At 30.1% G+C, this 144,179-nt stretch overlaps 1 protein-coding gene across 3 annotated transcripts; it reads left to right on the forward strand.

The window, feature by feature from the left end:
• The first annotated feature begins 13,580 nt into the window (after positions 1-13,580).
• On the forward strand, positions 13,581-106,962 carry LOC129957359 (uncharacterized). Of its 3 annotated transcripts, XM_056069645.1 has the most exons (12): positions 13,581-13,731; positions 26,451-26,512; positions 34,329-35,852; positions 41,821-41,961; positions 56,689-56,724; positions 58,712-58,816; positions 87,707-87,796; positions 93,396-93,468; positions 94,548-94,658; positions 101,564-101,709; positions 106,480-106,547; positions 106,641-106,962. In XM_056069645.1, the coding sequence occupies exons 1-12, from the start codon at positions 13,611-13,613 to the stop codon at positions 106,711-106,713; spliced, it is 2,550 nt and encodes an 849-aa protein (XP_055925620.1). In that variant the 5' UTR covers positions 13,581-13,610; the 3' UTR covers positions 106,714-106,962. The 3 variants fall into 3 exon arrangements, with proteins under 3 accessions (XP_055925620.1, XP_055925622.1, XP_055925623.1); XM_056069647.1 differs by lacking the exons at positions 93,396-93,468; positions 94,548-94,658; positions 101,564-101,709; positions 106,480-106,547; positions 106,641-106,962 and adding an exon at positions 90,836-90,880; XM_056069648.1 differs by lacking the exons at positions 87,707-87,796; positions 93,396-93,468; positions 94,548-94,658; ... (1 more) ...; positions 106,480-106,547; positions 106,641-106,962 and adding exons at positions 78,991-79,002; positions 82,014-82,177.
• Positions 106,963-144,179: the final 37,217 nt, after the last annotated feature.

The raw sequence follows: 144,179 nt of genomic DNA on the forward strand, positions 1-144,179 counted from the left end.
CATGAATGAAGTCCGCCCCGTAAAAGGGTTGCGACGAGTGAGTAGATAAGTCACACTCTTGGCCCTAGATGGCGCTACTGAAAAACGAGAGACGCTTAAATTCGCTAACTTAGTCAGCGGGCCTGTCTATGACAAGCGCAATCAGAAACAACAACAAACAACAGTAATATTAAATTGAACTATTAGATAAAAGATTCAAATTATCAAAAGAATATGAATGATTAACTTTCGAAGAACGGAGTTACTTGTAAGAAGATTTGTTTTAGAACAGCTATTTTCTTTTCGTAAATGGAAATAAAAAAATTCAATTTCAATCATAACCACGATACATTTGATACGTTTTTCTCAGACAAAAATCTATTTCTTTACTAAAATGCTTGTAAATTTAAATAACACTGAAGAAAACCTTTTGATAACAATGTTATCCAATTCTTGTGTAATTGAGTGTGTCTTTGCACAATCTTTAAAGAAAATATGCATATACAATTAATTTTAAAAAACATTATTTAACAAATTGATGAAAAACTTGATATTTGACCAGTAAGCAGATTAGGGTGAGAATTCTTCACAATATGCATTATATAGAGACAGAAAACGGTTAATCCTTTAAAAGACCTTTTCTTTGTAATACTATATTAAAATATCTTTTGATCTTGAGATTAATTATAAAAAATGATTCAGTAGATATAGTTTAGTTGATTTATTAATTAATTTGATTAATTAACAAGATATTTCATTATGGTCTGAGATATGATATTTCGAATTAATAAGCAATAAAGTGAAAAAAAAACAGATAAAAAGAACAAATGTATATTAATAATAAAAGAGAATCTATGATTGTATCTGTTGGTATTTTTTAGGCCAAAAATTTTAACTTGGTGTGACCAAATTTGAATAGATAGAGTGGATATAGGAATAGATAGTGTAACAAAATTTGAATAGATTTTTTTAAAAAAATTTTAATTAATTAAAATTTTAAGCGAGATTTTGATATTTTTCAGAAATAATTTACGAAAATTTTAATGCAGAAAACCGATTTTGCATCATTTAAAATTCAAAAAAAAAAAAAAAAATGTTTTTTTTTTAATGGTACTAATGTCCCGTGCAATTTTGTTTTCTGACTTTGTGATAATTTTTCTAAGAAATACTTTTGCGCAGCTTTCATCAATTTTTTTTCTATTGTTGCTCTAAAATTCAAATCGTTTTTATTTTTTTATTATATTTTTAATAACGTGTTGTTCTTCAATTGATGAAAGCCACGAGCAGTTGTATCAGGAATTAACAAAATCACATCGCATTACTGCAAAAGACAATATGCGATTGGAAGAGACATTTTCAGTACAAGTACATTTTTACAGGCTCTGATGATATGGGAATCGACTTTATTAGGAAGCTCATTTACATTATAAAGGATAAGTGTAAGATTATTAAAATAACACGGCTTTAATATCTGTCACAATTTGGGGCTTAAGTGGCTTCGTTGAGGAAATCTGTGGCTCAAAACTATATAAAAGAGCTTTATGGGAAATTAGACACAATTATTATTCCTAGAGAAATAGTTGGCAGTCAGAAATGATTAAAAAAAAATCTTTAAGCCTTATTTAGGATGTAAAAGGTGTCCTAAAATCAATGCTAGATTTGAATTTGCCACCTTTCGTGTAGTAAAATGTTAGCAATTCCTATTTTTTTTTTTTAAACATTTGACAGCTAATAGTTTAGGGTTAGTAAAATTGGAGCATTACGCAACAGAACAACGTGTTTTCATATTTCAAAAAGAATGAAAATCTGGTGGTCACAGTTCGAAAATTTGATTATTAGACCCCCTAGATCGTGTGATTTAATAATATTGGATTTCTTTTTATGGAATTATTTGGTGTCAAAGGTCTATATCAACAAGCCGACAAGCATGTGTGCATTGAAGGAAGAAACTGAATGTCATTCAACGAAGTTCAGCCATATTTATGCAAATAGTCATGGAAAATTTTCACAAAAGAGTGCGTACGTGGCAGCAAAGCCTTAGGGACCATTTGCCCTATGTGTTATTTCATACATAAACCTATCCTGTGTATTTAACGACTCAATAAAAATATACAATTTAAAGGAAAATGTTTTTTTTTAAATTTAATTTAAATCTTGCGTTAACACGAGATGCTCCATTTCTACTAACCCTAAAGTATCAGCTGTCAAATTTTTTTTTATAGGATTGCCAACACTTTACGAATGGGGGGGGGGGCAAATTCAAATCTTGTAGTAATTTTTGGACACTTTTAAGAAATATCAAAGCTATTTTAAGTTTGTTGACGTGGGTTTTAAGATAACAATCTAATTTTCTTCGAAGGAACATTGATAAATTATTTAACATTTTCCCATCAATGATTATTTTTTTATTTTTTTTTATTTAATTGCCGTCTGTCTGTGACAAAAATAACTCAAAAACGTTTTCAGCTAGACGGATGAAATTTGGGCAATGCAGGCTTAAAATCAAAACTTGTAGATTTCTATCAAATTTTGAACACAATCCGTTCAGAGGAAGTCTGTCTTTCCGGCAGTCCGAATATATGTTAACACGATAACTTCAAAGTGAACAGAGCTAGATAGATAAAATTTGATACACAGATTTAACATCTTTAGCATAGACACCTACCAAAATTTTGAACAAACTTCAAGAAGAGTTTGGCCGTCTGTCGGTCTGAAACATGTAAACCCTATAATTCAAAAATGCAAAGAGCTAAATATATGAAGTTTGGTATGGAATTTCGTGACAATTGCATTTTGTGTTAAATTTTTATCAAAATCAGTTGGGAAGAATGCGTCTGAAAACCTAATCAAATTTTGGATATTTTTGACCGCGAACCAGGGTTTAATCGCCAAAACATTCGTCAAGGTAAAACGAGACTCAATAAAAATGCTAAATTCGCGCCAAAGCTAATTTTTCTTAAATATTATACGCCAAAGCCATGCAAGGCGTTCACTGGGAGAGTATTAGAGAGTGTGAGAAAGCTTTGGCGAGACCACTCCTGTTAGTTTTTATTTTTTAAACATATTTTAAGTTGTTATTAAATACATTTTTTGATTCTAAAAGAAAACAAAATATAATAAATTTTAAGGCTACATTAGATCAATGGTGCCTTTCAGCTGCAGCCTAATTAGCCAATTAGATAAGAAGGCGACGGAGATAAAATAGGCACAAACGTATGAAAATCAGTTCTACCGATGGATGGTTGTAGTCTTGAATAAAGCATTTAATATTTAGATCAACGGGCTGTAGATTATATACATATTTCATTGTTCAAATAGTGGCAAAATCATATTGCGCCTATTTAATTAAATTCCTGCCTCAAGTGAAAAAAGTAACTTTTTTAATTTGCTTGAGGTTTCAATAGATGCTTGTAAGAAATTCGAAAATCAATAAAATGTTTAAATGTGATAGTGTTTGTGGTCTTATTTTTAAATATATATATTTTTTTTAATTCAAAACTATATTAATGTCAAAAAAGTCATGATTTAAAACTTCATCTCTGCCGGCTGTTAAAACAAAGCTTTACTACTGGTAAAATTTTGACTAATAAAAAATATAAAAAGTTTAATAAATTGTTATAAAAACTGCATTAAAATCTGGCAAATGTATTCTAAGGAATGTGACCAAATTTATCTAAAAAAATAAAAAGAGAAAAAAATTAATATTAGTATTTGACAGAATTCCAACAAATCCGACAGAACAATAGAAAACGATTTCTAAATAATTTTTTTTTATATTTTTATGCAAACGATTATTTAATACGAAATATTACAACTTGTAAAATATTTTTATCGTCTGCATTTTTATTATAAAATTGATGAAAATTGGAAAATTTTTTGCTCTAAAGAATTTTAATACATCGTTGTTACTCAAAAAATTATAGATTACTTCAATTGATATTTTAAGCCACAGAAATCTACTTTCCCACGTAATTTATTAATAATTCTTAATTAATGCTATAAATTGTGATAATTAATAGTTGTGAGTTTACAGTTAATAATATTTATAATTTGTGGAATAAAGGCAGCTTTTTCCAAAAGCAAATTTCAATCTCTTTCGACCGTTAAAGGAAGAAGTCAAGTTTCTAATCAATTTTTAAATAACAACAAAAAAAAAAAACTCAATTTTCAAATCTAAGACAACCAAAACACAATTTTCAAATCTAAGAAAAAAAATTTCAACATCAAAAGGTAATTTTTTTTTTAAATATCACTCTTTTCCTCTTTTTTTTAAAATTTTAATTTCGTTTATTAAGCGAATTTCAGATGCAGCCATGTTGTTTGTTAGCTAAATAATACACATATGCAAAGGTAAGAATTAAATAAATATTTCCTTTATGCGATTAAAAAAAACACTTTATGCGGCATCAGAATTTGGCAAAGAAGGCGGTAATTGATTGATTATGTGATGGATTGTAAGTGTATTTAATAATTTATATTTTTACAATGGTTTTATATATTCATCATGTACATGTTACGGCATTTATTAACATGAGAAAGTCTCAATTACATCTATGTATGGTAAAGGAAAATGTGTGCGCCTCTCTCTATATGTGTGCTGATGCTTTACATTTCACACCAATTGATCTAGAGCTACTAAATTTAACACATATATACTGCGGAGGGGAAAATACACAACTTGGAAATATATTTTGAAATTTTAATTTCTTAAGCAAAGCGATTTCGCTCCCTGCTCGTTTTCGCTTGAAATCCCCGAGGTTGTCCTCGATTAAAGAATGTTCACAGATTAGTGGGATTTCTTGACTGATTGATTCCCTGTTTGTAGACAACAAAATTAATTGGAAGGAAACTGTTTTAAAAATGCCCTGATTAAAAAACCGTAATTTCAAATAAAATCAGTGTAAGTGGTCTCCTAAAGACATCTCACCAAAACTTCATCGCATGCTCCTAATAAATTAAATTTCATGTCAGAGAATGCCTTAAAGCGTACTGGTGTATAATAGTTTCGAAATATTGAGATGAATTTTCATTTTTATTGAATTTATCGTATCATCCTTGGCGAGTAATTTGGCGATTTATTTATTCCTGGGATGCAATTAAAAGCCCCCGAAAATCAAATTTGTGTTTAAAATACGTTTTTTTTTTTTTTTTTTTTTTTTCAATTGACTGAAGCAAAAATGTGACATAAAACTACTACTAAGTCACAAAATCGCATGCCAAATTTGATGTATCAAAGACAATGTGTTTTTAAATTGTGATGCTTACATGTTTCTGAAATTACAGAAAGACAGACAGTCAACCTGCAATTGGATATGGCTCAAGATTTTACAGGTGTATGTATTACAGAAGTTAAATCTATGTAACGAATTTTACCTATCTAGTTCTCTTCATTATATAATTTTTATGTTAAGTTATAATCAGACAGCCGGACAAATAGACTTCCTCTGAACAGAATTTACTCATAACTTGATAGAAATCTGTAAATTTGGTGTTAAAGCCGTATACTAAATTTCAACCGTCTAGCCGAAAGCGTTTATGAGTTATCTTTTTCAATGACCGACTGACAGAAGGACATTTTTTAATAATGTGTGTTTTTTGAAGTCTCAAATGTCGAGATTCATCGAAATCTCGAACTCGAACTTTTCAACGTTTATGATATTTCCGCAATACCATGTATACGAGAAAGTGAAAAAAAAAATAGCATTAGTTAAAATTCATAAGAAATCTCATTATAATTTTAACCTTTTCGACAGAAATGAAAAATTAAGGCATTAAACTAAAATAATTAAACAAATTAAATACAATCTTTCTTAAAATCGGGAAAAGATATTTGTTAATATAATATTTCATGTTCTTTGATTTTTACTAACTAAGAGCATCTTTAAAAACAATATTTTTATTGCTGCTTACTTTAACCTGGATTATAATTCCAGTTCCAGATTTCATTCTGGACAATGCTACAAAATTGACCATGTGAAAATATCGCACATTAATAATTAATTTCTTACTTTAATTTAATTAATCAATAATAATTAATTTAATTTAAGCTCAAACTTTCCTCATATTCTTCTGATATCGCTGGACATTTCATTACTAATTAAAAATATAATGTATGATTAATAAGTCAGACGATTGCTAGCCGGGAGACGAAAAATTTCCGTTATTGGAAATACGTAAACAAACAAAAAAAATTATTCATTTGTGTTGCCAAAAACGGTATGCCTAAAAGTGGAATTAACAAATAATATTGTTTTTAATTTTAAACTAACAATAATATTGTTAAAACTTTTTGCTATTAATTCGATGCTAATTAAAGCTTTTGTCACTACTTCACCGTCAAGTACAATATAAATGCTGTTGTTTCTGATCCCAGGTGGTATAGCTATACTATACCACCTCCATGAAACCAAAGATATCTAAAAAGTCCAAAAACAATAGCGTATCTCTTAAAATCTCAAAAATCGTAAAATTTAAACATTTAAGAATATGATAGGGGGAGGCTTGATCTGCCTTGCACCAAGGACATTCAGCAAAGATCCTCCATCCGTTCTGGAAGGTTAGGGATTTGGTGTGTCCACTCAAAAAACGAGAGAGAACCGTTTACTGTTTTCTAGAGATATTCAGACAGTGACACCAACCGGGATTCTCACCAAAGTACCAAGGGTGAGCAGGTGGGACTCCCCAAAGTGCACTCGACTCCATCTTTTTGATAGAGGAGATTTTAAAATTTGTTAGTGTTGCATCATCATGAAATATGTCAGCTGAGGCAGTCTTAGCTAAGTTATCCGCTATCTCATTACCATTTAAACCAACATGTGAGGGGACCCACTGAAAGTGTATAGAGTGTCCAGCGGAGAGTCTGGCAATAAGGTATAAGACATTCATGCTATTCTTGTCCCCCACTTTCGTCCAATGAGAAAGGTGCTGTATAGAGGCACGACTGTCCGTTAAAATCCAAATGTCCTCGAAGACAATTTCAGAGGATGTGTCGATATATTGAAGGCCCTTATAGATTGCAATAAGCTCGGACCTGAATACAGAACAGTTGTCAGGACTTCCAATCAAAATATCAGTAGCTCCTTCAGGAGACTCAATGTTCACACCACTACCAGAAACACCACCATCTCCTTTACCTGTAATCGGTGTACATTTTCAGAGCCGAAGATGGAATGTTATGAATTGTTTCCAGAGACGTCTAGTAAATTCAGGTAACTCTGACTTTTTGCTAATCTTGGCCAAGACATCAGTGTGGAAATGAATTCGATCAGGATTAAACTTAAAATTCCAATAAGGCTTTAAGGAATGTGGTTCCGCATCTCCAAAAGGTAGACCCATCTCTTTTGCAAAGGAAAAAGAACTGTGTTTCTTTAAACACTTATTATTATGCCATGAATGAAGATAAGCCGAAATTCTGTTCTGATCATTGCAGCTAAAGAGCTTGTTGTAATATTTTGAAAGACAGCGACTTCTTCTCAGAGAAAGAGGTGGTAGATCACTCTCGCACTGTACAATTTCATTAGGACAGCTATTACGAAGGTCAGTAATTATTCTTGAAGCACTTAATTGTACTCTTTCAACTTTGTCTAAGTTAGCTTTACAATATAAATACTTAATATGACGTAAAAATAATTGTCATTAAATATTTCAAACAATACTGGTAAAGCAAACCTTAAATGTCAGGAATCAGGTGACTCGCTATCCGCCAATCTCAAAGCGCAAAGTTTCCATTAAAAATTTTTTATAATACGACATAAATTTAAAAAAAAATTGCATTTTTCTGCGATTATTTTTGAAAATATTCTTGCACAAAAAAGATTTTTACGCTGTTTTAAAACTTGAAAAAATAATTTTTTTGATGGTACTAATTTGATTACCGTAAAATTCAGCTGAATAGATTTACTACAGTTTTTGAATTATTTTTAAGTATATTTTACAACAATATTTTCATTGTTGCCAATGTCACCCAAATAGTTTTCTTCGTTTCATGAAATATTAAATACCACGATTTTTTCCCCTATTGTTGAAAATTAAGGAAGAAGTGCAGGGTGTTCCACATCTGCAGCATCTGATACTTACAGATTCGGATAGAGGATGTCAAGACAAGTAATTTGATGTGTAATGTGTGGGGTTTCGAATACAGCGTCATAGTCTAATTTAGGTGAGAAGTTTGTGTCATGAAAACTTCAAGAAATCAGAAAGAAAAGCAAGTGAAAAGCAATGTTTTTTGAGGACTTTCAATACAACAGAAAGATTTTCGAGATGTCGGCCATTCGAATAAATGACATGACGAAGCCTGAAATCGAAACTCGTAATTGTTTTCTGCAAAACATCTGTTCCAATTTCCTTGACCTCGGTTTCAATTTCTGCTCTCAAGTCCTCCAATGTTGAGGTCTGTGTGAGATACTCTGTTCTTTCAGATGTCTCCATAAAAAAAAGTCAAACTGGTGAAGATCCGGAGAGTTAGACGGCCACTCTATAAACATTGCCTGTTTTCGCAAAGGAATCCAACCCAATAAGTCTATCTTGAAAATGTTCGGTTAAGAGATCGAAGCTTCGCTGAGTGCGGTGAAGTCTAAAGCCATCTTGCATAAACCAATAATCGCTTATTTTTATCTATGCCATGCAAGAATGAAATAACATCGTTACGCAAGACGTCAAAATAAGCTTCACCGGTGACATTTTCAATGAAAAAAATTGGCCCAATGATTCCTTCGGCAGATAACGTACACCAAACTGTGAGCCAAAGTGATGCAGTGGCCGAACTGTTGCATGTTGTGGATTTTCAGTGGCCCAGAACGTGTTCTGTTTGCTAACATATCCTTGGAGGTGGAAGTATGACTCGTTACTGAAACAATTAAAACTAATTTCGCCACATTAAACTTTAATAATCATCGTGTTTACAAAATTAAACCTCCTTAAACCATCTAAACTATTTTTCCTATCTCGTATAGAATTATAGAGAAAGTATAGTAATCGTCAAGACATTCGAACTCTAGATTTTGATGAATTTCCAGGTTTTAGGTCTCCTGAGTTCGGAAAACACATTCTAAAAAAATGTCCATCTGTCTGTCCGTGACAAAGATAACTCAAAAACGATTTGAGCTAGACGGATGAAATTTAGTGTAATTCGGCCATTTGACTCTCCGACCCGCCGCGAATGCAAGCGGATTTAAACCATAAAACTGAATGACCGGACCGCCGCAACAGCAACACTGGCGGGAACTGTGGTTGAGTCCTAAGGGCCATCACCGGCCACGGTACAACCCTCCCCGAAGGAAGGACTTCCCGTCATCGATGGGAGGAGTCAGATCCCCCACCTATTTGTGTATCCTCCAGGGTGGCGAGATCCAACCACCATGCCGGAAGCATCTCCTCCTCATTTCGAGGTGCCCCCCGGGGGTTTGAAATTTAGTGTATGATCTTTACACCAAATTTGCAGATTTTGAATAAAATCTGTTTAGAAAATATCCGTCTGTTTGTATATAAGTTAACACGATAGCTTCAAAACGGAGATAACCAGATAGATAAAATTCGGTACACAGATTTAGTATTTATAATGTAGACATTTGCCAATCCTTGATCCAAATCCAGTAAGGGCTTAACCGCCTGACGGTCTATACTTTCAGAAACATAGAAGCACAATCATTTAAAAACGCAATGCCTTAAATATATGAAATTTGGTAACAGATAGTGAGACTGCAAGAGCAGTTTTGTGTTTGAATCGGTTGAGAAAAATGGATCTAAAACACAATGTCAAAGTTTGGACACTATCAACCGCATGGCAGGGATTAATCGCCAACAAATCTCGCCAAAGATGACACTATAGTTTCAAGAATAATACTAAATTCACGCCAACAGTTAATATTTCGTAACTATTGTACACCAATGCCATGTAAGGCGTTTTCTGGCATGACAAATTTATTAGAGAGTATGCGAGAAAGTTTTGGGGAAACCACTCTCGCTGGTTTCTTTTACTAAATTCGCTAAAAAGAGTGGACGAAGAATGCATTTAAAATACTGCCTCCCCTTGCATTTTTGGTCTAATTTTTCATTGCAATAATAATTTTTTTTCAAATGCTTGATTTGCTTTTAAAGCTTGTAAATGGCTTTTCAGAAAAGCCTGTTAGTCTAACACTATGTATTAATATTTTAACGATATAGGATATTTTAAAATAAACATGATAGTTACATAACGATCAAACTTAAGTAATATCTTAATTTTTTGTAATAAAAAGTAAAAAGCATCAATATAAATCTATAGAGACAAATAATTTTTTCCTAAACTCATATTTGCACGTCTTTTTCCTGCTGGTTCATGCTTTGCCTCGCCATCTCAAGAAAATCAGCAAGTCCATGTTCGTAATCTTTATACCGTTCAACAAATTTCAAGGATATTTTTATAGCATTTAATACATTTCTGAGATTCATTTGAAAATGTTCAATATCCTCAATGACATAAATTCTTTAAGATCGTCCCTGTCATTGCTATTAATTCGGGCTATTTCCTCTTTCATAATTTTACCCTATCGTCAAAAGTTGCCCATCCGTAACTATTTAGAGAGAAGCTTTATCATGCCGTTTTAAAAAGTGCAAGCGTCACTCTCAGAGGTTGAAAAATATAATGTAAAAAATACAAAAAAGTAAAAAATGAAAACTAAGTAGGATAATTACTGTATCGGTTTCATCAACACGTTGCCACTGTCTTGAGTGTCGCCTGTCCTTTTGACCTTGACAATGCCAAGTACAGGGGGGCTTTCAAGTATAAAATAATCACCCGTGTGTGGAGGTACATGCAAATAAAACCGGAGAACGGAATGCAACCCAATTTCAGATACAGACTATAGATGACATAGAGAGACGATGAAACAAAAGAAAAAGAAATCAGCGGGCGTAATGTCACAAAACTTTCTCTTATATTCTCTAATAATCTTGTCATACCAGAGAACGCTTTGCATGGTAATGGCGTACAACAGTTACCAGATATTAACTTTTGGCGCAATTTAGCATTTTTACTGGATCTACCGGGTCATTTTTGACGCGTTATTTAGCGATTAATTCATGGCATGCCTTAATAGTACCCAAAAATTGAATTTATATGTTTTAAACACGTTTTTTTTTCGGAACCGACTGAAAAAAAAAATTTGAATGCAAAACTACAATTGCAGTTACAAAATCTCATATCAAATTTGATACATTTAAGTAGTGACGTTTTTTAATTATCGCATATACATGTCTGTGAACACGTTAATTCAAAAACGCTTTAAGATGCTGTCTGTCTAGCTGTTCAAGTACAAATGAACTCGATAACTCACGACTCAAATAATTTGGATAGCAAACATTTGGTATATATGTTTAGTATCTAAAATATATATTTTTATCTATATATGTTTAGTATCTAAAATATATATATTTTTATCAAATTCTGAATGAAATCTGTTAAACCGTTGACCATTCGTTGGTTTGCACTTTCGCATATATATATATATATAAGTAATAATTCATAATCACAACGAGTTCAATCACTAAAATTCTGTATGTGTTCTTGTAACTAACTATACCTGAAGTTTTGTGCCAAACTTTGGTTCCAATCGTCCTGAAAGAAGGCATCCAAAATATTTACTCGCACAATAGATTCATAAAAATTCTAGATTTACGCCAAAGAATATTTCGCAAATAATATCGCCAATAGCATGCAAGATATATGTGGCCTACGCGAATTAAGTTACCTTACGTAGGGGGGGGGTGCATAAGATCTTTACAGGGGAGTATGGGAGCAAGTTTCATGGAGATCACTTTTTTAGTTACTTTCTTGTCTAGGAGGTATGCAAAGATAAAGTATTGTAATTGTCGAAAATTTCGAACTCGAGATTTTGGCGAATTTTACCATTTCATATTCCACTGAATCCAAAAAACACATCTTTGGAATTTTATTTGTGTCTGTGAACACGACCACTCAAAAACATTTTGAGCCAGACGAATGAAATTTGGCATTGTCTTCACATTAAATTTGTAGATTTCTATCACCTTTTGAACGAAATCTATTCTGAGGAAACTTCTTTGTCGTCACATTAAATTTGTAGATTTCTATCACCTTTTGAACGAAATCTATTCTGAGGAAACTTGTTTGTCTTCACATTAAATTGGTAGATTTCTATCACCTTTTGAAAGAAATCTATTCTGAGAAAACTTATTTGTCTTCACATTAAATTTGTAGATTTCTATCACCTTTTGAACGAAATCTATTCTGTGAAAACTTGTTTGTCTTCACATTAAATTTGTAGATTTCTATCACCTTTTGAACGAAATCTGTTCTGAGGTAACTTGTTTGTCTTCACATTAAATTGGTAGATTTCTATCACCTTTTGAACGAAATCTATTCTGAGGAAATTTGCTTATCCAGCTGTCTGAATTTAAATTAACACGATAAATATAAAACGAAGAGAGCTAGGTGGGTAAAATTTGGTACCAAATTTAATATTGAACTAAATCTATGAAGTGGTTGACCTCTGTAAGGATATACTTTCAGTAGTATGTAAACGCGATATTCAGTAACACAATGACTTTAAGCAATGAAATTCGGCGCGCGATTTTGTGACTAGTTCCTTTGCAATACTTTGTCAAATTTTGATTTTAGATGGTTGGGAAAAGGTATCAAAAATACACATTCGGTTTTCTGGTATTTTTATATTAACAGCATCCGAGCGATTAATCGCCAAAGAAGGCACTCGAATATTCTTTTTCATAAAGATTGTTCATTCATTCCATTCAGTTAATAAATACACAAATACATTTATTGAGTAGCCTGCGAGAAAGTTTTGTGAGACTCTTCCGAATGGTTATTTCATATAAAGTTCATGAAAGATAATTGCCTTTCCCCAACCATTCTCTATTTTTGAGAGAAGTGGCAGAAAAAAACCTTAGCACAACCTCAACAAACGGACTTATTTCTTTAATGTTATCACGCTGGCTAATCGTTTCAAATCGTGTATATAGCTAACTAATCAGAATGCTTTTTGCTGAAACAAGGCTTTTATTTGGTGTGATAAGCTGTAATCTATCAATTTGTTTGATATGATTGATTAATGTAATTTTTATGATGGGGGGACAACTGAACGCCGAAGGCAGCTAGTTAAGTTTATTATATTTCACCTTCTGACCTTAATATTCTACAAATAGTGGAAAGAATACCTACCTAAAAATCTACCCACTTTACGAAAAATTACAGAGAACGTTTCGCGTTTAAAACACAAATTATAATTTTGGATACTATTAATGCGTGCCAGAGATTAACCGCCAAATAACTCGCCAAGGATAATTAATATATTCAATAAAAATGCTAAATTCACACCAAAAGTTAATATTTCGTAACTATTGTACGCCAAAGCCATACAGAGCGTTTTCTGGGATAATACATTTATTAGTGAGTATCTGAGAAAGTTTTAGAGAGATCACCCCCACTACTTTTTCACGCTTGAATATTTTCTTCTTAATTTAAATCCCTCTGACAACAATAACCTGCAAATAATAAACCGCAATAGGAGATAACCCCTTATCACTTCCCACCGGATGCACGATCAGGTATCCGCTACCGTGGCGCCCTCTCCAAACACTACGCTTACCAGGGGCGTCCGATGGATGATATTCTTAACGAACATGAAGTTATTAAATTTCTCACGAACCGGGGCGGACGGTGCACCAATTTTGAACTGGTGTCCAACTTCAAGAGCGTCCTCAACGATCCAAGATACCAAGGTGAGTAAATACCATTTGTTTCATGCCGCCCTTCCGTCAACAGGTGTCAGGGGATACGAAGTAGGCTTAGTGTACGTCTGCCTGTCGAAGGCCATTCACTCCTCACCAGGTACGAGATGTTACTCGAACATTACGCGGCTTCTGGGAGGGTCGGAAAAAGGGGTCTTTTCTGTCCGTGAGACGATAATGACGCATCAGAGTGAGGTGGGTTATGAAAGTGCCGTTGTACTAGAAATAATATTTATCGTTTTCTATTTATTTTGTTCATGTATTATAAAGTTTGTTTTGAATGAAAAAAGTATAATGATACGAGATTCAGTTATGAAAAAAAATAAGATTCCTTTTTGCGAATGAATAAAGAAATGATTTTTTTTAGCATTATGTAGTATTTTTTCTAATGTCATGTGAGTTACAGAATGGACTATGGAAGTACTTATGTGCTAGGAATAATACATGATATTTTTATGCGCTTTATTTATACATTTCGCAACTAATTGGTTCGTCAGAATTATTCATTGTTAAACGTTTCAATTAAATATTTTCTGTAACTATGTCTTAATGACTTCCTCAACAAAATATTTTTAAACCTGAAATTTTGATAGGCATATAATTCTTAACATTTTAGAAGATTTACACCTTTTTATTCATTGTGCTATGCATTTCCTTAGTATTTTTCTCTATAACTTTAAATCCAGTTATATGTTAGAAAAGAGCAGCAGTATTTAAAAATAGGTATACTTTAAGAATTTTTCACCGTTATATGATTCTGCAGCTAAACCGCAATTGTACAATAATATTTCAAAATTTTAATGAAAAGTGTATCTTACATTGAAATTTACTCAACATAAAGTTGCAGAAGTCCATATACATATCTTGATCATCAGCAATAGAAAAAACACTGAGAAGGAGTGTAACTGACAACAATGAAAACGGTATGAGTTTTATTTCAGTGAAACATAATATAATAAAATAAGCTTAAAATGTTTTTTTTTAATTGATTAAAAATAAAGACAAAAAATTATGCAGCAAAGTATGGTAGAGCTGAAAAGAAATTTTTTAAAAATTTAATCTTGATGAAAAAATGTTTAATTTTGTGCTGTAATATATATATATATATATATATATATATATATATATATATATTATAGCGCGAAAAGCCATAATTTCACTTAATTTTAATCAAAAAATTCTGGTTATAATTTTAAAAGAATTCCTCCAAGGTGCGCATTTCTACTCTAAAATATGTACATAAGTTTGCTCAAACAGTATGGCGTGTAGAGCAGCCAACACATTCATACCCCTACAAATTCATTTTTTTTATTACTACAAATTATGTCTTGTTGTTTGGCCTGCGAAAAGTCAGAGCCATAATTAAAGTTGGGAGCTCTTCGATAACATATGATAGTGCCCCCCTTCCATTTATTTCTTCAAATTTTAATCAATTTTATTGTTTTTAAGTGATATCTAGTTTACTTCCGTATAATTTTTATTTAATTTTTATAATTTTCAAATGTATTTTATAAGAATACTCATCGCTTTTTAGTAACTGCTTTTATGCTCACGCATTTTACGAATCTAATTTATTTATTTGTGTGTGTGTGTGTGTGTGTGTGTGTGTGTGTGTGTGTGTGTGTGTGTGTGTGTGATCATTGTTTTAACCAAAAGTAAATTTTTAAAAATAAAACTGACGAAAAAATTCTAAACTATTATCAAGTCAATGCTTCAGATTTAAAGTTCGAATCTCCTTTTAATTTTTATTTTAATTAAATTTTTATTATTTATTACGGCATATGACTACGTTCAGTACAAAAGTTTTGAGAAATTTTCAAAAATAGTTATATTTTTGAACATCTGCATGAAAGAGATTGAAAAAACATCTACAGAACCAAAATATACCAGTCAAGTGACAAAAATGTTTATTTATTTGGCTAAAAATTGATATGAAGTAAAACTCCTCTAGTTTAGATATGTATCAAATGAATTGCGTAAAATTTTGAATACAGCTTAAGAAATATATTATCTTGTTTCTAAACCAAAAATATAAGCTGTATGTCTATCCATTCTGTAAATATTGGGATTCGAGTGACAAAAAATACGAAATTTCCATTTTTTTCACATTGTGAAGTATTAAAAAAAGTGTTAAATATTTTTTAAATGATTATATTTTTTTTTTATAGTTCTAGAACTACAGAAACATACTGAGAAATTTTTTTTAACAAATATGAGCAAAAAATAGGGATGAGATTTTAGTGTTTGAGGTTTCTCTTAAGAAAATTCAATCAAAGATCCTAATTTGGGAAAATAATATTTAAAAATGTATAATAGCATTAAAATGCATTTAAATGCAAATATAAAAATTAGTGTAACTTTCCAAAAATAGAAAATCTAATAATTTTTATAAAGAAATCTATTCAAACACTAAGAATATTAAAAAATAAATTTTATTTTCTTAAAAAATTGACTTTTTAATGTAGTTATCTATCTTAATATAATATTAATATATTTTTATTAACATGAAAGATTTATTTATTTAATTTATGTGCGAAATATTGCGTAATCCAAGACTTTTAATAGAAATCCAGTAGGAATTCCTATTCCAGACTGTTGCGACTATCCGGATCATCTGGTTACTTTATTTAAACAATGAAATGAAGAGGATAAATATATTCTGACTAATCAAATATTAAGTCTTCCTACTCCTTTTGCACCTACGAACGAAATGTTGGCTACAAGGACAATAGATGGCGGCAATAATTCCGTATTCACCTTCGATAAGAACTGGCTTTAGTCCAATTTCCGTAAACGATAATCGGAAGCAATTCTTTGAAGATTGGCATCCTTTAGAGAAAAGAGGACGTTTCCTCCGTATCATTCTTATTCAAACAATGTCGTTGTACTTCCCGGAAAATATTTCGAAGCACGCTATGAGATTTATTTCAGGAAATAATTGCTGTCTTTACTCAGAGCATTAGTAATTCACAATGAGAGTTTATTAATCGGAAAGAATTACCAACAGTTTGTGGATTTTCAGCCAATTTTATGATCAATTTTAAACAAAATTTTATTTTGTTTGAAGCAGAATGCAGTTTCAAAGACATAAAAGAGACATTTTGTATTTTTAAATTCGCTTTAATCCATCCTGGGAAGGCATAAAACATTTACAAGAAGGCGCGGACAAGGCACGTCCGCTCTCTGCGCTGCACAAAAGCAGAAGTTGGGAAGAGAGAGAAATAAATTATCCCTGGTCTTATATAACATGAGATTTTGATATTTTCTTTCAGTGCTAATATATTATTAAGATTCTGCTAGGGATTTCTGACGCATGTCAATCACAAGTAAGGGAAACACAGGGATCTTTTAAAGAGAATGTGCTTAATTGAACATTTTACTATCCCGTCACGCGGAGCGTGTGAAAATGCAAATATAAGCATTTTTACAAAGCTTCTCTTGAATTAAATAAGTAGAAAAAGTGGATCAGGAAATAAGAGAATGAAATTACTATGGGCTAAATTAAGATAAAGCCTTGGAAATTAATTTGGATTTAAATTAGAGTTTAAAATATCATTACATATATATATATATATATATATATATATATATCATTTCCAATTTTGTAGGTGTCAAAAAAAGTTTTGGAGCTCGAACGATTTTGAGATGGGGGAAAAAAAACAAAAAAACATCGTTTTCTAAATATTGACGCATACGTAATCTGATAGTTAAGTGATTGTTTCAGACTGGTTTTTCACGAAAGAAAATTCTTGCCCTCAAGAAAAAATGTTTAGAACTCGACTGATTTTGAGATGGTCAAAAACCATCGCTTTTCTAAATGTTGGTGATAGCGAAATATGAGTCATGTGAGAACATAATACCATGTGCCTTAAAAAATAATCTTCTCACATGAAAGCTTGACATTTGTGATAGCAGATTTTAATTTCTTTAGCTAATTCTTTTTGTTTATTTTTATGGCCCTGTTCTTATCTGACGATTTTCATATTATGTCATGGCCACCAAGATAGTAAGTATCCTTGGCAATTTTCAGATTACTACAAGAACGCCAAGTTCCGTTGTATGAACACAAAATGCAAAGATTTCGCCCAAATCGTCAAAATAATGGTGATTTTCAGATTACTACAAGATAGCTAGGTTTCATTACATCTAAAATGCTAAGATGCTTGGCGATTGTCTGCATTTTTTGATGATTTATCGCGAGAGCCGTGAAATTAAATAAGTACCGAAATTACTGTAGGTTAAAATATGCTATTTATAATAAAATTATTGAAAATATTTAAACATTGTAATGTTATTAGGTTGTTATATTATCTCTAAATTATGTTCATGTAGTCAATTATGAACCATGTAGTTACTTTTTAAATAATATTAAGTATTTAATGAGAAATAATTTAGCAAATTTTTACAAAAATTATCAATTAAAAATTACTTAAATTTTTATGTTTTCCTCAATAATCTCAAAGCATACTATTGCACATGAATAATTTGAATTACCCTCAACATAATTTGAATTACCTTCATAAATTACCAACATAATTTGAATTACCCTCACATGAATTATCAATAGAAGATTCGAAGACAAAATTTTTGCGTGATGCGAACTTTAATTCCTTACAGTCCTTTTCTCTAATATCACAATTTCTTTTTAAAACAAAATACTATTAAGTATATTTTGTAATAATTCTTTTCATTATTTTAGATACTGTTTTATATTCACGTGGGATATATTTCTGTATGTACACGTTACTGCTTCTAAGTAATAAGAAAAAAAATTTAAAAATAAAATAAAGATAGCCTAATTAAGCAGAAGCTGCCAAATAAGCTTACAGGGTCTAAGCAGGGTTAGTTGAAGGACCCCCCACACACAATTATGAAGATGTTTCAAATATGGGTTTGATTCTCGTTTCTTTGATAGGTATAGTAATGGTGTGAGGTCGAATTACCTTCATTTCGATGACAGAGCATGATTCCTAGGAAGAGGTGCCACATTTCATACTTCTAGTTTAATGCGTTTTTGAGTTATTGTGTTTACAGACAGACAGGCTTAATTCTATGTAAAATATAGTTCTATAATTCTAAAATATATTTTTCGGAGTCAAAGATTCGTTGATAATATTTTATCTTCGTATATATGAAAAAATTGACAATATAGCAAAATTGAGGCATAGAGTCTTAACTTTTGAATATTAAAGTTTTAAGAATTTTTTTTTTTCTTTTATATTAAGAAACGCTTCTTTAAAGTGAATTTAAAATTTCACGATTGCCAGAATAATAAAAAGAAATCTCGAACTTATAACCTTATTATTCATAACCTAAATATTTCATTTAACTCACATGAAAAGATTAATTTCACTTCAATTTCTCTTTTCTTTTGTTTCATTTTCGATTCCGAGTACGAGAACAATGGCGTATACATTATTCTTAAATAGGCCTATTAAATAATTTCTTTGAAGAGCAATCATTCACGATTTTACTTCTATTCAATTTTCGTCTCGTTCGACCGCTCGAGGAAGCACGTTTCATTCAATGAGTAAAACCGAAAACTCCGGCCGCGATAAATCTTTTTCGTCCTGTTTGGTGCGAGGCATTTTGTTTGTTTATTCCTTCCGACCGCTTCTGCGCATGCGCATGGGAGTATAAGAAAGGGACCGTGTACTCTCTGCGTATGCGTGTTTTCAACATGAATGAAATCGGCTGTTTTTTCTTTAGTGCAAATGGTAATTTCAAATACCATTTGTGTATTTATAATCTACATTTGTTATATACTTGCCGCCTTTGGCGACCAGTTAGTTCGCTGTGATTAATGTTTAAATGCTATTAATTAAACTGAAATTAAGTAAATGTCATTAATGAAACTGAAATGAAATAAATGGGATTAAGGAAACTGAAATGAAATAATTGTAATTAATTACATTTAAATTAAATTAATGTCACTAATTAAATTGAATTTAAATTAATGTAACTAATTAAATGCAAATGTAATTAAACAGATTTTTAATTTCTAAACATTTTAATTAAATATTTTGTATATTTTTTTCTGAATGGCTTCCTCAACACAATATTTTTAAACTTCAAAATTTGAAATGCATATAAGGTATACTAGCCGTGCATTTATCTATTCAGTATGCTCTATGCGTAATAAAAACCAAATTTAAGCTGCACGAGCTCATTTCAAGTCAATGGGGGGGGATTAATTTCTATCTACGCGTTGCCATTTCATTGACAAAAACTCAAATTTTAAAAAAATTAAATATCACTGCAAATTAAACATATAAAAAATGTAATCTTCAGCACGTGTCTTTATGAAATGAAATAAATATGAAATATTATATTTTCTAAACAATAAATTCAAGAAAGCATTTTCTATGATCTTTCGCAGTACATATATTACTAATTCAGTGCAACAGTTTTATTTAAGGCAAGCATGGTTTAATATGTACAAGATATCTATTGTAATCGGAGCCCAAGAATTAATTTGTAAACCTTTAATAACAGACATACATCTAACAAAATAGTCTAAATGAAATAAATAATTATATTTTTGTAAATGGAATCAATAAATGCTGATGAATTACGAATTTTAAATTTTTACATATATCCTCTGCCCTGTGAATCATATTTAACTAAATATTCTTGAGACGCTAATATCTTAAATAAAAAAAGTTATACGCCAATCAACTAAATCAATCACTAAAGCTGACCGATTTATAAAAATTTGAATATCACTCTTCTATAAAAACAGACGATTTTAGACTACTTCATCGACCGTCTCAAAGAAGCCAAGAGAAAGAGTGTCTCAAGAGTTATTGATCTAGATTATGAAAATGTTGATTGTTATGAAATTGTAATATTCAAAATTTAATAAATTGGTTAGATTTGGTCGCAGAAGATCGGAAAGTTTATTTATTTATTTAAAAGTTGGAGTGTCAAGAATATTTTGCGGAATATGTTTCCTTAGGACCAAAGGACTGTCTAAAATTTCATAATATTTGAAGCATATTTACAAACCAAAATAAATAAAATATTAGTGACATCATTTAAATCCTTTTAAAAATAAAAATAAAAACTGAATTTTTCATTGAATCAGTGAAATTTTTGTTGAATAATTCGCTGAGATATTGTAAATTATGAAAATTATTCTGCAATGCACGTAAGATTTCAATGCCGAATGACACTGCTTTCACTTCTCATATTTTTTTAAATTACATGCTTGGTTTCAGTAAAAAAAATGTCTTTATATTATTTGCAGTTTCATCATTTCCACTTTAATTTAAAATTGAAATTTACGTGCGCTGATATAAAATTAGAGAGATGCGTAGTACAATTAACAGAATGGCATGAGGACTACATAATAATATCAATGAATTATATGACTATCAAAATTTGAAGTTTAATATTGATTTGAAGTTAAATATATTAAAAATATTAATAATTATAATTATAAAAATATTAATTTCAAAATATTTAATTGAAAACTTTAGGAAGCATTAATACTGGTCGCCAAAGGCGACTAGTCTAAATAAAGCAAAATTTCAAGCATTTCATCAAAGTAATTTATACTGAAACCTACTCAACATGAAAATATAAGCCGAATCTTTTATATCTCGATTCTCTACAATGGGTGCAGGGCAATCCTCAGAAACAAGATGAAATAATAGCAGCGACAATGAAAAGGATTTGAATTTTAATTTAGTACTGAATTATTTTTTTCTAAAATTTGTAAAAGTATATATATATATATATATATATATATATATATATATATATATATATATATATATATATATATATATATATATATATATATATATATATATTTGAAAATGAATTAAAAATAGAAAAAAAATTTACTCTAAAAAAACTGACATCATTTAAAAGATAATTTTTTTAATTGAAAAATAATGTAAAAATTATTTTTGTGCTGAAATAATTCCGAAAATTCTCAATGAAAAAATTTCGCTTAAATTTAAATTAATTAAAATTTAAAAAAAAAATCGCCCAAAAAATTCTTTTAAAAAAATAGTATATACTCCCACCCTCAAGAATATATACGTTTCAAGTTTGGTAGCTTTAGATCAAACTATCTAACCTGTAGAGCATCAAATAGAATCCACACATCCATTTTCATTATTAATAAAGGTATACTAATTTTTTATTTCAGTTTTTACAGTGCAATTTAAAGATGCTAACTTTTAGTATAACTTTAAAATATTTTTATTTATTATTATCATGTGAGAACATGATTTTGCTTTGATTAGGGGTTTTTGAAGCTCGAAATTGCGTAGGCAATGAATATTGAAGCTCGAAATCGCGTGGGCAATGAATAAAGCATAAATGGCTATTTTCATCATCATCTTTTAATCGCATATATTTTTTTACCTGCTTTTACCAGTATTGCATTATTATTATTATTATGCATGTTTCTTTGAAAGCAGATGCGTTTTTAAAAGATTGATCTGCTTTTACCAATATTGCTTTATTATTACGTATGCTTCTTTGACAGCAGATGTGTTTTTAAAAGGTTGACGTAGAATTAGAGAAGTCTGGTGATTGTTTCAAACCGGTTTAAACTGGTTAATGACTTAAATTAATTAAGACAAATAATGACTTAAAAATAAAAATGTTCTCACATGATAACTTGAAACTTGCAATCATAGATTTCCTTTAATTTTTTGCCATTTTTTCATTTTTAATTTTAAATTAATTAATATTTCTTAAATCATGCATTCTTACTAGCTCTACTGTTATCAATGTATTTAAAGTTACTAGATTTAACTTAATTATCTTATCTATAAGAGAAATATATATTTATCTATCAGAATATATGCATATCTACAGTAATATATTATCTATAATATCTTATCTATAACGATAATATATATTTTCTAAAGTTTCTAGTCAAGATGTTTTCATATTCTTAAGAAAGAAAGAAAATTAATTTGAGAGATTTTTATATTTTTTTGCATGGTTCCTAGATGAATGTGCATGTCAAGATTTCAACATTGGGTTGAAAAAATAATTTAAAAATATGTTTAACGCAGCCATGCATTACATTTTTTTTTTTTAAAATCTATTCTTGTTCTGTCTCCCGATTTTCCATATGGGAAATCACATAATGGGATGACTAGCGAACAATTTTCTATTTTTTACTTGAACCTCGGGTTAGTGACCTTAGTTTATGTTTCATTGGAAGACAATTTTTTTAAAAATGCAAATTTTTCTTCGGTTTTGATAAAGCTCAATTTTTTTTAAATTTGGTTATTATTATTATATATATTTGGCTTAAAATATATACGGAATTGAAGGATTCGGACATATAACTTTTATGTCCAGTTTGGTCTTTAAAGCAGTGCATTTTAGTGTGATTCTTTACAGCGATTATTTCAAAAAATAGCTTTTAAAAAAATTTAAAATTCTCGGATGTAAATGTACCATCTTGTTCAAAGGGAGTGGAAATGGTGTGGGTTGAAATTTTGATTTCACTATAATTTTCTTAATATTGATGATAGAAAAATAAATTCAATTAGCCAAATAAGCGCCTCATTAAGACGAACAACTTTTGTATGTAAAGCTTTCCGATAACTACAATATCTTTGAAGTTATGGGCTGTAAAGTGATTTTCACGCGCTAATTCTGATAGTTTCTATCATCAACAATTTATGTTGCCAGTTAATAACTCAGATGTAAAGGAATCCACCTTTTCTTTCCAGTTTGCCAAAAGGATTTTTTTTGTAGTGTTCATTCATTTATATTTGGATAGCCGGATGGGCCTACTTTCCTTGAATAAGTTTCATTTAAATTATTTCATTATTTTGTTCACGGGCAATCATTGCCAGTAATATATTTTTCGAACTCAGATAGGTCTGAATTGTACAGATTCTTCAAAGTCCTAAGTTTGAACTTTTGACGTTTATAATATTTTTTCTTCGTATACTTCGTATATGAGAAACTAAAAATACTCCCAGATTGCTGAAATCTCGCAATCTTAAAGTGAAATTTAAGCTTATGAACTTTTCAGAAGTGAACATCAATTAATAACAAGCATTATAAGTATTCCGTCTTAGAGACGCTTTTTTTACCTCCCCGTCTGTGGTTACTATGGTAACTAGCGCATGCACAGTTTATCTAGAACTTTGATTTAGTTTTTCATTTTTTGTTTTCTTATCTATTCAGATTTGTAATGATTGATTAGAGATGAAACGATAAATATCTTTGTGTTGGTGTGCGTTTCCATGTCTGCCAATAAATGTCATTCTGTATTTAATGATATATTTGATTATTGAGAATTAGAAAATAGATTTTAGATGTTAGATCACAGATAATTAAAACCACTGATGATGATGATGTCGTGTCCGCGTTACCACGGAAAGGGGGTGCAGTAGCTTCTGAGGGTAAAGACCCTTGAGCACCCGAGGGCAGAAGTCTGACTTCTAGCTCATATGAAGATGAAACTCACACATTCGCTTGCACAACCCCTTTTTACAGGGGGGGGGGGAGGGGCACATTCACACACTTCACAGATAGAACTCAGATGAAGAACAACCATGCCCGAACCGGGATTAAAACCACTGAATCTCATAATAGATTCAGAATCGTGGTTGTTCTTACAATTAGTTGTTGAAAACATTGCCGCCATATATATCATCAACAGGTATGGAAATACAATAACGTATCAATAAATACATTGCTGCATTTAACTATATCTACCAGATAAATCAGCATTCTCACTATTCCCCCAGCTTTTTGAATTCAAACGAGAGAAAAAAAAATTAGTCATGTCATAAATTATATAGATATTATATAGATATAAATCGTGGTAGAATCGATTTTTACGGAATAGTCTGTTCATTAACGTATCATCAGAATGGTCAAATTGAAGGAATATATGATCAACATTTATTACATTGGATTATACACTCGTCATCGAATCGTAATCCATGCAATTTCTTCTTGTGCAGCTATCTGAAAGTTTCTGTGTATCGACAAAATTCGATGTCATGGAGGAATCTGGAGTAAATTATTAGTCACAATATTTCAGAATGACATTGTTAATTTTGACCATAATTCTTATTAAGTTGTTGGAGAAACATTCTTAGAATATTGACTTTTGATTTTCACCAGTTTTCCAATTATTGACAGCTTATGAAACTGGAGCACCACCTGCAATGAAATTTGGTACTGACTCAACATAATACGCAGGAAGTATATTGTAGGCATGGCAAGACGACTCTGTTTATTTTGGCCATAGTTTAAGTCATATCGTTGTTGGAGATAATAAACATACTTTTTTTCTTTTCTTTTCGCCACAGAATATTCCCGAACTTGGAATCTCTAGGATTCGCTATCGGTTGTATGGATATACGTAGAGGGATTTATTAAGAAGAAACAAATGTTAAAGTTTACATACAGTACACAAAATAACAACTATACACAATACAATAATGTAAAATGGAGTGTTCAGTGGGGAGTATGAGTTCAGGAATTTTTATGAAGTTAATATTTCTTGGAGAAGGGCTTGATTGAAGAAGGAGACAAAAATTTATCCAGGGCTTGGGTCTGGGGAGATCAATTCTTCGTTGTCTTGCAGAAACTGCAGAAGATTCCTAATTTTAATTTTGGACATCCTGTTTCCCGTAGTGTTTATCCACCAGATTCGTTTGAGGTTGTGGGTGTGTTTGTCAAGATGAAAAGATGTGATGAGAGGGCAGCTAATGGCATAATGAAGTGGATCGCCCACTTCACCGCGGCCTCAGTGACTCGATCTTTTAATACGAAATCGCTTGAAGTAAGAAGGGAAAGGGCCATTGTCGGTTGCAAAGATTATATCTAATCGGTTCCAAGATGCTATTTTAAAGAAGATTTCGGGGGATAATTTGATAAATGTTTCTAACAGTTGAGCCATTGTCCCATTCTTCTTGTCATCGATGTAGGCTCAATTTATTTAATATACTTTTAAGGTGGCTTCTCGGAGCTGGATATTTAAGGAGGTGGGGAGTACCTGTAGAAATGGCCTATTTCGTTAAGGAATCTGAATCCTCGTTGCCGTTATGGCCTACATGTGCTCTTACCCATCCTAACTGAATAGAAGGTTGGCGGAGCAGAATGGCTTGAATATCCTGTACAATTGGTCTTGAGGAGGGAAATGAGCAGATTGCTTTTAAAATGGACTCACTATCCCTCCATATCTTAGCATTGTGATCTAATTCGCTAACCCATTCACATGTTTCCTTGGGAATATTGACTTATTATTTCCCCCAATTTTTCAGTGATTGACAGCTTCTTAAATTGAAGCGCCATCTGTTGATGAAATTTGGCACTGACTTAGCGAAGTATACAGAAAGTATTTTAACGTGAATTTCGAATTTCACACATGGCATTCTACAAACATAAAAATATCAAAATTTTCTGATTATTGCTCATTAAAATTCTTAGAATTTTTCTGTATTCTTGATACCCATTCGAACATTGTATTTCAATAACGATTTAGAGTGATTCCAATGCTAGAGTATTAAACATATTAAATACATAGGTAATCTAAATACAAATGTTAATTATTTTATTAACATATTAAATTTGTTTAGCATATTAACATATTTTCCAACTTTATAAACTATATATTATATTGTATTTTATAATTTTTTAAAGAGTATTATATCTTGTGATTTTATAAGGTCATATTATTTCTCCTAATATATCTTTTATTTGTTTAGCTGCAGCCAGGCTGAAATTCAAAGATATTATCAATACCGTTGCTACTGTCGGGGAATATCAGGTAAGAGAGATAATTCATTTCTAAATATGCATAATTTTTTAAGAATACCTTCATAGTTTCGCTATTCATTTTTGTTAATCATCGAATGGCAACATATTTGACCTGCGAAAACTTCCAGTTTGGCACTTTCAGATTCTTCAATATTTATCTGTACACTTTAAAAATACTATAGATAATCTTCATTTAAGATCATTTCATTAAAATTTGTTCAGTAACTATTAAAAACTAATTTATGTTTATTTATCTGTCATTAATTAATACTTCGATTTTTAAAGCCGCCTTCCCACTTTTCAGGTCATAAAAAAAACTTTTACTTTGCGACAGGAGACAAACACAATATACTAGATAACATACGCATAATTATAATACCTTGTTCTCAATCAGATCTAAATTTTTTTAAATTCCTTTTTGGGTGAAAAAAGGGTTGTGACGCATTTCCTTCAGAAGACTTGGTGAAACTCACTGTTCAAATAAAAAAAAAAATAAGAATTAAATATTTAATAATAATAATTAAAAAAAAATTATTATTTAAAGAATTTTAATGAAATTTTGTTAATTATTCCTTTAAAAAAACTATCTTTACTGATAATTGAAGATTCGTACCTTCCCTCTTCAACCCCCTCCCAAATGAAAGTTTTTGTCAGCTCCAAATTTTTCGATTTGACCCCACTAGAGGTCACAGAGTACAATTTAAAAATTCCTAATCGTAATAGTTTTATTTCCAATTATTTTTAAGGAAAGAAAAATGAAAATTTTATCGAATCGTGACTAAAATAGAGTTCAGTATGTTATGTGTTTGAACTCAATAGTAATATGAAAGTTGTTATTACTGGTTTTATTAATCCTCTTGTTTGTTTAACAGATTAAATTCGAATTTTTATAGATTTGTGTAATAAATAGGAATAAAATTTGATAACAAGGTTAATATTCTTGCCAAACACTCTAACATCTTACCAGTCACCCCAAAAAACTGAGCAAAATTCCGCAGTCCCCAAGATTACCTTATATGGAATGAAATCAAGTGAAGTGGATTAACTTTGGCGTCCACACCTTAAGAGTAAACCCTTAAAAAATCGAGATTCAGGGCTAAATGAGTTTATGTACATCGATGTCAAGATTGATAGCTCTAGGTCAAAAGATCTGACTCGTAGAATGTTAAAGCGCCAGGACCAAAATTAAAAAAGTAAAACTATACATTCATGTCCATAAATTAAGGATAATTCAGAATCGCACAGAAATCGAACTTAAAATTAAAAATGTCACCTGTAGAATTATCACTCACATCTTCATGAATAATATGCAAATTCCGGATGCCACAAAATGACGTCGATAGTACGCCACAATGACGAGAGTGTAAGAGAAAGGTATAAAAGGAATGATGGCAAAGAAATAAAATTGTTCACAAGCGTTCTGTAAGCCGTTCAATGCCATAACCGAATAGTTATGACACAGAGGAAGCACGTGGATGATTTTTTACGTGGTAAAATTATCGGTCTTCTAAAATGCAGGCTTTCTCAGATGGAAGTATCCGGGAAACTTAGAATCACCCAAAATGCCATCCCCATGCTTTGGCAACGATTTCAAGCTGATGGTAATGTGAGTAGACGTTACAGCACAGGTCACCCCCGAGTTTCAATGCTGGATAAGGACTGGTATTTGGCAATAACTGAAAAAACAAGCAGACAGTTCACATCATCAGACCTGTATCGTCAGCTATCTTCAGCCACGGGGACGACGGTTTCAAGGCAGACCGTGTACAAACGTTTGGGACATATTGGTCTATATGTTTACGGCAACTCGCTGTCGCCAGCGGTTAGCCTGGAGTAGCGAACATGCAATGTGGACATCGTCACAGTGGTCTTGTGTGGTGTTTTCCGACGAGTACAGGCTTAGTTTATTGTCTGATTCATGTCAAACTTTCATATGTAGAATGTCAGGCACCCTTTACCACCAAGGGAACATCATTGAACGACACCGTTACAGTGGTGCAGGATTGGTGCTCGTTTGGGCTGCAATTATACTGGGCTCCAGCTCAGACCTGCATGTTCAAATCGGAACCATGGCTGCCCAAATTTATCGAGACATCATTGGAACAACATGTACGTTTGTTTAGAGGGGCTTTAGACACAGAATTCGTTCTTGTGGATGACACTGCACAAACATCATAAACGAATGCCTTCAGTCTGAGAATATCCCCCGTATGGAATGGCCAGCATTCTCACCTGGCTTGACTCCCATGAAGCATGTATGGGACATGTTTGGCCGATGAGTTGCAGCCCATCAACCACCTCCTACATGTTTACCGGGACTTCAGGGAACGTTGCTTGCTGAGTGGAGTAATCTTCCTCAAACTCATGATACTCGGCATTCCTAGCGTTGTATTGACTGCATATCATCGTCTGGGAGCCAGACAATGCATTATTCATTATACCAACCATGTAGAGTTAAATTTTTGAAAGATAGATATTTTTGGTAATTGCTTTAGGGAGAAAAAATCGTAGTTTTTATGAATGGTATCAAGCATTCACTATATTTGTTCTTTATGTTTTATTTAATAAATGGGCTTTATGAATAAGTCACGTTTGTTTTATTTCTGAAAATTTATTTGCCGGAGCTGGCATTATTCTTAATTTATGGACATGCGTGTAGTAAAAAATCTATATATAGGAAGAAAATTTTTCTCTTAAGCAACTTTACAGAAGCGATTTTGAAACGAATTTTTCGACTAATACCTAACTCATAGACTTCCGAATCTAAATAATGAGCTTAATATGGAAAAAAAAGCCAAATGATTTGCATAAAATGATAATTTCAATCAGTCTGTACAGCAGTAATATTCGCAAAGATTTTAGGGTCAGACAAGACTAATGACGGATAACCAGTGTCTCTCTTCGTTTTGTGGTTAACCTGTGTTCGGTGATGCGAAATTACAAACCATTTGGAATGATTGATTTTGGAATTTGTAGGTTAATACTCCCATTAGAGACATAGACTGCAGTTTTTAATTCTTAGATCATTTTCATTTTTGAATAATTTCCCGTGTTTTTATTTTTTGAAGATAATTATCATATAGCAGTTTCAGTTGTATTTTTCGTGCAAGTACATGGAGAAAATCATGACGATTATTTTCTGCCGACGATAGAAAATAAGTTGAAGAGCTGATTGAATATAAACTGATCCGATTGAGAGCTGAATGAGCATACATTCACAGACAGACATAATTCTAAAAAAAATTATTTGTCGAACTCACGAAGTTCTTAAGGTGTACGTACACACTAGAAGATTTTTTTTTTTAATTTTAACCTTAACATTCCAATTTTTTCACAGTATGTCACTAATATATGTTTAAACTCATTTCAGTGAGAAAAAACCATATTAGACTAATAATTAATTAATTAAATAATATTTAATGAGCTAATTAGCATATTTTTTGAAACATGATATCTTAAATTCTAATTTGTACAGGCACACAATTCGAGTTGGAAATTATGTCTAATATTAATCTTCATGTTGTCTGCCTCAATCAAGTTATAAAAATATATAGTTTTTTTTACCAATTTTTTCATCAACAATGAATAGAAAAAGCGAGATTTTTTCTGTCATTTTAACTTTTAAATGGCTGTTAAAGATTTATTTCTACAAATATAACACTGATTGAAGCACAAAACATCCACTGTTTCATACAGATTATTTTGATATATAAATAATTGTATTTGGTTCATTTCTTGTTGAGTTAAGATTGTTTGAATGAAGCAACATAGTGCAAAAATATCATTCTTTATAAAATGAGTTTTTAAAAAAAACCGAAACTAGAGTTTTTAGTGAAAGTACCTCAAGAAAAATAATTACAACTCGAGAAATATTTCGAAAATTGACATCTTGGTATCCTTTGAAAGAAAAAGGATCAGAGAATATTTTGAAGCAATAAATAAATATTCGATATTTTGAACAATTTTCGAAGTTTCAAGTGTGTACGTACACCTTAAATGTGGAAATTCTTCAAAATCGTGAGATTGAATTTTTTGACAGTTGCAATACTCCTTCTTTGCATTCTTCATAAAAATAGATGTTCCCTAAAAAATCCTTTGTGAAAGTAAAATTTGCCCCAAAATCTTGTATTATGTCGATTTTGAGAATTGTCTGCTCTCATATCTCAGAATTATTTGTAATATAAAAAAGTCTTCACATTAGATAGCATCATTTTTCAAACGGTTGGCCATTGTTAATGACCTTGATTATTATCTCTTTTAAGATGAATGGCGAGACTGCAGTGTGTAATGCATTGTTCTAATAAATAATACAACATTTGAGAGTGAAAGAATTTCTTCAAATATTATAGCAATGCATATATTGTAGTACCAATTTATGTGCGCAAAAATCCTCTCTCTCGTGAGACGAAATTTATTATCTCTTAAATGTAAAATACGAGACTGCATTTTAACTAATCCGGGTTGCATCTGCGCTCTGACCGAATCATTTGTATGCAGGGATGGTTGGAAATTGAGACGAACGGGTCTGTTGAATATAAAAATAAAATCCGTGTGAAGCGAATAACAACAGTTGAAAGATTCTTTGACGACTAATAATATTTTACCTTTCACGTGAGTATTGACCCCCGGTAAGTTTTGAAAAGCTACGTGATTTGCATATAAATGATGAAGCGCAGTCAATGAAACGAATAATTGACTGCTGAACCATTTCTTAGATTCTTTATTCTCGAATTTAAAAAATCCATTTTGATTTGTCTGAAAAAAAAAAGTCGTCTGTAATTTCTTGTCAATTTGTGACATTTTTTTATGTCACTGCTCGTTATTTAAGCTAAGTCATAGAACTAGTGCAGTTTTGATGATAAATAGATAGCAAACGATATTTATTTTTTCTGCGATTCTGCAAACGATTCTTAATTTTTCTTTTTTTTTTTTAAACAGATGTTCATTGATTTGCCAAAGAAAAAAAGATTTCGCGCCATTTATAGCAAAATCTGTACCAGAGAAGTCGCTAAACACAGATAGATCTAAATATAAATGCACAAATATTTTAAATTACATACAATAAATTCCACGAAATTGGGCGATATAACAACCGCTGATAATTAACAAAGTAACCGAAGGCATAAATCAACACAAAAATGCTCTTGAACAATTTTTATTCATAGCAAGGAATTCAATTTTGACAAATAACAGATTTCTATATTTATAAGTTTATTAAATTACGTTTTCACAAATCCAGGGGGAAACGTTCACCAGTGTTTTCTCGCATGCCCTTTATATGTACTTTTACATTATTAACTTAACCACATGCTAAGGGCGAACAATAGTTACGAAAAAGCCTATAAGAGTGCTATTTTGACGAGTTTTTTGCCATTAATCGCCATGTTACGATTAAGGCACAAGTACTAAAAAACTGGATCTTTAATTTCGTTTTTTTTTTAACCGAACGATTAAACTAAATTTGACTCACAACTACAATTGTAATTACAAAATCACATATCAAGTTTATTCCTTTTTTGAATTAACGTGTTTGTATGCTTTTGAAAGTACTGACCAACAGGCGGTCAACTTCTTGATGTTTAGTTTAGTTATATTATCGTCCCGTTGTAAAGCAACACTTGGGCTATTTTGGGACGGACCTCGTCATTTTGATCCACGGTTAGATGACGAGAACGACACCTGAGCTGGCACCCCCCTCTCCACGCCACACCAGCGGGAGGGCGTTTGGCATGACGGATTTAACGTGCAACAGACCCCCTTTCATGACGGTTCTTCGGTGGAATCGGGTCTCGAACCTGAAACCCTACTGCTCACAAGCCAAGACCTTACCACCAGGCCAGCGCGGCCTCAAACTTTTTGATGAATTTATATCTAAATTTGATGCATATCTATATTTTAGATGTTAAATTTGTGCGCCAAATTTTATGTATGAAGCTCTTTTCTTTTTTTAGTTATAGTGTTAATTTTGGATAGCTGGGTAGACGAAGAATTTATTTCGCTCAATTTTTGATGAAATCTACAAATTTGGTGTAGAAATCGTAAATAAAATTTTATTCGTCTAGTTTAAATCGTTTATCAATTATCGTGTTTTTAAATCCTTGAATGTACAGTAGACAGGGTTCCGTGACCACTGCAGTCAACAAATCGGACGTAGATGTATTTCTTCACCTGGAACCACATTAAGCGCATGGTATACGAAAATTCAATCCATGCAATGAAGATCTAGTTGCTGGTGGTAATGTACAGTGTAGATAATCGATTGCAGCAAAAACTGTGCATATCTGATACTTTTATTAATACATATCAAATCATGCGTCATCGCTGTAAATCTTATATTAATGTTGGTGATCACTTTTTATTTTCACGTATACTTAGTACAGAGATAATATTGTCATCGTAAAAAAATTTGAACTCGAGATTTTTGATGAATCTCCATGTTTTAGATATCCCTCGTCTGAGAAACACATTTTAGGGAATGTGGCTATCTGTCTGTGACAAAGATAATTCAAATATGCTCTGAATTTAACTGAGGAAATTTGGTGTATGGTTTTTGCCTCAAATTTGTAGTTTTCTGTCAAATTCCGTGCGAAATCCATTCTGAACAAGTCTGACTGGCTGGCTTTCCGAGTATAAGTTAACTTGGTTACTACAAAACAAAGAGAGCTGAATCAGTAAAATCCGTCATCTAAATTTTTGAAACTTACCAAATTTGGATCAAATCTACCAAGAAATTGAAGTAGCATATGAAGGCGTCAGCTCAAAATAGCAATGACAAATATATGAAATTCAGTATGCTATCTTGTAGTTAATGTTGTAGTTCAGTGTCAAATTTTGAGTTGGATTGGCTGGAAACAACAAAACTAAAAAACAAATTCATTTTCATGCGTTTGTTGCTAAAAGACAGGGATTAATCGCCAAAATATCGCCAAGAATTACACAATAAATTCAGTAGTAATGCTAGATTCAAGCCAAAGATCAGAATTTTGTATCTATTGTTCGTCAATGCCATACGAGGCATTCGAGGACTTATCCAAGGTCCACGACTTATCCTTTGCTGGAGGAGAGAGACAACGCCTTCATTAAAAAATATGCAAGAAAGCTTTGCCACTGGTTTCGTTTAATTATAATGTCATTCTGCTTTAAAAGTTATGCGTACTATAATTTTTCCTCCTCATATTTATAAATCCTTCGTTTTAGTATATATTACACTGACTTAGGTAAGATTGTATTCTATAATAATTACCTTCTGTCTTGTTCACAGAATCACCTAAATAGTTTTTAAACGAATCATTTTATTATTCTTTTTTAAAAACTCAATGAATGTTGTTTTTCCCGACATGAAGTTCTTTTATTTCTTTATTGAAAATTAAAATATTGTTCCCGTGAATTTGTTAAGATTTTCCATGGATGTAATTCTTAATTTCTCCTCCTTCAATTAAAAAAAATAAAGGAATTATTCATCAACAAAGATGGACGGCTGCTTTATTTCATGTTTATTTTTCTTTCCCCAAAACAAATATGCCTATTAAAAACTTTTCTGTTTTTTCAAAATTTCAAATTTCGATGGTGATTTAATTTTCCGATTGAAATATTCAGACATTTTTTAGTATTTGTAAATGAAGATATTTTTTTTTTCTTTGTCCAAGTTAAAAATCCTTTTAAATAATCAGTGGATCATAAAATAATCGATATATATCGCAATTTACAAAAACTGAAATGCGTTTGCTAATGTAGTTAATAATTCTAGGGTTATAATTTTAGGTAAATGACCTGATAATTGTTAAATTATCTTTACTAAATTTTGACATCTTTTTCCTTTCTTTCAGAACATTAAATATATAGAAATAAAAAAGGAATACATGGTCAACAATGATGTCTTTCATGCTGATATCTCAAACAAATCCGAACCGTCCAGTTTATCTTCAGAAAGTAGCAGAGGATCATACTCTTCTCCATTCTCAAATGACTTTCAGCCCTACTGGCGCTATCGTTTGGCCACCACCACCAAAGTACCTTCCCTTCCACCTCGAAATCCAGAACTGGAAGCCTTTCTCAAACCACCTGGCAATGACGTCACAAGACATATACCCATTAATAGATCTGTATCAGAAACTACATTGTCTCAGAATGCTGATTTGAGACCAGTACATCAAATTCCTAATTATGTTGCTGCTCAAAATCGTAGGTCTTCCACTGATAATACTCGATATCAGCAATCGGTTGGTAACAGGTCTGATGAAAACCAAAGCTACGGCAATCAGTATGCCAGCAGCAATGTCCGTCGCTTGTCTGGCAATTTCTCACCTGACAGAATGCTCAATACTCCTGATGCTTACAGAATTTCCCAAAGTCTTCCATACAATAATCATGGTTTAAACAGAAGTGTGTCAGAATATTCTTCTAATGTAGATCGTAGAGTTTCTGCTAATGGATATCCCGGCGAAAACACTCAGAGATTCTCTTATCATGCTCCAAGCGATTTACAAAGAACTTCGAGTGGTTATGATGCTGGATATAACAGATCAAATTATGAAAGAAATTCAGACATGTACCGCGAAGGCTATCATAGTGATACTACCAAAGGATCAACCGAAACTTCCCGAGCTTACAATGAGTCTCCTCCCTCAAGAAAATTTGAAGCTATGCATGGTATTCACAGAAGAGCATCGAACGATTCTGGATACTTAACAACACCATTCGATTCTCCAAATGAGAATCGATCTTTGAAGAACTCTCCTTCCAGAAGAATTGAAGTGGATTTTGAGGAAGATGAATCAGATATACACACTTCTGCCAATTTGAGAAACGTTTCAAGGGCCCTTTTCAGAGATTCGAATGCACCCACCAAGACAATCCGACAATCATCTAACAACATTGAAAGTGAGTTCACAGGCGACACGAGAAAACAGATTGGTACTAGACCACAAGTTCATTCTGATCCTAGGATCCAAGAGATTATACCATCCAATCCCAATCGAAGGATCGTTCCAAACGCTCATTCCAGTCCGAGTCGGGCGATGTCCAGAGACGACACCAACAAACATTCCATTTCAGAACAAAATGTCATTCCAAAACGAAATAGCACCAGTGATCTGCCTGGCAAAGCATTATCTGCACGAAATAGTGAAGCAAGCAGCGATGGATCAATGGTGTCGTTGAATTCCGAACAAGATTTCGATTCCTCGAAACTCAAAGATCAAAAGTCTCATTCAAAATTATCTACCAATCCGGATGAAATCGAATCCTCAATTGCAACAAAGGAAGATAGTCCCCCGCCACTACCACCTGCTAGACGAAGAAAACACCCAGATAAGGGTCCTTCTGAAGAAGATACCAAAGAAAACACCGAAGTAAGTATATTAAGAATGTGATTGTGAAATTCTTTCATTTTTTTTCTTTTTTGTTTGTTTGACTGATAAGCTTCGTATTATCACGTCAACACCTTAGAAAAAGCCTTAGTTTCGTTAAAGATATCGAACGTGAGGCTATAATCAATGCTTTTCCACGCATTTTGTGATTTAGATAATGAAAGTTGCACAACAGTTAGTTTGTTTTTGTCTACTGAGGTATTGTATTAATATAAGTTTATGTCTTCAGTGTGCTTATTATTTTATATATTATTTTAACGAATTTGAAGAAGAGTTTTACTTTTTTATTCGCTTCATTTTTATCTCATATTTCGCATGTGTGTGTGTGCGCGCGCATGTGTGTGTGTGTAAACATATTTAAGCAGTTCCGTGGCCGAATAGAGGAGACATTTGAAATTTTAACCTCGCTTTATTTCATCCCCAAAGGCATAATTTGTACAAGAAACAAACGATCATAAAAGATGCCTCAGTCTACATCGCGACACAAGTGCAAAAGATATCCAAAATTTTCCCTTCTTGATTTTATTATGAGATTTTGATAGAGATTTCTTTCACACATGTAGACTTAGGAAGGGGAATATTAAATATCTTTAAAAGACTGTTGTAAGTTCATTAAGGGTTTTTATCTCTACGCTCAGAACGTGTGAAAATACTGAAATCAGCAGTTTCATAGAGCGCTTGTAGAATTAACCCTTTAAAGGGCCATTTTTTTCTAGTCATATTATGTTGAAATATTTTTAGGCTTGAAATTAGAATAAGAAAAGGGATTCATTTAATTTATTAGACAAATTTAATTTGATTAATTAATTAATTTGGTTAATTAATAATTAAGTAACAAAGCAAAGCACATCATTTTGTGTGAGATAAAGAACTAAAGCATCTAGGTTTCTGTTTTTCTAAAAAATTTTTTGTCAGAATTGATGCCAACCTACATCATTTCATACAAAGATTGACAAGTTTGGTGAGAAGCATACTTCCCACCGCCCTAGAAAGGGTTAATTAAATAAAAAGTGGGAATTGGATCAGAAATAACATTTTTGAGGGAAGTTAAAATGGCTAAATTAAGATAAAAATTAGGAAATTAATTAAGATTTAAATTATATTAAGATGTATCATTACATATTTCTCTATTTCATATAGGAAGTCCATTCTTATCGCGGCCTAGTAATTAACGTATAGTTCCAATTGTCGGTGGAATGCTTTGAATGACGTGAAGAATCATATTTTATGTTATTTCAATCAAAAAATGCATTTCTGAAAAAGTTACGAAAAGTGTGTGTGTAATTTGTAGAGAGAAAAAGCGGTAAGAGATAACTCAGTCTACATCGCGACACAAGAGCAAAAAGGACAGAAATTTTTCCCTTCAGTTATTTTATTATGAGATTTTGATTGCAATTTTTTTTTATACGTGTAGACTTAGGAAAGGGAATCTTAGGTATCTTTGAATGAAATGCACAGTTATTAAAGATTTTCATTCCTTCGCTCACGGCGTAGGAAACAACAAGGTCAGCATTTTTTAAAAGAAATAATTAAATAAAAAAGGGGATTTGGGTCAGGAAATAGGTAAACATATTAGAATGAAGTTAATATGGGTTGGTTTAAGATAAAAATTAGAAATTTAATGAGGATTTAAATTAAATTAAGAAGTATATCGTTTAAAATGTTACACAAGCAAGAATATTTTACTAAATATAATTGATAGGATTGGGAGACCATACGAAAAGTTAGATTTCATAACTTTTTCAGAAATATATATTTATTAACTCAAACAAGATAAATATAATTCTTTCCGTTATTTAAAGCATTTTGCTGACTGAAACTGTACGTCTGTTTTAATGGTTTAGAAATTAGCTAATGGGATAAGAGAGGATACCCTACATATATACTGGATACGCTTATACGCACATATGCGTGCACACATACACACACTGGACACACATAAAATTTTATTGTAATTACAAATGATAATATTATTATAATTGTCCTTTGAAAATGTAATAATATCTTCTAATATAAGAAAGATTAGGCATAATTTCATTTTTTTGTTCATAAATGCACATATGGCTAAAGAATGTTCATTTTTGCAAATGGATCTGTGTCTTTAAAAAATGACAATATTTCGGACATATCAGCATTATTATTTTTTAAATGTTAAAAATGGTACTTTCATAAAAACTCAATTAAGGAAATAATAATTAGGTATTATCTGTGCTGACGGAATAATAGAAATGCAGATTAAACTTGTGTTATATGTGATTCAGAATTCTTATCGAATTATTGGAAGAAAACAGCTGCAGAACAAAGAGATTTTTATTTGATGGCAGCTGTTGCTGTTGCTTTTATAGAAGACGTAGTCGATCAAAATAATAAAATATATTCGCAGCTGCTTTTCTGAAAATATTTTCAAAACGAAAGTTAAACATATCAATGCGATGAGTTCGCAGAATTATTAAAGTTGAACTGAAACCGGTTATTTCCAGTTCTGATAAATGTAAAAAATTTGTACTGTATGAAATTTAGTGCTCGAAATTTATATCGAAACGTAAGTTCAATTTTTGAATAAAACTAATCTATTAATTATTTTGCATAAGTAATTTTTAAATTTTAACAAATATGTTATTATTATCTGATAGATTAATATTTTATTTTTTATTTATTAGTTTATAATTTCGTTTAAAATGCCTAAGATAAGAAAAAAAAATGCAATAATTTTTTTTTCGATATTTTAGCTAAAGGATTTCGTTTTCAAATATTTGACAAATGTGGCAATATTTCAATGTTGGAAACATTATATATCCTTGCTTAATTATTACGTTAATTTCATCATCATGCTTAAAATCTTTTAAACCTTTTTTTAATTTTAACAAACATGTTCTAATTATTTGGTAACTTAATATTTTATTCTTTATTTATTAATTTATAATTTCACTTCAGATGCCTAAAATAAAAAAAATGCAATAATTTTTTTTTTTTTTTTTTGATATTTTAGCTAAAGGATTTCGTTTTCAAATATTTGACAAATGTGACAATATTTCAATGCTGAAAACATTAGATATCCATGTTTAATTATTACGCCTAATATCATCATCATGCTTAAAATCTTTTAAATCTTTTTTAATTTTAGCAAACAGGTTCTAATTATTTGGTAGTTTAATATTTTATTCTTTATTTATTAATTGATAATTTCACTTCAGATGCCTAAGATAAAAAAAAAATGCAATAATTTTTTTTGATATTTTAGCTAAATGATTTTATTTTACAAATATTTGGTAGACAATGTTGAAAACGTTAGATATCCTTGTTTAATTATTACGCTAATTTCATCATCACGCTACAAAATTTTTAAATCGAAATGATTATAATTTAGCAAATTTGCCTAATAATTGCCATGAATCGATCTTCAAATTCATAGTTGAACGATTCTGGTTTCTATTTTTGATTTAACTGAAATTCTCCAATTGCATGAACTTGATACATATTAAATTTTCTGTTAAACTTCCTGCTTTTGATGTGGTGTTAGAATTTAGAAGGTGGGCCGATCGCAAGTTCAAATGAGTGAAAAGCTCTATGAGCCAGAAAGGTTTTATTCCCAATTGTTGACAGTTGTCAAATTTTGAACTGAGCTCCTCTGTAGCAATCTGTCTGTATATCCTAGCTCGTGTGAAAGCTCTACGAGCCAGAAAGATTTTATCCATAATTGTCGATATTTGTCAAATTTTGAACAGAGCTCCTCTGTAGCAATCTGTCTGTATATCCTAGCTCGTGTGAAAGCTCTACGAACCAGAAAGGTTTTATCCATAATTGTAGATATTTGTGAAATTTTGAACGGAGCTCCTCTGTAGCAATCTGTCTGTATATCCTAGCTCGTGTGAAAGCTCTACGAGCCAGAAAGGTTTTATCCATAATTGTAGATATTTGTGAAATTTTGAACGGAGCTCCTCTGTAGCAATCTGTCTGTATATCCTAGCTCGTGTGAAAGCTCTACGAGCCAGAAAGGTTTTATCCATAATTGTAGATATTTGTGAAATTTTGAACGGAGCTCCTCTGTAGCAATCTGTCTGTATATCCTAGCTCGTGTGAAAGCTCTACGAGCCAGAAAGGTTTTATCCATAATTGTAGATATTTGTGAAATTTTGAACGGAGCTCCTCTGTAGCAATCTGTCTGTATATCCTAGCTCGTGTGAAAGCTCTACGAGCCAGAAAGGTTTTATCCATAATTGTAGATATTTGTGAAATTTTGAACGGAGCTCCTCTGTAGCAATCTGTCTGTATATTCTAGTTCGTGTGAAAGCTCTACGAGCCAGAAAGGTTTTATCCATAATTGTAGATATTTGTGAAATTTTGAACGGAGCTCCTCTGTAGCAATCTGTCTGTATATCCTAGCTCGTGTGAAAGCTCTACGACCCAGAAAGGTTTTATCCATAATTGTCGATATTTGTCAAATTTTGAACGGAGCTCCTCTGTAGCAATCTGTCTTTATATCCTAGCTCGTGTGAAAGCTCTACGAGCCAGAAAGGTTTTATCCATAATTGTAGATATTTGTGAAATTTTGAACGGAGCTCCTCTGTAGCAATCTGTCTGTATATCCTAGCTCGTGTGAAAGCTCTACGAGCCAGAAAGGTTTTATCCATAATTGTAGATATTTGTGAAATTTTGAACGGAGCTCCTCTGTAGCAATCTGTCTGTATATCCTAGCTCGTGTGAAAGCTCTACGAGCCAGAAAGGTTTTATCCATAATTGTAGATATTTGTCAGATTTTGAACAGAGCTCCTCTGTAGCAATCTGTCTGTATATCCAAGCTCGTTTGAACACAATAAGAAGAAGACAGATAAATGAAATTTGGTGCATATTTTTTATTACTGAAATTTCAGATTATCATCAAATTTTGGATAAAATCCTTTAGCGGATTGACTGTTTTCCTGATCTGTCATGTGTGCATGTCAAGCGTAGGATTCGGGATTTTTAGTAAATAATCTTCGCGCCAAAATTGCAGATCTATATGTAATTTCGCACTAAATTCGTGAGCTGTTAAACTATCTCTCTGCTTGTCTTTTAATGCATTGTAACTGGAAGACTTTGCAAGCTAGCTAAATGAAATTTGTTTTGTTATCTTGATGTCAAATTTGTAGATTTGTGTACAATTTTCAATGGTAAGCGATCCAAATGAGAAACACGATATTCCTCGATAGCCCCAAAATTCTTCCCAGATTACAAAAATTTATTTTTAAAAAACGATTAAATTTAGCATGCAGTTGCTTCAAAATATTGTAAAAAGATTCATGCAATTATTAATAAAACCACTTAAATCAGTAAATTTCTATGTCAGCACCATAGGTAGCTCGAAGAATGTTAGGACGATGCTCCAATTCTAAACACGTATTGCCCTACATTTCGGTTGTCATTTTAGACACAGCATCTGTTTTTAAAACTTTGTATATATCGATATCTTCAATTGGAGCAGCAAAGAGTCTATTCGTTATGTAACCCAAAATTTATATCGAACAGCTTTGTCGGATTTGAATTCATGAATCCAAAGAACACACTGAGCCTTTTCCTTCGTTGGCGCCATTTCGATAATAGAAATGGCGCCAGTTAATTACGATTTTTACTGCAGTCGTTGCGTTATCTGTTGAAATAAAATAATTAAGAACACGGTAATTCCATAGTAAAAATATTACAATATTATATTGAATGGTTCTTTCGTAATAATTTTTAGCAATCAGAGAAGCAGACTCCATTACACACTATCCTACGAAGTTGAAAGCAAAACACACCGCATTATCGAGAGAAAACTTCGTATTATTACCGCACAGTTACTATAAACAATTGTACCATAGTCTCGAGAAAGTCATTGTTGACATAAATCATTAATCATATGTTACCAAAAGTTTCTCATAAGTTTTCTTTTGTTTGAAATTTGTTTTGATTTGATTGTTGTTCACTTTTCCAGCAACCAAACCGTGACTGGTCCATGGCCAGTGGCAAAGTGAGAGATCGAGTCCAGCACTTCGACGACATGGAAAAAAAGAGGAACACCAAACGATCCCATTCGCCACTCACACCTGACAAAGAAAACAGGATTCATTCGAAGGTATAGTTTTCGCTTTCTAAATGATCTACTTAATTTTTCGATTTTATTTCATTTCAGGTAAAATATCTTGACAGCGCAGTAAGAAGAAGAATTTTTTTAATCTCCAAAATTAAATAAGTGGCAACTGCAAAATTTGTCTTGCATTGCGATCTATCGATTAAAAATACTTTGTCAAAAACTAATCGATGTTAGAATAAATGGCTAATTACTATGATAAAAGCCTGATTGGTTAGTAAGTATATTGATTAAATGGTAGTGAGGCTGCATCGTGGTAGATATTCTTTTATTCCTATAATTCCCAAATAAACATAATTAAGTCGAATTGTATATAATATGCAAATAAACTTGATAAGTTTACAAAATAATTTTGCATTTGTTTGAAAAGTTTGATGTTTAAGATGCTTATTTAAAAAAAAAGCTTTGAAACTCCCACCATGACACCACGGATACATCGTGTATTGACTAGCCATCAAAAATTACAGAAGTCATGACATCTAAATAACGTCCATCAAATAAACATAATTAAATCGAATTGTACAGAACATATAAATAAACTTAATAAATCTATTGAATAATTTGTTCACTTTTTAAAAAAGTTTGATGTTTAAGTTGCATATTTAAAAAAAAAAAGCTTTAAAACTCCCACCATGACACCATGGGCACACTGTATATTGAGTTGCCATCAAAAATTACATAAGGCATGACGTCCAAATGGTTGAATATCAGTATCGGGGAATGGAACCAAATTTCACTAGACATTTGTTGTGTATGTTTGCATGAAACTTGTAAGTCTGTCACCATGGGTAAAGACTTAAAAGTGCTAAATGTCTCGAAATGGGGGAAAAGACTACCAACTACCAAAGGGTAAAGCTACCAAAGACTTTGGGTAAAGACTAACAAAGTGCCAAATGATTACCAACTGCCAAATGTCTCAGAAGGGGCAAAAGACTAACCAAATTGCCAAATGTCTCGGACTGAGCGAAAAAAGCCCACAGGTTTGGAAAAAAATGCACTGTATTGTTTTGTTTCTTGTGTATATTTAAATAGTTCATACTGATAGGATTAAAGACTTTTAATTTTTAATATTTTTGAAGAATTTTCCTTCCTGTCCAGCTGGTATTAATAAAAATAATCATCCTATTTTAGTTAATGATGATATATCAATATGGTAATTCCTCTCAAAACAAAAATAATGTTATTTTGGAGTAAATGACGAGTTTTCGCAATAAAAACTTTTTCAATACGGAACAATTAGTTAATTGGTTGGCTGGTAATAAATATTTGCTGATAGCTTTTGATTTGATGTAAAAAATACGAGAACAATAATGGTCTCGTATCTTATTCTCGAATATTAAGATTCGAATTCCACCAAATTACCACTGGTACAGTTCTAGAGACGGGTACCATTTGGCGATTTCCCGCCAAATTTTTCTTGCCAAGCCCCGCGGACGCTGTAATCTTCAGAATTGTATTTCTCAATATTATGACTATTTTCCAAGAGATTTTTTTCTGAAGATTACAGCGTCCTTGGGGCGATGGCAGGAGAAAAATTTGGCATGAAGTATACAAAAAGAACAAAAATAGGAATAATTATATTTAATAGAATATTATATTTATATTTAGAATATTATAGAATATTAGAATAATAGAATTTAGAATATTATAATTATAAAATAAGAATAATTATATAAGAAATAATTAAAAATAGCACAATTTGAACAATGTTAAATTTTAAAAAATGCACAAAAATAACAATACAAATTTTTTTTTAACTCACCCGATGTAACGATGTGAATTTCGTTAATTTACAATAATGCCCTTCTCTTCTGCAAACCTTTCCTTTCTGTTAACCCTCTAAGGGTTCCACACGTATTTCGACGTAGCCCCATAGATGTCTTTAAAGTGCACCGCACGGATTTTAACGTAGGGTAACGAACGATGCAGATTCGTTTTGCACTGAAAATCACGTAGGGGTGTTACTGCACCGCAGATGGTGTCGACGTATTTTAACGTATTTCTTTCCCCCTACCAGTTTCGACATCTTGATGAATTGGAGGGGAGACAACACAATGAAGTTTTACGGCCATTTAAGGAAGTCACAGGATCTGAGAGCCCGAAGATTCCTTTAGGCATGGGGCATTGTGATGGTGCCGGCGTTATGGAGGAATGAGGGGTGAAAAAGGAAAGGGCTCGCCCAAGAAAAGAGGAACATGAATTTTTCCCCAATTGTGTCTCCCATAATGGCTCTATGTGAACTTAAATTTAAATTGCATTTTGTCTCAATAGTTTTTGTTTGATATCGATAGGGATAGGATTTCTTTGATCTAAGCGTTGCCTCAAAGTTCCATTGAGTTATTTTTTTCTTAATGCAGTTTTATGCTTACTTGTGATTAAACATCACATTGAAGTACTAGCAACTCGAAAGGGATATATTTGAAAAATTGCCATCAATATATAGTTAAAATATTAAATATATTTTTCATTCTTAGTTCAACTGTTATTATGATTCAAATTTATATTTTTATGCTAATCTATACCTCCAATTATTTTTCACGAAGTAAACAGATGCAAATGAATTTTGCGTTTTTAAGCAGTCTAAATTTCACAGAATATAATAAAATATATTATTATATTGTTTCTCTTATCTTGTAAAAATTTGGAATAATGTGTCATTTTTTATAATGCGACTCCTTTTCAAAGTTTTTTTTAAAGAACTGAATAGAATAATTTCATTCAAATTCATAAAAGAAACAAAAACATTTTTTTAAGAATTATGTCTATTCAGAAAATTATTAATATTTAGTCTTAATATACCTTGATGTAGATGAAAGCAAATAGTAAAATAAATTTAATTCAGGGTTTGATTTATTTTGTTAGGAATATTAAGAAACGAATCGCATTGTAAAAGTCTTAACATTGTAAACTATCTGAAGATATTTTTTCAACAGTTTATCAAAGAAGATATATTTCTTAGATAAAATTATAGATCTCTAAAACACTTCTAAAAAAATAAGTAGGTAGTTCAAAAATTCTGTTCTTATTTTACAAGTCTTTGAAGCAGTATATATTTTTTTTTTTGTAGATAAGTTAATGAGCATTCTTCAATATAGAATAAAATCTGAGTGGATAAATGAGATAACTTTTGGTGAATCTTGTGCTAAGTACAGAATGAGTTTTAACTATACGTTTTTAAGGATGTTCTAATACAAAATGGTGCAGATAAATTCCTGAATGGTGCATGGATAATAAATTATTTTTGAATATTCAAAAGCTTAGCATTCATAGTTATGCCTTGAAATCACAACCTGCTATTTTCTCCTATCAAATAAATGACTTTGCATTACTTTATTCAGATTTTGTTACTGATGCTGGTGTTACTTATGGAAGAAAACTTCATAAACTGCACACTAATGCAGGATCGACCTTAAAGGTTGTTGGGCCCAAACAGGAAAACAATTATTATTATTAAAAGCAATCCAAGGTTTACAATCAAGGTAAAGATCAATGGTAGCATCAGCATTCTTACTTTTTCCTATTCATCTGCTTATGCAGTGTAGCGCTATCCATATTTCTTAGCACATTTTGAATAGAATCAAGTATGAATTTGGTGCGTCTTCCTATCCTTTCAGACTGGAGCAAAAATTCGACACATTCGCAATAACGATATCAAACCAACTCACCAAACTTCATTTATCTATATTGTATCTGTGCGTGTGATTTCAAATAATTATTTAAACACTCATGTGTAATAAATCCTTTGTCAGAATACATTTAAAAAAATTAATACAAATCTACATTTTGATAAAATTGCATGATACATTTAATTTATCTCGATGCTTCCGTTTTGGGATATCATGTACATGCATGCATACATGACTTTTACATACAGATTTCTCATCAGTCAGTTTATCTAATATTTGAAGATAAGATTACATATAAATTAATTACAATTAATTATAGAAAGGTTGCTATATGTTGATTTACGATAAAGAAAGAAATCGTTTCTCAAATTCTTTGACTGGAATGATTCCTAGTGAATGCTCAGCCTTTTTAACCTAAGCTATTGAATGGGGAGGTTAAAAAAAAGTTAATAAAGGGTTTTAAAGGGTTGAAAAAAGGGATTAAGCCATATCCAGTATGCTATATTAAACTGAAATTTGAGAAACAATTGTTTATTTTTTAAACCAATTATATAAATAATATTGTCAATCATATATTAATTTTCCTTTTATATGAGGGCTAATGACTATTGATATATCATCAATGATCGCCTATCATATATATATATATATATATATATATATATATATATAATCTTCTCAGTATATTCAGTTGATACGTCTATGGCGGAATTACTTCCAAAACCTTTCGGTATTCTACTTTCCCCAGTCATTCGACCAAATCTGTCAATTTATATTTCATAATAAAACCATTGGCCATTAGATATATCATCAATGATCGTCTGCTCTATATAATTTTTCAATTTCGAAAGAAGAAAAAAACGCCTTTTTTTAATGTATTTTCATTTTGAAATAAATAAATTCTTTCTTTCCACTATTTGGCTGCATGATTCATCAACAATTCAATCAAGTTTATTAATTTTTTCTACCGCTTGGAGATATATTTGATAAATTATAAAAATAAAGTATCAAGCGTTGTGGATAGGTACAATTTGTTTCAAACATTTTTTTTTTTTTTTTTTTTTGTAACCATGTTTCTCTGCGCGCTGGGGAACGTGAATACAGAATTTCTGCGAAACATGCGAATAACTTTTATAATAAATTTTACGAAAATCAGTTCTGTGATACTTGAAGTTTATAAATATTTTACTGAAGCAGATATGTATTGTAATGCTTAAAACTAGTTAAATGAATATTATAATTCGGTATAACTATACTGCATAATATTTTAATTATTCTAATAATTTATATATTAAAAATTTTCTGTTCTTTATATAATATATATTATAAAGTGACAAAAGAAAGCGACAGGAATTTGAGGTTGAGTTTTGAGGTTGAAATGGATTTCTCTTCATGATTCCTCTATGAGCTTATACTACGGCCATGAATTTATACTTTTGTTCCTTTTGCTTGGCTCCTTTTTAGTATTGGTTTCTATATATGTATTTCCTCTTTAAAAAATTAAAATTACTGAATTTGTGTATTTTAGTAATGCGTTTATTATTCTTGTTGTCACGTGAAGTATTTCCTTTTAAAATATTTTCATTCTATTACTTTTTTTAATGGATTTTGCTGTTGAATTCTGTTCATAATTGTCCTTATTGTGAGGATATAGAAACAACGCAAGAATAAGCAACACATTGAAAATATTTAAAAAGTATATCAACTTTTTTTTATTGAAATGGCTGTTATTTAATTATATAAAGTTTTTATAAAGTAAAATGCGTTTTCCTGTATTAAATCCAACATCCTACACAACTGTGAAAAAGATTTCAATTTTTGGTTAGTTCTTTTGGAAGTTATCAAGAAGTACAGTAAGTAAAATGTTCTGTTGAGTAAAATGTTGAGTTGAGTAAAATGTTCGGTCTGTAGAAAAACGGCGGCCCAAACTCATAGCGACACGGGTGGCATTTGAATCCGTATAGTGTGAGACGAGCCTTAGGGCCACACGGATTGTTAATCGCGAGATGGTCTTTCTGATTTAAAGGGGGGGGGGGGATCCATAAATCAATGGAATAGCTTACAAATTAGAAAGTAACTGCTTTATAAAGGCTTTTTTTTATCAAGATTTAATTTGATAAGTTTGTGAAATTAAGTCAGTAGATGTAATCGTTTAAACACTATTATTAATTTTCGACAAAAAATATGATTAAAAACTAAAATCAACTTTTGATAATAATATGACGTGATGTTCTAAGACTGGGCATATTTTGTAAGTATCAAATTTCGAGAATCTGTGAATTATTCTTTTCAATAACGAAATACAAAGAGTGATTATTTAGTTATGGTAAAAGATAGCTTCATACTTAATGAACTAAGGTATGCGATTAATATATTCCTTCTAATATTGAATGTGTTTATTTACTAAATGCGATCTTCAGATTTATTTTGAATTGCTCTGAATAATCATATAATAAATCACCATAGCACTCATGACATAAATCATCATAAAACAGATTTCAAAACAAACATCATAATATTGATTTATTTAGAGGAAATAACAGGAGATGTAAATGTTATTTATGATTTCCAGGTATGTTAATTGTTGTAATATAATTTAGAATACGGTTTATTAAGTTATAATCAAAATAAGAAGTGTTTACGTCCTACGCGTAACTACTAAACCTTTTTTTACTAATTAAAAAAAAAAAGAAAAAAACTTTATTTTTGTGTTTTTCAAAACCGATTCAAGGCTAATGTCAATGATTCTGGATACAAGGCTACTTTCATAAATGAAAGTAATTGCTTACACCGGTAATTACTTCTAAATAAGGAACCAGTTACCTCTTACGCTGGTTTTCGAGAGTTTTCACACTATGCTGTCAAATATTTGTAAAATTTATACATCCCAATTTCACTGAAATACGAATATCACTATTTCTTCATTAAATCCATTTACTTATATAGTTTGATATTTTTTCAATGTCTATGGAGGTAATCAACAAAAGTAAAAACTTTTCTAGTAAGCAATTAAAACTTTTAAACTTTGTTTCAAATACAGTTCTAAGACATAAAATTTCTTAATTCAATTGTGGAATTGTTGCGGTTCCTACCAAAGCAAGACGCTTATTCCTTTATTGAATCCATCGTCATGAATTATTGTTAAAAAAAATGTTTTCGGTGATTGTTATCTTCACTCCTAGCGATCATTAGAAAGAGAAAGAAAATGGAATGTTGCAAAGATACGTTAATGCAACATATGCTTTACAAGTTTAATTTTACATATTTAAATCATCAATTACTTTTCCACAGTAAATTTTATAAAAATATGTAAGCACAATTGAAACTTTTGTCATTTAATTTTTTTTTTGATAAAACTAGCAGAAATAGCAATAAATAAATAGTGTTTTCTTTTTTAGAATGCACGAAAATTAGAAAATTATTACGTCCATTGTATTTTTTTAAAGAACATCATAAATGTATCGAAATTTACGAGGAATGAAATACTCCTGTATAATATTTTAAAAGAATCATTTGTTTGTTCCTTTGAATATTTTTGAAGATAGCAATTTCTTTGAATATGCACACAAAATAGTGAAAAAAGGTGGGAAAAAAATAGCAAAAAAAAGTCGATAATTTTAATAAATTTCTAAAACATTTTAAAATCAATAGAACAGTCTATAATTTCAAAAATAAATTTTAAATAAGGTCATTTAATCTGCATTTACCCTGATATATTTGATGAGGTTTTAATTGAAATTTTCATTATTTTGAAACATTTAAAAGCGAATATGCCATTATTTTTCAATAAAAAAATGTTTAAAAAAAGTATTGAACTTTAAAAAAATTGATGTGATATATTTTAGAGCCTGGGTCATTAATACATAAATAGCAAATCATATGGCTCTAGATTTGTATATTTTTTAAGCTACTCAATCAATTTGCTGATTTGCATATTTTATTATAAGAGAAGATAATGCTATTTTAATGATAAATCGGTTTTATATTGTTATTTATACACATCTGATTGACATAACTATTTGTGATTAGTCCTAATTTTAGACAAATGCTATTCAAATATTGATTACTCAGTAAAAAATATTACAATGATTTATTTGAAAGAATAATAAAGGAATATGAATGGAATTTGAATCCTCATTAATTACTTATTTTATATATATATATATATATATATATATATATATATATATATATAGTGAGACCGATGAGAGTTTCTGTGCTTAAAATACCTAGCAAAAATTAAGAGAAAACCCTTCTGTTTATATTTGCTCTGTACAACTTTTTACAGAGCGATATTATCTACTATCGGGGTTAAAAAGCAACAAAACTGGATCCCCATACACTATTCCTAGAAACCATCTGACTTTTCTAGCCATAAACGAAAGCTATAAGATCTGACATGAATGAGCGGTAATTTGCGCATACCCCAGTGTGTGTAGACCACCCGTGAAGAAGAAGAGGGGAAAGAAAAAAGTGCTCGCGCTTGCTGTACATTTCTTTAGGAAAACCGAAACGATTGTGAGAGAGAATACTAGTCAAGTTTAGTACCCTTTTTAGAGGTTTCAGACGTAGAATGAAAACGCTCAGAGGGTTAATATCATATCCCGCCCGCATTCACCACACTTCCATCAGCAATTAAATCCATTTTCATGCACCATTCAACACACGCTTTCGCTACCAAACGTTCTAAATCGAAAACCCCCTCAATTTAAGGGATTCCTCATTTGTCACATTCATACCAGCCATTTTACACCACAAGAAAAATCGACGAAAGTAAGAAAAAAAAATACTTTACAAGCAGAAGAAATCAGAATAAATCCAATCGTCAATTAATTGAAGAGAAAATCTTGAAATTCCCCACGAAAAGCTGCCAGCACAAGAGAAATCGAAGAAAGTAAGAAAAAATACGTTACAAGACTTGGGGAGCAGTAGAAATTAGAAATTCCCCGCGAAAAGCTGCACTTATACCTAATTGGTTGATATTCAAAGTCAATTCATACCTGATTAGTTTATAATTACATCACCGACATCACCCCATTCTCTTCACAGGGTTGCCATACATTGCAGGCGTAGAGGGGCGCCAAACTTGGCGGTACCCGTCTCTAGAATTTAGCCTTACCACTATATATGTTTGCCTGGCATACTGTAAACCTATCATCACTGAAGAGATTTAAGTGAACAGATGATTCGTATTTTAGAGAAAAAAGTTTGGGGGGGGGCAGTTTTGAAAAATGCACCGAATTGTCCCAATTTTTTTAATTTTTAAGTAAATAGTTCATAATTTTAAAAATTTCTGGAAAAAAGTGACTTGAGAATCATTTTAATTTTTAAAAATAAGTTTTTGTAGAAACCATCTTGTCAACATTAACTCTGCCTAGAATATAATTATTTTGTTTTAATCAATAATAACACATCAAAATAGTATATATATATTTTTTCAATTTTTGGGGTTTTCCGTTAGTGATAGTTACTTTAAAGCTCTTTGAATTCAAAACGACGTCTTGTCTAATAAAGGAAGTAACGTATAATAAAGTAATTATGCTGAATTCATTGAAAAAAGTTATAGCCCCCCCCCCTAGCAACGAGATAAGAAAGTTACAAATATAATTCAAAAAATAAAGAAGATTGGCCAAAAAGTGCCAAAATTATAAAAAAAGTATGCTATACTATAATAGAAACACAGGAAAGAGTTATCTATAAAATTGGCGTAGCTGTTGGCGATTAAAAGTATGAAAATTCCGTGACGTGAAGAGGAGTTCATCCTGAAAATGAAAAATGTATTCTCATATCCCCCCCCCACTTTCCAAGTGCGTTTTTTTTTTTTTTTTAAATTATTTTTGTTTACTTTATACGATGCTTAAGTTTCATTTTACCATTGCTTAACACAGAAAAACTTCATGTTAATGCTAGAAAATGCATTTTTCATTTTTAGGACGAACTCTTTGTCAAATTACGGAAAGTTTATACCTTCAATCTCAAATATCTCCTCCAATTTTACAGATAACTCCAATAAACTTTTTCCTGTGGTTTCATTATGGTATACCGTTAATTTTCCTAATTGAACTTTTTGATCGATCTTCTTTATTTCTTTTTTTTTTTTTTTTTTTTTTTTGAATTATTTATGTAACTTCGTTATTTTTCCGCAATTTTCAGACAACATTTGTGATGAAAAGGGAATTCTTTTGTTGTTATTTTCATACTTCATACAACTTTCGCTGTATATTACTCTATCAACTAAATTTAATTTTAGTATGCAAGCTTGTCATAGCAGCTTATCTGGAATAAATGCAGCTCTCAGCTGTTAGTAGTGAACTTAGAACTCATTAACCTAGATAAGATTTCATGCGTATAGTTTATCTTCTGCTGCATGACGCACACTGGCACATAATCATCTGTTGCTATTTTGTCTTTTTATCTGTCTTATTTTAAAGCGCGTATCTCGTCGTCTTGACATCTCAGATTGTTTGACAACATACGCTGGCTTAAACTAGAAGCAATAATGACATTTTACGACATGCGGATTTCACTTTCCACCAAATCATACTTGAAAAAAGTTGTTGCCATAGATGCAAATTAATTGATAAATATGTAAATGAGCTTTTTATTTCTATTTTTACTTTCGCTATAAACGAGGTATAAAAAAAGTGATGTAGTCGTCAAAAAAAAAAAAAAAAAAAAATTGAATTTGAGATTTTGATGAATCTTCACATTTTAAAACTCCTTGAGTTCGAAAAGCACATTTTTAGAATCAGGCCTATCTATCTGTGAACGCGAAAATTAAAAAAACGCTTTGAACGAAACTGCTCAAATTCGTATTTGGAATCTCGACCAAATTTGTATGTTACTGTCAAATTTTGAACGAAATCCATTTACAAGAAGTCTGTCAGAGTACAAATGAACTGGTTAACTACAAAATAAGAACAGCTGGATAGATAAACTTTGGTACATAGACTTAGCATCTAAAATATGGATACTCATTAAAATTTGAACAGAATCCGTCAAAAAAATGACCGACAATCTGTATTTTCATAAGCATCTAAATATAATAACTCATAAATGTAATGGTTTAAATGAATGAAATTCGATATGTGATCTTGTGACTACACATGTGATTTCTGTCCAATTTTGAACGAATTCTATTCACAAGAAGTCTGTCTGTCTATTCGAAAACACATAAACTTGTTAACTACAAAATATAAAGAGCTGGATAGATAAACTTTGGTACATAGATTTAACATAAAAAATATAGATACTTTTCACAATTTGAACAAAATCAGTCAAAGAATTGACCGACAATCAGTCTGTACTTTCATAAGCATCTAAATGTAATAACTGATAAATGCGATGACTTAAATAATTTCGGTATATGATCTTGTGACTACAAATGTGATTTCATGTCAAATTTTGGTGTAAATCGGACGACAAAAAGATGACCAAAATATATATTCTTTCAATGGAATCATTAAAAATCTGTATTCACACCAAAGATCTATATTTCGTAATTTCTGCCCATGAATGCCATGCGAGGTATTCCTGGGGTTACCCTAGGTCCACAATTTTATGCGGATGAAAGGAGATAAGACCTTTATAAGAGAATATGCGAGAAAGTTTCAGGGAGACAAATCCCGCCGATTATTAATTATTGATATAATGTAAATTTTACTGACAATTATATAGTAAAATATTTAATTTTATTAACTCTCGATTATTATATTAATTTTAATGGTTTAAAGTGAAAATATAAGCTTTTTTAAAAATTAGTTCAGTTAATAATATTCAAAAGTTTTAAAAAAAATTCATAAAATGAATGTTAATAATTAATATTTTGTTGAAAACTTTCTCAATGCTTCTAAAATAATCGAAGTTAGACTGTTCAAATCCTGTACAATTTTTCAAATAGCATAACATATCCAAAGTTTTGACATAATATTGAGAATAAATTTGATTTCTACCAATTTTATTTGCAGAAGTTTTTCATTTTGATATAAATCTAGATCAAAGTTTTTGTTAAAATATCGTTCAAATATTAGGAGAGTAATTTCAACTGTAATTAAATCTTTTCATCACTTTCATATTTTAAGTGCGAAAGACTCCATAAATAACATTGGTTTTTGCTCTTTTCTGTAATCAAATATTTTTGTTGAAATCTTCTCTTTCTTTTATCGTTTGCAGGTGCATCCTTTTTGACATTTTGTTTTGTATGAACATCTCCGTATGTCTTCGGGATACTTTTAAAACCAGCCAAATCTCCCCCAAACTTTCTCGCATACTCTCTAATAAACTTGTCATGCCAGGGAACGTCTTACATGGCATTGGCGTACAATAGTTACGAAATGCTACCTTTTGGCGTGAATTGAGCATTTTTACTGAATCTGTCTGGCATCTTTGGTGAATTATTAGGCGATTATTCCCTGGCATGCATTAATAGTATTCTACTATCGAAATTATATTTTAGAAACGTTTTTCTCAACTCATTGAAATAAAATTTGACACTAAACTGAATTTGAAGTTACAAAAGCCCATACCAAATGTGATATATTTAAATCACTTGGTTTTTGAATTATCGAGTTCACATATTTCTGAAAATGCAGATCGGCAGGCAGTCAACCCTTTGTTGGATTTAGCTCAAAATTTGACAGATGTCTACTCTATAGATGCTACATCTGTATACCTATTTTTATTTGTCTTGCTCTCTTCGTTTTGTAATTATCGTGTTAACTTATATTCGAAAAGACGTACAGACGGACTTCCCCTGAACAGATTTTACTCAAAATTTGATAGAAATATGCAAATTTGGTGTAAAGACCGTATACCAAATTTCGAACGTCTAACTTAAAGCGTGTTTGAGTTATCTTTGTCACAGACAGACGGACATTTTTCAAAAATGCGTTTTTCGAACTCAGATAGTTCTAAAACGTGAAGATTCGTCAAAATCTCGAGTTCGAATTATTTGAATTATCGAAATATTTGACGAATTATTTGAATTATTATAGTGATATTTTCACTATACTACGTGTGCGAAAGTAAAAATGCTAAATTCACGCCAAAGGTTAATATTTCGTAACTATGGTAAGCCAATGCTATGCAAGGCGTTCTCTGGGATAATATTTTTATTCGAGTATATGGGAAAAAGCCATAAAGGGAAAAAGAAGACCACTTCCGCTGGTTGAAAAAGCATAAAAAGCAAACGTTCAGTAAGCATAATGCTGCATTCTTTAACATTCATATAACAGATCAATCACTTATTGATTCCTTAATTTAATACAAATGTTACAAAGGCAAATTCAATGCCATTTTCAAAAAGAAAATTTCCAGCTGATTAGAAAGAAGTATTTTAAAGCAGTTTTGGCATGTATTTTATATTGTCATTCCCTTCACAACCCGAGTGGTAAATATTGCTGCTTTTTTGCATAATGTATATTCATTAAAGAATACCACCTGAAGCTAGCTTCTACTACGTATACGAGAAAGTAGAAATTACTGTATTATAGCCAGGATCTTCCAAATGTTTAATGATTTTACAAAACTACTGCGTTATTTCCTTAATGACGGAAAGAACAAAAAATCGTATATTATCTAGGCTGTAGATTGCTAGCAGAAAGTAATTGTTTGCAATATTTTGTTCTCAAATGACAAAAAAATGTAGACTTATTTTTGAAAAGAGCAAACACAATTAATGATAACGAAATTATTTGTTGTAAACTTTAGCATAAAATAAAACTGCATAGTAAAACTTCTGTATTTTTCCCCCAATCTTCCCCTATTAAAATAAACTGCTTATCTGTTTCTCCCTATCTCTTTGCTAACGAGTTAAATAGCACTATTACGTCACAGCCGTGTTGCCGATTAACGTTACGTAAATAAAAACGATTCTGAAGATTATTTTTTGAACCGATTGCGATTAAAATGATTAAATTGCACATTTTTTCTCTCCTTTCATATTTCAATTTTCTTTCTCTCTTTCTATGTTTCTGATTTTGGATTTTTTCGATTCTGCGGCATCTTTGAATATTCTGAGTTCTCCAGAAATTTGAACACGAAGTATAATAGTAGAACAACCTGCGTTTTTAGAATTTCTCAAAATCCTAGAAATACAGAATGATCTTTTAGAATTCTGAAACTCTTAAAGACTGAAATTCGCATTCTGAAATTCATAAGAACTGAAATTCGTATTTTGAAACTCGTAAGAACTGAAATTCGAATTCTGAAACTCATAAGAACTGAAATTCGTATTCTGAGTTCTTATTGGCTATATCTATTATTCTGAAATTCATATTGGTTTCAGAAATTCTTATTGACTATATCTATTATTGGTTGCTTTTGCAAACATTTTTTTAGCAATATTAAAAATAAAAAATAAAAAAAAAAATCTTGGAGGGATTTAATATTAGAGAAGAACGATTTCTTACACATTGTAATCTCATTCTAATAATTTGAACAATCTCATAAGATTACGAAACAATTATTTATATTATTTGATTTATTAAGCTTTTATTTTGTGATTGTAATGCTAACTATTTGAAAAAAAGTTAATTAAATATCATTTCACCCATTTTTTCTTATATTAATTTATTCAACATAAAAAATGGCAAAATGTAGCAAATTATTATTTTGCTATATGAAATTTGTTTTAAATCATTGTAAATTAATATCGCATCAGGCACCATGTTTGTTCAGGTTTTCTCTGACTCTTATAATTAAAAAATTATAATTTATGCATGCAGGTGAATTGCATAAAATTATTAGTTCAAAAGTTTTAAATAGTAATATGGTAATAAATAAGAACAATAAATCAGAATTATGGTTTTTTTTAAAGCTGAAAAAACAAAATGTTTGATTTCTTGATGCCAATCTGTTAATATTTCTGTTATTCATATCGACTGGTTTGAAATATAAAAGATTTTTTAAAGTATTTAAAAAATAAAAATAATGTAGTGTACTTTAACACTTAAAGTCAACTCGGGAATACAAAGATATTTTTAAACATATTCTTTCTTTGAATGCACAAATTTAAATGTTTTTAAAAATAGAAAATGTTTTAAAATTTATTCCTATTTTTTTTATTATTATTTATTTATTTCCTTAGGGAATTGGAACTGATGATGATGTTTCCATTTCTGTGGTAAGATTTTAATAATTTCTTTTTGTGTATTTAATATTTCTTTTTGTGTATTTTTATTCTTTAACCATAGATATGAATTATCATTGTTTTCAAGTTTTACTTAATCTTTATGACTTATATTTTTAATAGATTTTGTAGTTTTCTAGATTATCAAAAATCATATTTGTAATAATTTATTTCAAATGTGAATTTAAATTTGACTGATAGTTGCAGCTATAAAAGGAAAAATAGAAATTTTACAATATCGAAAGCATTTGAGTGTAAATTTGAGTTTTATGGCAAAAGAGCCATACTGCGCTAAGAATATGGTGAAATTTAGAAATCAAAAGTTAAAATATAAAAATCATATGGAGAGAAAAAGATAAAGAACAGAATTATTGTTTTCTAATATTCAAATTAATATCATTCTTTTATTTTTATTAATAAATTAAAGAATTATCTTTGTATGGCATTGAATTTATTTTTACAATGAGCGTTAATGTAATAAAAATAAAAATTGCAAAAAAAATTTTTTTGTAAGTTATTATATTTTTAATTCTATCTGGAGTACTTTTTTCCTTGATTGTTATTGTATTTATTTGTATAGATCAGAGTAAAAAATACTAAAAAATTGATAGGTTAATTTTTTTAAATTTTAAATGAATTAAAATTATATAATAGCTTAGTTAAATTCTATAAAACAATTTACTAGTAATTTTTTTTCAATTGAGAAATACAATAATTATTCAAAAGAAAATTGCGAAATTCAAAATACTACAAACCATAGATTTATCATCGCAATTCACTGAATATGTTTTTATTATTCTATCTGGAGTACTTTTTTCCCCTTAATCGTTATTGTATTCATCTATATAGATTAGAGTAAAAAGTACTAAAAATGATAAATTAAATTTTTTAAATGTTAAATTATTTAATTAAAATTACGTAATAGCTTAGTTAAATTCGTTAAAGAAAATTTTTAGCAAATTTTTTTGTTTCAACTGAAAAATACAATAATTGTTCAAAAGAAAATTATGACATTCAAAATTCAAAGTACTACAAACCAAAGATTTATCATCGCAATTCCCTGGATACGTTTTTATTATTCTATCTGGAATACTTTTTTCCCCTTAATCATTATTGTATTCATCTATAAGAGTAAACGTACTAAATAACGATAAATTATTTTTTTTAATTTTAAATTATTTTATTATTTAATAGATTAGTTAAATTCTCTAAAAAATTTTATTAGCAAAATCTTTTGTTTTAACTGAGAAATATTATAACTATTCAGAAGAAAATTACGAAATTAAAAATTAAAAGTACTACAAACCAAAGATTCATCATCGCAATTCACTGGATACGTTTTTATTATTCTATCTGGAGTACTTTTTCCCCCTTTAATCAGCATTGTATTAATCTATATAGATTAGAGTAAAAAGTACTAAAACCTGATAAATAAATTGTTTTTTAATTTTAAATTATTTAATTAAAATTATATAATAACTTAGTTAAATTCTCTAAAAACATTTATTAGCGAAATTTTCTGTTTCAACTGAGAAATGTAATAATTATTCAAAAGAAAATTACGAAATTCACAATTCAAAGTACTACAAACCAAACATTTATCATCACAATTCACTGGATTTATTTTCACTATAAAAGAACAAATATAACTGAAATGTAAAACTGATGAATATTCTTGATTGTGCTGCGTAGAATAAACAAGACAGTTGCATACAATGGTTTTAAAATCTTTCTCGACAATTGTTTCAAACTGATATCTTTCGCTATCGCTACATTAGTGGCCTCTTATCAACAAAACCAATGTAGGAAATTGTATCGAAAAGTCTGAATGTTTATTTGATAACTCATCTATTTATTTTCATTGACCTTTATTTGTCTAAATGCCATTTGGAACGGTGTGTTCTGTCAGTTTCTATTAAGCATGAAAATTTCCATCTCTCGTATTCAAAGACGACGTAATTACCCTAATCATACTTTGCAGCTGGATACGAAGTTAAAAAAGGAATGGTTCGTAAAAGCTGCTCAATGCGATTACCATGCTTTGGTAGCCTTACTGAAGAAAGAACCCAAACTAGCTGCAATAAAGGTTAGTAAAAGCATTTCTGATAATGTTATAAAAAAGTGTATATTGGACGAAAAATTTTAGTACATTGGAATTTAGCATTTGTTTCGCTTTCGATTTGTTCTAATTTTTGTAATCAAAATTCGATATTATGTTGTTAGTACTTCGCTTATCCTTTGGATAATGTACTATACCAAAAATTTTACTACAATGAAATAACTTTAATATATCACTCATTAGTTCATTGTTCCCATTAATAAATTCTTTAGTTTTATTTCGATTCAATCTAATTCATGTCTTTAACGTCTTATAGTATATTAGTACTTTGTTCATACCTTGGATGATGTACTATAGTAAACAATTTTTCGTGTAAATAATCATCGTTAGTACATCACTCGTTAGTCCGCTATTCTCATTAGTAAATTCTTTAATTTTACTCTCGATTCGTTCTAATTCGTGTCATTAATTTCTGATAGTATACTTCTACGTTTTATTTCCCTTGGATGTTGCGCTATAGCAAAACTTTTAGTATCATGAAACATCTTTATTATATCACTTGTTAGTTCGTTGTTCTTATTATTTCATTCTACTCACGATTCGTTCTAATGCATGTTATTAACGTATGAAAACATTCTAGTATGTCGTTTATTCCTTGTATATAGCAAAAAATTTTAATAAAACATTTTTAGCTTATCTCTCGTTAATTTGTTGTTCCCATTAGTAAATTCTTTAATTTTACCCTCGATTCGTTTTAATTCGTGTCATTAATGTCTGATAGTATACTAGCGCGTCGGATGATGTACTATAGCAAAAATTTTTACTACAATGAAGCAACTTTAGTATAGCCCTCTTTAGTTCGTTATTAATTAATTCTTTAAATTTATTCTCGATTCTTTTAATTCATGTCAATAATGTCTGATTTATACTAGTGCGTTGTTTATCTCTTGGATGATGTACTATATATTCTATAGCAAAAAATTTTAGTATAATGAAACATCTTTAGTATATCACTCATTAATTCGTTGTTCTCATTAGTAGATTCTTTAATTTTATTCTCGATTCGTTCTAATTTATGACATTAACTGATAATATACTTCAACACTATTTATCTTTTAAATGATGTACTATAGCAAAACAATTTTAGTATAATGAAGCATTTTCACACGTTAGTATAATGAAACATGTGCCATTCGTTAGTTCGTTGTTCTCATTAGGAAATTCTTTAATTTTACTCTCGATTCATTCTAATTCATGTCATTGTTCTCATTAGTAGGTTTCTTAATTTTATTCTCGATTCGTTCTAATTTATGTCATTAACTAATAATATATTTCTACGCTATTTATCTTTTAAATGATGTACTATAGCAAAACAATTTTAGTATAATGAAGCATTTTCACACGTTAGTATAATGGAACATGTGCCATTCGTTAGTTCGTTGTTCTCATTAGCCAATTCTTTAATTTTACTCTCGATTCGTTCTAATTCATGTCATTGTTCTCATTAGTAGGTTTCTTAATTTTATTCTCGATTCGTTCTAATTTATGTCATTAACTGATAATATACTTCTACGCTCTTTATCTTTTAAATGATGTACTATAGCAAAACAATTTTAGTATAATGAAGCATTTTCACACGTTAGTATAATGAAACATGTGCCATTCGTTAGTTCGTTGTTCTCATTAGGAAATTCTTTAATTTTACTCTCGATTCATTCTAATTCATGTCATTGTTCTCATTAGTAGGTTTCTTAATTTTATTCTCGATTCGTTCTAATTTATGTCATTAACTAATAATATATTTCTACGCTATTTATCTTTTAAATGATGTACTATAGCAAAACAATTTTAGTATAATGAAGCATTTTCACACGTTAGTATAATGGAACATGTGCCATTCGTTAGTTCGTTGTTCTCATTAGCCAATTCTTTAATTTTACTCTCGATTCGTTCTAATTCATGTCATTGTTCTCATTAGTAGGTTTCTTAATTTTATTCTCGATTCGTTCTAATTTATGTCATTAACTGATAATATACTTCTACGCTCTTTATCTTTTAAATGATGTACTATAGCAAAACAATTTTAGTATAATGAAGCATTTTCACACGTTAGTATAATGAAACATGTGCCATTCGTTAGTTCGTTGTTCTCATTAGCAAATTCTTTAATTTTACTCTCGATTCGTTCTAACTCATGTCATTGTTCTCATTAGTAGGTTTCTTAATTTTATTCTCCATTCATTCTAATTCATGCCATTAACGTCTGATTGTATAATAATAAGTTGTTTATCCCTTGGATTGTGTACTATAACAAAAATATTTAGTACAATGAAACATCTTTAATGTATCACTCGTTAGTTCGTTGTTCTCATTAGTGAATCTTAATTTTACTCTCAATTCATTCCAATTCTTGTCGTTAACGTCTGATAGTATAATAATACGTTGTTTATCACTTGAACTTACATACTATAGCGTCAAATTTTAATATAATGCAATCTTTAATATATCACTTGTTAGTTCATCGTTCTTTTTAGTAGGTTACATTATTTTGTCCTTTATTCGTTCTAATTCATGTCATCGACGTCCAATAATATGCTAATACGGCCCTTATTCCTTGAACATATGCACCATAATAAAAAAAAAAATAGTACAGTAATATATATATCCGACATTTTTAGTTATCTAACATCTGCAATTTTTTTCCCAGCTTTATCAACCTAAAAAAGACTCTCTTATTAAAAATGTAATTAATAAACGGTGGTTCCGCATACTTAGAAGAGTTACATATTAAACAAAATAGCTTTCCATATAAAATAATAAATAAATGAAATCCTATCTGATTTAATTATAAATTCGAAGTTTACGTGTTGCCACTTTCCTTTTCAAATGATGGATTATGACTCTTTTTTCCTATTCTTTTGAATTTACATCACCATCTGTTCACAGCCAGTAACTTATCTCTCAAGTTTAATGATGAGGATGTTATACGATGTTATGACAGTTAAAAGATGGGCATTCGTGCATAAGAAATGCAGAAACCTACGGGTGGCAACGGAAAAAAATAACTAAATAAAAGAGAGAAATATCTCCGCCAGTCTGTCTGTCTATTCCATCTTAGACTGGGACAGGAAGATTTGTTGGTCCCGTTAATAGAGAATGTGTATAGGGGTACAGAAATATCGTTTGCTAGCAGACGACTTCGCGCGTGATGAGTGTGCGGCCGCGCGACCCCTCATTTGTCACTGTCTGTTCCTCCGCATTCCGGTAGCTCCTTCTCGCCAGCCTCTGAGTTATGGAACTGGCAGACGATCCTGGCTCGTGTGATCGTCTGTCAAATGAAGGCTTAGAGGAAACCTGATTCCGTGGTTTACTTGATTAAAAATTCCTACTGTCGATTGGTTTGGATTCCTTGTGTTGCCAGCTTTCAATGTCCCTATTTAGCACGCTCGTTATTTGTTTAATAGAGTTGTGGGGGGAAAAGGTGGCATCTGGGATAAAAATGACTTTCCCACACGGGAAAGAGTATCTTTTCGCTCTTAACTTTTTTTCCCTTGTAATTTGTGTTCAAATAACTGATGAATGGTTATTAGAATTCTTAGAATAGGTGGAGTGGGAAATAACCAGATTTGTATAGATTTTTTTTCCGTAGTTGTTCTGTGAGAAAATGTTCTAATCCAGGTCTTAGACTTTTCCCACTCTTGACCCCTTTCTGGATGGGGGGGGGGAGGAAGAGGGGTTTACGCAATTCAACTCATTTTTCACTCTTGTTAGGTGCATTCTCTATTAGATTGAATTTGAGGTAGATTCCTATAGGAAGACTACGTATTGCAATGGTTCTCATGATAGATTTCGGGAAAATTTTTCAGTTTTTTACCGATCATAGTCCCTAAAACCCAAAACTCACCTTTCGTTCAAACGTTTATATATCTCTCTCTCTCTCTCTCTCTGTGTGTGTGTGTGTGTGTGTGTGTGTGTTATTCTTATTGACAGGATAACTAGAGTAATTTTTGGAATATGTTGTTAGAAATGTAAATACAGTAAACTCCCGAGTATCCGGTTCGCGACTATCCAACTTCCTTACTCTCCGACCTAGTTTTCTTTTATCGTTTCTTTGTGTAATTATCCATCATTTTAATAGGATACGCAGTGAAAATGAAAAATTCAGGGGCACCAAAACTGCAATTGATAGCCAAGCATGAAATACCTTAATCTATCTTATGAAATTGTGGCAAACATAAATCAGTCCCTTTCTGCGCATGCGCTGCCTACTCGTCGAATGTAAACTCGGTATAAATCTAACCTCCACCCGATATGGCATGGGCATGTTAAGCAGCATCAAACAAACATAAAAAATATATTTAGAAATCATCAAAAATAAACACAAAACAATTTATATGCAACACAAATTCATATCTCAGATACTATTAACCGTAAACGAAGGATTCGTCAAATAACTCGCTAAGGATGACACGATAGATTCAACAAAAATGCTAAATTCATGCCAAAGGCTAATATTCGTAATTGTTGTACACCAATGCTATGCAAGGCGTTCTCTGGTATAACATATTTACACTCATGTCCATAAATTAAGGATAATTCAGAATCACGCGGAAATCGAATTCTAAAGTACATATATCACCCGAAAAATGACTACACGTATCTTCAGAAATCATATGCAAATTGCAGGAAGCCACCAGATGACACCGATAGTAGGTCACAATGACCAGAATGTAAGAGAGTGATGTATAAGGAATGCAGGCAAAGACGTAAAATTGTTCCCAAGCGCTTTATAAGCCTTTCAGTGTAATAACCGCATAGTTATGACACAAAAGACGCATTTGGATGATTTTTTACTTGGTAGAATTATCGGCCGTCTGGTATGTGGGCGTACCCAGCTGGAAGTACCCGAGGAACTTGGAATCGCTCAGAGTGTCATCTCCAGGTTTTCGCAACGATTCCAAGTTGATGGTAATGTGAGTAGACGTTACAGCACAAGTCGCCCGCGAGTTACAATGAGGACCGGTATTTGGCAATTACTGCCAAAAGAAACAGACAGAACACAGCACCAGATCTGTCTTGTCAGCTCAAGGCGGACCGTGTACAGACGCTTAGGACAGATTGGTCTATATGCTCGTAGGCCTGTCAGATGTGTTCCACTTACTGCAACTTACTGTCGCCTGCGGTTAGTCTTTAGTAGAGAGCATGCATTGTGGACATCGCAACAGTGGGCTTGTGTGATGTTTTCCGACGAATCCAGGTTTAGCTTGCAGTCTGATTCTCGCCGGACTTTCATATGGAGAGCGCCAAGTACCTGTTACCACCAAGAGAATATCATTGAACGACACCGTTACAATGTAGGATTGCTCATTTGGGAAGGAATTATTCTGGGTTCCAGAACTGATCTGCATGTTCAAATTGGAACCATGACAGGCCAAATCTATCGGGATGTCATTCTGGAACAACAGGTACGCTTGTTTCGGGGCACCATGGGCGCAGAATTCATGTTTATGGATGACAATGCCCGTCCTCACGGTGCAGACATCATAAACGAATGCCTTCCATCGGAAGATATCACCCGTCTGGACTGGCCAGCATTCTCACCGGACTTGAATCCAGTAGAGCATGTGTGGGACATGCTTGGCCGACGAGTTACAGCCCGTCAACCACCTCCTACATGTCTACCGGAACTTCGGAGAGCATTTCTTGCTGAGTGGTGCAATATTCCCCAAGATCATATCGATAATTTGATACCTAGACGTTGTACGGACTGTGTTGCATCGTCTGGGAGACATATTCTATGTATTATCCATCATACCAACTATGTAATATTGGTTTTTATAAATAGGGGGAGGGGTTGTAATTTACTCCAGGGAACAAAAAATCGCAATTTTTATTAATGATATCAAACATATAGCATCTTTTTTGCTCTTTACCTTTTGTTTAGTAAATAGGCCTTACAAATTAGTCACATTTGTTTTGCTTCTGACTCTTTCTTTTCCTGAACTTGCATTATCCTTAATTTATGGACATGAGTGTATTAGAATATATGCAATAATGTTTTAGGGAGACCACTGCCGCTGGTTATTTTATTTTCAGTTTAAATCGAGCTGTTTTATACGTTTTTTTACAGTTCTTTTATTCAATGAAATTATACCATTAAAGATATTTACTCAAAATACAAATACTTGATTCATCAGATTCATTAGAGATATTATCAGAAATGTTAAGATTATGTATTCTATTAACAGAATGTAAAAAAAGAAAGCGAACAACCGCTGTTTCATTGAATATTGCAACGACAGTAAGAACAATGATAATATGAAAAAAAAAAAAAAAAAAAAGTTGAAACGGTAAAAGTGGAAAAAAAAATCAACCAAATAAAATCTGTAAATGCTGAAATGACGAGACAATTGAGTTCGAAATATTACTAAAGGTTGCAAGTTCACGTAAAAAACGTCAACTCAAAATGCGAATACTTGATTCATCAGATCAGGGTTCAAATTATTAATCAATTTAACTCAACCACTCAGGCTCCATAATCTGTTAGGAAAGTCTCTATCACAAGAACAAACAGCGAAGTAAGTACGAAACGAGAATTACAATTTTCGATTCACCTCACGAACTTGCAGATAAGTCTTAATGTTTTTTCCACGTCAATCTTTATACACGCTAAACGCTTCACTATCGTCTGTCACTTCCCTGTATTTATCGTCTGAGTGAAACCGTCAAAAATAGGTGCCCAATCTGCCTTTATTAATCATATTTGTTGTGAAGGGGGGGGGGGGGGGGTCAGGGGCCGTGTGCCTATCTTTCAAGGTATGATGGATGCATAAGGGGGAGGTTTGGAAAGCGAAAAGTCGTCTGCTGCAACTTGACTCCAGGAGAGGGAGTGTGGGGGTTGCGTAATTGGAAATAACGTCGCAGTGATTTATTGTGGGACATTATCCCCCCCCCCCTTCTTTTTCTCTGAGTTCTGACCCCTGAATGTAGCTACCGGAAGATGAAGTGATGTAGTGAGGTGGATGCAGGGCACTTAAAATTATCGTATCTGACATATTTCAACGAATTCTTATATCGCTTCAGGAAATTATGTATAGGGACTTGTATTATTTTTGCTCTGTATCTTATGTACCTATCTTGCACATTTGCATGTATGAAAAAATTTGTTAATTGAATCGAATCGTGTGCTTTTTTAATTTTACAGCAACTAATTTTTTTAAAACTATTCCATAAAAATTCATGCCTTTTTTGTTTTTTATTGATTTATTTTTATCGTGTAAAGTTATTAAAAAAGCCATGCATGTAAAAAAAAGTTTCTATTCCACTTTTTATTTCTTTTGTATTTAAATATACAAGCCGAAGTTCTAAATATATTTAAAAAAGAGTTTTTAGCAAATCTAAAAATATTTACTCTGTATTTAAATCTACTTTCTGAAGTGATTATCATGTACTACATCAAATCATTTTTGCCTATTAATCAATTCTTATTTAATAATTAACTGAAAAATTAATTTATTTACTTACATGCTTAACATGAAACATGGAACCTAGACATTTTAAATAAACAACTAACGTTTTACCAATTATTCATTTTAATTAAAAATTTGAATTTATTGAGTACTGTATTCGTGTTTTTCCGAAACTGATTGATATATTTATACAACTTAGGTTGAAAAACAAAATTTTAAACTTTCTCGTGTATTCTCTGATAAAAGTGTTATCCCAGCGAACGCATTTAGTATAGAGTTGCGAAATATTAACCTTTGACGTGAATTTTGCATTTTTACTGAATCTGTCGAGTCATCTTTGGCGAGTTATTTGGCGATTAATCCCTAGCATGTAGTTAATAGTGTCCGGAAACCAAATTTGTATTTTAGACGCGTTTTTCTCTTTAGGTTGAAATAAAAATCTAACACAAAACTACACTTGTAGTCACAAAATCACACATCAAATGTAATATATTTATGTCTTTGCAACTTTAAGTTATCTCGTTTACGTGTTTCTAAAAATACAGACCGACAGACGGCCAATCCCTTGTTCGATTTGGTTCAAAATTCGATAGGTGTCTGGTCTATAGATGTTAATTCTTTGCGTCGAATTTTATCTTACTGGTTCTCTTCGTTTTGTAGTTATCGTGTTAAATTATATTCGAACAGCTGGGCAGACAGACTTCCTCTGAACGGATTTTGCTCAAAATTTGACAGAAATCTACAAATTTGGTATAAAGACCTTATACCAAATTTCATCCATATAGATCGAAGCTTTTTCTAATATCTTTGTCACAGACTGACGGACATTTTCCAAAAAAATGTTTTTCGAACTCGGGATAATGTGGAAATGCGCCAAAATCTCGATTTTTTTTTTTTTTTTTTTTTTTTTTTTGACGATTCTATACTTTCTGTATACTATATATACGAGAAAGTTAAAATGCAAAGCGTCATTAAATCTTTTTTTTTATGTTGAAGTAATAATGCTAAGTTAATCTTTTGTAAGTAAAATATTTATTTCGTGTCCGTTATAAAACTAAATTAAAATTATTTACAATAAGATCAATAAAAGAACTGTAACATAACTTTTTGCAGATTTATTTGTATGAACTATATATTCTCCTCCGTTTTTTATCATGGTTTCAATCTTTTTTACTGATAACGGTTATCAAGGAATTTATTCAACTCTTTTATCTATCTTTTCTTTCACTCTCACATTACATTGAATTTGCTCTTAGTGAAAACATTTAATTTAGTTACTTAACGATGGCTACTGGCGAGGACTGCCTACTGTTTCCATGCAATTATTCTGTAAGAAATCAAGATTGAAAACTCCAGCATTCCTAACATCTATATATATATAAATCACTAACGTACGTGGCACAGAAATCATTCTTATTACTTATTGTCGAGTGGCAACAATCGAATGTAAACAAAATATCGTACGAATTTTAGATTTCATCATTGAATATATTTATAGCTGAATTAAATTGAGCACTTCGCTTAGTTAATTGATGGAGCTGCAAAATATTTGGAAAGAATTCGCCTTTTCAACAAAATAGTCAATTTATTTAGGGGAAAGAAGGCAAGAAAGAAGTTTCAAACAGAAAGTTTAATCGAGCACAAAAATAGGCGCAACCGTCACCAGTTAGGTAATCGCTGACTTACCTATGGAAAGTAATGTTAATATCTCCCAATAAATTGTCTTTGTAGATTTTTTAAGATTGAAATTTAGGATTCAGAAAGTACAGAAATGAAATAGATTTCATTAAATAAATATACTTAATATATCTTAATTTTAATAATATTGTTTAGTTCAATTTGATACACGTTTTTAAATTCAATGCTTATGTTGGAGTTCAAGCTCATGCATCAAAACATTCAATCGCGTGCTTTTACCAATCAATTACTCCGTAATAGAATTTTCTGTTTTTATTTTATTTCATAATATGTAATTTTTTAATTTTAATTAATTCAAATGAATTCCTTTTTTTTAATTCGTATCAAACAACAAGGTGAATTAAAAAAAAACGTTCTATTACAGATTAAAAAGTTAGTAATCTAGACAAACAAGTTGATCGCCAAAGGCAGCTAGTTTGTAAAAAAACACGAATGGCATTTATAGCCATGAATCCTGAACACTACGAGTATTTCATTGTTCATATTTATCCTACTGGAGTGAATAACACAAATAAAGATCACATTTCTGCCATCTTTTCCTATGTTAGAAATGCTTTCGATTTGCCGTTTGGACCTGAAAACAGCAACTTAAGTTGGACTCTTGAGTCTTGTAGATGTCAATGGTAAAGGAAGCTATAATCAATCTGTTGTAACTGAAAACATTGTAAATGATGTGTATTATTTCGAGATACCATTCTTCTTGAGACGAATTGAAACTCTAGAGAAAGCCGATGAATTTCTTCCTGAAGCTGTTCTTCGGATTATTTTATGTATACTTTCTGGATTCTAAGGTAAAAAAACTTGAGTCTGAAAACTAGCTTATGAAAATTATTTAACCATTCGATGATTTCATTGCATTCCGAAGGACTATTTAAAATGGGGAGAATATATAACGGGGAAAAAAAATGTTTTGGAAGACCGTGAGTCAAGCATACAGGTGAAAGACATTTTGGAACTATTGTATGCTTTCTTCGCTGTTTGGAAATATGGAGTATTATAGTATAGTCTTATGTACCTATTTTATTGGATTTTGGAGGAATAAACTTAAAAATTTCATAAATGGGATTGTGGCGGAATGAGATGCGCGAGGATAGAACCTGGGACCTTGTAATTCGCAGTCCAGTAACATGACCACGGTACAAAAGCAATTGTGTGGGTTTAGTTTAGTTTAGTTATATTAACGCCCCGTTGTAAAAAAACACTAGGGCTATTTTGGGACGGACTTTGTAATTTTGAACCGCGGTCAGATGACGAGGACGACTCCTGAACTGGCACCCCCCTCTCCACACCACACCGCAATTGTTCGGGTGGCATAGTTGTTAACTGGCTTATAAGCTTTTACCACAGGATCACTGGGCGATTTTGATGTTATAACTGAATATTTCGTATTATATTTTAGTTAAAGTATTTAATTTAGCTAACTTATTAAACTGCCTTGAAACCGATACAACAATATTATATTTCGCTGCTTGCTTTGTTTTAATCGTAAATATATTGCATATACTGGGTTACAAGTTTGGCATGTTTTTTTATCGTCAACTTAAGTGTAAATATAAACATTACTGACTAATAATTGGTTATTTATTATACTGTACTTTTAATAATAAATCCTTATTATTTTAAATGTTTAGTTCCTTTTTTATCATTAATAATCGAATTAAATATCCCATAAATGGCATTTGACTATTTGGCAGCAGTTTTACATAACAACAAACAAATTTGTAGTTTTTATAGACATTTTGTTGCTTTAATGATGAATATAATTTTAATAAATACTAGTTGTTTCTAATTTAAATATTACTTTAATGTAAAATATTCTATATTCATAAATTATATTGCAAAAATCAATGAAAATACAAAAACAAAAAAATTAAGCTTTTCTTTAGGAAGAAGAGAGAAAAAAATTTAATGTCAAAATGGAGATGGAAAAATTTTATAAACTTCAAAACGCATTAAGATATAGGCTCCAAATATTTTGCACCTGATACCATCGGTCAAGAAAAATTGGGAAGCACTTCTATGAAAAAAAAAAGGCAGTACCAACTTTGATTTTTTTTTTTTACCACTTGCAATAAATAGCTAACTAATAAAGATGTTACAACAGAGAATGCCTTGCATGGCGTTGCCATACTATAGATACGAAATATTAATCTTTTACGTGAATTTAGCATTTTTTACTAAATCTATTGTCCGAAATCTAACATCCGAAAATCAAATCTATATTTTAGATGCGTTTTTCCCAACCTAATGAAACAAAAATTTGTTAGCACTTGTAGTCACAAAATTCCATACAATATTGTTACGAATCTGTGATGCGGCTTCCCAGCATAGTTGGTTCCATAGGAGGTCCCAGAGCTTGGCGACTTGGCGGCGACTTTGGCGCCAAAATAGATTATACCCGAAACATCGAGAATTTTCCCGATCCGTCCAGTAGGAACGGAGATACGCCCCGAACGTTCCTAATTGGTTGAGAGGTTTTTAGCCCCGCCTCCTAAGACCTATAAAAGGAGCTGCAGCTGCCGGGGAGTGGTGGTGACCCAGTAGGATGAATTGAGTCGTGAACCAGTCGTGGACCAGTGGAGTCGAAGAGTAGTCGGAAGCGACGGTGAAGAACTCGTCTTCCAGGGACTAGCGGAGCAGCGACGGAGTAGAGCTGCTGTGTATACTGTTGTATGCTGCACGTCTCGGCTGAAGATAATCGTCTTCTGTGCTGTATATAGTCGTCGTCTTTGTGCTGTCCTGTGTGTGTCTTCGTGTGAATAAACGTCGTTGTTTTATTTTCTACTGCCGCCTGCTGATTGAGCGTTCCTCACACCATATAACCCCCACTATCCAAACGAACCCGGAAATTTCGTAACAATATTTAATATATTTAACTCACAGCGTTTTTGCGTATTCGCGTTTATATGTTTCTAAAATTACAGCCCGACAGACGGTCAATCCCGGGATGGAATTGGCTCAAAATTTAATAGGTGTCTGCATTATTGATGTGAAATGTGTGCGCCAAATTTTATCCATCTAGCTCTCATGTTATAGTTATCATGCTAACTTATATTCGAACAGCCAGACAGACAGACTTCCTCTGAACGGATTTTGCACAAAATTCAATAGAAATTTACAATTTTGGTATAAAGAACCGTATATCAAATTTCAACCGTCTAGCGCAAAGCGTTTTTGAATTATCTTTATCACAACAGACAGATAGACGGACATTTTCCAAAAATGTGTTTTTCGAACCCTGGGAGGTCTGAAACTTGGAGATTCATCATAATCCCGAGTTCGAATTTTTTGACGATTATTATACTTCTTCTATGCTACGTTGGTTTGGTTTGGTTATATTAAAGTCCCGTTTGAAGCAACACTAGGGCTATTTTGGGACGGACTTCGTCATTTTGAACCGTGGTCTGATGACGAGGACGACACCTGAGCTGGCACCCACACATCACACCACGCCAGCGGGAGGACGTTTGGTCATGACGGATTTAACGTGCAACAGACCCCCTTACACGACGGTTCTTCGGTGGAATCGGGTCACGAACCTGAAGCCCTCCGGTTCCGAAGCCGAGACCTTACCACCAGGCCACCACGGCCCCTTTATGCTACGTATACGAGAAAGTAAAAAGTCTTGGAAATCAATCTTGTTTGATGTTAAATAGTAAATTTCCCCAATTAACTAACGGATAAATATCTATTCCTTTCCGTTTGGGTGACGCCAACTTTTACATCATTCATTCACTCCTGAACTGGGAGAACCGCATTTCAAGGTCATATGACGCTGTCGTTTATCATTTTTTTTTATCATTATTTCCGCTATCATGTGATTCAGTTTTTCCATTCGTGGTCGTGGAACGATAAGGACAGGTAGGCAGTCTACCCAATTCCTTTCTCTTCTGCATTTACATTAAATTAACGTTTTATGATGGCTTTCGCTATTATTTTGCTTGCTACCCTTGAATGAGCAAGTTATTTAACAGATCTTGGATTTCATTTACTGTTTTGATAAAAATGGATTATGCAACTACCGATTCTGATTTATTTTCTCAAGTAGACGACGTAAAAGATATTCAGATAAAGTGTTTCAGCTCTATTAGTGACTGTCAAATTGAGCACATCCATTTTGTGCGCAAGAAGCATTTTTACGGACAACTATATGCCGTGCATGTGTATCCAAATGGTATACCTAGCGAAAAACAAGGTTATATTTCAGTTAAAGTTTCTAAGGTCTTGAAAGATCCTTATTCCATACCTGGTGTTGGTTACGATTGTATAACGTGGACTTTCAGCATTGTCGACAGCAATGGACATGGTAGATATTACCAAACTGTGGCAAAGGAGAGTGTTGTGAATTTACCCTACCTGATTGAAATACCTAAGTTCTTGACGAGATCTTTTGTTTTGAGAAGAGCCAGTGAACTACTTCCTGGAGATATACTCACAGTTCGTTGCGAAGTTTCTTTTGTGTTCTATTCCGTTCAAGCTTTACACGATGATTTGGTTTTCGATGTAAATCCATTCCACGAAAAGGAGAGATTTAATGAGGATTTTGAAGAAAATTCGGATCGCGAAGACATTGATTTTGGTATATTTGCTGAGGACTTAGGTGAAGATTTCGAAAGCCATGATAAGGAACCTGTTGAGGATTTGCAAAAAGCTTTGAAGCTTGATGATTCTTCTGAAATTGATAATTCTATATTAACTGAAGATTTAAAGCAAAATAAATCTCTTAAAAGTGATTTAGTTAAACCTAGTAGCTTATACGATACCTCGGAAGATGTCATTTACTATATATTAATATTGTTGGGTTTTCTTCATGAGTACAACGAATGCAAGCAAGGACACAGACTTGGTTCGAAAGATTTGGAATTCCAAATAAGATTGATTTCGAAGATTCTACTAAACGCTGACAATGGTGATGAAATAGTCGAAACGTACATGTGGGCTGATCCAATTTTCAAAGTGTACATTCGTTTAAAAGCGAGAGTAAAAGACATTTTGTGTAAGATACCCATTATAGTTAGAGATGAAGACGATCTTGAAAACGTGAAGTATAATTACCATCCTCTATATACTCAAGGAAGTTTCATAACGTTTTCGGATTCTTTTTCTGTGATGACGCGAATCTCAGAAGTTGCTAAACAATTGACAAATTCCTCCAATGAATGTGGAAATAAGAATCCATTGCCAGTAGACGAATACAAATATTTATTGAAAATTGTCTCAGAAATGTCTGAGCTGAATCCTATGTGGGAATATTTATATACAGCGATGAAATATGATGAGTCAGAGTTATTAGACGGCAGTGATGATGAACAGGATATGACAAGATATTCTGACAATCGCAAAGAGACAAAGTGGGATCTTCATATTCAAACTAAAGATGATGTCATATTTAAAATTCCTTTTGAAGAAGACAAAGAGACATTTGGCGCAAAACTACTGGCCAGTTCTTCAGTTTTCGAAAGCATGTTGAGGAATCCAATGGTGGAACGACTCAGCAAGAAAGTGCAGTTGCCAGATATCGATTTTCGAACATTTAGAAACTTTTTACAGTTTTTACAAGGCAGTGGGGTGACTGCTGATTCTTTTACTGAATTGTATGATCTTTATGAAATGGCAGATAAATATAATGTTGAAGATTTGATGTTTCATTGCGGTTTGATGTTCAAACCCTTTTTAAGTGAGGAAACTGTTTCCGTAGTGGAAGCTCTAGCTTCTATGCATTCAGATGATTTTTTGTTAGGAGCTATACAAACTTTCAAAAATGAACATTCAGACAGTTCTTTTCTTAATGATGACAGTAATTTCGTTGTTAAACGTAGCGCGAATCCTTCTATAGCAGGAAAAAGGTCCGATTTTGATTTTTATCATTGAATAGTCTACGAATATACCTACAATAATCAATAATTTTTTGACTTCGCTAACTAAAAAATATGAGTTATCAAAGTATTTATGTTTTTGTTATCAATTTTTTATGTTTTTGTTTATATAAATTTTAAAATGTCAGTTGTTATAAACAATATATATACAAAAGTATTAGAATCAAGTTAATAGGAAAAACAAAAAATCAAATTAAAATTAAACCAAAAATACTATAAAAAAATATAAAAAAAAAAGAATCCGGTCTGAAGACTTTTTCAAGGGTCACCCTCAGGCAGGGATACAAAGAAAGGAAAAACCCTTTCTTTGAATCCCTGCCTGAGGGTGACCCTTGAAAAAGTCTTCAGGCCGGATTCTTTTTAAAAAATATTTTTTATAATATTTTTGGTTTAATTTTTATTTGATTTTTTGTTTTTCGTATTAACTTGATTCTAATACTTTTGTATCAATTCATCTGTGTTTTAAAAGTAGCTGCAATTGCGCTCTCTAAATACTATGAAGTTCTTTTTTGGTTTTAGTTTAAATAGGTTATAAATTTTAGTTGCGATTTCGAAACTGTTTTGTTTCGTTTTCATTTTAGTTTCGTTTTCAAACTTTTTCTTACTTAAGATTGGTTACTCGTTCTTGCATTTGGTTGGAATTTAGCTGCAGGTGCGCTGTTCCACGAACTGCAAATTTTTAAATAAAATATTTTTAATAGTTTTTTTTTTGGGGGGGGGGGTCAATAGGTTTTTTGGTGTATTGCCTAAAAAATTTAAGAATTTTCAGATCATTTTTACTTTTTCGAGAATTCCTTGTTTTTGGCGTTTGGGAGACATATTTTCATTTTAATAAATACCCTTTCTTTGAATCCCTGCCTGAGGGTGACCCTTGAAAAAGTCTTCAGGCCGGATTCTTTTTTTTTTATATATATATTTTTGTGAAACAGGTAGCATGGCTTTACTATAGAGGGAGGTATATATCATCTAAATAACAATTCTAGTTATCTGATTTCTGTCCAAAATTACGAAACACGTTCCATTTCTTTTATAGTATTATTTCATATAAATAAAACATGAAGTGTTGATCTAACATATTAATTCATAGAATTCTAACAAATGAAGTTTTGGATAAATCTTCTGATTTCTCCCCCCCCCCCCCGACTAAGTTTCAAATATGAAATTCAAACTTTCATGAATTAGAAGTTATGTTCCTTCAACCATTAAACAGTGAACAGTTGAGTCAATTTATGCTTACAAGACATAAAATATGTTTGCATGCGTATGTATTCGTTGTATATTATGCTTTTCCTTACAATATATCATTTACAACATCTGTGATGTTAAGTTGTAAATTGTATCGTAATGAGTTAATAAATTGCATATAAATTACAGAAATTGCTTTTTGAGCTCATTTTTCACATTTTGTGTATCTGCAGGTTGTGCAGAGTGGTCGCAAAATCATTTCTCAAGTACAAACTATATTATAAAATAAACTACTTTGATTTGGTGTATTTGTTGTGTCGATATATTGTAAAGATAGGTATAAAGTTTTTAAGAAAACCCTATTATTAACACCATTATTAATAAAACCATCTTAATAAACCATATTATTAATAAAACTATCTTAATAAACCATATTATTAACACCATTATTAATAAAACCATCTTAATAAACCATATTATTAATAAAACTATCTTAATAAACCATATTATTAACACCATTATTAATAAAACCATCTTAATAAACCATATTATTAATAAAACTATCTTAATAAACCATATTATTAACACCATTATTAATAAAACCATCTTAATAAACCATATTATTAATAAAACTATCTTAATAAACCATATTATTAACACCATTATTAATAAAACCATCTTAATAAACCATATTATTAATAAAACTATCCTAATAAACCATATTATTAACACCATTATTAATAAAACCATCTTAATAAACCATATTATTAATAAAACTATCTTAATAAACCATATTATTAACACCATTATTAATAAAACCATCTTAATAAACCATATTATTAATAAAACTATCTTAATAAATCATATTATTAACACCATTATTAATAAAACCATCTTAATAAACCATATTATTAATAAAACTATCTTAATAAACCATATTATTAACACCATTATTAATAAAACCATCTTAATAAACCATATTATTAATAAAACTATCTTAATAAACCATATTATTAACACCATTATTAATAAAACCATCTTAATAAACCATATTATTAATAAAACTATCTTAATAAACCATATTATTAACACCATTATTAATAAAACCATCTTAATAAACCATATTATTAATAAAACTATCTTAATAAACCATATTATTAACACCATTATTAATAAAACCATCTTAATAAACCATATTATTAATAAAACTATCTTAATAAATCATATTATTAACACCATTATTAATAAAACCATCTTAATAAACCATATTATTAATAAAACTATCTTAATAAACCATATTATTAACACCATTATTAATAAAACCATCTTAATAAACCATATTATTAATAAAACTATCTTAATAAACCATATTATTAACACCATTATTAATAAAACCATCTTAATAAACCATATTATTAATAAAACTATCTTAATAAACCATATTATTAACACCATTATTAATAAAACCATCTTAATAAACCATATTATTAATAAAACTATCTTAATAAACCATATTATTAACACCATTATTAATAAAACCATCTTAATAAACCATATTATTAATAAAACTATCTTAATAAATCATATTATTAACACCATTATTAATAAAACCATCTTAATAAACCATATTAATAAAATCATCTTAATAAACCATATTATAACCTTATATTAATAAATTCGATGTGAGCACCCTTGGTAGCTCGAAGAATATCAAGGCGGTTTTCCAGTTTTTTCCAGGTATTATGCAATATTTCAGCTATCACACCAAAACACAGCATCTATTTTAGTGTGCTAGCTAAACAGCATTTGCAAACACTCTGTACTTTATGCAACCCTTAAAGAAAAAATCTTATGGAGTAATATCAGGTGAGCTTGAAAGTCATTGATGCCATTTTCATCACATCTTCGTTCACGCTATTTTGATAACAATCAAACTTAAAACTACTATTTCTATATTAGATGTGCCATCTGTTGTATTAAAGAAATTAAGAACACAACTATTCCATAGTAAAAAAAATTAATGTATTATATTCAATAATTCATGATAATTTTTTTGAAAATCGTATTAGATTTACTGATCACATTGTATATAATGATCTTTCTGACATGTAGTGTAATATGAAGCATTGCAACATGCACATCACCAGTGTTATCATAATGTAAATTGTACAGTAATCTGTAAATGAAATACATATAAATCTACTGTTCGTTTCAGTATTCTGAGACGACCCCTTTTCGACGATTCTATTTTCATTAAGGGGCGAGACGCGGAAGGATGAGCGCATTTCCGAAATTCTTAGTCCTTCTTTGATTTTGATTTTCTCCCTATTAGAACACTTTTTTGTTCAATTTTTTTTTTTTCACATCCATGTGAATACCGTGTCGTTTCTGAACTGTTTTATTTTAATTCAGTCTGCGAGTAATCCGAGTTTATTTTATTGCTAAATGTAAACATCCCCTCCTTTCATCTTTCCTCTCACCCCTATTTTGACGAATTAAACACATCCTAACGCATGCGCAAAAGAGCGGAGAGTTTTAGAGTCATTTGTCAAACAATATGAGATTATTTCCTTTTTTTCCCCCCCCCTTCTTTTTTTAAACGTCTACAGAATTAATCATCTTTTCATTTTCAATGGAATTTGCTTTTTAATAGTTTGAAATGTTTTATTTTTTCAACAATTCAATTAAATTTTTGAGGAACATGAAAATTTTGTGTTATTTATGAAGTTGCTTAAAATTCGTAGATTGTTTTAAATAAGAAACTTGTAAGCATTTTTCTCTTTTAGAATTTGAAAACATCATTGTTTGATAGTTTTGATTCATGTTTCGTTTTTTGTTTCTGCAATATAAATATTTTTTAAATTGACAGTTTTTAAAAAATTATTTTCAAAAATTTGTAATATGTTTTCGAATTAATGTTTTGAGAAAATATTTGTTATTGTTTCTGATACATTGTACAATCTAAAAGTGGTTAGTGATGGTTGATAGTAAGTGAAGGGAAAAAAAATTCAAGATTTCATAATATTTATTTATAAATTGAATATGAAATATATATGTAATTAAAATGAAAATGTGATTACTGCCCTATTTTACACAAATTAATGTGTAATTTTAAAAGCTGTTTTTTATATTTTATATTGCTAATGTTTGTTCGAATTTTTAATATTGAATTAATATTAAACTACCATCTTTGCCTGCCATTATTACATTGACCTATGCTTAATTGTTTTATTAATGAATTGCAAATTTTCATTCGTAATTTCGATAGTTAATAAATTGAATTGCATACGAGTGGCAGTTGATAGTATTGATTTTTTTTATTATTATTATTATTATAGTCTGCCTTTTACACTGTTTTGATTGATATACTTTTTTTTTTTAGTAAAAAGTAAGGTTCTTGTAATGAATTTGAATGTAAGGAATAATCATGTAAATATTTTGAATGTGTTTTAAAATAATAACTTGTTAAGTTCAAATGCTATTTTATTAATAGTAAATTATGGAAATTGGAAAATTTTACTGTGAATATTCATTTATGAAATTGAATAATCCAGGAAAATATTTAACGAAGGAGCCGATTAAAATCAAAGATTTAAAGCAATTTAAACTGGAATGTAAAATGTTTTACTTGAATTACTTTTTTATGTTATGTGTTATGTTTTTTTTATGTTATGTTGAATTACTTTTTTATGTAAATAGCATTATTTTAATCTTTAATAAAATTTCTTTAAAGTTGTATTATTCTTTTTATTAATTTATTCTATTTTCTTCCAATTTTTTAATTGGAAGAACTTAATCTTGATTAGCACATAATTAATGTAGTGTTAGAACGGAACTAGATAAATATCTTGTATTATTCTATGATATATAAAAATCTTCGAAAACAATTTATTACATCACTTTATATTTATTTTCTTTTAAATTCTAAAACAATTTTTTTTCTCTTCTTTTTTTGGTCTCTTCTTTTCTGCAGGACAGCGCAATGGTAAGTTATTTACATTTAATTATTAATAATATGTAGTTAATGGTTTTAGATAGATTGATGGTATTTTTAATTTTGTTGATTTTTCACGTGTAAGTTTTATGGAAAAAAATCCCCCTAAATACGATTAATATAAATAATTAATAATATATATTCGTATTAATATAAATAAAATGTATCACGTCTAAGTATATTTCACATATTCTTCTAAACATCTGTGTCGAATTTAGTTAAATTTTGGACACTTATTATTTAAGACAAAAGAGAGAATATCGTCAGTTATTCAAAGTGCAAAATTAATTAAATATTCAATTAATTTGAAATTAACCGAAATGTTTCCTTTGTTAATAATAACTCCGGAGCAAATTATACATATTATTATAAATAAAGAAATATTTCTATATCGTTATAAATTAAAAATTATATCAATAGTATCAATTTCATTTTCGTGCAGTTTTTTCTTTAATATTTTTGAAATTCAAAATTTAATAAGTAATTCAATAGATGCAGAAGAATTTGAAATAAGATAATTTATAAATACTCTGTTGCTAAGTTAGAAATATTTCATTATTGAAGAACTTGAATATATTCGAAGAATTGTTTACGAGAATACATCAGAATTCTGAAAGAATGCTAAAAGAAAAATTTTTAAGCAGACGATTATTAATTTATATGATGAACAAAGTATTGATTTAATTTATTTTCCTGTTCTTTGTTAATGAAAAATTAGCTATTTAGTTAATTATGTTGAAACATTCATTAAAAACTTTTCTTAAATTTGGTATTTTCGAAACAAATTTAAAGTATTTGTAAAATAAATATTAAAAACTCATCTAGATAATTAGCTATCAACGATTTTTCAAACTTGTCCGGATTAATTAATATTTTTATTTAAATTTTTAAAAAAACATTTCAGACGATAAAATGATTTTATGTATATAAAAATAGTTTTTGCATTAAAATTATTGAACATGAAGTTATTTTATTCCCAAGAAATTCCAGATATATTAGCAAGTATAATTATGTTTCTTTTCTATGTTTATTGAGCTTTGTATTTTCAATATAAATACCTAAAATATTCTTTTTATTTATTATATTTCCACTTTTAAATTCTATCAAACTTTTTAATGTGCATAAAAATAATAGCTTTACATTTCCAAATACAGTTTTTTTAATAATATTTTTATCCGATTAACAATTACTTGCTGCAACTCTAGAATTATTAAAATGGAATATGTTTTACTAATAGTTATTAAGTAAAGTTGACAAAGTTGTTTCATTCTATTGCATTTCATAGTACATGATACATATGTACTGTTTTATTGTCATTTCTCTTTGTTATTTAGTCAAATGCTAACCATTTTAAATCAGTATTACAAATTATGAGCTAGACTGCTTATGGGTGTTAGGTGATATTTCGTACAAATTTGAATTAGGGTTTTTTAATCGAGATTAGATATAAGATATATGAGTAAATGAATTTGAATTTCATGCAGACGATTTTAATTTGAAGACAATTTAAGTCTAACAAAACTCATTCGTACTTAGTTTTTTTTGTAATACAAGATATATTTAAGAAAGGCTGTTAAATACAGTAGAACATTCGTTTTTTTTAATAAGGCTTTTGATTTACTTTACGATGTATACTAATCTCAACTTGAAAAAAAAACATTTCTTTTTATAAACTTCGCGAAATAAATGATAAAAAAGTTATTTCTTATAATCAAATTATATTTTTTGTATTATAAATTTTATAAATGATTTGATTTTTATATTTTATTTAAAGAATTTGGGAAATTCACTACTGAGTCAGGGCTCTAATTTATTTTAAACAGTAAATCTTATTTATGATTAATTACATATCTGAACCAGAAAAAAAAATTCGCAAATAAGAGCTTTGTAATGATAACTATGCTGCAGTTTTTGTTAATTTGCTTGTGTGTTACAAATTTTAAAAGTGGTTTGATTATTATTTTTCCCGAAAGAGTTTGTGCAATTGATTTTAAAATCTTTTTTTAATTTTAATGTTTTTCAGTAATTAACTATAGTTAATTTTTTATTTGTTGTTGTTAGACTTTTTTTTAGATCGATAGATAGAGAGAGAGAGAATTTCAGTCATTTTGCTCCTCGATTGGTCCTATAACATTATTATAATTGCCCTGATGAAATTATAGGTTTTGAACAAATTGTTGCTTTTTTTATAGACAAAGATATTACTTGCATTCAATTAATACTAAAAAGATATCTTAAAAATTATTAATAAAAAATGTCAAGCTTTTAAAATCATCTACTATTGAGATATAAATAAAATGATTTTTATTCTTTGGCAACTGTGAATTTGAACAATAAAATGACATTTGGAATATGCAAGTAAATTTTGTGTTGGGAAGAAAAAAAAAAAAAAACTGACTTTACAAGTACATCAGTGATATCGAATATTCAAAGATTATGAATTTATCTATTTAAAGCTAAAAAGTAATAAATAATTTAAAAAAAATAAGAATTCCACTTTTCAATAGGCTAATAAAATTGTATCTTTAAAAATTGTTATCGTGTAGGTTTAATTTTTGTAACAATAAAAAAAGCGTTAAGATAATATCTTAAAAGTTGATGATTGTGTAATTCCATAATGAGAATTAAAATATATTTTACTTAAATTATTCTTTCTAATTGGAGTAATCTTTAAGTGAAGTAATTTAATCACGTTTCTTGCGTTTGAAACAGGATTTTTTTAAAATTTATTAAATGACACATTATTTAAATATTGCTCTACTAAAAAAAGAAAAAGAAATCAGTGCCATTCTGTTTTATGTATTGTACCAGACGATTTATTTTTAAAAAATTATTTTATTTTGTTATAAATTACTTAAGAATTTATGATTAATTTTTATGCTTTTACTTTCTTTATAACATATGCAATCGTTTTATTTTATTGTATCAATATATTTCATAATAGTAATAATTTTTTATCTCTTTTTTTATTTCTATTTACCCTTTTTGCTGATGCCATTTAGGGGGTAAGTTCTGTTTATAAAATGAAAAATTATTCTTTTGATAATTTAATTATAAAATGAGATATTTATGACAATGAAATTTAAGAATTGTTATTCTTTACTACTTAATTTTCTTACTTCTTTATCTTTTTTATCTAGAAATTTTCTTGCTAATTTTATGCATACTGATTTCATTTTCATCAATAAATGTGAGGAAAAATATAAAATTATAAATTTTTTTATATTAAAAGCTGGTTATTTGCTAATAATAAGCTTTTTGTACTTGATAGTAGTGAATTATTATTACTTATTTATTACCATTTATTATTCTATTGCTTCCATTATTATTCTATTTGCTCCAGGAAGTTAATAAACTGTTACATTCAGAAAGTATAGTCCAATATTAAAAATAAATTTATTAGGCGTAAGAAATAGCTAAAATTCTTTTGAAAACATTTTAATGCAACGCATAGAACTTTTTACATTCTATTTTACTTTTAATTTTTTATTTTTTTATTTTACATTTATTTCCCATTTTTCTTTGCATATGAAAAAAATTTACTTTTACTTCCCATTTTTCATCGCTTATGAAAAAATAATGTTTGCTTTTATTTCTCATTTTTCTTTGCATACAATGAATTTTTTAAAACTTTTATTTCCCATTTTTCTTTGTATGCGAAGAAATTTTTACTTTTGTTTCCCATTTTTCTTTGCATGCGAAAAATTATTTACTTTTATTTTTTATTCTTGTTGGAATGTGAAAATAATATTTTGTAAAAATTTTTTACTTTTATTTCACATTATTCTTTACATATAAAAAAATTTTACTTCCCTTTTTGTCATACATGAAAAAAATATTGTTATTTCGCATATTTCCTTGCATGTACAGAATTTTTTGCTTTTATTTAGCATTTTTCTTTATTTGTTAAAATAATATTTTGTAACTCTTTTTTATAATTCTTCGAATGATGATTCAATAACCTGATGCATTTATCTTATTCTCGCCTGGGAAAAAAAGTATGTAAGTACCAAACATTTTGTTTATCTCTATTACTTTTTAAAATTTTCTTTTTTCAATGGTTCTTTTCTCTTATACGATCCATTCGAATTTTTTATATATGTTATGGTCAATGTAATTAATCAGGTATTATAATTTTCTGTAATATATATATAATTTTTTTCTTATAGGAGAAAAGGGCAAAAAGTTTTTAAATATTATTAATTTGAATATTTTATTAATAATATTAGTTACAGTTTATTTCATTTTTTTAAATATTATAGTTTTTATTCCTTTTGTACTCTTTTTCCTAATAAAATAATGATAATAATAAATAATTTTTGCTTTTCCTGATAATTTATTGATAAAAAAAATTAAAAAATGGAAATAGATATAATAGTTAATAAATAAATAACAAATGGAAAACTCTTTTATTGAACTTCTATTAATTTTTATTATATTATTTAAATAAAATCAATAAAAGAATTCTTAAAAACGTTTTAAATGATTTTCAAATTCAATCAAAACATTTTTGAAATTTTTTTACAGGTGAAATATATATGTTGAAATGATTTTTTTAATGTTTTTTTTTTTCCTTGTTTTTCAAAAGTAGAGCTTTTAAAGTTTTTCTTTTCAAAAAATATTTTTAAAACTAAAATAATTCTGTTACCGAAATTTAGTAAATAAATAATTTTTAAAAAATGAAATATTGTTAATGACAAATAAACAAAACATTCGAATTTGGCCGTTTAGTTTGCAGAATTTTTGATATATAAATCAAATCTGATATATATATTCGTCAAAAGTAGCTGTCAATCTGTCCTTGAGTACACGAACGCAGCAGAGCAAAATAATGGAATTTTACATTGTATGGATACTAGCATTGTTGATTTGTATGGAAATTTGCATATGAAATATGATTTTAAATGGAATTTAAAAGGAAAATGGAAATTGAAATGTTAGCCTTCATGTTTAAGGACGTGAATGCTATATCATTCATATTCATTCAATGCAAAATAATATGAATGTTATAACATTCATATTGGACTCAATCCAGTCATAACTTCAATATTTTGGAAATTAATATGCATTTCAAAGTATTAGCTTACTGATTTATTGAATATAGTTATTTTATTTGTCTTTCCTTTTCTAGCGTCCGCGAATGTATTAATAAGAAATTAATTTAATTATAAGTAACACAAAAGATCTATCTGTGTTAATTGTTTAAAATTTAGTGTTCTTGTAGTAAAAGAACGTGATTAATACTGAATTAGAAATCTGCATCTCAAATACCAAAAGTTTGAATTGCATCAAAATTTGAATAATTCCTTTTTTCATATATAATCGTATGAGTCACGATTATTTTCTGCTTTCGCAATTCTGCCATCCCGTGTCTTTCCAAAAAGTCACGTGACTCACTGAAAACACAATAATTTAATATTTATAACATAAAAAACATGCCAATGTTAATTGTTTAAAATTTAGTGTTCTTGTAGTAAAAGAACGTGATTAATACTGAATTAGAAATCTGCATCTCAAATACCAAAAGTTTGAATTGCATCAAAATTTGAATAATTCCTTTTTTCATATATAATCGTATGAGTCACGATTATTTTCTGCTTTCGCAATTCTGCCATCCCGTGTCTTTCCAAAAAGTCACGTGACTCACTGAAAACACAATAATTTAATATTTATAACATAAAAAACATGCCAATGTTAATTGTTTAAAATTTAGTGTTCTTGTAGTAAAAGAACGTGATTAAAACTGAATTAGAAAGCTGCATCTCAACTATAAAAAGTTTGAATTGCACCAAAATTTGAATAATTCCTTTTTTTGTATATATAATCGTATGAATCACGATTATTTTCTGCTTTCGCAATTCTGCCATCCCGTGTCTTTCCAAAAAGTCACGTGACTCACTGAAAACACAATAATTTAATATTTATAACATAAAAAACATGCCAATGTTAATTGTTTAAAATTTAGTGTTCTTGTAGTAAAAGAACGTGATTAAAACTGAATTAGAAAGCTGCATCTCAACTATAAAAAGTTTGAATTGCACCAAAATTTGAATAATTCCTTTTTTTGTATATATAATCGTATGAATCACGATTATTTTCTGCTTTCGCAATTCTGCCATCCCGTATCTTTCCAAAAAGTCACGTGACACACTGAAAACACAATAATTTAATATTTATAAGTAACATAAAAGACATGTCAATGTTAATTGTTTAAAATTTAGTGTTCTTATAGTAAAGGACGTGATTAAAACTGAATTAGAAAGTTTCACCTCAACTATCAAAAGTTTGAACTGCATCAAAATTTGAATAATTTCCTTTTTTTGTAGAATCGAATGAGTCACGATTATTAGGCATTTTCTGCTTTCGCAATTTTGCCACCCCGTATCTTCCCCAAGTCACGTGACACACCACCATAAAGCACACTGATTTCACTTCCGCGACGGGGCTATTTGCTCGTGAGCGCCCCCTGGGTAGGCGCGCTTAGATTTGTGGCCCATTATATGACACTAAATATTCTTTGGGCTCCTGGACCGTCGTTTTTTTCCGTCCCTCCCATCCTCCCTCCTTTCCTCGGGGTGGGCCTGTTGAATCGTCTGCCTTGTTTTGCCATTAATGGATGGGGGTCCCCAGAAGTGAGCACTAAATTTCCACTGGAGTTACGGTTTCGGAATTGGAAATATTTACACACCTATTTGGGAATGAAAAGTTCCGTTTCGTCTGCTGGCGGTCGTACGTCAAACGGGGTCGTGGGAATTCAAATCGTTTGCTGTCGTGTGTCAGTTTTAACTCCGACAGGTTGTTTCGAATCCCTGAACGTAAATTTCATGAGGGAGGGAAAAAAGTAAAATAAAATTTTTAGGTCGTTTAACCTAGTAGGATTTTCGCATAGTTTTTTTTTTTTTTTTTTCCTTACCTTTTACAAAAATAGAAATGAATTCTGTTATTTAGCGATTCATTTTTTAAAGTCTGGGATCCTATTTTCGACATTTTATTTTCTCTATTTTTGAATAATTCAAATAGACTGTTGTCTAAAGACTCCATAAATTTAAGGAACTCCGAGTATTCGATTTTATTTTTATTTATTTATTTATTTTGCGGAATTTTGAAAGTTATTTAATTTTGTGGTTTTATTTAACCAAAACGAGCTTGCAATCAGACTTTTTCAAATTAAAATCCAACATTGTTTAAATTAATTTCAAAGTAATATTCTAATAGCATTCCTAATTAATTACCGTTTGCAAGATTTTTTAACATGTTACTTTAGAATTCTGAAAAATGTGATGCTTTATAGTTATAAAAAAAATGTCTGAATATTATTAAAGTACATTGAAAAACATTGAAATACATTAAATAAAACATTGAAATACATTAAAATACATCGATACATTGAAATCAACTTTTTAGCAAGTGATTAAACATTTGCTTATATCAATTTGTCGCTACTTAATTCATTTAAATTAACGTTACGTTTTAAAGCAAATTTATGGATATTTTGAAACGGGCCTCGTAATTTTGAACTGCGATTAGATAAAGAGAACGACTCCTGAGCTGGCAGCTACCCCCTTCCTAACTTCCACGCCACAACAGCGGGAGGACGTTTAGCCCCGTGAAATTTGCTACTTATAACTACTTATCTAAAGATCAAAGTTGATTGAATTCATATAAAGTATATATAGTTTTGAAAATTTGGAGGGTGAAAGACACCCGGAGATTTGTTTTGTCTAAGAACCTCTAGACCCCAGTCCTGCCTTTTCTGTGTACCTCACGATCTCCATGGGATTGGTTTTGAAATTGTTTCAATTTTGTACCGAATAAGTAAGAAAGAAGAATATATATATATAATCATAGAAACATTTTCTGATTTAAAAAAATCATTTCACCTTAAAAGGAGGGTTTATAACCAAGGATAAAACGTCTTTATGATTCAACTAGTCGCCTCATGCGACCATCTGGCTCGCTAAGGATATTGGTTATATTTGATTTCATATAAATCATTTAGGTATAATTTCATGCCCATGATTCCGCCAAAATGTCCGATATTAACGCCATGTATTTTGATTGTCTCTCTTAAGCTTTATTAATTGTATACATGAACAATTATAAGGGAGACAATCTCATAAGATTGTGCTGATTTGTCTATCTTTTACATTTCACAATATTGTAAACTTACTTATATGTGCAGAGGTTTTACTACCCAGATATTAAACATAATCCCTCTTCTTTAACTTTCAGCAATAGATAAAAATCACGTGATCAAATATGCGATGAAATAATGAAAATGGTTTAAACTTCAGAATATCAATGCAGTCTATTAATGAAAATTAGGCAAAAAAATATTTTTTAAATACTGGTAAACTTCAGAACAAATTCGCACGACTATAATTTAAAAGACAATTTTTAAAATTTTGTATCAGTGTAAAATTTGTGCAGTAATATTTTCGGAATTTGTCGCTGAAAAACGTCAAAATTCAGCTTAATTTCAGATAGACTGATTCCGATTAAATATGAATAATTTAATTTATTTAGGTTTCTTTTTTTTAAATGAAATTCCTTCCATGTTGTATTCCTATTCATTATTATTTGATTGAAGAGAAAGAAGAGAAATATACATTATAAAATTTTATGCATTTATTTTATTTCTGGCACTTTGCATCTTATTGCAGTCATCTATTATAATTATATATTTGTTCAACAGACGGCGTTGCACTGGGCAGCGAAACATGGCGACGCTAATGTGATAAAGCTGATTGCTGGAGCTTACAAGGTCAACCCAAATATTAGATCGGTGAGAAATTCTACTTATCTAACCCTCAACAAATCGAATTTGGTTTGGAAATCAGTAAACACCAACTTCTGAATGTAACTCATAAATATAATTAAACTATATAATTTGTATAATTGACTTAACGATTTTATTACTACACTTCATTATGTTTCCAGATTTTATTTCTACTATATTGGTTTCAGTTTCATTGATATTTTTATTTTCTAATTTCGTGTTTTATACTTTAAAAGACGAATTTAGCACTAATATACAAACAAGCATTTTTTTATATAGGATGTCTGTTTATTACAAATAAGCATGTGCGGTCATTTGGAAAAATTAAAATAAAATGACGCAATACTAGATTTATAACTGTGATTCCATCCTTTTTTAAGCTACAAAAAGATACTTGTTTGTTATAAAAATTACAAAGCAATTTATTAAAAAAATATTTCTCCTCAGAATCAATAACATTTGTTTAGTCTTCGGACATCGAACGAATTTCTCGACGAAAAAAGTTTGCTTGTTTAAATTCAATCTCTAGCTCTCCAGAAAGGGTATTCTGTATGGAACGAAACAACTAGTAGTCTGAAGGCGCAATGTCTGGGGAATACAATGGAATTCGCAACATATCTCAGCGAAACTATTCTTACATTTCTTTCATTAATCTGACATTATGTGGGCGAGCATTGTTGAATAGGAAAACAACCTTGTCCTATCTTCTGTCATATTTTGAACTTTCCTCTTTCAAAATTTGTTCAAATTGATCAACTGTTGCTTGTATTCTTCAACACTGAAGATTCCATCAAAAAATGCTAAAAAAATTTGGACTTTGATTTTTTTTTATTTATTTATCGTGTTTTTTTGTTTTGTGCATTGAGATTATTATTTTTAAATCGCCGAGATCACTTTTTGTAAATTTTATTTTATGGTGCTTGTTCACCATAAATGTCTAACAGTATTCGATCTGTTTCTATTGCAGTTTTCTTTGCAATGAAATGATGTAACATAACTTCCTGCAAACTGTTTGACATAAAATTCGATGTGGTTTCTAAGTTATTTAAAAAAAAATTAATACTGAACAGATATCATTACTTTTTAAAGTTTATAGTCAAATCTTACAATTGCAATGTTCTCGTCTTATTTTCAGACAAACAAACGGCATCTATTAAAAATGGACAGAATCGTATTTATGTATCCAATATTGTATGTTATTTATGTCAATAAGTATACTGCTGAAATAATTACGAAATTCTAATTTTTATTCAGTCTTCTAATAATCATATTTAGTAAAATATGCTTTACACGATAACATTCTGAGCAATAAAATCCCTTTCTGACAACTAAGCTGGCCGAGTTATGAAGCTTTAAATTTCATTATTTTTTTAGTTAATAAACAGCAGTTGGGAGAAGGAACTGTCCATTAATTGTTGATATTCTTCAAGACGGCTAACAGAATTTTACACAATTGTCTAATATTATTCAAAGCTTTATTATTAGGTCAGTTCCAGTCACAGAAAAGTAGAACTTTTCTTGCTTAAAATGATAGAATATTTTATTAGATACGATTAATAGGATCGGGAAGCAGTACATAAATGTAGGCTTTGTATGTTTTTCAGAAGTGCATTTTTTAATTAAAATAAAAGTGAATATAAATCTTTATCTCATTTAAAGTTAGTGATAGTTAATCACTTTAAACTATTAAAGATAGGCATTCCAACAGGATGCATATTTCTAACGGTTTAGAAATTAACTATCAGGCCACATAATAGTAGACTTCCTATATATGTAGAGTTTTACATTTCTCATGTACCACATGCTTCAGAAAAAAATAATGACCTTTGCTTTTTTGTCAAACGAATAAATGATACTTAAAATCGAATCGGGAAAAATTATTAAAAAGTGTGTAATATGAGCTTTTATATATGTATTCATGATATCTGACTAAGAATCTAATTATTAAATACATAAACAATTTGATGCTGTGCATTTGATTTTTATTTTGAATCTTTTAAAGATCTATTTTGAACTTTTAAAAAATTTAAATGGAGATATATAACAACAATACGATTTCAAAAAATGCATCTTTAGAGAAATCAAACTAGATATTTGTAATCTCATTATAATTCAATAAATTTGTAGAAAATTTTGCAATTTGTCGTTTATTTATTTATTTTGATTATGAAACGAATTAATCAAAATTTAAATTAACGATCGCTGTTATACATTATATTCGCAATCAGTCATTTATCGGTGCAAAACTTTTTATGGATTCTTAATTTTTCGAAACTCTTAGTGAGTATGAACATTCTTAGCTTGAAAGTGAAATGTTAATTTAGGCTTAGAACTCGTTTTAAAATCTTCAAATCTCTTTTGATGAAAAATTCATTTAGAATAGCATAAAAATCAAATTACATGTCATGAAAATATTGTGTGCAATGAAAAATTTTATATCAATAAATTAGTAAAATAAAAAAATATGAAACATATTTTAATTATTATTCTCAGTATTGTTTTAATACCTATAGATCAATATTTTTTTATTGGTGTTAAAAAAAAACTTTATCCATATTATTCCTACAGCTTGCAGTTTTTTTATTTATAAAATATATCATGGCTTGATTAATTTAGACATCTCAACTCTACAAAAAAATATTTTTCTTTTCTCACAGAATGCAAACAATATTTTAAAAAAATGCAAAATCAATTTTTGTAAATAATGATTAAAAAAAAATTCTTTTCTAACCAATATGAAAGTTATTTTGTCATACAAGTGTTTATTTGCCTCTTTTTTTTTTTGGTGGATTAAAGGAATTGGCTGAATTAGCATTGTAATAGTCAGAGAAATTTTTTAAACTGAAATAATACTTAATGCGCAGGAAGCAAAATATTTTAATTTTTTTCATTAAAGAATAGCAAACAAGCAATAAAATTCGAAAGCATTACTTCATTTTTGCTTATTTTTAAAGAAAATTATTCTGATTTACAAACATGTTTTTATATTTTCTTTTTCTTTTTTTTTCATATGTTGGTGTTTTGTCCATTTATTGCTAATTCAAGAATGTGAGTATTAATTCTTTTCTGTCTTGAATTTTTTTAAATAATTTTTAAATGTTTTATTATAATTAGATATATTTTTCATATAAAAACTAAAATTGAAGATGCATTTTTAAACTGTGTAATTTTATCAGTATCTGCATTTTAATATACAAATAATTCACCTCAAGGCAATGAGATTTTATGTGTGTTATTTTTCAAATGTTACTCCTTCATTTGCTATTTCACGAGAATTACAAATAATGATCTTTATTTATTTTTTAGATATTTCTTTTAAGTCTTTATTATAATATGATTTTTGATTTTATATTATACCTTTTCTACTTCCAATTTTCCCCAAAACATATTTCATTTATGTTTTTTCCCCTCAATTTAAATTATTCAAGTGAAACAAAATTAGATGTATTAGACAGACATTTGGAAGAACTGAACTCTAATTTCTAAAATCTGTTTTGACAAATAATTAAAAGTTTTACAAACTTGAAATTTATTTATTCTTGAAGAAGTGAAGGTATAAAACCGGCCATTATCTCCTGTAAGACTTAAGTGTACAGTACAAGATTTCGGCTAATCTTGCCAAATTGCGCCAAACATTTAAAAGCTCGTCAAATGTCTTACTGTTAAGTAATTGTGTTACCAAATTTTGCAAGGCGACGCCAAAGAAAAATTCAAGTTTAACGACGGTATCATGCAGCCTTATCTTGTTTCAAAAAAATATATTCTTTAAATACTCTAATTATTTGAATAGAATTATTTTAGAGTAATTTTTTTTTCTTTTAAATTCAAAAACGCTTACAGTAGATATTTTTTATTGTAAATTTTAAATTGAATCCATCAGAATAATTAGAAATTGATATTGCTTTTTCATATTTTTTATTATTTGAATTTTTTCAGTCAATATTTTTGTATTCGTAATAATATATATATATTTTTAACTTCATTAATAAATTCATTCATTAATTTTTTCGTTTCCGGTTCTGCTGTGTTATCTCACGTCAAATGTTGCCGTCCATTTTAACAGGGTGTAAGTATGTGAACGAATGCTTTATTTTTGATAAATCCATCTACTTAATTTCCAGAATTGTTTGTTTTGAAACACAGTAATATTGAGTATTTAAGAAAGTAGAGTATTCAAGTGTTCGACCGCAAATGCCACGGTTTTCTTTTATTTATTTACACACAAGGCTAAAAAATGTTTCTAGTGTTCCTTATATATGGCAGTGTATATATAAGGAACTTTGAACTTTGAATACACGCAAAAAACAAAAATGTGAATTCTTTGCAGTAATTTGATTAGAATCTTGAATCAAACGGAACAGATAATTAACTGACAGGAGTTCTAAGCAAAAATTTAAATTTCAGACTTTTCTTTCTAAATTCTCTAAAAAAGTCAGAAAAAAATAAAAAGGGCTCTAATTATTTCGTAATAATTTAATCCATTGTCATATTTTTTTATAAATATAACTATGCTGTAACTATAAGAATTTTTTTTTTGTTATATTAGTCGCTTTTGACTACTAACTGGTTCTCCAGTATTAATGGTTGTGTTTAAATTTCAATCAAATCTCTAATACAGTACACTCCCGATTATCCGCGGAATTGGGTGGTGCGGCCGCCGCGGATAACAAAAATCGCGGATAATCCGAAAAAAAGCTAAAAACGGGTATAGCAGAAGAGAAAACAGTCATTCCAACTTTGAAAAATCGTTTTATGTACAATAAAACGTAAAATAAACAGCAGGAAATGTTTAACGAACGCTTAATGTTTTAGTATATCACTCAAAACTAACCTAAAATGCATTTTGTTAATGAAAACAGAAAAGTGCTTTGTACTTACGAGAGGCGTCAAGGATACACAGAAAAATGAATACATATGTACTGTTTTAATACTGTAATGTATTATGTAATTACAAAAGCATAACTGTAAAACTACACCTTTCTGAAGAAATCAGTCATTTGTGTTTGCTTCTTGCTTTGGAAACATTTTCTCTTTGCTTGGAAGCAAAATAAAAACTTAGTGCGGCAGGCGCGGATAAACCGCTCGCGGATAATCGGGAGTCTACTGTATATAGCTTAGTGTTTAAAAGATATCAAAGTATCAAATTCGTTTTATCCTTCATGTGAGTATTTTTAAGCAGCGAATTATAATAAATATCAAAACCATGTTAATTTAATGACTTAATACTTGTTCTATTTATTGTGTGCATAAACCTAATTAATGGAGTTTTACCATCTTTTTTTATGCAGGATATTGTAAAGGCGATTTTTATTTATTTATTTATTTATTTGTTCGCACGCAAGTGGAATTTATTTCTTTATGCATTCTTTAGTCTCTATATGAAATTTGTTTTCATTCCGTCTATTATTTTTCATTAACTTGACGTTGCTGAAACTGATATTTATTTTGCAAATAAATATGCATTTTTAAAAATTTACTCTTAATGTTTGTTCCATTGATAGGTAAATACTTCCCACTTTTTTTTTCTTCTTTCATCTTTCCATTCATTACTGAAGTAAATGGTAACTGATGAATTAACAATCAATTTTGATCATTTTCATTCTAGGGTTATACTCCTGTGCATATAGCGTCACTTCACAAGCATGAAATGATTGTTCATTTGCTAGTCCATACGTATGGTAAGTACGCAATGATGTCGTAAGATTCCACTAACTATAAAAACTCCGCGATTATCCACCGAATCGGATAAAACTATTTTTATCGAGCCACTTTTAAATTTAAAAAAATTGCAATTTTATTTTTGTGTCTGTTTTTATTTTCTCCTGTATGAAGTATAGAAAAGTATTAAAATCGTTAAAAAATTTTAACTCGAATTTTAACGAATTTCCAGTTTTCCTTAGAGCAAAACATATTAACTTACTTTAACCTTTCTTAGAGCAAAAACATATTATTGACATTATGTTTATTTGTTTGTGAACACAGTTATGCAAAAACTCTTTGAGCTGGACGGATGAAATTTAATGTATGAACTTATGACCAAAATTGTGGATTTCTGTCAAATTTGGAACGACATACATTCACAGAAATCTGTCTGTATTATTCTCGGAATTTGACACACAGATTCAGCTTTTAGCTATAGATTCACATAAAATTTTTATCCAAATCTGTTACGGGGTTAAGTAATCTCGTGATGGCAACTGTAGTTTATTTATTTGCCAAATTTTGGTGTTATTCTGTTTTGGTTTTATTCGCACGATAGATTTATTTAAAAATCTAGATCTATGCCAAAAACTTATATTTCCTGACTATTGTTCACCAATATCATTCAAGATAATCGCGAGCTTACTCAAACTACAAAATTTTATAAGGGGGGGGGAGGGGTAGAAGATCATTATTGGAAACTATGCTTGAAAATTTCAGGAAAACTACGTCCGCTCTGAAAATATTTGTAATATGTACATTTCACAACGGCGCTTTTTATTGTTTTAGTGACTGGGGGTCACACACACACATTTCGATGGATTAAATGAATTAATGGATTAAATGGGGTGAATGGATAGCTTAAATGAATGAAAGTTAATTTTTAGATTTAATAAAAAGACAGACTATCAAAGCAAAACATTCTCATGCTCTAATGTTTCGGACTGGAAGTTCGAATTTCCTTTAAATTTTCTGTTCAATGGGTTTTCAATTATTCGATCGTATCATTTATATTCAAGCATACATTCTATATTTTATTTTATTTTATTTTATTAAGGCGCTGATGCTTCTCTTCGAGACTATAGTGGAAAGCGTGCTGACCAGTATCCAGACAACTACGTCCGCGTTGTGGCGGGACACAAGACTGTAGAAAGGAGACCTTTGAAACGTAAGTGATTTCATGTTTAGCATAAACATAATGGTGAAATGAATTGGCGAAATCGCTCCAGTTGTTAAAGCTGGGTGCTCTTCCAAAATTTTATTTTGCGATATCTTTTGAACGTTGAGGACTCTGGAGGTGGCCATCCTTTGATGAAGCGCCTAGGTGTCTTAAGATTCAATATGAAATATCATTTACCAAAATAGGTGCATTGATTATGGCTGGGAGAATCTGTCTGGTTCTCCCCCTCGCCCCGTTGAAAATACAGAGTGGTGTTGCGTTTTTAAAACTTCTCTGGAAAATGAAAAGAGCAAGCGAGCGATATCGACGCATCTTGGTCTCATAAGTTTTCATATGAAATAAAAATATTCAAACACGGTACGGCTTTTGTAATTTAAAAACTGTATTTTCCTTCATAAAGAATATATGGTTAAATGGTGATTTTTAAACTTTTCTCGAAAATGGATGGAGTGGGGTGGGGTAGTTAGTGAAAACTGAATAAATGAAACCACTGTTTAGGGTGGGGGATTAGTTAGATCATTTTGCGAATTATTATAAATATATAGATAAAAGCGATAATTTAATGAGCTAATTTGATTGAATTGGACTACTGACTAGAGTTTTATTGATTGATTAGTTCTTTGATTTTTGAATTATTATTGTATATAAATATTGATAATTTTATTAATTATTTTGATTAAATTGGACTGAGTCTAGGACTGAGGGATTAGTTCTTTTATTCCGTGTATTATTGTAAGCATATAGATAAAATCGATAATTTGATGAACTAGTATGATTAAATGGGACCACTGGTTAGGACTGGGGGATTAGTTCTTTGCCTTTGTGAATTATTGTAAGTATATAGATAAAAATGATAATTCGATAAACTGATTTAATTTAATTGATTAAATTGGACCACTGGCTAAAGTTGAAGGAATAGGTCTTTGATTTTGTAAGTTATTGTAAATATAAAGATAAAAGCGATAATTTAATGAATTAATTTGATTTAAATAATTAAATTGGATCATTGGCTCGGGTTGGGAGATAAGTTCTTTGATTTTACGAATTATTGTGAGTATATAGATAAAAATGATAATTTAGTGAATTAGTTTGATTTAATTGATTGAACTGGACCATTGGCTCGGGTTGGGGGATCAATTCTTTGATTTTACGAATTATTGTGAGTATATAGATAAAAATGATAATTTCATGATTAGTTTGATTTAATTGATTGAATTGGAACATTGGCTCGGGCTGGGAGATTAGTTCTTTGATTTTACGAATTATTGTAAGCATATAGATAAAAATGATAATTTGAGGAATAAGTTTGATTTAATTGATTAAATTGGACCACTGGCTAGGGCGGCGAATTAGCTCTTTGATTTTGAGAATTATTAAAAATATATAGATTTAGGCAATAATTTGATGAATCAATTATGCATATCTCTTTTTAAGTTATTTTAAAATTAATTTATTTACATTATTTAAAGTTTTCATTTCTACTAAAGTATCAGTACCCATTATTTCAAACTCCGAACGTCTTACCTCGCATGATGCATGACACAATTTTCAGATATTCAGTCTATAAACATTATCATATTACTATAACGTTATATTCATAGATAATAACTATTTTTGTTATTATTATATGCTCCGAGATTTAAAAAAAGAAATTAAAAAATATCTATATGTATGGTTACTTAAATATGTTTATAGTATCAAATTATATTGCCTGCAATTTAAAGTACTGGTATTTTTCTTAAGTGTTGCAACAATTTTTTTCAAATTTTTTTAAAAAATTTTAAATATTTTTTGACATAATAATAATAATGTAATAAGTAGATAAAGAAGGTTGTTAAAAACCAGAGCTAAACTAAATTATATGCCTCTAAAATAAATGCTTTACCACATTTTGAACCAAAATATTTTTGAAGAGCTTTCCTTGAACGACAGACTGAAGACTTTTTACAATACTGAGGTTTCGTCACAATATCCAACTTATTTAACTTTTGGACATGCGCTGTGATGCAGCGTTTACTTCATTGACCCGCAGTTCAATTCATGAATGAAAAATGACAGAACTTTCCAAATCTGAAAGAAGTGCGCCGTATTTCAAACTCAGTTCGTAGATTTTGTTTCGAGTTTTGCTGAGGCTGTCTCCGTAGTTTGACAAATTAGCGACTTTGGTTGGCTTTGAGCGATAATTAATTGCGGTTTTGCTGAAAGACTTTAAAAGAAAAACTACGAAGAAAAGAATGAAAAAAAGAGAAAGAAGAACGAGTTTGGAGAAATGAAGCAGTGACATCCGGGTAGTAAAGTTTTGACTTCAAACAACTGTCTTGAGTTTTTAGAACAAAAAGCTCTTCACTGTGACTGTCACTTTGTATTCCCTTTATTTATTGCTGTTATCTTCTTTTAGTAATGGATTGCTTTTTAAATTTCGAGACTTTTTCCGAGTGGAGTCACATAATTTCATTTTAAGGTCGCTGATATCTTTAATAACATCTGCTTTTTATCGCATAAATTTACTGAATGATTATATTTAAATGGAGTTGTTTCTTCTTCGTAAGATGGTATTTTATAATCGATTTTTCGCTACTTCCTAATGTGCTAAAGGCATAAGCTTTTATATAGTTGCGTGTTCTCGGTGACAGTAAACTTTTTCCAGTATTTTCATTATTTAGTTTCTCGATATAATTAATTAAATATTGATTACGTACTAGCCGCTTTCTTTCTGGAATATTTGTAATTATGAAATGTACCTAAAGATAATGCTAATTATTGAAATTATGAAAAATAAAATTATACAATAATTAAAACAAAAATAAAATCTACTTTTTAGTGTTATAAAGAAAATAAGAAAGACGTTTGAAAAACTGTTTTTATTTATTTTCAACCTAAAATGAATTTTATTCGTTTTTCTGCGTACAAAAGTTTATTTTGTTCATTCAAACATTCATTTATTTTTGTATTGGCAGATAGTTTTCCATGTTTTTTTTAACAGTTAATGATACGAGGGGGCTGAACTGATAAAAAAAAAGCTATTTATTGTCTGTTGCCTAAATTGTATACTGTCACTACATGCAATCTGCACAATGTAGTTAAGAAAAACTATGGATAAAGTTGACTACCGTTGTGTTATTGATATTCAAAATTTGTCTAAAAAATTAATTTCATTAAATGATTTTTTCTTACTTTTACCCCTTTCCCCTCCCCCTCAAAATTATGCAAGCATGTTGCAAACACTTTTTAATGTCTTTCTGACATCAACCACAAAAAAGTAACTGAATCAAAGGCTGATCATGCTATCCGATCATCTGATAATCACGATGCACCCTACGACCACCTCGCCACCTTAGCTTATTTACATCCCAAAAGGAGGGTGGATAGAGGAGTAAGTGACTAATCCAACACCCCATCACCATTTTCACCCCCTAAAAAGTAAAGAGATTCATTCTCTCTTCCCAAACTGAACCATCGGGGAGGTTCGGAAAAAAAATCGTACGCTACGGGGATGGACAAAAAGTTGGTGAAAGAAGGGGGGAGGCAGTCGATCTATCAGTTTTGATTCCGTAATGGCCCCGTGACGCTTGCCTAATAAGGTAACCGGGAGAAGCCATTAGTCCGGCCATTAAGTGTCCGGCAAAGGTCGACCTCTGTCAGGACCGATGGGTCCGCGGAGGGTACTCCATTACCCACCCTGCCAACCCCTATCTTCTGACTTAATGACCGGACTTGGCGATGTGAGTAGGGCACTGAACCACATGTGTGCTGAACTTGATGAACTGTAATGTTGAAGTTTTGTGAAAGTAAAACCTGCAAAAGATAATGTATTTTATAAAAAAAAAAAAAAAAAAAAATTAGAAAATGTGTGCTTGAGAACATAAACTGATGCAATTATATAATTGAAAACATAATTTAAAATATAGTTATGGATGTATAATTATTTTCAAAAAACTTCTCAAGTAAGAATTCTCTTGCTGAATCTTTCTAATAATGATTACGAAATCTCATCTTTTCGAAATTAATAATACATTCAGTCTTGTCATTCATTCCAAAATTAATAATTGCGTTCTCATTCTCCATTTTTTTCCAAAATCAATTGTTGTGTTCTTGCGCTACGTTTTTCAAAAATGTGTAATTTTATCTCATGTTTCATATCTCCAAATTTAATAATTGCATTCTCGTGATCCTTTTTTTCCCAAAATAAATAATTCATTTATTTCTCATGCTACATTTTCCAAAAATTAATTCATTCGTTCTCATGTTGCGTTTATTCAAAATTATTAATTGTGTTCTCATGCTTCATTTATATAAAATTAATAATTGTGTTTTTATGCTCCTCCTTTCCAAAATTAACAATAGTTTTTATACTCCATCTTTCCAAAATCAACAATTGTGTTTTTACTCACTACCTTCTAAAAACTAACAATTGCGTTTTCATGCTACTTCTTTAAATTAATAATTAGTAACTCATGCTCCATTTTTCCGAAATCAAATATTGAATGATAAATAACCTATTGTACAATTTGTGTAGTTCGTACAATTCTATTAGCAAATTATGCACCCTTATGTACAGCATGGCAGCGTTAACCATAATTACGCTGTAATCCTATGTGAATTTCCCTTCAACTCATCATGACTTTTCATGTGAAATTATTTTTTTGAAGCTTTTGTCGAAAATGATGATTGTGTATATTTCTGTGTGCGTTGGGGGAGGGGGGTTAGTTTCTAGTATTATTTGTATTAACGTCCTGTTTTTTTTTTTAAACACTTGGGAGATTTTCGGATGGACCTCATAATTTTGAACCGTGGTCAGATGAAGAGGACGGTACCTGAACTGGCACCTCCCCAGTGGGAAGACATGAACCAACGACCCTCAACACGCGCGTCATTCATGTTGCTCAGACCATTATACTGATTTGCTCATGGGGAGCTGCCATATTGCTATTAGTGACATATCTAGGTATCATGTCCTTTCTTATAGAATAAAAGCTGACGAAATTGAACCAATATATGGGATTTAGAATTTGCTTCTCCTAATTATTTTAAATATATAGATTTTTCTGTAAATCTGTGTGTATATATATATCATACAATGTTTCAGAAAATTTCGCTTTCAATAATTCCAGGAGAGGGTAGAGCAGTAAAAATATTGACTTCTCCATACTTCTCATTCATTTTTCGCTTTTTGTGATCATAGTACAAAAAGCACCAAATACAAAAATCGCCATTTACTGTACTGAGGTTCATAGCACAGTGTATGAAAATATCTATACATTTTAAAATGATATATCTTTCCATTGACTAGTTCGCCCAAAATATTTAGCAGGGATATACATCTTAGTTTAAAGAAAAAAGCAAAAGCTCATCCATCTAGCCAGTTATATTTTTCGGTAATCGAATTTAATAAATAGGAAATACAAAGTATTCACTACATCCTTAAGTGTTACACAAAAATTGCTATCTTGTTGAAGTGTATGGAAGAAGTCTATCAGTAACACTGCCTTCTGGTTTTGTCGTATTATATTAATATTTATTCAAATTTAGCATGAAATCGGTAGGATCAATCATACCGATCAATCAAATAAACTGAAAATGACGAAGATTTTCAAAATTTCAAAATTTTTGTCTTTTATTGATATGTTTGGTTGGAAAAAGAAATGAATTGTGTTGTTTTAAAAAAGACTGAAATGGAACATTAGCGTTTCCTGTTACTCTTCAGTTTTACTGCTCCCTTAATTTTTTTTTCTATGGCAAACAGAATAATTCATTCAAGGATATTTGACTGTCATATATGGTTGCTGCATATTGCAGTTATTATGAATGGCTATAACTTTGTTGTGAACAAAGATATAAAAAAATGTAAACACAATACATGAAGAAACTTAAACTTTTGTTTGAATACGACAATTGCCTTATGTGACTTTGTCTAGCAACATTGAGAATATTCATTTTTTCCTTCCCATTTCTCTATTATGTTAAGCATTCTTAATGTATTCTGTTGTAGAAATTTTTTCCAATGGGTGAAAAAGTCCAGTAGACTCCTTAAGAGATAACGACGCTTTATTCAAGACGATAACACAAATACACAGTATTCAAAACATGATCTAAGCATACAGAAGAACAGCACTTACAGTAAACAGCAGCAAATTGCTATTAAAGAACTGCAACGACACTAAGCCTTCCTATAGAATTCGCTGGAGGTCAACACCCCCAACAAAGATTTCGCTCAGTTATTGATTTGTCTCGACAAATTGATTACTGATTCATTCGTGTGCCTCTATTTTTACAACTCCTATGATAGAATACCGAATATTCTAGAACGAATGCTGGAACTCGATTTGAAATGGAAATATTGCTAAGATTCTCGATTATTCTTGGACCTTCTGTTTTGTCGCTAAGTTACCAAGTTTGCCACTAAAACCGAAGAGTGATTTGGCGTCCATTTCTGCAGCAATTACAAAATATGTAAAACTCTCTTCTTTACCAGAAGATTTATTGCGGAAGGAAACAATATTAAAAATTCGTAACAGTACTTTCACTGTTGTGCTCAAAAGAGGCGTTATGACAAAATTTCAGGCATTCTCTCCTAATAAAATGAAGAGTTGACTTATTCAGAAAATTAAAATAACCCTTTACAAGACATCCATGTTGTTCTTACGTTTAGACTACCACGGGACAAAGAAGACTACCACCGGGACAATGTGAAGTCACATAGGATAATCATTGTATACCTAAAAGAAAATATTTAAACCTCCCTTTGTATTTTGCTAAAATTTTCTTTTTCTCTCATTGCTGGTAAGGAAGTTATATAATTTCTAATCGATGCGATTGTTTTCAATAATGTCACTGATTCGTTTTTTATAAAGTTTCTTTACATGGTTTGACTTATTTTTTTCGTTCCTTTGTAGAACGTCCACCAGAAAAAGAGACGACCACCACCAGCAGCAACAGTTTCATGAGGATCGGCTCCTTGAATCTCAGAAAAGCTAGAAAATCCACCGTCTTCGCTAGTGTTCGTGGTGGAAGCAGAAATCGGAACTCACTTGGTGAATTGGTAAGTACATGGAATTTTGAAAGCAGATGTTTCTTCCTGAAATCCCGTTCCGATGGCCCATCCGCACCTTGAATCTGGCGCATTTTGCCCTCTTTCCCTTCACTTGTGGTTTTCTGGGGTTCTTTGATGTCTGTTCATTTTACCGACAGTTTGCTGGAACCTCCCGATTGACATCCACAATCGATAGTGGTCTTACGATGGGATTTGACGGTAGATTTACGGCCATTTTCGTTGTGGTGGAAGCTTATAAGCCAGTTAACAGCTACGCTACCTGAGCAATTGCTTTTGTATCATGGTCATGTTACTCAGCTGCGAACCACAAGGTCCCAGGTTTTATCCTTCGTTCAATTCAATTCGCAACATCGTAAAGGCAACGGCCCGTCGGAACGAGGTTTTATGTAGGAAGTGCTATATGAAGTTTTTTTTACTATGAGAGTCAACGGTAATAAATGACACGTATATTTACTGAAATTGAGTATTATTTCAAAATCTATTGTAATACTCTTTATTGCAACCTTTTATTAACGCAATTATTGCTTAAATTTAAGATGATAACATGTACTTATTGCCAGCAAATAAAATACTGAATGTGGCTGAATGTTTATCCTGATGAAATTTATATCATTATTATTCTAGTATCATTAAATAACCAATTTGACGATTGAATTACTTGTCTATAATTCATTTAATGCTCGATTAACTGCTGTGATTGGTTAAATAAAATTACATTATGGTTGCGCAGTCAAGTTGCGTTTGCCAACCATTAAAACACTCGCCAGTTAGACACCAGCTTGAATAACGGTAGAAATTTCGCTTGAGAAACATTCAATTTTTTTTAATTGCCAAATTTGGCGAGTTATCACTTGAAAAAAAATTATGTCGTAAAATATTCCACATCTTTTGGATGTTGCAACTGATGAAGGGTTATTTGACTTGAGCATGAATATGTATGCAGTCAGTTTCGATTACTACTCAAACTCAGAGAAAAAAATTTCTACAATTTGGACTAAATTAAAATAGCACAGTTTGGCTAGTACATTGATATTATGTTGTATTCTAGATTCAAAGCGAGGAAATAGCCTGCCCTAATAAGACGATGTCTCATTCAAATAACACTGCTCTAAACGTTATTAGAATTTACCTTCTGTCCTAGAAAATCGGGATTGCCTTTAAAGAAATCGATTTGTATATTTAAAGTAAAATGATTATTAATAGAAGGAGAAACACATTTTTTTACCAGTCACTTAATTCACATTTTCATGTGAATTATTCAAACTTTGATACGAGTAGTCTTCATGATTGTTTTCTGTTATAGTATTCTTATTAAGATGATTATAAACTCTGCTTCGTTCATCACTGCTGCATTAATTGATGAGGCCGCGGTGGCCTGGTAGTAAGGTCTCGGTTTGTGAGCCGTAGGGTTTCAGGTTCGAGACCCGATTCCACCGAAGAACCGTCGTTTAAGGGGGTCTGTTGCACGTTAAATCCGTCATGCCAAACGTCCTGCCGCTGGTGTGGTGTGGCGTGGAGAGGGGGGTGCCAGCTCAGGTATCCTCCTCGTCGTGTGACCGCGGTTCAAAATTAAGAGGTCCGTCCCCAAATAGCCCTAGTGTTGCTTTACAACGGGACGTTAATATAACTAAACTAAACTAAGCTGCATTGACTGAATGGTAACTAAAAAAATAATAAAGTGAGGAAAAAAAATCCTTGCTTTATATTATATATACCAAAAACACTTCAAAACCAGCGCAAGTAGCTTCATAGATTCACCGAACCTTTTTCGTATATTCTATAATAAATGAACTCGTATGTTGTTAGCCACATGCTATTGACGAGTTATGGGAGAGCCTTTTAGCAGGGGAATGATTGAAACCAAAATATGACACAGACCTACGATTGTAGTCACAAAATCACATATCAAATTTCATATATACAAGTCATTGTGTTTTTGAGTTACCGATTTTATATGCTTGTGAAAGTACAGATTTTCACACGGTCAATCTCTTGACGTGATTTGGTTCCAAATGTCACGCACATCTACGTTTTTAATAATTAATCTGTGCACCAAATTTTATCAATCGAACTCTTTTCGTTTATCCAAATAAGTTATATTTGGTAGCCGATCATACATACTTCTTCGTAATGGATTTCATTCAAAATTTAATTTTAAAAAACTACAAATTCGGTTTAAAGACGATATAACAAATTCCATCTTTCTAACTGAAACCGTTTTTGAGTTTTGGTATTCACAGACAAAAAGTGTGATTTTCAGATTTATTGAGATCTGAAACATGTAGATTCGTCAAACATCTCGGGTACTTTTTCTTTTTACGACTACAATACTTTCTCTTTGTATATGAGAAAATAAAAAAGGAGAAATGAGAAGGTAAAAATAATGAAACGGCAAAATATAAAAATTTAAACGAGATTTGATTTTTTTAAAGAGCTGCTTATTTATATATGTTTCATTGCAAGTTCATTTAAACATTGAGATGTTTAGTTAAAAAAATGAAAAATTTAACCTTAGATTTGTTTCATATTTTATATTTGTTTCATGTCCATGTTTATGTGGTATCTAAGCCTCTAAATTTTTATACAAACAAACAATTTATTTTAATGTTAACTAAAGAACCACTTATAAATTGTGCGGATTTCTAAATAGTTGGTTGTCTGGGAGCGCTGGGCTAAAGAGCATTAGAAAGAAGTGGATTTTAAAAAGTGTCATTGTCTTGTGACCAAATAGATGAATTTGTAAAAAATTACAAATTTTAAGTTTTATTATATTAGCATATATTTGCATTGCAAGATATTAGCATGTAATATTAACAATTTGTATAGCATGAAATGGTTATTTCATATTTGTTTCACTGCTTTCACATTTTACTTTTCCTCGAATACGAAGTAAAGTAACCGTCAAAATATTCAAACTCAAGATTTTGGAAGAATTTAATTTCTACGTTTTTGACATCCCTTAACTTGAAAAGCTAACTTAGGAAAAGACCGTCTGTCTGTCTGTGACAAAGATAACTCAAAAATGCTTTGAGCTCGACGGAGGAAATTTAGTATACGTTCAGATCAAATTTATAGATTTCTATCAAAGTTTGAGGAAAATCCGATCAGAGGAAGTTCTGTTTGTGCAGCTGTCCTAATAAAAGCAAGATAGTTAGACGAATGAAGATAGTTAGAGGGATAAAATTCAGTGCATAGATTTAACATCTATAGTGTAGACATCTCAAATTTTGAGCCAAATCCAACAATGAGTTGATCACCCGTCGTTCTATACTTTCAAAAACATCTAAACGCAAGGACAGAAATATATCAAATTTAGTGAGGGATTTTGAGACTACAAGTACAATTTTGTATCTAATCTTCATTTAAATCTGTAGGGAAAAATTTGTCTAAAACACAAATTCCATTTTCGATTAAAATAATCGCCAAGGATCATATGATAGGTTCTGTAAAAATGCTAAATTCTCGCCAAAAGTTAGTATTTCGTAACTATTGTACACCAATGCCATACAAAGCTGGGATGACAACTTCATTAGAGAGTATGCGAGAAAGTTTTAGGGTGACCTCTTCCGCTGGTTCGCTACAGTATTAATAAACACTAATAGAATTTTTCAGTAATATTGTATACGAAAGGGAAATCAAAATACATAATAATACATGCATATATATATACATATTTAATAAATACATATAAATACATATTTTAAAAAATTTTCTAAATTTAAAAAAAAACTTAAATCACAAACATTTTAATTTAATTTAAAATGTGTAGAAATGGGAAATTGAAATTATCAGTTTATTAAAAGAGTGGTTTCATATTGTGCTTTGTCAAAAGTGGTAAAATGACTAAATCAACCACTGATATCTGCAATCCAATTGAAATTAAAATTAAAATTTTACCTAAAACAACCTAGTGAAACTGAATGTCTGATTAAGATAGTTAATGAAAATTAATGTTAAAGATTCTGAAATTTAATAATCCACTTCTCCAAAAAAATTTTACCAATTTTATGTTGTGACTATAATGATCTTTCTTGTCTATATTTTTATATTTATTTTCATTGTGATATAGCTATTTCTCAAATTCCATTAAAATAAAATAAATAAAAAATTTTAGGGGATTTCAACATCTAGTTATTGTGTCAGATTTGATACATCTATCTTTAATTTGTAATAAATTTTCATTCGTAATATATAGCAACGATAACATGCACACACAAAAAATTTAATATTGTTGCAGCATTTAAGCTTATAAATTCAGTGCTTTAACCAATAAGAAGTGTAATTGTAAAATAAATTTAATTTTTTTTAAATATTAAATTTAGAGAAAAATTTATTCTAAAATAAAATTGGTGTCATTGAAAAGCCTTTTTTTTTTTTTTTTTTTTTTAATTTTAAAAGTATATAAAAATGGTTTTGTTCAATAATGTGTTTTGAATTTATTAAAGAATAACGTTAAAATTTAAATTAATTTTAACTAAAATTCTAACTTAAAGTTTGGAATTTTTTTTTCTGAACATCTTTTGTCCAAAAAGTAACTGTATTTAATGGGGTAGCTGTAGTATCAATTTCTACTCTGTCTAGAATTTTGTTCCTTTCTTTCTTTTATTTATTTATTTTCGCATCATGTCGAATGAGCAGTTTACAGAGAGTATACCGGCTTATGAACCTTTATGTCATAGAATATAATAATTATAATGTTAATAAGTCATTGTTAATTTATTTTTTTTAAACTCATTGAAATAAATTATTTACTTATAGCGATTCGGTAACCACTCATCTATGAGGAAAAAACTTCATAAAAGTATGCCTCCTCTAGAAAAGAAAAGGTAAGATAATTTTTGAATTGAAAGACTCTTGTTCTTTGTTATATTCTATGGTTATAGTTTTTTATCTTTATTTTTATTTATATTTTTCATTAGTGAGCTGGAAAAGAAGAACGATTCCGATTCCGATAGCAATTACGGATTTCCGTCCAAAAAGCAAGAATCGTAGCTTGTGCTGCCATCTGTCAGCTTTTATAATAAACAAATATCAAGTTTGAATTTTAACCAAAGCTTACTACTCAGGAGAAAGAAAAATTCTCACGAATTCCATGCATGCGTGGAAAAATTGTACTCACGAAAAATAATTGTTTATTTATTTATTTTTATACTCTGTTACATATATCTATGAAAACAAAATCATTATTTATTCCTTAAATTTTTGAAACAATATATGAATAAAGGCCTCACTGAAAAAATAGTTTATGCTGAATTATTGTTCTTACATCGTTTTAAGTTGTAAAATTTCATCCGTTACATATATTTCTAAAAAGTTGTGAAAATAGTGAGAAAAATTTGCCTGTTTATCAACTCGCAAATAAATCGATTTTACAGAAAAAATATATAAAACATGTTTTTTTTTTAATAAATTTAAACTAGAAGTTTAAAATTGAAGTAAAATAAATATCGTTCTTGATTCAATTTAATAATATCATTCACAACAGTAATATATTAAAATCAAAAATAAAATATTTTACGAAATCTTTTCAAAAAGTGTGGCAATGTCCTTTGAGCCATGAAATGTAATTTAAGAATCTGCAATTAAAAAAAAAATTACTGTATTGTCATAAACTTAATTATCAGATTAAATTTTGAGAAATTTTGATTCCATGCCACTATTTTTGACAAAGATAATTTCTTACACAAAAACATTGATAATTTTCTATAATGAAAAAAAAAAAAAAAAACTATTGGAGTAAAAGTAGAAAATAATAAATGAATAAAAATATGAATCAGTGCTTTTAAAATATCAATACTTTCATCATCATTATACGTTCATATGTAACCAAAATTTTATTTATTGATATATCGTTTATGTAAACAGTAATAACAATTAGATAATTATGTTTTAACTATCGTTTAATTCATGTTTATAGTAATACTTGTAAACCTTTTATTATTATTATTCATATATTTAAGAACAAGTACATACCGAAACAAAAAATAATAATAATAATAAATTCAGAAGTTTATAATGACTTGTTCAAAACATTTTAGCATGATAATTAATGTTTAAATCCTAATTCTTTTTCCTAAATTTTAAATTTTGCTCATAATTGTATAGCAGAGACAAATTGCACATAAAAAAATGCATTTAATATCGAATAATTGTGAACGTAATTACCAAACGACAAAAAATATTATGAAATACATAAGTATTTTTTTAGTTCAATAAAATTATTCAATATATGGTGTTTTTTTTTATTATTATTTATTCAAATTGATTAAAGAATTGAGTGGTAATAGAATTAGTCTCGTTGCTAATCATTTTCGTGTAAAAATGATTTTTGAACTATAAAATGCTCTGAAATTATTGAAGAATGAGTTAAAATTTTGAGAAACCATCCAGTTAGTACCTAATACATGTAAAGTTATATGTATTACTTATATGTATTATAAGTAATACTGAATTGTATTATAAGTATATGTATTATATATAAGAATATGTATTATAAGTATATGTATACTGAAAGTCTGCCCCTGCAAAGTGTTTAAGTGATTTTTTTTTCACTATGCATTTCAAAAAATGCTCATAATTTGCCAGCCTAAAAACTTTATCATGTTAAAAAAATTAAGATGAGGTATAAGTTAAAAACATATCCAAATAAACAAATGAATGAATAAATATTATTTGGGATTATTATTCCAAAAAATAGACATCGTAACTCATAGATTGTTTTGTTTATGAAATGATCCTGCTGCCATCTAGAGGTGGAAATCTGAATTAAAGATTTCCTTAACAAAGAGAGAAAAAAAATTTCCACATTGAAAAATGAAACATTTCTTTTCATAACAATAAAAAAAAGCCAGAAAAATATTCTTCACTAATTTTGCTATAAAAAAAATTTTACGATGAAATATGTCAGTGTATTTAAAGGGAATTTAAAAAGAAACTTTAATAAATACAAAATTGCCTATTATTAAAGAAACCTATAATTCGAATATTCCAACAACAACAACAACAAAATTAACACATTTGAATTCAATACTAGCATAAAATAAAAGTTTAAAAAGTATGTTAAATATAAGTACGGCATTTTAAACAATTTTCTTTAACCTCCTTTCATCAAAAGTTAATTTTAGAAATTTTATAACATTGCAGGAAAAATTTAAGCTCCAAAATTATTTACCATTTCTGTTTGTGATTACAGAAAGTCTTTTAAATCGTAAAATCTATTGAAGTCAGTTTATGCTTGTAATTAGGGTTTGTAAGTATTTGAATTTTCCCAGAAAGCGCAAATCGCAGACTGCACTTATTTATAATAAAAAGTAGATTGGATTTTTTAAATAAATTTCCCAATACATCTAGGATAAGATAATTGAATAATCAAAACAGGCAATTGTCTAGCAGTAAAGACCTCAAATTTATATTGTGGTATTTTAAAAGTTAATTTCGTGCACTTGTTTTTAATTACAAAGGTTATGCCATCGAACTTATTCAATAAAAGCGAGTATTATTTAAATTAACTTTGAATATTATTCTAGTAACGTATCTAATTAATTATCTTCTGCAAATGTTACATTATGATATTTTATAATCTATACTTATAATAAAGCTCAATGTGTGTGTGTGTGTGTGTGTTGGCGCTCTACAGGCCAGACCGTTTGACCTACAGCTACCAAATTCGGTACATGTATATCTTGGAAGTTGGAAATGTGCACCTGGGGTTCCTTTTATCGAATTTTTAATTAGAATTTTAATTATTAATTAAAAACTAACTTTCCCGCCAAAAAAAATCTTCCATTTTCCCCACCGCCAACTTTTCCGCCAAAAATATCTTCCATTTTTCCCACCGCCAAATGAGAAAGGCTTCAGTTTTTTTTTCTCCCAACAGTAATGAGGCTAGGGTTAAAATTTTTCGGCGGATTATTTCAATCGATTCTGTTTATTTTCTTAATGTTTGATGCATTTAAAATTAAACATTGTTAATGAATCGATCTTTCAGATTCATTCTGAAGTACTTTTGAATTAAAATAAAACAGAATAAAGGAAATTAAAAATTTCTAATCCGCATAGCGTTACCCCAACTGGCGTAGAAAAAATCACGTATTTGCGTTACGTAACTGGCGAAGAAAATTCACACATGCGCATTCTGTTCTGATTGTTGCCATGGCAACCGTTATCAATGGATGATTTAAATTATTTTTGGGTGAGTTGCATGCTTTTGTAAGTAAATTGTACTTATGTTAGTTATATATTTTTTGTATATGCTTATAGTTTTAAGTACATCGTTTTTTAAGTAGTTTTTTTAAAACCTGTTTTCAACCGTTTATTTTAAACGATTCGTTTTATTTCCTTAGTGTTTGATGCATTTAAATTTAAACATTGTTAATGAATCAATCTGCTCATAATGAATCTAAGAAAATTTTGTTGACAAACTCTTGAGATATTACATAAATTAAAAAAGATATTCTTTAGTGCCCATAAAGTTTAAACGTGTGTGACTCTATTTTCGGTAATCAGATTATTAAAAAAATGCTTTGTTTCTGTAAAAAATATTATTATATTAATTGAAGATTAATTCTTTCCACTTTAATTTAAAGCATAAATTCTACGGTTGCTAACAGAAAATTAGCGAGATACATATTACGTTATGACTGAAGGCCTTTATAATATTATGAATGAATTATATGACAATCAAAATGTGAAGTTTTAATATATTTTGATGAAGAAGCTATTAAAGTAGGAATTGCATAAAATATTTAATTATTAAAATTTTAACGAACATTAAGATTGGCGAACCGGCTGGTCGCCAAAGGCGGCTAGTACTAAATAAACCATGGAATTTTACAATATAAAACCAATGGATTGGTCTCGCCAAATTTTTCTCGCAGACTCTCTAATAATGATGTTATCCTAGTGAAAGCCTTGCATGTTATTGACACACAATGTTTATGAAATATTAAACTTAGGCGCGAATTTAACATTTTTACTGAATCTATCGTGTGAACCTTGGCGAGTTATTTGGCGATTAATTCCTGGTATGCGGTTAATAGAATCCAAAAATCGAATTCGGGTTTTAAACGCGTTTTTCCCAACCGATTGAAATAAAACTGTAATTAGTTACAAAATATTATACCAATTTTGATATATTTGTCATTGCATTTTTGAGTTTTAGCGTTTACATATTTCTGAATGTACAGACCGACAGACGGTTAACTCCTTGTTAATGTAGCTAAAAATTTGGTAGGTATATTAAAGATTTTGATCTCTCTAGCTCTTTTCATTTTGTGGTTATGTGCTAACTTATATTCGAACAGTCAGACAGCTTATTTTTTTAGTTAATAAAAATTCTAATTAAAATTTTTTTAAAAAATTGCTCCGAGGCGCGCGTTTTTACCATCTAGTGTATATCTGGACCAAATTTGTAAGCTCTAGGTCAAATACTCTGGCTTGTTGAACACTAACACACATTCATCTTTATTATAAGAAATTACGTCGGATTTCACTTCAAGACGACCTCATAGCATGTTATACGTGAAACGTCATTTCCTTTATTGACTCTCATGCAGATGATAAAGAATGGCAAAAAATTTCGTAACACCCGAAAAATAATTGTGTTCTCCCTGGAAAATTACAGAGAGAATGCTTCCTAACCAACCCTAATTGGAAAGAAAGGCAGGATATTGCGAAGCTGAAATTTTTGAAGGTCGCTCTAATTACAAGTTTAAGCTGAAATTGTTGAAGCCGATTTCTTCTTGATGTGGTGACGAATTTCTTGAGAATTTACCCACGCGACAGGTAAATTACAAGACATCACTTTTCTGAGGCAATTAATTGCTATTGTTGACGAAAAAAAATCAAAAGACTCAGTCAGTTGTGAAGATTTCGCAACATCTTGAGGGATTAAAATGAAGCAACAGGAAGATTTTTTAAAAAATCACATTTAGTTCAAAATAAATTAACAATTGTAAAGTTTTGCGTGTTTTTGATCAATACGCCCCCTTTCATCAAACATTATACACGTGTGTATAGAGGATACTAAATCTTTTATTTTTCTTTTAAATGATAATACCAGGAAATAAATTAATTATTGTGGACCTTGGTTAATTCGATTTTTTTATTTCTCGAATTTCCAGTTAATATGATGTTGCCTGATCATTGTTTTCGAACTTGAAAACACTACTTACTATTAAGCCTAACCTTGGGAAAGAGAAAAATCGATGCAACATATACGGAGTATACTCAAAATATGGCAGAAAATGGGATGTACTCAGATCTAAAACATATCTTTCATTTCATTGCATTTAGCCTTTATAACAAATAAAAAAATTTCAGCTACACAATAAAGATTTACAGCTATATTTCTGAAATATACAGGAATATACTATTAATTCAGAACGGCAACATAATTGTGGTTTCTAGGTAAGTAGCTATAAGCTACGCGATAAGAACATTTACAGCTTTATCTAGCAGCAAAGTTCGAATTTATCTTTCTTAACTTGAAAATTGTATGAGATTCGAATATACGTTATATAAAAAGTTATCGAATCATCGATTTTAAATAGAAAGAAACATTTTGAAATATTTGAGTTCCGAGTGAACACTCTAAACTCCTAATTGCTCAGTTTCTCTTTAATCTGGATATCTGAAAAAAGATACCATACTTGTATTTCTGGTTTAGAACATGACGTAAAATTGTTTGGAAATATTGAAATGCTAAAATGTTTAAAAAATAAATTTATTCTAGATTATTCACTCCGAACAATTTAGTTTCAGAGCGATACAACTTATTCCTTGAAGAATGATTAATACATGGTAGGATAACATTGAATACAAATTAGATGAAAGCGATAATATTCAGTAACGTCATTATCTGAAATAAAATTTTGCTTCTCTTTACCTTTCAGAAGATTGCATGAGTGATTAAAATCAAACATCTATAAGGTTTAAAAATCGTTTGCAAACTTTTAGATATAAGTTCTTTTTACAATAGAGCATTGGATCACAAACCGAAGGGGTTCACTTTTAGTGAAACAAGAAGTTTTAGTGAAACAAGAACACAAATGGAATGCGAATTTATAACAGCACTTTATTTCCATCGCCAAGATTATTTGCATAAAATTATTTATAGATTTCATAGATGCATTCATATTCAAGTTATTCAGCACATTCATATAGTTTGGACTTCCTTCGAAATTGTATTCGAAATTGTCAATTCTTCCTGGTTTTTCATGTTTAGCATTTGCTGAAACGGTTTTTTCAAATTTTTTCATTCATTTTATTAAATGAAATTAATAATTAGAATTTATTTAGTTTTTACAAAGGATTCAGTCATATCCGAAAAAATTTTGATGCGAGTTAATGTCGCTACGATTTTCCTTAATAGTCCTTACGCCATTTGACATTTTGAGCGACATCAAAAATTGACAAAACTAGTTAAATTTTACTTGCCTATTTAACTTCCAATTCTATAATTTTTTTTCATAAGTACCTCCAAATATTTATTACATGTTAGTTATGCTGCAATGTTCTTTTTGATATTCCGTTTGGGAAAATCTCGATTTTTTTTTTAATTTACAAATTGATTGATCATGATTTCTTTAGTTGCCATTTTCTGGTAGTGATTGATTTGAGTATAAAATATTCAGAATAAAAATATTTCTTGCTTTAAAGACTATTTTCAACTAACCATATTTAAATAAATAATTTCACAATTGAGGAATCGTCAATTGTTTCCAGAAGTGTGAATATAGTCATGAGTCAAAAAGAGATGGTTCCTCACAAATGTGTACCTAAGATATTAAGAGCAGAATGTAAAGAAATGCAAACAAAATATAAATGACGTCGCATGGCGGTGATGACATAAAAACTTTAAAAAGAAGCAAAGACACAGAATATCATGTAGTCAGTAGTGAGTCGGTAGTTGAGTACATCTTTACACTGTTCTATTTTAATGCAAAGTAGTAGAATAAAGCAAGCAAACACTCATATTTAAATTTAACAAATATATTTAAGAAATGAATGTGGGGGCAAAAAAAAAGTTTGCATCTTAATCTGATCTGAGGATTGCAATGTAAGCAAGGTGGGTTATGTTTTCCAGTGTTCGTTATTTTATTAATATTTAAATATAGTAAATGTAAACGACATCGTACAACTAAATTCAGATTGTTTGGAGTTGCTGAAATATGCACGAAGGCTGCCCAAGTTCCCATCAAGTAAATCTTCAGATAGAAAAAATTATAGAAAATTTCAGCAAGCATAGTTTAAAAAGTAGCCCCGACTGACGTACTCTAAAGAGGAAAACGCATCATACTACAAATATTGAGTATTTTTTCCGATGTATTTTGCACAATGCACATCGTCATAGCTTGTGGTAAGAAGGATTAAAGAAATGGTTATGCGCTTTACGATATTTCAATAACCATAATACCTTGTCAAATCACAAAAATTCCTTTTTGTATGACACCAATTTAACAACACAACAACAAACAAAAATAAATGGATATTTTATTGGATCAAAGTCAAATAAAAGAAGCTAATCAGAATCAATAGCGATTGTTACTCATATTTGAACACAACTATAACACTGGAATATAATATTTGACGTCACATGGTCATAAAGGTCTTGAACAATTGATTAAAATAGCTTACCGTCTAAAATTGAAATACATTTCTGTGTTATTTTAAGATTTTTTATTCACCAGGAGACAAATTCGTGGAAGATCGTGCACGAGCCACAAAGAAAAAACGAATTATATTCAATCAGCGTAATTCAAAACATACTATCTAAAAACTGATACACACAAAAAGTACAGAACAAGTAAGAAAAAAAAAGTCAAATATTTCTCAGTCTTGATTGATGAAACAACTAATGTTGCCATAAGCGAGCAAATATCTTACAAGCGATGAGCACACAGAGCGACACAGAAAAGAATGAGCAAAAAGCTCTTGAACATTTTATCCCTGGTCTTATATAACCAGAGAAATTGATAGGGAAAATATTTCTTCATAGTGCTATTATATTAATAAGATTCTGACAGGGATATCTGACGCATGTCAAACACATGTAAGGGAAACACAGGGATCTTTTAAAAAAGAATGTGCTTACTAGACATTTTCCTCTCTCTGCAAGCGGACCGTGAGAATGTGTCGGCATTTAGCTGACCAGCAATTTTATAAAGCTTCTCTTGAATTAAATAAGTAGAGAAAGTGGAATTGGATCAAGAAATAAGAGAATAAACTTACTATGGGCTAAATTAAGATAAAATCTATATAATATATATATATATATATATATATATATATGCACGCACTTACTTGCGCGTGTGTTTTATTTTTCTTACTTCTAAACCGCATGCAATATGTATGTTACAGCTTCACGCCGATAGATGGCGTATTTGTCGAGTACAAAGTTTTTGTTAATTCCTTTTTGTATCTGAACGTAGAGTGTGTAAGAACGATTCTGTGAACTTAGACGTGGCACCAATTGTGAAAGGTGTCCTAATCTGTAATAGTCTACATGAAGTGGCACAAAAAATGTGTCCGAAAATAAAATGGTGTTCACCAGAAAGAAATGAGTATTATTTGAAGAGAATTACAATGTATTGAAAAAAATACTTCCAAACCTAAATATAAAGAACTTATAAATTAAATCAATTCAAAAATCCAATGCCTATTTTTTTAAAAAAATCTCATGCTAAATTTTATATAATTATCTTTATCAATCACATTTGCGAGCATTCTTTCTTAGGATCCAACTTATAAATGAAAAGCAATAAATTGAGAAAAAAAAAATCACCTTCAGTATCATACGTCTTTTAGTACAGCTACATTTGCTAACTGATATATATTCGTATTTAAAAAATATCGGCTTTAGTCAGAAAGTCTGAAAGTTAAACCAACGCATTCAGAAAATTTAAAGCTTAAGTCCACAACACTAATCCCGAAAGATATGATAAGCTCTCAGTACGCCACTTTATGGAAGTCGGGGATATTTGAATTTTACTGCTGTTTCACTTCGATAAAAATTATTGCTTTACAGGTAAGAAATCATCCGTCTTAATATAATATGACAATACTATTCGATAATGTAAAATATTTCCAACTTCACTTTACTAGCTATGTTATTTCTCGCGCAATATCGTTCATAGTTTATTTGAACAGAGGACTGCCAGCCAAACGTTTTTTTAGCCGTTGATCTGACCATCACCTTATTCTCTATCAGTCACCTTTGGAGATCAACTAAATTATCAAGATTTTGGTTGGATTTATTTCCCATTAAATTCTTTACACATAACTTTAAAGTGCATAGTTACTTTTAATAGCTTTACATTTTTTTATTTATTGTGTAAATGAAATTTTCTAATGAAATCAAGTCCCATGAATTCAGGGAGCAATTAAAAATGTAACTGATAGCATGCTAATTACGCGTAGTCTTTCGTATACTTTTTTATTCCTCATTTCTTTCAATAATAAAGAACCAGCAGTAGTAGTCCCCTCAAAACGTTCTAGCATACTCTCTAATAAACTTGTCATGCTAGAGAACACCTTACATGGCAATGACGTACAATAGCTACGAAATGCTACCTTTTGGCGTGAATTTAACATTTTTACTGAATATGCAGTTCAACCTTGGCGAGTTTCTTTGGCAATGAATCCCTGGCATGGCGTCGTTAATAGTATCCAAAAACGGAATTCATGTTTTAGACACGTTTTTTTCTCAACATTTTTTTGAAAATTCGTTATCTGTAAAGTTGAGAACTTTTTATATACACTAACCCATAAGGGCTCTTGAGATTAACAATCTCCGAGGCCAGTTTAACCGATGGGTGATTCATTAAAAATGCTACAACAGCGGAACATTTCTCCATCAGATCACATACATCAAACTTTTTCTACTCATAGATATTGCGATATAATTTAGCTTAAATTAACCATATCGGATTCCTAACGAATGGCAACATGAGGTCCACGATGAAAATCTTCGGGTGTAGCTAACATAAGATAATATAACAAATTTCTTAATAAAATGTTCTGAGCTTGAACTTTTAAATTTCTAATTATATTTAACTATTTATTCCACAAATATTTTCCAGCTAGATTTAAAAACGCTGACAGATTGCCATATTAAATTATGTCAATCTTCGGAAGTACATATGGGTGCTAGCAATCATTTAAATTTATGAAAAAGTAAGCCTTCTCTCAGATCACAAATTGCTAGTATTCACGTTGAATCAGCTTTGAAAGTAATCAATGCGAAAATATATCTCTTGAAATAAAAGAGGTGGTAGCAAGGTAGGAACGTCCAGTGTTATGAAGTAAACATTAGTTTTTTCTTTGCTTTTTTTTTTAGCTCTTTTCTTTTTAAATACTGTATTTTCGAAATAAACATATTTCTGTAAGAATTCCCCCCCCCTTCTACTTCTGTTTTTTTTTTTTTTTTTTTTTTTCGTTTCTAAGATCTATAAACGTAGATCTTATTTACATGAATCCGACATCTTTCCATTAATTAAATATGAAATGTTAAAATTATATGACGAGTTACTGATATTTACGATAAAATGAAATTTATTTCAATAAAAGTTAATCAGAATTACTATTTTGCTTTTCATAAAAATTATATATATATATATATTAATTTGAAGATAATTAGTAATTTACTGTATCAAAGCTGTGTATATTTTATTTATCCAATGTATATAAAGATACATCCATTGCGGGGGGAGGGGGTATGGATTTTTCTTTGAAAAGATTTTCCAAATATCATAGAGTTCCAATTATTCAGATATATTTGGATTCAGTACAATTCAGAAAAAAATCAGACCGATTAATTTGAATTTTTTTAAATTGATTTTTAGAGAATTAGTAATTTATTATATCAAATTTGTGTATAATTTTTTCATGTATTTTGAAAATATATATTCATTGGTTTGACATGAATTTTTCTTTGAAAAGAATTTCCAGATATCGCAGTCTTCTAATTATTCATACACATAGGGATCAAATCCGATCCAGGAAAAAATATCAGGTCGGTTAGTTAGAAAAAAAATAGTTTTTTTTTATTATTATTATTAATTTTAGGAGAACTGGTACTTTATGGTATGAAAGGTCCGAAAAGGGGGAAAAAATATCAGGTCGCATAATTAGATAATTAACAAAAAGAGAATAGACGAAATGTCTTTAGAAATACAAAACATGTATATAATATATTACTTTTTGGCTATAAAAACAATGCCGTTTTTACATTTCGGTAGCTTACAACCGTTTAAAATAAACACTATTTTATTCCAACTCGGCTGTTTTGCTGCCTTTAAAAATTAGTTATCGGTAAGATATTTCTCGCTCGATTCGGTTAAATGGATTTCAGATTTTTTAGGTAGTTCCTATAGGAATGACCCATCTAGCTCAAAGGGGGTGGAAATTTCCATTTCGCTGTAACCTTCTTATTATTGAAGATAGAAAATTAGATACAATTAGCCAAATTGGCGCCTCATTAAGTCGAACAACTTTTGTATTTAAAGTTTTTCCTTAACTGCCATATCTTAAAAGTTAAGGGCTGAAAAGTGATTTTCACGCCCCAATTTTGACTGTTCGTAACATCAACAATTTATGTTGCCAAATAATAACTTAAATGTAAAGAAATCTATCTATCTTTGTCTTCCAGCTTGCCGAGAGGAATTTCTTTTTTTTTTTAAATGTCTACTATGCTTTGCGCTGATACAGACAATTACTACAGTACTACGTACTGCGTTGCATCATGGGAAGTACCAATAATCAACGAGATCCAATTATGAAGGCATTTTACCAAAAACAAAAACTGCAGCTCCCTGGAATAAATAGCATTACTAATCGCTTGTCAAAAGCATTGCGATTCTTTAATGGTGTGGAATTCTCCACGCTCGAGGCAAATGGCTCATTTGCTTACAGGTTGCACTTCACGGGGGAGAAATAGTTTCCCAAAAGTCGGTGGCTCCTTTCAAGCATTGGAACCGCGAGCAAACGCCCCTCCTACAGTCGCAGTTTATGAATTCTTTTTTGTAGGAGGCAATTAATTTCTTTTTTTTTTAATCATAACGTCATACCTGTCACTGAATGCATAATAAATTGGTCTGCAAGAAAAAGCTATATCTCCATGAATGCCCACTTTTGTGGCATCCATGCTGACATGGCTGTTTCTGTTGCAGTTTTACTGTGTAAGAACGGATTTCATAATTTTACTTTTAAAATTAGCCTGGGGGGGAAATGAAATTTACCACCATGTCAAATTTATTTCAACTGTTATAACATTTGGAATTGTGCTGTGCAAGAGTTTCAAGGTTTTTTTTTTTTTTTTTTTTTTTAATTTCATGAAAGCAATTTAAAATTGTTATTTTTAAATTGACACGAAGGAAGGAATCTATATCATTATGAAAACCCGTTTCAGTTTGTATGGCATTAAGTAATATGCTGTGTAAGAATTCTCTGGAAAGTATTTTGAAAGTTGATTTCAAAACTTTTATAAAAATTAACTCAATGAAAAAGTCATACAATAATGAGTTACCACTTTAGGCCGTATGATTTCTTGTAATAAGCTACAAAAAAAGCTGATGAAAATAATTTTATCTTTTTTGTCTTTATAAATAAACGATCAAAAGATATTTCATTGATCAAAATCGTCTGAAAACGTGACTTTATAGCTATGGTATTAACTACAACAAATCCTCAATTAAAAATAAAAATAAAAATAAATCACATCCTGTTCATTGCTTTTTTTTCACAATTTCCAAACACAAATATTTTCTGAAAAATATCTCTATTATTATATTTTGTAAATCTAAGCGTTCTTACTCGATATTGTCGTAAATATCCTGAAGATATCTTAACAAAATTTTTGGACATAAATAATACTCATAGAAATGACTGACCCAAAAAATTAGAATAATAATGAATTCGATAAATATTTATAAAAAAAATTACAACACAAATTAAAAGTATAAATCATAGGGTCAACAAAATTCGGTTGCAGCGGAGAAACAGATAAAAACAATTTAATGTTCAGTCCGACAGCTTCTTTTTTTTAAATTTAATATACAATCTTTATTAATTAATTTATTTTTATTTATTTATTTTTGGATTAAAGCTGAATAAAAAGAATGAAATGAAATCACTGAAATTTAAGTGGTCAAAAATGGCCTCTTACTCAGTTTTTCACACTTCATATGCGATCTAATTTATTTCCTTTTTTTGCATATGCACGCATATGTTCAAAGTTGTAAATGAGAAGCGTACTACGCAACCAGTTTGCTGCAACCCTTCCCACACCTCACCTAAAGATCGTCTGCGTTTCAGCAGACGATTTTCATTGCTTATTCTGCATACTACTGGGTTCTTCCGCTGTTGCGCAATCGTTGCATAGGGGAATTAACTGTTCTGTCTTTTTAAAACAGAACGGCTGAACAGTGCTTAGTCATTTTAGATGAATGAATGAACATTCGGCGAATTCTTGCATCGCTTTTCGGCACATATTTCGGTCAGGTATTAGTGTTGTGGTCAAAAAAGATTAAGTACAATAGGGATTATAAGATGAAAGGTATTTTTTCCTAATACAGAGGTATTCTATTACAAAGTTGCACTGAGGAAAGGACCTCAATGACGAATGCGAAATCGATTAGTATTTCCATTTTGGAAGGTAACATTTTCATGGAAATCTTCCCTCCATTTCAAATGTAGTTGCTATCACACACAAACACACACAAAAAGAAAGAAAAGAAAGAGGGTGATTTTGGGATGGTCGTTGTAAGTTTTTAAACGCTTTTTGTGCAAAAGTCGGATTTTCTAATCGATTTTTTATTCGGTTTCTAGTTGAGCTATAGTTCTGAAATCCTTTTTACTTATTCTTAATTACAGTAGATCATTCTTCAATTTTCAAAACTCAATTATGCGTATTATTAAACTTTAAAACTATACCTGTGGGAACATCTGGTAGTGAAATAGGTAAAACATTTCAAGATTTTTTTTCATGATTTCATGCTATTAACCAGAATAAAAATAAACTACAAACTAAAGTACGGATTGTAATTGAAATTGTAACTTATTAAGCAGTTCACTAAAAAAATATGTTTTTAGAATTTTTTTTTATCGCATAATCATGTTTATAAAAATTTAAAATTTGTGTCAAATAAATCTTTAATGCGAATTTCCAGCCATAAATCTTCAGACTTTTTCTTATTATACATTGTATTTTGTTTTGCTGTGACATTTCAAAACTTATACATTAGAAGAAAAAAAAAATGATGCCAAAAGGCGACTGAAAATTTCTTGACAGCATTTAAAATAACCTTTTTTTGCAATGGTATCAACTGCTCAATTTATAATTTTGTTGTTTACTGCCGATAAACATGGAAATCATTATTTAATAAATAAGTAAGCAATAATTAAAAATTAAATTATCTTAATTTCAAAAACTCATTATTCAATGAATTTTACTATTATTTGCAAATAAAGACTATTTTTAATTGCAGCTATAATAACGAATAAACAAATAAATGCAATCAATATTTTCTAAAATTAAAGTGACAGTGCAAGTGTAAAACATCCCTAATAATTTTAAATGTATAAAAATACTTTTCTTGAACATCAGTGGCAATGCGCTGGCAAACAAACACAATTTTTTAATGTAAATATTATCTACGTTACATCAGCATTTAGTATCAATAATATAAATAATCAATATTATAATATAAATATCAATATTATAAATAAACTTCTCTAATTACCAAAATGCTGGAACATCGGATTCTTTTAATTTGTAAAATTAATATGCAATAAGACAAATTCGCTTGTGCAACAAAATAACGCTCACAGTTGTAAAAAAAGAATTTTAATGAAACTAATATTTACAAAAAAAAAAAAAAAGAATTTCCTTAAATTATCGTTTGCGTTATTCACAAGAAATAGTTGAGTTGAGAGGTTTAATATAAATCATGTATGCGACAATCTATAAGTGTATCTTAAAATCGTTCTTTTTTCGCACTTTCTGTTTTCAGATGCAAAAACCAAGATTCGAGTTCCAATATCTTGCGGTTCTAGGCAAACAAATCAAAATCTTCTACTTCAAAACGAATCTTCTACAAAATCACTTGCCAAATTTCATGTAAGTCATTGAGTTTTTGAATTAACGCGTTTACATGGTTATGAAAGTACATATTGACAAATGGATTTTGTTCCAAATATATTAAGTATCGACAGCTTAGATGTTAAACCTGTGTGTCGTATTTTATACACATTGTTCTTTTCCTTTCATTTGTCTGTTGTCACTAGGGATTGCAATACCGGACCAAAATTTCAATACCGGTATTCGGTATTTTTTAGATCTTAATACCGGGATACCGGTTTTAATACCGGTATTAGAAATTTTAGAAAAAGAAAGAAAACACAGGCGTTTCTTTGTTTTATTTGCCAGTTTTATTAGAGAGTGTAAATATCACAAAGAATAATTTGTAGCCTATAAATTATAACAGTATATAAAGAATCACAAAAAAAATAAAGGAACACCTTATTTAGTTAAATCACAAAAAAAAGTATAAATATCACTATTCAGTCTATGGTACTATTACAAATTTTTGAAATGTGATCTTAAAAAACATAAGGCATAAATTGACAGTCATTAAGCCTAAAAAATTAATTTTGTGTAAAAATGACCAGCTGTCGAAAACGCTCTTTCGGCATCTACGCTAGTTGGTGATACTGTTAGCAATGCGCGATATACTTTTTTCAAGTATTTACCTCTAAATCCCTCATCTTCAAATAAATCATTTTCTCGTCGGATAGCTTTGTATATAGCTGATTTCTGAATTGTATTTTGGTTTGTTGAATTTCTTTTTTATTTATCGCTAATTCTAATTTTTGTTCAAGAGACAATTCCTTTTCCACTATCGACATTAGTGTCATCATAATTTTCGATAACTGAACCGAATTCTTCTGAATGTGGATAGGTTTGAGGGTAAAAAATTAAAAAAAAAATTACTATAAACTTAATCATATTTGAATTGATTATTTTCTTTTCTTCTTTTTCATTTTCATTTTTAAAATCATTATAATTATGTAAATACCATAAGACATTTTCTATTTCGGTATGCCTTTCTTCTGTGCGATTTTTCAATGTAATATATAATTCTTCAGATAATGATGTGTGCTGTTCTTTCATGACTGCAACATGAAATTTATTGTTGCTTTAGCTGTTAATAAATTAAAATCTCTCCGACATAATGCTCTATAGTCAGTTTTATTGGAAGTAGAGCTGATATAGTTCTGGCTATTAAGTCAAATTCACTATCTGAAAAATTAATTTACAGGTTTAAGTCGATTATTGCTTTTTGGATTGTATTTCTAAATTTCAAAAATCGTTCCATCATTAGGAGTAAACTGTTCCAACGTGTCTTAGAATCTATTATTAACAGATATTCTGTTTTATTTTCAGTTAGTATATATTTTTGTAATATGGCATTTTTTGTAGGGGAACGTTTAAATATCTTAACAGTTTTTCGAACTTCATAAATTATAGGAAGCAATTCTTGATGGGTTAATATTTCATCCTCATTAGCAATATCTTCTTCAACAATTACATTGTCATTATCTTCATTGTCAATATCACTCTCACTTTTACTCTCTTAAATGTCGGAATCCGAAGTTTCTATATCCACAGTATCTGGATTCTTCTGTTCTTTATTTTTTTGGTATAATACATCTATTACTCCTAATTGAATTCCATGAGCATAGCATAATTGCTGATTTGCACCAATCAACTTTCCAACTATTTTCATAACTGTTGCTCCATTAGTCGTTATGGATACTATATCTTCTTTCAGTGATAATCCACGTTTCGCTAATCTAGATTTAAACAACTAATTAAGCCATTAATTGGCTAATTAATTTCGACATTAGGGAGACATAAAAAGAAAAACATATACTGTTTTGCTATGTTGGCGATCCCTGAACATATATAGTGGACAATTTTAAAAATTCTAGTAAATACCGAAAAACCGGTATTTAAACTTGTGAATACCAGTATTACAAAATTGTACAAATGGCCCAAAATACCGGTATTCGGTATCCCGGTATACCGGTATTGCAACCCCTAGTTGTCACCAAACAGACAAATTTTCTCGAAATGAATTTCGCTCAAAATTTAACAGAAATCTACAAATTTGGTACAAATACTATATACAAGATTTCATTAATTTAATTCAAAGTGTTTTATAGCTATCGGGTGCGCAGACATAAAAATATAATGCCAAAAATAGTTTTCGAAATCTGAAACATGAAAATTCGTCGGAACTCGAAAGCGTATTTTTTGACTGCTGCATTACTTTATCTGTACTTCGTATACGAGAAAGTTAAAGAAAACAAAGATACATATTCAGATTTTTGCGCCCTAGAAATTAATACTTTATCCTTACAATGATTACGAATGAATCGGCGCTGTTATGAAACGATGTATAAATGTGAACGATGAGCGCGAACGAACAGTGTGCGAAAGAAAAATCACAACAGTTTTACTGAACATTGCTAGATATAATTCTGAAAAATAAATCGCTTATAATAACACAGGGGAATGATGGATTGGTTAAATAATCAATAATTATCAACAAAAAACATACAGAGAAATATCTCAAAGTGTTTCATTCCTAAAGAAAAAATATATGTAGTACCTATAGAAAGTTTTTGGTACTTGTCGGTTGTACGGCGACCAAAAAGTGCTAAGAAAATATTATCATTAATATGAAGCGATGCTTTCAAAAACCGTCAAGATATGAATGTTTTACATTTTTTATTCATTATTTTGTATTTACAGATAGATAAGAGATACATATCTTTATGTTTTAAATAATTCTCACAAGTGTGACGACTTACGGCCACAGTATGAGAGTAATCCCATAAAAGGGAAATTCTATGCCAAGCCTTCCCTATCCGATGGACAATTCCATCAGTCTGAATAAGAACATGACTGTGTGAGTGCTGAATTGCTGAAAGATTGATTTAAAAGAAATGAAATGAAAGTACAATTATTGCCTTCGTTGATTCCGCGTCATTCTGCGTTCATGAAATATTTTCGATGTTAGGATAAGAAAGAAATGATAAAATAAAAACTGGTCCATACCATGCTATGCTCATAAAATATTTATTAATTATTGCAGCAGTTGCATTACTCTATCTTTTCATTTGGATAATAGATGGCGATGCCTGATTAGGTGCGCATCCCACAGTGCATTGCGATTGTAAAAAATGAGATGTGATACTGTTCTGTTAAAGATGCGCTTCTTAATGTCTTGTCTTTCGTGTTTTGTGTTTATTTTGTGTGAAATGTGATCATTAAAGAAATGCTTCCGAAAACATGGATTCTCTTACTTCCACTGCACGGATCATAATGATCTTCATTGCACCACAATGTTAAAACAAAATAATCAATAGGGGAAAAATTGATTATTTGGGACACGTAAAAAAGTCAATTGTGTATTTTGTATAATAATTAGGTATTTTATATAATAATTGTATATTTTACACACTTTGGGTATCAGATCTCTATAACTTAAAACTGCTTGGTATTTTGATTTGAAAAGCCATTTCCCAGTGCGGAAAAAGGATGATATTGTTTATGTTTTCTTACAATTAATGAGACTAATTTTAACTTTTAAGAATATCAAAAATAACATTTTGAAAGAAATTCATAAAAAGCAATTCATTTCTAGTTCAATATAGTATCTCCCGATTATGATGCCTATGGCACATGCCAGGTCTATTCTACCTTAAACACCCAAAAGACGTTAGCGAAATAAATTATTTTACATGCTTTCTAGAAAACTACCCGTTTTCTTAAGCTTCAAAATATAGCCTGCAGAGCATCTTAAATTCTTAAAACTAAAATAATACTCCAAGCAATTTAGAATTCCATCGGCTTGTTTATTCTTTCAACATAACAGCATATCTTACAAACATTGCCAGATTCCAGAAGGTTTACAATTGATCATCAGCTATTATAGAAAAAATAAACGAAATAATATTAAAAAATATGTTTATCAAAGAAAAAATCGTTTGCTTTTACTTTTTAATAATATTTCAATAAAATAAAAATAGTAGCAGTTATAAAATGCCTGAAAAGGAATCGTCTGTTAAATGTCTATTAACAGATTTAGATTATGATATTTACCAAACAAATTAAATAAAAACTATTGCAACAGACACTTTTCTTAATGTCCTTATAAGTAGAATTTTTATTTTATTTCTTCAATCCATAAAGATTATAAATGATAAAGAATCTTAAATTCAGGTGGTGCCACGTGAATGGAATTAATATGCTATCGCTTAAGTGACAATTAGTTTCTAAAAATATTAAAATTTTCATTAAAATATTGAAATATATAAAACATCAGTTTTCTTGCATATTGGAAAGAGAGTGGAAAGTCAGAAATTTCTGATAAATGTCTAATTAAAAATAAAAGTGTTTAATTAAATAATAATTAGTTTTAGAACTAGTTTCGAAATGTTGTGAATATAATGTAACGGCAAATTTCCAAGAATTTCTTCAGGGGTATGGCAATAGTAAATTCTTAAGAAATTCACAGTATTTCAATAAACTTTTTGTTTACTAAGTAGGTAGATCTGAACCTTGATAAAAAGCAATAAACATAAAAATGTAATTTGGTGTAATGGTTTTCTTTCTTCTACTTGTTTGGTTACACCCTAAAATTAAATCGTTTTTATTATCTTAGATACAAAGTTAAACAAAAGGAAAATATTATCATGAAGAAATTATTATTTTAATACATTTGTATACTCGATATTTTATGAAATCTCAGCATTTTAAGGCATGCAAGAAGTTCGAAGAACTATCTTTGAAGTTATGTCTGTGAAGACGATAATGCTACCAGATAGGCGAATGAAATTTGATATGAGATCTTTTCATTATCTAAAAATATTATCAAAATTACAATTACATAGCTTGTTGTGTTTTTGAGTTATTCCCTACACATTTACACCGAAACTCCGATAGACAGACAGCTTCCTATAGACCACAATTTGATTTAAATCTATTATTTTAATGTAAAGATAATACTCCACTTTTTTTTTCTTCCCATCAAGCTCTTTTCATTATCGTGTTGCGATAAGTTGACAAAACGATTGAATTCCTAAAACGTTTTCTTAGATTTAAGAAGATCATAAACATGAAAGTCTACCAAACTCTCGAGGCTCAATGCTATTTTACTTTCTCGTACACGAAGTACACAAAGAGAAAGTATTGTAATCTTCAAAAATTCGAAATCAGTATTTTGATGAATCTGTGCGTTTCAAATTCTCTGATTTCGGAAAACACATATTTAGAATTATATTTGTCTGCCTGTTAACTTTTTAAAAAGACTTTAAATTAGAAAGATGAAATTTGATATACATATTCTTTGAATGTAGTGGATTTGGTATATGATCAAATTTTGTACGAACTCCATTCAGAAGTCTGTCTTCCTTGCTGTCCAAATAGAAGTTAACAAGATAGCTTCAAAACGAAGACAGCTAGATCGATAAAATTTGATACATAGAATAATTTGATGCTTTACTATCTGAAAATCAGATATCTATTGAATTTGGAACCAAATTCGTCAACAGGTTTACCATTTGAAGGCCTGTACCTTCACAAGGACGTAAAGGTAATAACTCAGAAAAACAATGAATTAAATATGTGCAATTTGGAATATGAATTTGTGGCTGAAATTTTCCAATTTTCAATCATTAGGAAAAAAGGCTACTGAAATAAATATTTGGTATTCCAATCATTGTGTATTAACCAAAACCCAGAGATTGATCGCCAAAAAAGTTTTCGAAGATTGCACACTAATAGGCTCGTTTTTCGTAACGTTCAATGGTATGCCGTTAATAATACAGCAATACGTTTATTACAGTGCACGAGAACGTTTCGGAGAGATTATTTCTACTGATCTTTGTATGGGATATGAAAAGAAATCACATCTACAAACTCTATAATCCTTTTTGAATATTCTGTCTATTATAATTGCTAAAAAATTGCAGTTATTATAAATCGCAAGCGTTCCCTATGGAACAATACGGAAAAGTTCCATACTGTCATGTTCGAGAAAGGACATGCTACAAATTATCACATTCTTTGAAGAAATCTGTCTTGGGGGGAGGGAAAAAGAAGTGAAATACCTAGGATGGATCCTAGACAATAAACTCACTATTAAAAGCCATACCAGCAATAGCAAAAGAAGTTCTGGGCTAAAGTTCACCTCATTATCCCACTTATTGGCAAATATTCTCCCCTTTAATTAAAGAATAAATTGTTATTATACAAACGTTTTAAGATCCATCCTTACTTATGCTGCACAAATTTGAGGACTCGCTGCTAAATATAGCTGAAACGAAAATCAAATTTTAAAAAAATAGGATACTTTGTATCATTGCCAATGTTCCCTGGTTTATCAGGAATGATATTTTATACAGAGATCTTAAAACTCCAAAGCTCGATGATTTCATCAAAGAACTTTCAAGAAAATTTTTCATTCAACTCAAAACCCATGAAAATCCCACAATCAAGGAATACACCTTTCCTTACTTTACCTCTAAATGGACTTAGTCACTTAAACCTCTATAGCTTCTTCCGAAATTTATATTGCATCTAATGACTGCTTCAGTTTTCACCTCAAACGCTTTTAAGCAATCCTTCTTCTACCCAACCGACGCTCCAATGGTAGATTTCTTCTGTTTTTCCGTCGGCTGCTAACTACCTCAAACTGAGTAGAAGTGCCCTGGCACTAAGGCTCTTCACACATCTAATTCAAGGCAAGCTTATGGAATCACGTAAATATATAGAAGGACAAACCGTTACTTTTCTGTAAGCCGGGCGCAAATGTCGCCAATTGTGAATCAAGCACATTTGGCGTAAGAAATTTGGCGGAATTCTACATTATTTGGAGATTTTTCGCTTACGCCCGGCTAATGGATTGTGAACTAAACTCGAATTTGGCGTAAGAAATTTGGCGGAATTATACAATATTTGGCGATTTTTTACTTGCGCCTGGCTAACGGAAAAGTATCGAAGATTGAAAATAAATTGAATACACAGGGTGAATTGATTAAAATGTTTCCCAATGCTATATATCTTTTTTTCTTCCTTTAATTTGATTACATTTTGTCTTTAAAGTGATATGATAAAAAAAGTAATTTATTACAAATTTATAAAAATAGGAGAAAGCGATACCTGTCAAGATTTTTAAATGTCAATCTTCCATTCATCCCCCTCTCCCTCCTCCAAAAATTAATAAAGAAGCTTTTTAGTACAGTGTTAAAATTAAATACATATGAAAGACCACGCGCAAAATATCAGAGACAATTTATTGTTGTATTTATTTAAAATTTGGACTACTTCTTTGTACACAGTATTAGATATCAGAATATAATCGATCTTGGATTTTTTTGTTCGTCATTTTCAGTGGATGATCCTCAAATATTTTTAGATTGAGTGGGTTTTGAGGGATGGAGCAGACTGTTTTGAATTTCTCTGAATAGTTCCCTCTCCCCCCCCCCCTTTTTTTGGATCAGAAATATTTTCTGTTCTGAATATACTTATACATCTGGTACATTCCGTAATTTGAACATTTGAATATAAGGATTAGAATCTACCAACGTCATCTACAACACATCCATTATATGAGCCATTTATTTTGAAAGCGGGGCAAGTCCATTTAATTATAATGAAACTCTTACGTTTTTTAATAAGCACTGTAAATACTATTGGATTATAAACTTACATTATCTGGTACCACAAAATGCAAAATATCTATATGTATTAATACTTACCAATATTTTTAAATTCATTGAAATGCAAACCTTTAAATATCTCGCAATAACAAAAAAAGGACTTGCCTGATTTTCAAAATAAACGGTTGATATTTAGACAACAGTTGTACGCCGTTCTAAAATCTTTGTAGAAAAAGTCGTAAATAATCCAGCGCAACATGGATTATATTTTGATCATTGAAATAAGTCAAATTAATTAAAAGATTATCTAAAGCCTTCATCACCTCGTGTTTGATGAATTTTTTTTTTAAATTTTATCCCATTGATTTAAACCTGCGGGATTTAAGCATTCAATTTAAAATTTCTCGAGTACTCTTTAACAACTTGTCATGCCAGAGAATGCTTTACATGGTATTGCCGTATAATAGTTACGAAATACTAACATCTGGCGTGAATTTTGCATTATACTGAATCCATCGTGTCGTACTTTGGCGAGTTATCTGGCGATTAATCCCTGGCATGCTTCAATAGTATCCAAAAAATTGGATTTTTGTTTTAGACACGTTTTTCTCAATCAATTCAAACTAAAATTCGACACAAACGTATACTTATAGTCACAAAATCTCATACCGAATTTGATATATTTATTGATATTTGATAGATAGATCATTGCATTTTTGAATTATTGAGTTTTCATGTTTCTGAAAGTATATATCAATAGACAGTCACCCCTCAGTTTGATCTGGCTTAAAATTTCACAGATGTCTACACTATAGATGTTAAATCGGTATACCAAATTTTATCTATCTAGCTCTCTTTATTTTGCAGTTATTGTCTTATATTCGAACAGCCGGGTTGACATAATTCCTCTGAACCGATTATACTCAAAATCAGAAAGAAATATACAAATTTAGTGTAAAGATCGTATATCAAATGTCAACCGTCTAGCTCAAAGCGTTTTTGAGTTGGCTTGTCACAGATAGACAGTCAGATGGACTTTTTTCAGAAATGTGGTTTTCGATCTCAGGGAGGTCTAAAACGTGGAGATTCGTCAAAATCTCCAATTCGAATTTTTTGACGATCGCTATATTCACTATAGTTTTGACGATCACGTTCTCCTGTGGATCCTAGCAGAGCCCACCTCTTGGCGTCTTTTTGAATTATCGCCAAACGAGTGGCGATAACGTCACCAATGTGGCAACCTAGACGGATTTATTTATTTATTTTTATTTTATTTTTTATTATATTTATTTTATTTATTTATTTATTTTATTATTATTATTATTTTATTATTATTATTATTATTTATTATTATTATTATTTTATTATTATTATTTTATTATTATTATTTTTTTATTATTATTATTTTATTATTATTATTATTTATTTATTATTTTATTTTATTATTATTTATTTATTATTTTATTTTATTATTATTTATTTATTATTTTATTTTATTATTATTTATTTATTTATTATTATTATTTCATTTTATTATTATTTATTTATCTATTATTATTATTTCATTTTATTATTATTTATTTATTTATTTATTATTATTTATTTATTATATTTATTTTATTTTATTTATTATTATTTCTAGCCTTTAAGTATCATTTTTTAATTGAAAAATAATAATAATAACAAATATTCAATTAGTAGTCAACTTGGCGAGATTTCAAATAAGTCGCCAAGAGGTGGGCCCATCTAGGATTTTACCCACTTTCTCTATATTACGCATACGAAAAAGTAAAAAATGCTTTTTGAATTTTCATTTTATTTTATTTTTACTTTTTTTTCAATATATATTTGTAATGAAACAGATTTCAAAAGTATATCAATTCAGTTAGAAAACTCATATCTGTCTAATGAATCTGTTCTCTCAAGAGTTTTATTTTATGGTATCATTTTTGCAAATATGCACTATCACTATTTTTTTAAAAGAAATTATTTGCATGGTGATTGCTATTACTTTACAATTGCAAATATTTACAAATTTCACAGATCCTATTTATAATTATATTTAAAAAAAATACAATTGCTGTAAATTTCACATATTTTGCTCTCAAATAATAACTACTTGTATTTTCATCAATACCGAATTTAATGTTATTGAGACAAAATATAAACGCTTTTATAAATATCCAAATTTTAAAAATTTGCTTCAGTTTGAGAAAACAATATTAATCTGCGAAGTTCAATGACATCTTTCACTCGGTTGAATAGTCTGTTAATTTTGTAGACAATTTCTGGGATTTTCCCATCAAAATAAAATCCAAGTAATATCATTTCGTGCAGATGGAAGCATGCAGGGCCCCAGGACAGTAACGTAAGGTTAATCGAAAATTTTATGCCACTTTTATGTTTATGGACAACAATGAGTTATTTGTTGGCTCAATTTTTACAGCCAGTGCTAATCAACATAGTTTTGGGAAATCCCCGACCGCAATGGACATTTTGGAGCCATCAGTTGCATGATCCAGACAAAGTAACCAGCTGATGAACTTGAAGCAGGTTAAACTTCAAAAAGCGATCATGACAGTCTTTACTACTATATAATCAAAGGCATACCCCCAGGTCAGCAGCCAGGTTTGACCTGTGTTTTTACAGTTCGGTGAACTTATTTTTTACAATGGTCATAAACAGTGTTTAGCATATCATTTTGAAGGCAGATATCTTTTTTAAATGTATCATTGAAGCTAATGACCGACATTGAATAAAAGGGCGAGTTTTAGCAAGTAGGGCATATTTATTTCAACTTGTTGATAAAAAAAATATTGTTTCCGTCTTTAAATAACATGATAGATAATCAATAAAGAATTTCTACTGACTCTTATATGTTTATTATGTTTTTTATAATCGAAAATATTTTCGAGTAATTTTAGTAGCTAAAAATAATTTTTCAAAGATTAAATGTAATAAAAAAAAGGATTTTTAAATTTTTAAAATTTACTTTGCCCTTTTTATGTTTTTGTTGATAATTCCTTATTGTAAATACTATGTTATCTTGTGACACATTTTTTTCACAATAACAACCAGGTGGCGCCACACAAATGTAATAAAAATTAAATTAAATTAATTGATTAAATGCAAATTAAGTTCTAAAAATATTAAAATTTATCGTGAGATAGAAATAAAAATGTACAAATTTTGAAAATTTTAAAATAATATGGAGTAAAAAGTTGATTACAAATTTCCACTTTCACAAATATAAAGTTTGTCTAATTATATAAAAGTATATTGAAAAAAAACACCCATTTATGATTGTATATTTAAAGAAAGTAATGCCTGCAATTGAAAAGTAAAATTAACTTTTGGAATCAATTTATCTTTATTAGATAATATTGGTAAATTATTGTTCATTTTTTTAATAATGATTAGTAGACAGAATACAGTTTGTTCATTTTTCTTTCTTTTAATAAGCATAAGAAATATTTTCTTTAAATTTTATATGACTAAAACAATTTTCTGAAAACAGAATTTAAAAAATTATAAATGGATTATATATAACTATCATCTCATACTATCAAAATTATTATTGACATTTTCTGAAGTAATAAGGCTATAGAAAGATAGCAAAATGGATATTTTAACAAAGAATTTTCTGAAAATATGATGAATGGTTTTGACAAATTTTACCATCTTTCAATTAACTTATTTTATGCTTTTAAAGATGGGATTTTGTAATCAATTTTTCTCTCATTTCCTGGTGTACTACGGTTGTGCATTCGCGAAATCACGGTATTTCTCCTTTAGGCCATTTTATACAATGTTTTCAAAATGATTAATTCCGAATGGAGTTTTAATTTAGCTTATCATTATTTTCCATGAAATGAATGCCACGAATGTATGAAATTTAATGCCATGAAGTAATCGTCTGAAATTTTATTAAAAAACATAGCGAGTTTATTTTTGCAGGTGCATAACTGCATTGGAAATACGATGATTAATTTAAAAACCAGCTGCTTTCTTAAATGAAAAGCTGTATTTCCCATATGTGGTTGCTCGGCTTATTTTTATTATTCTATTTTCACATCAGACGATCGAGAATGATATTGATTCAAAATTTAACATCTGGCATTTTTATACTTATGTAGATTTAAAAAGAGTTAAATATTCTGACATGATTTAGCTACTCTTGAATGCATGTTTTATAACTGATTTGCTAGAAATAATTATATTCTTACACTAAATATATCACAATTTGTTTCTAAATTCGAAAACTTTTTGATCGACTGACTGTTTGTTAATTATTTAATGTTAGCAATTACATCTAAAATAATTTTTGGGTTTATGGTAATGGATGAACAAGAAATTTTTATTTGATCTCAATAATTTTTGTCTTGTAAGTTCCTGAGTATTATTTCAAAAATATTCAAAATAAAAAGCTCCAGGAAATTTTCATATTAAATAAAATAATTCGATATTTTATAAGCAAATATCGAATTATTTTATTATAAAATAAAGACAGTACCAGCGGTCAATAAATTAATAAACAAACTCTTAAAAAACAGCTTCTCAGTTTAACGTGGAAAACTAAGATTTAATTTTTCAAAGCTTGCAAATTCTATGAGCGTAAGTATAATAAACTATAAACACTAAATTTTTAATACAAATTCTGTTTGATTGAGAGTCTAGGAATCTATAAGTGATGTTATTATTGTTATAAATTATTCTATAAATCATTGCTTCTAGACAAAATATTATGTATCTGCTTTAAATTTTTTTCTGGAATACTTGATTTGGAGTAAAAATGAGAGATCATTGTCACATTTATTTCAAAAAGAATTATATTCAATTCTTTATTTAATAATTGCCTTGTTTTTGTTGAAAATTATTTCTATTCTTATTTCCAATTTCTTTAATAATAATTTAAAAATTGAAATGAATTTCAAAAATGACTTTTAACATTTTTCCTAATTATTTCTTTCTTATAATCAAATTATTTATAAATTTCAAAGGATTAAATATAATATGAAAAAAAAATTTAAAGTTTGCATTGTAAAAAAATCGTTTGAAAGATGAATATAGTCATAATCGATATCGCTATTTTTACGGTTTTTGGAAATAAAACACAATCTTTGAATCAAATATTTTTATCTGCTTTCAGGTATCATAGAACGTTGATATTTCTGTTTAAAATTAATTTAAAAATCAAATCAATTCCAAAAATAGGTTTTGATAATTTCTATTTAAATTAACTTTTCTTAATATTAACTGTCTAGAATATTAATAATTAATTAATTAAATAATTAACTATTAAATAATTATCTAACACAGCTAAATTAAATCTAAAAAATCTAAATTTAAAAAAATGCTTTATTTAGCTGTAAGATTTGGCAACATCTACAGTATTTTTTCCTATAAAAATGCAAACGAGAATTAAAAAATATAAATGTATTCTGGTGTAATTGAAATTCAGTTTAAAATTCGTTTTTGGATAGTGAAGTTCTTTTTTTTCCTATCAGAACGTAAACGATTACTTTTTAAAAAATGTAATTCTATAACAAATGTATTGTTTTACACAACAACCTGATCGATTCGTAATCGATGCTGTTTTCACGGACTAAGCAAATAAAACACATAGTTTTTGAGCAAGATTTTTCGTCTGGTTTCGAGCATCATAGAACACACGATATTTCCTTTTTTACGACATGTCATATGTCACACTTTATTTCGTTTGAAATCGTGTTCGTTTCAGTTTTAATCTTTCTATTGTTCGTGATGAAAACTACTTTTATTTTATGTATTCTTCAAGATACTTGTTCTGACAGATGTGGCAGACGTGTTAGTACCTCGGTAAACTTTACTACTCATAATATTCGTTCTGGTTCCACTGTTTTGGTATTGTTTTCACTTATGATGTATTTCAAGTTTCATTTTTAACCCTTCTACCTTTGATTTTTTACATTCCATTTAGATTTACATTCCATTGTTTTTTATTTTAAATGTGGAATTCGTGGAGAAAATAATGTTTCATGTTATACAGTTGCATATGAAAAGAAATAAATGCAGAAGTAAACAAAACCATTTTTTAAAAAATTGTTTTAAAATGACTCTAACATGCAATATTATGCCTCTTTTAAGTTTGAATAATAGGAATTACTTTAAAGATCTCATTTAATGGTCTGTTAACTTGGGAATTCCACGTATACTCAGGTAATGCAATAAAGTTTATTTACATGATGTATACTAGATTAAGCTCTTTTGAGACCTGTGGAGAATGCATGCAAGACAGCATGCATTCCTTCATATTCTCTCTTATTCCCAAAATCCATCTTTCTTTCTTTTTTTGGGGGTGGGGAGGCAGATTTTAATTTAATGCTTATATATGAAATTTCTTTAGCAAATTTAAATAACAAAAACTTTAATTACGTGCCATTTTCAACCCTGCTGGTTTCAATAATTCGCATGTAAAAAATATCGAAATTTAGATTTAAAGGTAATTTATACAAAGTACAAAAAAAAAGTTATAAACATAACTACGCACTAAATTTCTGCAGACATTTATCCAAATGGAGATATATAAAAAAGAAAATAATATTGTAACGGAAATTATTTAAAAACCATCCAGAGTTATACGGTAAAAAGTTCAACAGGCTCAGTAAGGGATAATAAAATGTAATAAAACACAGACAGAGCGCGCACAAATCAACACTTGCAGTAAAAGTAGCAAATCGGTAATAAGCAACCGTAACAGCACAAAGCTCTCAGTGTGAATTCTCTCAATAACTCGCTTGTGCTCAACTCACTTATTCGACAACTCTTTAATGGCCCTTCCTTTTGCATTGTCTCTAGGTGTATTTATTTAAATAAGGTTGGAGACAAACTGGATTCAATCTGATTTGTTTATCAATCAATCAGTTGCAAAACTAATTTTGCTGCATTGATCTGTAAGAGAATTTGAAAACATGGAAGCCCAAATAATAATGCTCTCGTATTTAAATAGTATTTCATTTCAATTTGAATTATTTCTGGCACATGATTCAAATATACCAAAATAAGGGGGGGATGAAATTAATACCAAAAAAAACCATATCTATTAGATAATTCAAATTTATGGGTCTTTAAGCTGTTTTCTTCGCTCTTTTGGAAATCCGTGCCATCCAATTGTAGAAGTCATATAAAATCTGAGTATTGTATTTCGTTGTGGTGTGATGTTATGTCCTCCGGTAAGTTGCGCTGTATATTTCACAATTAAGTTAGTGTATATTACATGAGCACTAATTGCTTCGATTGTTATAAGTTCGTGTTTCGGCAATTTTCTAACTTTCAAAAGCGATACAATATAACATTTTCATAGAAATAATGCCATTTTCCACTTCCTACCATTAATCAAAATGTCAGTATTTATTATTCGTAAAATGGCAGCATGGTAGTGAGAGTCTTCTGTCAGATATTTAGATACCACATTCAAATATGCAATATGTGTCCCATTTTAAATAACCAGTTGCATGTTAAAAATTACAATATAATAAAGATTTTATTACCTTCATTCTAGTGCAAAATTTTGTGAACTTTGAGCAAAGACATGAAGATCATCAGCGCTCTGACACTTATTCTCAGATCGTCGTGCACGATGAAAAAAAATCCGAGTCGATATTTTTGTCACCATTTTATAGACCAAATGAATTAAATTTGAAACATAAAATAAGTGCAGGCGAAGGAAAAACCTTAAAAAATCCATTTCTTTTTTTAGTAGAGATACAAATTATTAATTCTTAAAATCCATTCCAAAACTATTCACTTTGTTGTATACACAGACTACAAGATAGTATCGCAATTGTCAAAAAAAAAAAAAAAAAAAAAAAAGAAAAGAAAAGAAAAGAAAAGAAAGCGAAAGCTTTCACGAAGCTCTAAGTTTCAAACTTCCGTGAGCTCAAAAAGAAACATAATTAGGAATTACGTATTTTTCTTTCTGAGGTACTTAATAACTTAAAAATTCCTTGGGCTGGATGAATGAAATTTAGTATAGATCTCCACTTTAAATTTTCAAATTTATACTCTCAAAATTTGAACATATATCTATTCATACTTAGAAAGAGAGCCATTCACAGGAAATTTATCTACCAGCTGTTTCGAACATAAATTAACATTATAACCACAAAACAAAGAGAGCAAGATGGATTAAATTTGGTACACAGATTTAATATCTAAAGTGCAGTTTTGTATTAAATTTAAAATTAAATCTATAAAATTGTTGGCGGTAGTCTGTTGGTTTATATTTTCACAATTGTGTAAACGAAATAACTCAAAAATGCAATGACTTAAATATTCGAAAATTTTGTATGTGATCTTGATATTACAATTGTATTTCTGTGTCAAATTCTGACTGCAATTGGTCGGGAAAAAAAGAATCCAACATATGCATTTAGTTTTCTGATAGTTTCATATTAATCATCATAGATAATAGATCAATAATCTAAATAATGTTTTCTCATAGACTCTTTTGTTACTATTATTCGCTAACAGCATGTGGTTAATAATATGCAGGTATATTTATTAGAATTTTTGCGAGAATGTCTTGCTGAGAACAATCCTGTTAGTTTTTTATTAATTTTCATCCAACTGCGTTATGTGAAAAAATAGAATACATAGACAGTGAAATAAGAACTTGAAAAGACACAATATAGGAAACTGAGAGTAATATAATATCTTGAAATGACTTTCACATCGGAGAAAATGAATCCAATTGATCCTTGGAATTGTACCAATGTCATTCTATTTGTTTTTATTGTTAGACGAAATACGACAAAAGCAAAGAGAAACTTAAAATTACAATATGGACAGATATCGGAGTATTTGCTGCATCAGCATATCTGGTCAAATTCACGAATGAAGAAATAACACGACATTTTCTGTTTTGTGTTGGTCAAATTTTTTTTCACTTTCTCGTGTATGAAGTATTCAAAGAAAAAGTATTGCAAACGTTAAAAAATTCGATCTCGAGATTTTAAAGAAACACCACGTTTCAGACCTCCTGAGTTCGGAAAACGCATTTTTGGAATTATATCTGTTACTCAAAACTACTTTGAGCTAGATCAATGAAATTTGGTATTCAGACTTTATAAAAAGTTTGTAGATTTCAATCGAATTTTGTATGAAATCCGCTTGCAAGAAATTTGTTTGTCTGTCCGAGTACCAGATATTGTAAAATCTAAAACAGCGGGAATGATCTCAAATTTTTTTCGCTTATTCTCTAATAAAGGCGTTTTCATTTGCCCCTCTCCGATATGAAATTGTGGATTTGGGGCAAGACCATGAATGCCACAAGTGCTCAGATTTTTATTTTCAGAGTCTCTCGCATGACAGCAGCTTGTTTCGTACCATATAAAAAAATCGGTTTATGTGTATTTAGTGTATGGCAAAGCCAAACAATTTTGTTAAGAGATATTGATCCTTGATGTGAATATAACGTTTTTACAGAATCTAGCGTCTGGTCTTTAATGATTATAAGATGATTAATTGCACGTATGCTGTTTGTACAGAAATGCCAGAAAACTGACATCGAATTTTTTCAATATTGTTACAGAAAATATCCAAAATCTGTTCGGTGAATGTGCGGTGAAAAGAGTCCAACTGGCTTAATAACGGATAAAGGTGTTTCATTTTACAAGAAAGCACTCTTTCGCAATAGCAAAAGACAGACGAAATATATACAAAATAGCATTTTTAATAATAAAATCAATTATTTAAGAAAATCAGTTATAAACAATTGTATTAATATAAAGAGTTCGGAGAGAACTCGCTTAACTACTGGCTTGAATTCAATTCATCTGACTCAATACTAACTTTCGTTCTGTACCTTAGCCTTTTATAATTTACGTGACAAGTCAAAGACTCTTCCAGAGACTCTTCCTCTCCTAATCGATATATCGACTAAATTTCAGTAGTTTCAGGTACTTTAGTTTTCTGTCACTGAAATTGCTAAATTCGTCGCCAAGTCCGGAGATATTTTACCCAAGATCTATCCAGTGTCCATTAGAACTATCTGCGAAACTATTTTCTTTTTATCTGGAAAGTGTATCAGGAAAGCACAGTGAGCAATATTATAAGTTCGTAACAGTATGCTCAATACTAGTTCGTATGATAGCAGATTACCCACCCGATGAACTTTCAAATGAAATTAGCCCACATCAGCATTTATCTTAGAGGAAATTCTCCAACAATGTATAATTTGTTGCTAAGGCACACGATGGTTTTCCAACTTTCGAAAAAGGTTGGTAAAGAAAGCAAACAACTGATAAAACTTGTAATCTTTATTCTCTGATTCATGCTAATGAATCATGATATGCCTTAACCCATTAAGCCACATATATATTCAGATTTTTGAGCTGTTAGAATGGTTCTCTATATACCTGCTAGTTCAAGTGCTGTTCCGCTAAGTAAATAAGATCCTTCTTTTCCCGTGGAACATTAGCGACTCTTCGAATCACCTTGTACACAGTTTCTTTCCTTCCTTTTTTTTTTTTTTTTTTTTTTTTTTTTTGTATAATTCCATGTGTAATGCCTCGATTTATCGCAAATGAGATATTTTGATTTTTTTTATTATGTCCAATCTCTCCTGAGTTATAAATATATGGGCTCGATAATAGATACTGAGGCTTTATTCTACAAGGAAACAAGAAATATAGGTAGCACAAGTCATATAATTGATTCTCCGACCCTCCCGAAGGCACACGGATAAAGAATACGCTACAGCAACCTTGGTGGGAACTGTGGTTGAGTCCTAAGGGCCATCACCGGCCACGGTACAACCCTTCCCAAAGGAAGTACATCCCATCATCAATGGAAGGAGCCAGATCCCCCACCTATTTATGAACCCACTAGGATGGCGAGATCCAACCACCATACCGGAAGCATCTCATCTTCATTTCGAGGTGCCCCGCCGGGAGTTATAAGGTAGCAAAAGCAAGATGAAGCTCTACAGAAAATATGAAACCTGCTGAAAGCAACAAAATATACCAAATACCAACTCATTTTTAAACCGAAGTAACAATCCAGAATAATAATCTGAACGCAGCTAGAGAACACGCAAATCGATTGACAGTTTAAACAAATAATTCACTAGACTGGTCCACTTCATTTCTCTTCAAATTACACAATCTTTCTGATGAGATATATATTTTTCTAGAATGATCTCAATTTTTAAAAGAGATATCACAGAAATTTTTTGTATTTTCGAGAACTTTTATTTTTGTCGCCAAATTCATCACCAAAATTGGAAGTTATTGACCAGGTATCCATTTGAAATCTGTTAAAATAGTTGCAAATCTCTCTTCCTTATGATAAAACTAACACACTTATCGTTTGCTTTTGGAATGATATTACATTCCAGTAACTGAAATCATTTTCCAGTAACTGAAATCATTTCTCAAGATATTCCGTTTTCAAAGGGTGCTTTTATATTTCTAATGATTTAAGCATTAATTATATTGTAATCTAAATGTTAATTATGGTATAATGAAAAATATTATGGATACAACTGAGTACCTGGTTAGCTTTCTTTTAAATCAGTTGCATTCTGTGCTTCTGGAATTCATTATGAGTAAGAGGTTTTCTATTGACAGAGCATCAAAGGAAATATTTCTTCATGCGTATAATAAGATCCCTCGCCAACGCCCTTTTCCCAAATGTCTAAAGAATTGTTGTTGACACTAAAGCTCCTTTGAATAATAGGAAAGAAAGGTCTTCGGATTCTTTTTATTTTGTTCACTTATTTATTTCTCTTTCGCGAAGGAATCAATGATATGAAGATTAAATGGGAAAAAGATCATTATCAATATTTCATTCGTTAGAATTAACCTGCTGGCACTTTAATAGAATATTCAATCGATTATTTCAGTTGGAGTGATCGATTAATCAGTTGGAGTGATATCTCTGAAACTCTTTCACACATTCTTTAATAAATGTACTTTCGTATTAAATTGACGAAAAATATTTAAGAAAAAAAAACCCTATTATTTGTTGTTTTTTTTGTGATTGTGGATTACTTGCTGACATAAGTATCCGAAAACTCAAAGTGTGGTTTGGACCATTGTTTTCTGACAGATTAAAATCTAAATTTGACACAGAAACTGTGGACACTCTGCACATTTTTTCTCTGATTTAAATATATTTTAATTAAATTTTTATTCCTTTAATAATTGTTTTACGCACGCATGCTTTTCAACGATTTTAAATACGTTTTTAATGTGTAATTTATTAATGCTGTAACTGGGAGCATGCTTTCAGATATAATATAAAAATAAATTAATCAATTCTCCAACACTACCATGTTATGATGCTTCAGAATGGTCATCCGAATCTCTTTTAATTTCTTTAAATTGTTTTATACAATAGACGCCGCTTAATATCATAGTGGCGGTTAATGCTATTATTCACTTAATGTTTTCAAATACCTCAGTCTCGAACTGACGCATTCAAATGAACACAATAATATTTGTTTAATGGGGTCACCACATCTTTTAAAAAATATTAAGTTTAGAGTTAAATTGAAAAAGAATTGATCAATTCTTTATTTTCAATTAGAGTAAACGATTGCGGTCGTGAAATTTCTTACTGTTCTTGTAAGAATGCATTTGGGGGTCATTTTTCTCTGAGATGGAGTCTGTCTTAGAGCAATCTAAATTGGCTTAAACGAAAGGATATGCTGCAAGGTATGACTTAAAATCTGTTGGAACAGCCGAAAACCACTGTTTCTTGCGACTGAATAATGAAAGCAAAATGGACTGAAAAAATTTAATTTCAGAGTTAAATCTGAAATTAAAATTCTTAACAAACATAAAAACTAACTAAAATGAGTTGATGTAACATTGAGACACAATTATAAATTTCAGAACCTTTCCATTGTAAAAATTTTTAGGAATCATGTTTTTTTTTTTTGTTTTTTTGTGATTAGTTAACAAATTAACGGTGACGATTCTGTCGGGGAGGACTGTTTTGTAGAAAACTCTCCAACGAATTGAGTCAAGCGCTTGCAATTTTAAAGACCTGGTTGCAGTATCTTTCAACAAATTTTAAAAGGTAAAAATACAAATAATAATATTATTCATATTTTTATCTTTATAGTATTATTACTATTTATTAAGAAAGAATTGTCATTAAACAACAATCAATTAATTTTTTGCTGCTATTTTTAAAATAAATTATAGATAGTCCTGAGGTAAATAACTTACGCTTTTTAAAAATAAATCATAGATAGTCTTGATATATATATATATATGTTGTTGTTGTTTCTAATGGCACTTATCATAGACAAGCCCCTGACTTTAGAAGTCAGTGATTTTAAGCCAAGGGTGCGTCTCTTGTTTTTCAGTTGCGCCATCTAGGGCCAAGAGCACGATTTAGCTGCATACATATGTCACAACCCTTTTTACGGGCGGACTTCATTCAAGCTTTTCATTCATTCATCCACAGATCGTAATTTAGACCTGAATCAGAGAACGATCACCCCTGATCCAGTACCCCCAGTGGTATTGCTCTCAACATGGAGGACTTTGTGACCACGATAGATTATATATATATATATATATATATATATATATATATTCTTTGATCTGATAAAATAAATATAGTTAATTTTACTCATACGGTTATTGTCATAAAGCGGTTAATCTTATCAAAATCCACAAACTAATTATATTACGTGAAATATTAAGTACTTTACCATATATTCTTAGACTTGTTATATTCTCTTTTAATTCGGTTATTTTTTTAGATTTGATATTTTTTAGATTTTTATTTATTGTTTTTCAATTCTTATTTACATTTTCATAAAACTCCTGGTAGTTATAAGAACATGTGGATCTGAAAGTTTCTTCAATGTCAGCTAAATTTAGTTCGTCTGAGCTAGCTATCGTTTGATTGGTTGCCAGTTTTCCTGATATCAGTTTGTATTGGTCAGGTTTCTTCCTAAATACATTCATCGCGTCAGTTTAATTTAGAATCAATTATATGTCCTGCAGAAACAAATGGGACGTGACGTCATAGTGTGGCGCCAAATGACGTATAGCTGGATATCCGCAGTTACGCTCTCTTTCATAATGATGTCAGGGGAATTTCTTCTATAAGATAATGTCTGCCGATGAGTTTTGTTGGTTTGCAAACACTGAAAACAAGCGATATTAAAAATATTATATCGCTAGTTTAAATAAAGACTATAAAAACACGAAAAGAAATTATTAAAAAAAAAACAGCGAAAGTGGTCTTTCCAAAACTTTCTCGTGTACTCTCTTATAAAGGTGTCATCCCTAAAATCGCTTTATATGGTATTGGGGTACAATAGTTAAGAGATATTAATTTTGGCGTTAATTTAGCATTTTGTCTGCATCTTTGTATCTACCTTGGCGATGTTTTCTGGCGATTAATCATTCACATTCGGTTAATAATACCCAAAAACCGAATTTATGATTTAGACACGTTTTTTGTGACAAACTGAAAGCAAAATTTAACAGAAAACTACATTTATACTCACAAAAATCCCATATTTCATTTGAAACAATTAATTTGTGTTTTTGAATTATCAAGTTTACATGTTTCTGAAAATACATATCGACGGACAGTCAATTTCTTGTTGAAATAGGTTCAAAATTTGAAAGGTGTCTACACTATAGATGTTACATCTGTGTACCAAATTGTATCTATCTAGCTCTCTTGGTTTTGTAGTTACTGTGTTAACTTATATTAAA

The sequence above is a fragment of the Argiope bruennichi genome, chromosome 11 (assembly GCF_947563725.1).
Source record: "Argiope bruennichi chromosome 11, qqArgBrue1.1, whole genome shotgun sequence".
NCBI classification, from domain to species: Eukaryota; Metazoa; Arthropoda; class Arachnida; order Araneae; family Araneidae; genus Argiope; species Argiope bruennichi.

Excerpts from the sequence above, each read along its gene's own strand:
- LOC129957359 (XM_056069645.1), top strand. The coding sequence starts at position 13,611 with ATGGATGATATTCTTAACGAACATGAAGTTATTAAATTTCTCACGAAC. Across the intron at positions 13,732-26,450 it reads CAACGATCCAAGATACCAAG|CTGCAGCCAGGCTGAAATTC; the intron begins GTGAGTAAATAC and ends TTATTTGTTTAG. Across the intron at positions 58,817-87,706 it reads CCAAACTAGCTGCAATAAAG|ACGGCGTTGCACTGGGCAGC; the intron begins GTTAGTAAAAGC and ends TTTGTTCAACAG.